Source organism: Amblyomma americanum, chromosome 1, assembly GCF_052857255.1.
Source record: "Amblyomma americanum isolate KBUSLIRL-KWMA chromosome 1, ASM5285725v1, whole genome shotgun sequence".
NCBI lineage: Eukaryota > Metazoa > Arthropoda > Arachnida > Ixodida > Ixodidae > Amblyomma > Amblyomma americanum.
This window is the reverse complement of record NC_135497.1, coordinates 14,724,701-14,868,879: the sequence shown is the minus strand read 5'-3', so window position 1 is coordinate 14,868,879 and position 144,179 is coordinate 14,724,701. Positions and strand designations below refer to the sequence as shown.

Here is a 144,179-nt window from a genome sequence, read left to right as displayed (position 1 = left end):
TGCACTTAGCTATGACAGCTACAAACCAAGTTAACAAAAGGCATGGTTGGAATGAAAGCATGCCAGCGTTTATTGGTTTTGGGTACCTTTTGCAGGCTGTGATGGACAGCAAAAAGAAAATTTAACAGGAAAATATTTTACAGCTGTTTTGAACACACACCTATGTAATGTTACGCAGAAAAGGTAAAAATTTCCCTTGATCATCAATGTGCGGCATTGAAGTTGCGTAGAGTCCGTAACAAACGCACAGTCCACAACGAGTCAACACACAGCCTCTCGTACTAACGCCCTGCAGGTGTCTTTGCATTAAAAAAAAATGGTCACAACTGCAGCACTACTCTGAAGTCTAAGCTGACTGCAGAGCTATTCCAAGTTTGCGGCAGCACAGGTTTTGCTCGATGCCCCGTTTACCCGTTGTGCATGCTGCTGTCGAAGGTAAATCTTCAGTCTTGTTTTTACATATTTTTCGAGAAGCATCTTCTCTACCTTAGGCTTGTGCAAGTCGCAACATCCTACGTGCATTTTTACAGACTTCTGCAGGGCATTCAAAATGCTAGAAAATGGTTTCTTGAGCTTCATGACTTCATCCATTTCTGCAAAAGTTTTGAAGTTCTCTTCACATTCTATCAAAATACTCATTACAACCTGGCTTGGCTGAATGAGGTTTCCAGAATTCTTGACATATTCCTTCAGGTGAATAAGGCTGCTGTATTCGACAAAAGTACTGTCAATCAATACTTTTTCACAGCTCTTGCAGCTGTCTATAGAATTCATAATGGACTTGAGAAGAAAACCACCCACATAAGCTATGATGTCGCACTCCGCAGTCATCAGACCGATCACAAACAAGTTCTCCAACTCTTCAGACTGCTGGCTGGGGCCTTCTGCCAGCTTCTTCAGGCTTGGATCAAGGAGGTCAGCCAAATGATTACTGTCATCAATGTTGTAGCTAGAAGACTTAGGTGTATGTAGAAACTGGCTAACACAAATCGCCTTCAACGCGCATTTCACATCGTACGCACTTGGTACAGGTTTCCTGAGCCTCACTACTGAGAAAATATTTTCAAGGCAATCCTGGGTTAACCTACCAATGAGGAGGTACAAGTATACGCGCTTCGCCAGGAGCTCCTCCGACAGGCGCAGTACAACAGTTGTCGACACCAAGAGACCGGCTTGAGAAGGCTTCCAATGTGCATTCACTCCCATGTTCATTCGACTGAACGTGGCACATGCAAGCTCCAAGGTTGAAACTGCTTCCTTGTGTTTTGCGAGATCAAAATGGCTTAAAGCGACGATGAGGTGTCCTGATGACATCAAAGTGTACCACTTAGTCACAAGGTCAAAAAACCATGCAGTTGCTTCTGCTTCCGGCTTCAAGACTTTTTGCTTGATTAGATACCGAATGGCAGGAGGGGCTTCGCGGAACATTTGCACTGCGATGTTAACTTTCATTTTTGTGAAGTGTCCGTTGCTGACGTGAATGTCTGACAGTTTATTAGCAATTTTGAGGTCGTTGTTGCTATCATATTCGAGCACAGCCTTAACATGTTCAATGCTAACAGTTGTTCCTGGGATGCCATGCTCCTTTGCTGTCTCTACCGCCAGGGTAAAACTGCCTGCACGGAGAAGCTGACCACGAATATTTTTCAAAATGTGGGCAGGATCGGCCATGAAATATAGCTCTCTGCCATCCAAGTGGGGGTGTGCAACAGAGCAGACAGTTTTTGAGTGCCTGTGGCTAGTTCCGAGAACCGTCAAGGTCACGGGTCCTGGAGACAGACGTACCCGTGAAAGTGTTTTGACATGTTGTTTTTATGTGTTTTGCTTTTTCTTTCATAGGGGAGAGAGTTTGTGTAAGACGGTGGAAGTGTGGGGCGGTGCACGTAACCCAGGGAGCCAATTCGTATGCGTGCGAATTCTCGGAATGTTCTACGTTTTAAGAGAAAATCGCCCTTTTTACACTATGTACATTTAGGAGAGGGTTATGTACCTTAAGGAAGTTAGAGGGCGGGCCACACGGCTAATAACCAATCGTGTTAAGAGTTTGGCACGATTGGATGCTGATGAATGTGGGCCGGGCCCATGTGTCTTTAAAACTGGGTCCCGGAGCCCGGAAAAAGGGTTCTGGGCTAAGGGGATATGTAACGCATCTTCGGCTATGCCGGGTAGGGGCCTCCCCTAATGTTAACCAGTTCGATGTTGCTGTTGTGCTCACTGCTCAACGTTGTTGTATATATGTAAACTATTGTATATAAAGCTTCAAGTTATATCCCCTGCTAGGTATCAGTTGTTGCTGGGTATCGTCAACTGGAACTTCAGCTAGCCTTCAAGAGCCGTCTCCGACGGGGCATCCCCGGTGCAAAGGAAGGGAAAGGGAAGGAAGGAGTAGAAAAGAACCTAACTTTACTCACAATAAGTTGTTTCAGTTGCTGGAAAATTAATGTAATGAGGACCCCAATGGAAAACTTATTACCTGCTATTTTTTGCAATTAAACATTTAGGCCATGCGGTCTACATTTCCGAGTGATGCACCAAATGACTGACAGAAAGCGTATCTTGAGCCATTCTAATGTTTTATACGCGCGTCGAAATTACGAATTACCATAAACATATCGAGTTTGTTTTAAACAGAATGTGAACGAAATTGCGCCGTACATTACCATGAAATACACGTGAGTGCATAATTATGTGCTGGTTGAACGAAAAATATTTCATCCAAATCACTTGGTTGTTCGTGCCTAAACCACCATACGCGACCTTATCATTAAATAACCACAATGGGCCTTTATGGCCCGACTTGTTTGAGCTACGTTTGACAAGTTTCGCAGTGCACGACTTCGCTTTTATCTTTTGCAATCAAACCGGTCAATTACTTTTAATAACACGGTATAAAGAAGGATCAGTCATAAATTCCACCTCCGTGCGGAATTTCAGCACGAACAACACAGCGATTTATTTTTTTCGTAGATACAATAAATATACCCAATAAATATGCAGCACACTGCGTACACAGCCGATAGCCGAACGTAGCTGAACGATGCGTAAAACTGAACTGCGGGGCATTCCAAGATTGAAATGCGACTGCCAAGTTAGAACATGTTCTACAACCAGGCTTAATTATGAACATTTACGTTTCGTACCTTCTTAATTCGGGGTAATTGAACGCATAGCCTCCACTTGCGCGCACGCTCGGCTACGGGCGGCCGTCGCCGGCAGCTATCAGCTGATAGCTGCCTGGGACGGCCGTCCGCGCTCACAAAAAACACACAAGTATAGAGCCCTTCAAAAATGTAGAATGTGGCAATAAGTACGCGCGCAAATACATGGTGAAGCGAGGTATAATACTCACAGCGCAAACACGAGAAGCAGCAGTGGGCTCCCAGCCGTCCCTTTTCACTTGCACAAGCCAGCGCTTTCGTCGGTTCGGGCTAGCCGGGAAACGATACATTCGTGTGCCCTTCCTGCAGTGGTTCGTGCATTGCGGGACGCAACACCCGGGCATTTTCGGTGTTCACACAACTCTGAACGTGCTCACAGTGCTAGCATCATTAAAGACTTCCCGTCGAGAGCGAAAATCACAAACACTCTGCAGCAGCAAGACGACAGCCTTATGCGCACGGCGACGGCATGCCGACTGGGGACCAAAATGGCGCGGCAACGTCTGCTGGCAACACTGGTCAACGGCGGGCGGCGGCACGAGCCAGGTCAAAAGGCGACACCACCCTAAAAGAAGGCGGAGACGCACAACATGTAGGCTCTCTATAAAGGTGCCGTCGCTGCCGGACATGCCGCAGTCGCAGCAGTTGCATTGGTCGTGTGCGGTGTGTATTATACCCCTGTCACACGGCCAGTTTCAATCACCCTTCGAGATTTTCAATCGCCATCGAACTCGCCGCTGCTACACGGCAAATCTCAATGGCCATTGATATGGTTCTCGTGTCTTACGCCACGGATGTGTGGCGCCAGAATAGCTACTTTGGATTTTGCAAAAATAACAAAAAGATTTGATAAATGTATACTAAATGCTGAACTACACGCATACGCGAAAGTCGTTCAAAACCCTTTTAATTGCACGTACGCGACGGACATATGCAGACACTGCTGTAGCCACTCTAATACAAGACGAGCCAAAACCCAGCCAATCCAACTGCGTCGGAGCGCTGCTTCGTCATGCGAGTATGTTTTTGCAGGCTAGTTGGTACCTAAGCATTCTGGGTTTTTTGCGCAAAAGACACGACACAAAAGAAACGAGGTAGACAGGACAAGCGCTTACTAACAACTCAGGTGTTTATTGATGGAACATTTGCTTAAATACAGCAGCTGCTCTTATCAAACAAGAAGGGGGAAAGAAGAGCCTTCGCATACATATATATCAGATCAGCACAGATCCCGTCATCGTACGAGAGAACGCATGTGTCGAGCTCTAATTCAGCGCAAGATAACTGATTTCTTTTTTTGAGAGCACAATTGAAGGATTGCTGACACACGAGTTACCCGATTTTCCTATCTCATTAGCCTCAATTATCTCTCTTCCAAGTTGTGTCTTGCACCGGCGCAGTAATGACGCTTTTTCGAGCGCGGGAGTGCAGTTGCGGCTATTCCGAATATGGTCAATCATTTTGCTACCTGACTTGTTCTTGACATCTCTTGCGTGTTCCCTCAGCCTTTCATTAAGGCACCTGCCAGTTTGGCCAATGTACTGCTTACCACAGGCAAGTGGTATCGAGTACACAACGCTCTTTTTACAGGCCACGAATCGCTGCTGGTGCCGCTTCGAACAAGCGACGGCCGCATCCTCCGCATTCACTCTCTTGCAAATCCTGGAGAGTTTTTCAGGAGCGTTAAAAACCACTCTAACACCAGCCCTAGCACCGGTCTTCTTAATATTATGCGAAATTCCGTGAATGTACGAACACAATGAATGATTTCATTGTGTTCGTGGATTGTAACAAAGAATCTTTTTCTGCTAGTGTACATAAGCATCTAACGACGTTTTCAGAGTGCCTAGCACCATTAGAATTGACGCACGAGTTACCGGAAGCTAATTTCATCAGGTTTTTAGATATAGGGCTTCATTTTTCAAGTGAACACGTATGTTGGGCCTTTGAGCCCAGAGGCAACAAGCCCCTGCTTCCCTTCAGCTCGGCACACTCCAAAGCCGTAAAACGAGGCATTGTGAAATCGTGCCTTTCCAACGCTCTGAGCAAGTCCTGCCTGCATTTGGTAGGACGCAGCTTTGACATCCAGTTGCAGCGCCTTTCGAGCGCAGGCTGCCAGCCGGCCTTGCTGGCATCAACTGCCGAGAACCTGCTGAAGAAACAAGCCAGCATACCCGATCAAATTGACCGGACGAAATTGGCGGTTATTCCGTACATTCACGGAATTTCGCATAATATTAAGAAGACCGGTGCTAGGGCTGGTGTTAGAGTGGTTTTTAACGCTCCTGAAAAACTCTCCAGGATTTGCAAGAGAGTGAATGCGGAGGATGCGGCCGTCGCTTGTTCGAAGCGGCACCAGCAGCGATTCGTGGCCTGTAAAAAGAGCGTTGTGTACTAGATACCACTTGCCTGTGGTAAGCAGTAAATTGGCCAAGCTGGCAGGTGCCTTAATGAAAGGCTGAGGGAACACGCAAGAGATGTCAAGAACAAGTCAGGTAGCAAAATGATTGACCATATTCGGAATTGCCGCAACTGCACTCCCGCGCTCGAAAAAACGTCAGTACTGCGCCGGTGCAAGACACAACTTGGAAGAGAGATAATTGAGGCTAATGAGATAGGAAAATCGGGTAACTCGTGTGTCAGCAATCCTTCAATTGTACCCTCAAAAAAAGAAATCAGTTATCTTGCGCAGAATCAGAGCTCGACACATGCGTTCTCTCGTGCGATGATGGAATCTGTGCTGATCTGATATATATGTATGCGAAGGCTCTTCTTTCCCTCTTCTTGTTTGATAAGAGCAGCTGCTGTATTTAAGCAAATGTTCCATCAATAAACACCTGAGTTGTTAGTAAGCGCTTGTCCTGTCTACCTCGTTTCTTTTGTGTCGTGTCTTTTGCGCAAAAAACTCAGACTGCTTCGTCAGGCTTAAGACCTGGGAAATTGCCATGATATCTGAAAAACAAGAGCTATTTGTCTCTTGAAACCTTATGCGAGGGTAAGAATGGGCAAATCGAAGGCGAATACAACAGCTTAGAACACGATATTGCTTTGAGGGATTAGCGACGAAGCTGTTATCGCTGTGAAGCGGGCGGGCAGGGTGCCGCCATGTTGTCAACGTTAAGTACGCAAGCAACGCAAAGATTGCAACGCAAAATTAATGCGCTTAAAACAAGACTAATATAATTTTAAAATAATTTTACAGACTGCTTGCATTAAATTTTATGCGAATAATGTTTGTTCATGTTTTTGCACCGTGAATGTGTCGTGTACGAAAGTGCGCCTGGCGCCGCTCGAAGCAACGCTAGCAACATTGGGCAGCGCTCGAAGGCCCTCGAAATCTCGATGGAGTTCTGCGCTACTCCGTTGACTCGATAGGCTGTTGACTCGATCGCCATTGAAACTGCCCGTGTAGCAGCGCTCGATCGCCTTTGAGTCGATAGACTATCGGTTCGAGGGCCCTCGAAATGCCCGTGTGACAGGGGTATTATAGTATTTTGGTCGCATGTACGCTTTTTTTCTGCTGTTTTCTCCGTGCTGTTCCGTGTGAGAGGAGACCACAGCGACTAAATTAATGATGCTTAAGTCGAAGCATCAAGGCCGGGAAAAAACATGTTTCATGCCACTCTGTCGGAGTGGATACCGGTCGAATCCGGACAAAGCTTCCATGTTCGGTGTGCCCTCGGACCCAACACGGCTTCGGAGTGGGAGCGGCTGAACAGAAGACAGGACCGCAAGTTGACTCCAGCGTGTGTTGTCTGCGAAAAACATTTTGAAGACCGCTGCATAGAGAGAACTTTCAAAGTGACGGTGAACGGTGTCGTCAACGAGCTCGCCAGAGATAGACCGCGTCTCCTGCCCAATGCCTTGCCAACAGTATTCGACAACTACCCGAAATACCTTCTGCCTAAAAAGACATCGAAAAGAAAAGTGCGGAACTTGTGTGACCAACCTGCCGCTAAACGGCAAAAGCGCACTGCCGATTCAGGCGTCAGCGATGGAGCGTCAAGCACGCTCGACAATGTTTCCGACGAGCCGGCAGCAACAGAAGAGCCGAATGTGAACTCATGCCCTCAGCAACAGATGGGTTGTATTGCTACTGAAGATCAGCATCCGTTCAGTTCAGTTTGTATCCCTGCAACCTGGACCAAGTTATCCCAAGCACCTGCTGGCTCGGTAGCCTACGCACGTTATGGAGCGGAGAAAAACAACTTTGCCACTCTGTATATAGAAAGAATGGTGACATTTGGAAGCTTGATGCCTGAACGCAGTTCTGTGGTCGCTACAGTGTATTTTCTCGGAAAAGAACAAAGCAAGCACGTGCTTACAACAAGAGTTGAAGCTGAAGAACTAATTAGGCGCAGTGCATTGGAGGTTCTTTGTGGCGGATGTGGCCTGAAACCTGATTCAGCAAAGCACATATCATTCATGGGGAAGTATTTTGCAGAAAAGTGTCGCTTGACCGCTGAGTCTGAAGGGGAGAGCTGTGCTCAATGCAAATACCAGCGGAGACTTACTCAGAACAAGCTGCGCGTAAAGAGGAAGCAAGCATGCAGTCAGCCAAAAAAAAAATCAGCAACATTTCTCGTGCTCTGCAAAGAGCGAAGAGAAAATTGGCGGGTGCGCAGCAGCAAGTGGCTCTAATGAAGGCACAGAATGAGACGCTAAGTGAGTCTGCAGTAGAAGCTAAAATAAAGTCCCTCCCCCGAAAGCAGCAACTCGCTGTAAGGACTTGTTTTCATGCTGCTCGACGGAGGTCTGTAAAGGGCATGGCATATGACGACAACTTGATTATCGAATGCATCTTAATGAGAATGCGAAGCCCAAAATTGTATGAGCACCTGCGGAGAGAGAAGATATTTGTATTGCCCGGACGAACTTGCCTGCAGAAATACCTGCAGCAGTTTAAAGGTGGATTTGGACTAAATCCAAATATCTTCAGCGCATTAAAGGAGGAGACAAAGCACATGGATGCCTTTAGCTGTCGCGGCGGCCTGCTGATTGATGAAATCAAGCTTTTGGAGCACCTGACTGTGAAATCAACAGGTAAGTTATTATTATCTTACCTGTCATTATTATCTTCAACACTACATTCCTTTGAGCCTGCACTTTACCTATAAGGTCATCCCTGTTTATTTAGAAAGGATCGCACAACCAAATGCTGCTTTGATATTTATTCTGTTGTTTTCCCTTCAGGCAACTTAGACGGCTTCATAGACCTTGGGAAACACACGACAGGTGACCAAAAAGGTGTCCTGGCCGACCATAGCATGGTAGTGCTATTCCAACCTTTCACAGGTGAGGTTAATCATTGCACAATGTATTGTCAAAGTAACTCATTTTTAAATATTTTAATCCCCAGGAAACTGGACACAAGTCCTGGGTGTGTTTGCTTCACGAGGCAACGTGAAAGCGCCCACACTGGCGAAGGTAATCGTTGAGAGCACTGTTCTCGCAGAACAGGCAGGCCTCTATGTGGACACTATAACCTGTGACGGGGCCACCTGGAACAGAAGCATGTGGCGTATTTTCGGTAAGCAAATCGCTCCACACAAGTATAAGCACAAATCAGGTCGTCAGCTATGCGTTCCTATGATATGAATTTACTTGTGATTGAATGGTGCAGAGCGCGACTCCGAAGTACATTATGATGTGTGGGGTCACTTAAAGATTCTTATATATAATGACTACTAGAGGTGTACCCTTTGAATCGGTTGCTAATAAATAAGTGAAATGCATGCTTTGCTTTTAGAGTGATAGCTCTACTTCCTGACCTTTTCGTGCTGTTTCAGGGTGACCACATTCCCGCGTTGACCTTGAAGTAAATCCAAGGTCAAATTAGCACAGCCTGTCTAGCAAGAAGCCTCGTCCGGTGTGTTACGCTGTGGTAAAGTGATGCAAGACCACATGACATTTGACCTTTAACGGCGATTGTTAGTAATGTCAGATATGATAGGAGCGTGATGACGTCAGTTGAACGCATGGTATTTGCAAAACAGAGCTATCACTCGTAAACCGTCGTTTAACTGCGTACAACCACTGCTAAATTTTGGTGTAAATGATGACAGCACACTGCAATGCTTTCTCGACAGGCTCTTCTCACCGAATGAGGAACAGTGCGCAGCATCCAGTCGACCCTCGAAGACCACTTTATTTTGTATCAGATTTCCCTCACTTAATCAAAAATGTGAGGAATGGTTTTGTCAGCAAGGGCTACATGACACCCTCTGGACATGTCCACTGCGGCATAATTGACGTTGCATGGAAAGCGGATTGTGAGCATGTAACGCTCAAGGCAATGCCAAGCATTACGCTTGCACATGTCAAACCAAATTCGTTCGAAAAAATGAAGGTAGACCTTGCCTTCCAACTTTCGGGGATGAGGTAATTAGAGGAATTGTCCTCCATAAAGACAAAATAGAATCCGTATATCATAAAGTACATCCTACAGAGGACTTTTTGAAGCGTTTCAACAGGCTCATTGGTATAATGACGTCAAGGACAAATGCAAATCCACTAAGGCCTAAGAGTGGCAATTAAGTGTTCTTGGAAGAATTTTTGATATAGCTGGACAAATGGGAAGCGTGCACGAAGCCTGTTGGCGGTGGATTTCGTTCTGAAAACACAGCTGCAGGATTAAGGGTAACAACCAAAAGCACGCTCGACTTGCTGACTTATCTTAGCTCAAGTGAAGGCTTCAAGTACCTTCTCACAAGCCGTTTAAGCCAGGACAAGCTCGAAAACTTCTTTGGCATAATCAGGCAGTCGTCGGGCTGCAATGATCACCCGACCGTGTCACAGTTTTTAGTGACCGTAAATCTGATGGCATTTTATGACCTCGCCAAATCGCCAAGGGGAGGAAACTGTGCATCAGACGTGGCCAAAGCATTGCTGAGCCGAAACTCAGTGACGAATACACCCCCCAAAACTCTCTTGTCATCAATAGATGACCTGTTAGAGAAAGGAAAGGTTGATGAGGCTGAGGACATGATTGACTCGGTTGTAGCTCAAAGTGACCATTGCAGCTATGCAGAAAAGAAGAGCCACAGTGCTCTGACATATTACGTAGCTGGCTACGTTGCTAGAAAGACTCGCCAAGAATTATTGCCCTAGTTGCGCGGCTTCTCTATGTACAACACAAAACGAGGCAACCATGGATGTTAACCACTGGTACACGGCACATTTTGACAACGGCGGTCTTGTGTACCCAAGTGATGCTCTTTCAGAAGCAACAATGTGCATGGAAGACGCATTTACTACTTTCTTCAGTAAGCACTCTCTGCACGAAGAGAGCTTGACCGATTTTGGCAGTGAACTCCGCTCGATCACCTTGCCACAACTTGGTTGCCCAGAGCACGATCCAGCAACTAGGCTTTCAGTTGTGAAGATTTATGTTTTATTAAGGATTAGATTCTATGTTAAAGGGCTATATAAGGACAGAGAGGCACAAATGCAACGGCAAAAACTGCTGAAATTAAGACACTGCAACTAGGTAGCTAACATCAAGGACAGTATGTTTTCCCTTTATGAATATTGAGTGTCTTTTGCCTTGCCTTAATAGTGTGGTCAGAGCACAGGTTTAGCCATTTGTATAAACCATTCTTGTTACCGCCACTTCCCATGGCCATATTTTAAATTTCTTGAAGCATGAAAGAAGTGCAGTTTTTCCATATATTGTTGTGAGTATGGTGTAATTCCATGGCCGGGAGCCGTTAGTGTGTGCGGGTACTTTCTGATTTCGCATTGATGAGCAACTTGTTTAGATTTCTGTCAGAGCAGCCCTGTGGTGCCTCTTGTGTCCAGTTCTGAGTGCTATGCTTGCGTGTGCTTCGTTCCATGCCCTTTCGTTTTGTTTGATAATGAAATTGTAGAGGAGTCAAATCTTTATCAACCAGCCACAAATGGTTTCTTTTCACATAATCAACAATGATTCCGGTGTAATGCTCCATTTGATGAAAACTTTTAGTTAAATATTTCAAAATTTCGCTTGTTTTTGTTGCTATGTATTTTTTGCTCTGTTTTTACTGTATTCCAGGCTTGTAAATAAGAATCAATTGTACAATCACTGTTTTCTTTTGTTTCGTTACTAAGGGAAGTGCAAGCTCTGCATAAGTATTTATGTACGAAGCAAGGTGTGACTTGCAAATAAAACACAAATACTGAGTCCTATTCAACTGCTTGTGTTGATCGTCGCATGCGATCTTTGAGGACGGAGGTCATGGTGGGAAAGAACGATTGTGTTTTGCTTTTCTTTTACCTATATGCGACGCACCGGAATGTTAGATGTACTGCTCGCCATTGAGAATGGGGGCCACTACTCGGTCTTTCCACCTGCACAGAGCTGGCTGAGCGCTCACTCAGCATGAAGGTGTATACGATATCCTTCACTCGCGATCGCGATGAGTGATTGCAATCGACTGGGCCCTAGTCGAATAAAATCACGATCGGAAGTTTACATGTAGCAACAATGAGTCCGGACAATACTCTATTATTCAATGACAACAACGTTATGCGGCCGACGCATCAACTTTCGTTGCTTATTTCAAGTTGGGTACTTCGCGGAACATTAGCCAGTCAATAGGACTTCCGCTTAAGTCCTTCCGCGGTTCACCAAAAAGAATAAACGAATAAGAATTTAACAAACTGTACCTGGTGGTACGTGTCAAACGCTTCGCCGAGCGCTGATTCAGTCCAGGATTTTCTCGTGATAATGCCAGGCCGGTAATATTGTCTACAGCCAGTAGAGTGTTTATGCAAAAACTGCTCTCAAAGCCTTAGAGACAGGCTTTCGCAGTGAAAAGCACAGCGCACCAAAGCAAAACTTGCCGCACCTACGCTGACGCTGCAGCGGCAGCGAACGCGGCGTGGTGGCACCTTAGCCATTGGCAGCGCCACCACGCGGTGGCTGCGGGAAGGCATCGCCGCGGCGGCCACGCGAGCACGCGCCCTCGGCACACTAGCAAGGAGGTCCATATGCTCCCGCAGTACAGTGCTCTAGAATATGGGTAGTGGGTTCAGGGAGCGGCCAGCGGTGAGGCGACTTGTGTCGACGATACCAGATGGCGCCACCAGAGCATGGGCTGTATGAAATGCGGCGCGCCGCGCCTTGGATGCGCGCTGTGCATAGAATCGTCTTGAAATAAGCAAGGCTCTGTCTTTTAAAACAGGTCCTACAAATAGGTGAAGCTGTACACAGATATTGTCGGCGAATAAAGAAAATTAGATGTAGTAGTAGCCAACAGCCGATAGCGCGGTGGTGCGGACGAGCGGCCCCGTTAATGCTTCGCAACGCTGATCGTGCTCTTTTGCAGGTACGGCTCCCATATTTCAACGTTAGTGCATACTAGTATTATCGCCACCCATAGGAAAGGCTGAGTACAGGGAGAGGAGCAAACATTCTATCGATCATCGGGGTTATCCAGCGGCCAACTCGAAGCTGTCGGCAAACGTGGCCGAGTGTACTCCAGCTTGAGCCATCGGAAGTGTTTTAGTAGAGGGGCGGGGCAACAAGAAATTGGAATAAAAAAAAAAACGCTTCACTTAGAGACCGTTGTGTGTACAGCGTACTATATGTGAATGCGATAATTTTAAGTGTGGTATGCATGCCTCTGTTTTGTAAAAAGGAAAGGAACGCCGACCAAAGGTTGTTAAAAAAGACGTTCTGGCTTCCCTATGGAGGCCTTGATAACTCTGATCAAGGCTTCCGTAGGGAAGCCGAAAAGTCTTTTTTTCTAACAACCTTTGGTCGGCGTTCCTTTCCTTTTTACATGAATCTTCTACCTGACCGGACGAGTTTTCGTCGAACTTTAGATTTCATGCCCCTGTTTTAATTGTTGTTTTGATGCATGCATTTTTTTCATCAAAACGAAGGGTCAATTGCCGCCGATGTATAAACGCTGATGAATGCAAGACAAGATAAAATAACTTTTATAAAACAAAGCACTCCTTTATTGCAGCGCTCCAACTATGCACAGTGTGAGACATATTCTTGAATTTCTCAAAGGAATGCCGTGTTTTCTTGTTTGCACAGTACATTTAGCCGCGCGACTATGAGCACTTATTTGCCCATCTTAGCATGAAGCTTCTTTTTCCTGCGAGCTTCTCGCGACTCATTGATTGATTTAACATAAAAATGCAGCCTTGTCAAAACATAAAACTTGAGAATGCTGACTGTGAGCGCTTCTGAGTGCTGGCTGCACCCTACACCACATGAAATATGAGATTTTCCCAGCACCATAACATCTACTATGCTGTTACTGCGCAGCTTTTCCTGACTAAAAAAAGTTATGAAAAGGTTTTCCAGCCTTCTCACCATCAAAAAAAGCACACGAGACGGGTAGAGCAACCCTCCTTTGTCACAAATTGCAGTAAACTCACTGCAAACTCTCTGGCTCCACGCATTGATTTTCGCCCATTCTTAGCTTGCAGTACACAGTACCACTGTAATCAGGTATGCGATGGCAGCTCCAGTATTCTGAAGGAACATCCAGTTTAGAAAAATCGCCCGGCACCGATGCTTCGTCAACTTCACAAGGGTCTTGGTCGTTCGCCAACACGCTACTCTCAGTGTCAATGCCCGGACACCTCGATTCCTTGTTAACGTCGGAAGCATTACTTTGTGGTCTTTTCGCTTCATTAGGATATGTACTTGTGCTTTTCCTCTTTCTAGGTGGTCTCTGTAGCGGTGTTTTCTTTGACAGATAGCTCGGCAGCAAAGTTGGCACCGCATCGGGTAAAAGTTCCGGCTTTCCACGCGGGATGCGGACTTCTTTGCCGTCAATGATGTGTATAAAGTCCCTCACAATGCATGATGGCTCGAAATGTAGCTCACACACACAGCAGTTTTCGTCCAAAACCTTATCTTTCGATGAAGGTTGCGTTCCCACTGCTTCCGTCGGTTCTCATCCTTTGGCACAGCGAAGAGCGACGGCTGATCGCCTTTCGTCCACTGGTATCCCGTTTTGCACCCGGGAGCAAAACAATGCCGTTGATGTTGACGATTCGGCATGACCGTAGTCTTAACGCCGCGAACTCACAAAGAGGAAAAATGCACCGCACAAAAAGCAACAAACAGCTGCAGGCAGCTTGGCGGGACTGCTAGCCGCGCGCGCGGGCGCGCCGAGCCTACAGCCCACGCTACAACAGCGCCACCGCTTACATCCGGGACCTGTCGACACTCGCCGCCTCACTGCATCGCATGGAGCGTGCCGGCTCCTGAACCCACTACCCATATTCTAGAGCACTGTACCCGCAGGGAGCAGAGTTGCGCGAAGGTCCGCCATTTTGTTCCACGCTCTGCGGGAAAGCTGCTTCTCGTGTGGCAGGAGCCTCACGAGAAGGTTGTTTAGAGGCACCCCTCCTCGTCCCTGTGGGGCTTCACAATACCCCCTCAGTTGGACAACAAATCAGACAGCACTCAAGATGGGGAGCCCCTGTCCCCATCCTCGTCCAGGTGGGGCCTCTACAATACCCCCTCAGTCGGATAACAAGGAAGACAGTGCTCAAGATGGGAGCGGCTGTCCTCCTCCCGCTCATGTGTTGGGCATCAGCAGACACGGTTTGGAACAAAATACGTCAGCGTGATCACGGGATCACCGCTCCGCCAATAGTGCTACGAGCGGCGCGGGGAAAACAGTCGCGCAACTCTGCTCCCTGTGGGAGCATTTATAGGAACACTATTTGAGAGGAAAGCAGCAACAGAAGTGGGGCCGATTCCCGGGAGCAAGTTTTTCAACTGTCCTTTTCTAAACACGTTGGCCGCCTCTAAAAATGCGCCTAGGGAAGGATAACGTTCGCAGCGCTCCAAGCGGAAATGGCCTTTTTTTGCCTCAATTTTGATACACAGGCGGCATAGGCGTTCTTCACACTCTCTCTTGTAGTTCACTCCGGCACACGCGCATATTCTCCTCTTCTGTGATGAACCAACAGGCCAAAATTACCACCCTTCATCAGTTCGCTTCAAGTACTGTGGGCTGTTTTATATATGCCTTCTAGAACCCTTCTTCCTGCGCAAATTTGCTCGTCGTCGCTACTTGCAACGCAAGGCTACTGTCTTTTTCCATCCAGCAATCCTACACGCCACCTGCAATCGCCTTCCTGGTGGGCCCTGTCCCTCCGTCGCACGCCTCTGGAAGAAGCTTTGCCGCGTCCTTCGTGCGGAAGCCTGGAGACAAGTTTGTCTCTAAAGGGCCCTGTCACACTAGCCCGACACGCCGCCGACGCCGACCCGACAAAGACACCAAAGATCGGCCAACCCGGTCGGCAGACCTTGTCTGTGGCAGACCAAGCTGTCACACTAGGCCGACAACGACACCAACTCGTCCGACGACCAGATGTCTTCGTAGTGTGACATGCTTTGACGCCCGCGACGCCGACAAAACCGGTCTGCCGACCGTGTCGTCGCGAGATCGGTCGCCGAGCAAAAACATTCACGAGACACGAACACGATTTCGCTATAGTACTGTTTGTTGATGTTCATAACAAGCTTTGGGATAGATGAATGTCCAAAAAGGTATCATTACTGAGGATCGTTGGCCAATGCCAAGGTGCTGGTTGAAGTGATAACTACGATACAAGCAAATTTCATCCTATAGCCGCCTGCTGCTGCTGCTGCTGCTGCTGCTGCTGCTGCTGCTTCGTGCGGCTCGCCTGACGTCTGCTAGATCCGCTGCTGAAGCAGTCGCGGAAATCGAGCATAACTATTTTATTATGGGACAGGTTGGTGTGACTAGAGGAGTTCCTTTATTACTGCGCTGGCTAGTTCCAAAGCTCCCTGAGCTGCGGCATCGATGCGAAACCAGCTAGGCTTAGCGACGAGTACGGCAGCCGGGAAGCAGCGCAGTTCGTCGCCCTGGCGCTCCCGCAGGCGTCGTCGTTGCCGAAAGCGCGGCTGTTGCGCAGGCATGGTGTCGTTGCTCGAATATAGCATGCGGCCTTTCTGATAGCATGGCTGTTTCGTTTTTTTTTTTCTTGTGCGAACGTGAAGTAAACCGAGCCTGCTCGCCGGCAGGCCAGCATGGATCCCGTCCGCCGCCGTAATAAAAATCAGCTTAAGTTTTTGACGTAAGCAATAAACGCTGAGACTGAAAAATGTGACAAATGTATAATTTCTGAGGATCGTTGATCAACACCGAGTTGCTGGTAAAAGCAACAACTTTGATAAGAGGAAAATTTCTCTCCAGAATCGCCCCGCAAGCTGCCGCTGGCCCGCCGTTGTAGTCCGGCTCGCCTGTCGCCCGCAGCGGTCCGCTAGCTCCGCAGCCAAAGGTGTCGCGGAAATTGACCATAATTTTAGTTCATGGTGCGATTATACTGTTAACAGCCAAGCGATATTAAGAGATATAGCGCAGGCTACTTGCGAAGCGGCGTCCGCTGCGCCAGGCAGCAGCACAGTTCGTCGCCTGGCGGGACCGCGGGCGGTGCCGTTGCCGAAAGCTCGCTACTAGCGCATGCATGCTTTGTCGCTGCTCGTGTATAGCAGGCGGTCTTTCTGATAATATGGTTATTTCGTCTTTTCTGGTGCGAACTTCAACACCAAGCCAAGCAGTAATCAGACCGCTGCGGGTAGCAAAGCGTACACTTTGAGCTCGAGTGCTTGAGTCGAGCGGCGCAACGATGCTTGCTGCTCCGTGTGTCCCTGCTTGCAGTGGGGCTGCAATGCGCAAGCAGCGACCGGTGCATCACGCCGGCCGAGTTTTCGCTCATGGGTCGCCTGCTTTACTTCTGTCGCGAGTGTAACAGTGCGGAGTGCTTCTTATCAGCACCTCTGAAGGAGAAAAATTACTCTGTTCTCCATGGCGTCGTGGGTATGGCAGTAGCTTCGCATTCCAGAGGTTCCTAGTTCGAATCCGCGTGGCCGGAATTTTTTCTTTTTATTATTTTAGCCTTAAATAATCTCTCCCGTCCTGTTTACCCGCGAGCGACTAAATTTATTTGTCGAGCCATGCCTTTCTGACCCAGCAATAAGTGCCGCTCAGTACTGGGCTGCCCTCAACCTAGGTTCATAATCACGATTGTTAAAGAGTTTGTTTTACTATGGTGGGATTTATTTAAAAGAGTTAAAAATGAAGCGTCCCGGCCCATGAATTTCGCATAGCAGGAAATGACAAAAGAGTGAGAACGAGAAAGGGCCAAGTCGGCGGGAGGTCTCGCACGCTGTCTCGCTAGTGTGACATGGGAGTTGGCGGACCATCGGACCATCGGACCGACGCCGACAGTCGGCCGACTGTTTTAGTCGGCGCAGTGTGGTATAGAGCCAGACATCACGACGACATGGTTTTGGCAGACCAATTCGGCCGACTGTTGGCCTAGTGTGACAGGATCACTTGCTCCTTGCCTGTGCGCGTGTGGCTCCTCCCGGTCAACACAAACGTCTTTTTCAACAAGAACTTCGGTCTGCCTCTCTGGTCACAAAATTCTTATGGTGCGGCATCATCTCGAACCTTCAGGAGAAGAAAAAATGTGAGTCGGCTTCGGGCGTTCCTGTGACTTTTCTGGGGGATCCGGTTGTTCCGAGCACCGTCAAAGATGTGCTGAAGTTCGGTCCCAGGTTCCATGTGCATCCCAGGATGGACAAGACGGACCTCTTGGCCCTTGTTAGGAAGACAGCCACAAAAGCAGAGGCCCAGAGTCGGACAGGTGCACTTTAGAAGCCGTCGAAACCCTGCCTCGTAAGATGAAACGCTGACCAAACATTAGCACGGAAGAGGAAATTGTTGCATGTTTTCGGGACGCTGGCGTGAAGTTGATCTTATCAGACAAAGAGGGTGTTTTCGTTGGGGTTCCGACAGGAATTTACGATGAGAAGGCCACAAAGCCATGAGTGAGAACGTCCAGAAATCAGCTCTTAAAGCAGCCAAGGTGAAGAAAGAAGCCCTCAGGCTGTGTGGAAACGCCTCCCTTCCTGGGTTAGCCACATCCATAACAAAAGCAAGTGGATCTTGCCTGGAAATGTTCTTCATCGCGAAGACCCACAAGGACGGAATTCCCTTCCTTGTCATCATTTCAGAACGTGGAAATTGGCAACTGCCCTTGGGGAATTTTCTGCGAAGATTCTTGACCTTACTGAAGGTAGACGACCCTTATCTCGTGCGAAAGACCTCCGATGTTTCGGATTACCTCCGGGAACGATGTCCGTCATCAATCAGTGGTTTCTCAGTAGATGTCAAGGATTTATATTATTCCCTACCACATGACGACATTCTGAAACTAGTCAACGTAGGCATCGATGAGTACGGCACCGTTCGTTTGCAGAGTGCGTGTGGCACTAACGGGGAAATATTCCTGGATGTTTTAAAATGCTACCTGTGGTCGTCCTTGGGTGCCTCTGAAAGTGAAATTTACACCTAGAAAAAAGGAGTGTGCATTGGTTCTTGCTTAACCCCCGTGCTTAGCGACCTCGTTTTGGCATACCACTACAGGAACCTAGAAAGACAGCTTAGCGCTTTATGGACCACCCGAATCTTCCGATATGTTGACGATTACCTCATCCTGTTCCACTGTCAGCCAGGGCATCATACCACTGACCATGTGAACCTCATCTCAGACTGCTTTGAAACAACCATCTCTGGCTTGACCATGACAAGGGAACTCCCACAGACAGCCAGTTGAGATTCTTGGATCTAGTTTTGACCCACACCATGCATGCTGGAAGTACGCACCCCGCTCTAAAAAGTGTCCTCTACCTTTCGAGTCTGCGCACTCAAAGGTATTTAAACGCAGTATCGCCATAGCAGCAATGAGGGATGCACTCAAAAGGTCATGCCCTCATAAAGTAGGTGCCAGCTTTGCATCCCGAATCAGGAGGCTGGAATCGGCAGGTTTTCCCATGACCTTCCTCATGGATCTGGCAGAGGTGCTCCTGGCAGAATTCCGGAAAGGAAAATTTAAGCGCGACCATTCACAGGATGACAAAAAGAGTGCTGTCACAATTCCACACGTGCATTCCGTATCGCATCGGCTAAAGAAGGCTGGAAACCGCGCTGGCATCCGAGTTATGTTTCCAGCACCAAACAAGCTGGGTGCCCTTTGCCGAAAAGTGAACCAGAAAGAAAAGAAAAAGATGTCATGCGTCAAAAAACATGAAAACTGCTTTGTTGACTGCAAGAATGGAGTCGTTTATGAGACTCCGCTAACCTGTGGCCGCAAGTATAGTACGTCGGTCAGACAGGGCGTTGCCTCAGTGACCGGCTGCGTGAAGACGCAAATTCAATAAGGACTGGAGCGGGTAGCAATTTGCCATTGCACTGCAAGAGATGCAAAAGCTGTAAATCAAAGCTGCACGAAACGCGCATTTTATACGTAGGTACAAAGAGAAAGGAGCGAGAGAAATCTTCGAGGCATCCATCACCGACAAAAGGGGAGAGACCTGCGTCAGCACACCATCGATCACCCCTTCTCAAGAAGGAACGGTCGTATCTGAAATCTTGAGTTCGCTTTCCCTGATTAGTGTCCGGCCTTTTCTGGTTTACTTTTTGTTTTGCATCCTGCTAAATCACTTGTTGTTTTTCCTTCCTTCGGCGGTGTTTATTGCACGTGCTAATAAAACCGTTTTCAGTTGGTAGTGTCAGCGCTTGTGTTTGTCTTTCTTCTGTCGTCCATGCGTTTTTTGCGCTGCATATTTTCCTCTTCCGTGCGTAGGATATTGCGACTTAGTATTGACGGCAGTCCGGCGTGCAGAAAGAGAGCGAAAAGGGTTTCCCAACGAAACTCTTCATTAGGCTGACTTGCGCCCACAAACAACTGAATGCCTCGGCGGCGGCGTATCAACAAGCGTGCTCGTCGGTCATCGATCAGAATGCCGGCCGCTTTAGACCGTGCTCAATTTAAAGCTGATAACGAACTTTCGAGATAAAGCCTGCAAAGTAACTACGATATCCTGGAACGACGCAGAATCAGCTCCACCTGGATGCGATCAATCAAGATAAATCTGGTCGCGTCTTGCATCGCAAACAAAGCGATAAAGCGGCGTGCCGGCAGTTTTGAAGAATGAACAAACACTACAAAGATTCGCGGCAATATGTTCGTGCCGTGAGAAATTTTCCCGAGCCCCCACTTTTCTGTGGGAAACTATTTCCCGCACACTAATTAGTGCCGACTCTCGGCATGTCCTGGCGCCGCGTGTTTAGAGATTTCGCCAAGAAAAAGAGGAAGCGCAAACCTCCATCTACAACCACAAGCAAGTGACGGTCATGTTCATGCTGATAAGTGCAACATGCGGGTATTTGCGTGAATTAATCCATCAAGTGGAAGTCGTTCCTGCACGCAATGCGCGGCCAACGCCAGTCTTCGAAATGAACGAAACGCAATCTTCGGCGAATACGGTTAACATTAGTTGCGCTTGTCGAAGTACCTTGCGCTTTTAAAGTGTCTCCGTGACTCCTACGAGAAATGTGCAGAATGGTCACAGCAGCAGAATGCTGAGTTCTCAGTTCACACACAACAAAACTTGTTCTGTTCTTACACATTTCAATGCACAGGTAGCACAGGTTTCCGCTGAGCAAAACCCAGCTTGGTGCGTAATGGCTTCCAGTGAGAGGACAAATGAAATTTAGGCCTAGCAGGCACCATACGTTGCGCTAAGCTGACTTCGAGCCAAGCGCCTTCGGATGCTTCAGATCTCGAGTGAACTATACGTGCGTAGGTCAACTACACAGCCACAAAGCGCGCAAAACATCACCAAAAACTAGTGTTCACGTGAAAATGGACTGAACAACGAAGAAAAAATCCAATTCGTAGCACAGTCAACAAGCAACTAGATGTCATTCCGGTGTGCTAGCTTCCCGGCATGCATCGGGCGCCCGTGGTGGATGAAGTGAAGATCCGCCAGCTTTCCTTCTAGTGTACAGTAAGAAGCTCCATGGTGTCCACAGCAGTAAATAATAATAATAATAATTGGTTTTGGGTGGAAGGAAATGGCGCAGTATCTGTCTCATATATCGTTGGACACCTGAACCGCGCCGTAAGGGAAGGGATAAAGGAAGGAGTGAAAGAAGAAAGGAAGAAGAGGTGCCGTTGTGGAGGGCTCCGGAATAATTTCTACCACCTGGGGACCTTTAACGTGCATTGACATCGCACAGCACACGGGCGCCCTAGCGTTTTTCCTCCATAAAAACGCAGCTGCCGCGGTCGGGTTCGAACCACACCACAGCATTCCTCTATTTACGAAAACCTGCGACCGCGCCGTGCTGCCGTCGTAATGCGAGAACAGCTGTGGCACATAGTCGAAGTTGTCCGAGCGAGAGCTTAGTGCTCCTCAAGGAAAGAAAACAACCTACCTTACCAAATTCCCGAACTTCCACAATGCTCTGCTGAAGCATTTATCGCCAACGAAATGCTCGAAGCAAAGCCTAGCGAGTTGTGCGTGGAGCACGTAGCTGGCAGTCTGCGGGCAGTCTGCGGGCAAGGACATAGTTTTCGCCGCTCGCTGTACTTGACGGCACTCGGAACATGTTGCATCCCGTGGCAGTGAAGTTTCTGCAGTTCGAGGCAGCGCACAACACCCTTTTTCTAGCGATGTCAGCGTTATTATTAAGGAAAAAAAAGTCGAAACCGTACGTCTGCAAGCAATGCCTACACAAACGAAGCCACAGGATCGACCCGGAAATCCAATTCACGTGACGGAGCTTCGCCGTGACGTAATGTCCGCCGTAGTTTCGACCAAGACCTCTTGGCATGGAGGAAGGAAAACTCAGGAGCGGCCCTCGCTATATTCGAGCTGCACGCGAGAAAGTCTGCCGCAAGTCACGCAGTTTTGAAAGTACTATAGAGGGAGTCTTTGGCCGCCGGTAGTTGGGATGGTTGCGTCGTCAGCGTGGTTTTGAGACGTCCCCGACTTGGCAGTGGAGTGCCTGTTGCGCTTCACGCTGCAAGTTGCGTACAGTCGCGAGTGAAAAAAGAATAGCACTAGTGACGTGCCACAGGAGCGGCAGACAGCAAGGCCGGCGCTGCGGTTGCGAGTACGCCGATAACAAAAGTTTGAGATGCGCGATTTTCACAGGTCCGGTGACGTCATTGTGCTAATCTGTTTTACTCGCGGCTGTACACGACTTGTCGGTTTCTCAAGAGAGCATTTCATAGATTCATCTGCTTACACCAAGCGAAGCGTTCTGCGCAACGTTCACTTGCGCGCTTTCTTGGAGAAAAAAAGCTCCGTCAAAAGAAGTGGGCTGACACCGTGCACCCTTGACATCGTCGCATACAATGAGACTTACGAGGGGTGTAGTCTTTCGCTCTGGATGAGAGACACGCTTGACATCGAACTGAAGTGCAGATATGCATGTACAGAAGTGTGCCATTAAGCGGAGTATTCAGAGGGCCATTAGTACGCAATCTGTGTGCTGACTGCAGTACGGAACATCGTCAGGCAAATACGTGCATCGTACCTCGTATCATTTGCTCGCGGCGCCAGATATTGACTGGGCAAAGATAGATAGGAGCAGCGATTGAGGAGCGCATGTCCGATAGTAGAAGCTGGATAGAGAATGTTTATCGAAAGGTTTCATGAAGCTTACTGAGTTGAAAATTGTACATTTGTATTTTCCGGTCAGCAAACACAACGCCAGGAAACCAAGAGGGCGCTGGCGGAAAGCACCGGACATATAAGGAAGACCGGGCGACGGGCTTGCTCATCAGGTCGGTCATAGAGAAACATACTTACGTAAAGAGCGGACACTCAAGCCGTTTCGCGGCCTAGCAAAAAAGGGTCTGACCCCCCGCCAGGCGGCCTATGTTTGCTTCCACTCTACTCCAAAGGTCGACAGCTTATCACACGTCCACCGGGTTGCATCCAAGCGTTCCATTTCCATTTAGAAGTTGGTGCTGCGCCGGTCATGCGCCGCCAGTTACGCCCACCTCACCGCGCTTTTCAACGCGTCGCCTCATTTTTCCAATAAGTTGTTTCACTTCACTTCACTTCACTTCACTTTATTACCTTAAAGACCCCACTTTGGGGGTGTTACATAAGGGGTGGGAGTACAAATATGGGTTGAATATGGTTGCTTACATGATATTTATGAAATGCATATTTAAATTGTTCACAAAACTTGATTGGCAGGTGATGGCATCAACGTCGTGGGGAAGGCCATTCCAGTCTTTAGCAGTGCGAAGAAAAAAGGATGCGGAAAAAGTGACGGTGCGGGAGCGTTGGCATGACACTTGCAGTGGATGGCCGGTGCGATGAGATATGTGAGCGGGCGGTGTGATGTAGGGTGGTTGTCCGAGGGAACTGTAAAAAATACTTATGAAACAGACTAAGAGAAGCAATGCGACGACGATGGGCAAGAGTTGATAAACCTGATTGTCGTTTAAGTGACGATACACTGATGTCGTATGAATAGGCAGAATGAATGAACCTCGTGGCGCGATTTTGGACAGATTCTAGTGAACTGATGAGGTATGCTTGTTGCGGGCTCCAGATAGCAGATGCGTATTCTAGTTTTGGTCGAATGAGTGATTGGTAGGCGAGAAGTTTAATACTTTGAGGGGCGTGCCGTAGGTGACGTTTCAAAAAACCCAATGACCGGTTAGCTGATGCGACGATGTTCATTACATGAGAGCGCCAGGAGAGATCCTGGCACAAGGTGACACCTAGGTACTTGTATGAGTATACAGATTCTAGTGGAACGTTAGCAACGGAGTAAGAGAAAATATGGGGGTTACGCCGGCGGTGAAAAGATACGAGTTTACATTTATTAGGATTAAGCGACATTAGCCAGTCATCGCACCAGGCATGCACTGTGTCAATGTCGTTTTGCAGCTGTGATTGGTCAAAGGTGTTGGAAATCGTGTGGTAAATAACGCAGTCGTCTGCAAACAGACGAACATTGCAAACCAGGTTATAGGGTAAGTCGTTTATGTAGATTAAGAATAGGAGGGGAGCAAGTACAGAACCTTGGGGTACGCCTGATGTTACTGGAAGAGGGTTGGAACTCTGGCTATTAACGAGAACAAACTGGGAGCGCTTAGAAAGGAATTCTTCGATCCACAATAAGACGTTAGGATGCAGTTTTAGCATGGTTAGTTTTAGCAGTAAACGCCTGTGGGGAACTTTATCAAATGCTTTAGCAAAGTCTAGAAAAATAGCGTCAGTTTGTAAATTTAGGTCGAGGTTAGAGTGAACGTCATGAAGAAAGACGGCCAGTTGAGTTTCACATGACAAACCCTTGCGAAACCCGTGTTGTGAGGGATGAAAGAAGTTGATAGCGTCAAGAAAGTCCATGATTTGAGAATAGATGACGTGTTCCATGATTTTGCAAGGTATGCTGGTTAATGATATCGGACGGTAATTTAAAGGAGAATCTTTGTTACCGGACTTAAAGACGGGAATGACCTTTCCCACTTTCCAGTCATCCGGAATGGAACCTGTAGAAAGCGACTGTGAAAACAATAACAATAAGTACATTGCAGAAATATTATTAGTGTTGCGCAGTATTTTGGAGTTAATTTCGTCGACGCCGGCCGATGATGAAGTTTTAAGGTGTTCAATGAGCGAGGTAATGCCGGCTTCAGAAAACGCGATAGCAGGCATGCTGGACTCTATATTGACGGCGAAAGTTGCAGTTCGTGGTTGAATTTCATTAGTGAACACAGATGAAAAGGCGTTATTAAAAATGTCAGCGCACTCAATGTCATCAGCTTCCTCTCCAGACTCTTTAGTTAGAGTGATGGTATGTGCCGGGTGCTCACTTATGACCTGCCAAAACTTTCTGGGATTGGAAGTCAACAATTTGGGGAGGTCGTTGTGAAGGAAAGAGTATTTTGCGTAGCGAATTTCTGATAGGTAGGTGCGTTCGGCTGTATAGTATTTTTCCCATGCGCACTCGTCGTATTGCTTTAATTTTGCCGCACGGAAAAGGCGCTTCTTTTTATTGTCGAGTCTTTTTATCGTTTTGGTATACCATGGTTTCTGGCGGTCCGAGTGGAAGCTTATTTTGGGGATGTATCTATCGGTTAGTTCGCTAACCTTTTTCTTAAAACGGGACCAATTGTCATTTACTGAATTATCGTGAAAAGATGCTTCAAATGTTGTGAGATATTGGTTTAATTCAAGACTAAAGGCTTCATAGTTTCCTTTGTCGTAGAGGCGAATAGTTTTGTTTTGATTCTGGCGTCGTGATGGGTGGAACTCAAATGTGGCGTGGATTACTTTATGGTCGCTGATTTCGCGTAGATAAGTGATAGATGAGAGGGCTTCCGGGTGGGTAGTCAGGATTAGATCTAGGATGTTTGCACCGCGGGTCGGTTCAGATACCACTTGAGTTAAGTTGAAGTTTAGGCAGACCTCGATAAAATCATTCGCTTCCCTGTTGCCGACAGCTGTCTGTGTCTGCCAGTTGATTTCTGGAAAATTGAAGTCTCCAAAAAGAATGATATGCGCTTTTGGGTATTTCCTCGTTAATTGGCTGATCACGTCGTTAAGAATTCGAGAGAAATCGGAGTTGGTATTTGGCGCTCTATAACAAACGCCTAGCAGTACGGTTTGGGGCGCAGCGCGACAAAGTAGCCATACTATCTCAAGGTCTGATGGAATATTAATAACTGTACACGAGAACTGATTGCTAACTGCGATGAAAACGCCTCCACCTCGAGCGGATGTGCGATCTTTGCGAAGAAGGTTAAAATTCGGTAAGTCAGCAAGAACTTCAGTATCGGTGATGCCATTAGTGAGCCATGTTTCGGTAAGTATCAGCAAGTTACTAGCAGATGAACACACAAGATTGGAGATGATTTCACGTTTCGGAAGAAAACTACGTATGTTTGTGAAAATCGCCGAAAAGGAAAGATTAGGCTGGGGGGTGGTAGGTACATGAGCGGCTGGGGGCTGGCGGCGCAGCAACCGCTATGGTATCTCTTTTACAGATTGCGATGGTTCGTCGAAGATATATCGTCGGGAACCGATGAACAGGGTTTTGTATCGCAAAGAAAAACGGTTAGTCTTGCTTTTGGCAAATGTAACTAGATGTTTGCGCACATTGCGAACGCGGCGTGAAAAATCTTCACCGACGGAGTAGTCAGTGTTCTTGAATTTGCGGCCATTAGCTAGAATTTCGTCCTTCGTTTTGAAAAGTGCGAATTTGGCAATTAACGGACGGCAGCGATCAGGTTCGTGGCGCCCAAGACGGTGAGTGCGGTCTATTGTTTTGGGGTTGAGGGTGATGTCCAAAAATTCGGAGCAATGGCGAATTAGTAGCTTTTCAGAGTCGGCCCACGTTTCAGATGGGTCAGGGTCCGGAATGTTGTAGAATATGAGGTTGTTTCTTCGTGATTGGTTTTCTGCTTCGTCTATGCGATCCTCGAGATCACAGAGCTGGCGAGTTGCCTGGGTGGTGTGAGTGCTTAGGCCTTCTATCTCTGTGCGTAGTGACTGTATGGTTTGGTAATGACCTTCAAGAGCGCTGATGCGCCTGCTTAGATCAGAAATAAGGTTGTCTGTTGTTAGTAACTGGTTTTTGAGGTCTGTAACTTCCGCGAATAATGTCGACTGACCGGCGGACAATTTTTTAAGTTCCGTAACTACAGTTTCGAGTGAGGCAGGGCCGGGGTTAGTCTCTATGTCGCCGGACAACAAAAGCAAGGAAATAATGACATCAGAACACTCAGTGACAATGGCAAGGCAGCATTGCGGGCTCGGCAGCTGTATCAAAAAGTAATCACTAGATTTCTTAGCGTAAAGACAACATGGCTTACTAACCTGCATGGCGAAGCAGAACGGGTTAAGCGACCGCATCGTGGCACAGCCACCGAGCCCACAAAGCGACGCCGGTGGCCGAAGCTGCTTAAAAGCTGGAGCGGGAGAGGATGTTGATGGCGATGGTGTTTCCAACTGTCTGTCGAGGGTGCAGTGCACTGGTGAGGTCAGCGCACGATCGGGCGAAGCGGTGATGGCGCAAGGCTGGCACATATCGGTAATTTTCATGTTTCTTGACCTAGGAACATTGTAGCAGGTCGTTTGTTATGCTGCGTGTACGTATTTTGCACGTGCAGCATATATTATGAGCCGTGAGCCATTCGTTTGTTGTCTTTTCCGGAATAGTATGACCATTACTTCGAAAGGGGGTCAGGATTAGATATCCCCCACCTCGCAAAAATCTCCACCAGCAGGAAGCGGTCTATTGGAGACAGCTACAAACGGGAACTTTCCCGAATCTAAACATGCTAAGCAAGATCCACCCATGGCTATATAACAGCAAATGCCCGTGGTGCGAGGACAAAACCACGTTAATTCATATAACGTGGTGTGAAAAGAGAACAAATGCGGCTGCAATAAACAGAATCCCCAGTGCGTAGCAGTGGGAGAGGATGCTTTCCGGCGAGGATCCTGCGGTCCAGTCAGAACTGGTTTGGAAAGCCTACCTGGCGGCAAGACTCAGTGGGGCCCTGGACTACGGGCTCCAACCCTGCCACAAGAGCCACAGACCACGTCATAAGATGTGAAGAGTGCCTCTACACCGAGACCCACCCATATATTTCTATGAATAAAGTTATTACTACTACTACTTCGGAAGCCGAATTTTCCAAAAGTCACTCGCAACACGTTCGGTTTAAAACACAGAATTTATCGATGGCTCACCCGTATCGAAATGTTCACAAACATTTTATATGGCGTGGGTCGAACAGTGTAATGTGCATTTGAAATCGACCAGGTGAAAATATCCTTGTCCCACGGGAAGCGGGCAGATTTGATCGTGATCAGTCAGATTCTAATCGGGCCTCAGTATGCCCCGTTCGTGTTTGAGCCGCGTTTAGGAATAGTTGACTGCCATCGGAGCATCCGAATACCGCCGACATGCTGAGTTTCAGAGATTTTCAGGTGATCGGAATTTATGGGTGCGTTTTTAGCCATAATACCAAATTGAAATATTTTTTTCTGGGAAGATTAATATACAAGAACTCTTTTGTGCCAACTTGGCAAAATTTTTTGGGGTGTTTCGGACTTACTTAGTGACATCTGTTGCGCTAGGTCTGTTCTTACTCCCGATCCTTGGACAGCTATATCAACGATCATTTTCCATCGCGATTGAAAGTCGGATCCCGGTTGAGGGCTCGATCACAATCTAAAGTGCCCACGTGAAGGGGTATAATAATATCGTTGCGGATACTGCTATTTACGCAATCTTTACCACAGTGTGCGATCACTGTAAAATGAAAGTTTATCACTGCTCCGTACCGCATACAGGTACGGTATGGAAGAAAACCACAGAGACAATCATTGACAACAGTCACTGCTTTATAGACAAAAATCAGTTTACGTCAGCATGCTTCCGCAAGGGATTGAAGCTAGTTAGACAGAATTTTTCATCAACGATATGTTAACATGCTTGCCTGCAAACATATTATGAAAAACTGTCATCAGCGAGTTTATTTTTATTTTCTATCTTTTTTTTCTTGCGATATATTTCTCTTTGCAGTCTGATGATTGCAACAATATTTACAGTCTGTACACAAGCCCACACTAATATGCCACGGAGCGGATTAAATTAGGGGAGCTACTGCCGCGTTTCAGGGTGTGGGAACAACGGGTGACGAAAAAGAACGCCGGGACGAAGCTCTTATGCATTACTCGTGAGAGCAAGTGATTGAAGCCTATTCTGTGCGCGTTAAAGAAAATATAAAACAGTGCTGCCAATTTTTATTAGAACCGGCTACTATGCGCATGTTTCTTATTAGTCGGCCAGTGAAGCGAATAATTACAGGTTATACTGCGCCATAATTGTTTCAGGTCGAAGGCTTGGACCGAGTGTGCCAAGAGGGGCGACCTGTTAGAAAGCGACTCTTATTATGACATATCTCGCCTCAGTGAAGAGACCACAGGTTTAAAAAGTTTCTCGACCATGCATATTAACGCCAGGAGTATAGAGAACAACGTTGAGATAGAGAACCTGATGGCATCAATAAAAATTAAATTTGACATTGTACTTTTCACAGAAACGTGGCTCTCTAAATGATCCGATGCCCCTCTTTAATGGTTATCGCTCGCAGCACTTTACTAGAACCAACCAAAGGGGAGGAGGTGTGGCTATATACATAAAAAAAGGAATACATTTTACCGTAGTGGACAAATTATCTGCAGTTACTGACGACGTGGAATGCCTTACAGCACATGTAGGGAAGGCCACGGTATCGGTTGCCTATATACCTCCTACTGGCGACAAAGAAAACTTTTGCAGTATTCTAGATACAGTGCTTTCGCATGCCTGCGTTCGTAACGAACCTGTGATAATCATGGGAGATGTAAACATAGACATGAGCTCACCGGATACATGGGCGTCGGAACTGAAATCACTTCTAGCTTGTCACGCCTGCAGCAACCACGTTACATTACCAACCCGAGACACAAAGAACAGTGCCACTTCAATTGACATTTGCGTTACAAACATAAATGATGAGGATATAATTACAGGTGTGCTTGCAATTGACATAAGCGACCATTTACCGCTATTTTCTATTACGAATTTCACATCATACAACCGTGCTTCTCTTGCGCCTTTTTACGGCCGAATGATAAACGAGTGTTCGCTAGAACACTTTCGGGAATTAACTGCAGCGATAGACTGGCAGGCGGTCTACAACGAACGCGATGTTAATACAGCTTTTGACACCTTTCTTGCAAACATAAAAAGCTCCTACGACGCGGCTTTCCCGTTACGGAGCGAACGAAGCAGAAATAAGAAGGTACGAAAACCTTGGATAAACTGTCATCTATATAATCACATAAAAAAAGAAACATGCGATGTGTCACCTTTTTGTAAAAACAAGGGCTCAAGAACAGTTTGCAGCTTTTAAAAAATTCAGGAACCAACTGCAAAGCAAACTGAAAAAAAAAAGCTAAAAAAGAGTACCACGAACAGCTGTTGTCAGACATACGCAATGAGCCGAAACTGATATAGAATGCTGTGAAAAAAATAAGTAGAAAGTCAAGTATCAGGTCACAAACACCGTATCTGAACAAAAGCCAAGTAACAAGCATGAACGAAAGTCTTTTGCAAGCTGGATCATGTGCTTTAAGAGCAGGTGATGAAAGTGTGGCTCATGCAATCGATATCACACCTGTGACTAGCACTATCTTCATGCAGTACACAGATAGCGCAGAGATACGGAATTTAATAGACAAACTGAAAAGTACTGCCTCGCCCGGACCCGATGGAATTCGGCCGGAGTCGATTAAGTGCGTCTCTAACGAGATACTAAGTGAAGTTGTAGCTTACATTGTTAACATGTATATCTTCAGGAATTTTTCCGGAGGCCTTAAAAACTGCGCCAGTGACACCAATCCACAAAGGCGGCGCGAAGGATCTAGTCTCAAATTACCGACCAATATCTGTCTTAAATATATTCTCAAAACTTTTTGAAAGTGGGATATTTGACAGGCTGTGGCCATTTTTCGTTAAACACGATGTGATCTCAGACTGCCAATATGGCTTTCAAAAAATTAAGTCGGCCGAACAAGCCTTTCTTAGTATTAAGGACAAAATAATTGAAAACATTGAAAAACAACACGTTACACTCGGACTTTTTTTAGACTTAAAAAAGGCTTTCGACTCAATTGATCATAAAATGCTATTACAAAAATTAGGAATCTACAGGATACGTGGCATTGCTGGTGATTTAATAAGAAGTTATTTAACGAATCGAAGCCAGTTTGTTCAGGTAAAGTCTATTCCTTCTGACATTTTAGTTAGTTAGTTATATTGATTTTAATGGCGCAAAAGCAACTGAGGCTATGATGCGCCAAACACACGGTTAGAGCTTTTGTTAAAGGTTACGCTTTTTATATCTAAAGTTTGTATAAAACATTGGCTTCTTTGAGAAATTTAAAAATGCTTGAAAAATCAACCAGTGCTTGATCTCCTAAAAGTAACATGGGGTGTAGTGGGATGTATTCTTTGTACAATGTTGTGAAATATTTTTTCCTCAGTTGTTCCAGTTTTTTGCATACAATTAAAATGTGGTTTACCGTGAGTTCATCGCCACACATTTCGCATAGAGGTTTGTCTTTTTTTGTCAGTAAGAAGTTGTGAGTAAGGTGTGTGTGTCCAATGCGTAGTCGACACAAAATAACTTCTCTGAAACGCTCCTGATGTGTACATGATCTCCATTCTCCCAAAACAGGTTTTATAGAATGTAGTTTGTTGTTTGTTTGTTCGTCCCATGCAATCTGCCATTTATTCCCGAGTTTACTGTGCAGTAATTTAGAAAAATCCCTCTCTGGTATGTTAACTTGTTTTATATGGCCAATTCTAGCTTGTGCTGCGCAAGCATCTGCTCTCTCATTACCTAAAATTCCAACATGACTAGGGACCCAGCAGAATATAATGTTATGTTTTTGCTTTGTAATTTTAACTATGTTATGTATGATTTTTCCTATTATGGGTTCAGCAGCGTTTGTAGAATGCAGCGCTTTTAGCATACTCAGTGAATCGGTGTAAATGATGCTATTTTTATGTTTTGTTTTACTATTTGTTCTACAGCTACAAAGATGGCATAACGCTCCGCAGTAAATACCGATACATACTGTGGCAATCGTATCATTTTTTTTCATTTGTTCCTTGAATTACTGCACTTCCGACATGACTTTCTGTTTTTGAGCCATCAGTGTAAAATTCAGCGTAAGTGTTATATTTTTCTTGTAGTGCAAAGAACTCTTGCAGTATGTGCTCGTGTGGTATTTTCTCTTTGTTTACGTGTGTCAATGTGAAGTCACACACTGAAGGAAGGCTGTACCATGGTGGTAGATATTCATGTCTTTGTGCAATATTCGGCAGGGCATCCAGTACTCCCAACTCTTCACATTTATCTTCGAAGCGCATTATTAGTGGCCTGATAAAATGTGGTTTATTATTGAATAATCTCTTAGATGGGCACTTGGTAACAATGGGATAGCAGAGATGTTTAGGGAGAGAACGGGTTTTTAGGATGTACGTGCATGTTAGTGTGACTCTTCTATCCTCTAGTGTGGGCTCATTAGCTTCAACGTAAAGACTATTTACCGGGGATGTTCTATATGCTCCAGGCGCAAAACAAGATTATGAACAGGGTCCAGTCGTTTCAAGTAGGATGCTCTTGCCGAACCATATACCACGCACCCGTAGTCCAACTTGGAGCGCATTAAAGAGCGATATATTTGCAATAGGCATGCTCTATCGGACCCCCACCGTTTTCGCGAGAGTACCTTTAATATATTGAGGGCTTGGGATGCTTTCTTTTCCAGGTTGTTAATGTGTGACAAAAATGTAAGTTTCTTGTCAAAAGTGACGCCTAAAAATTTATGTTCCTGTTTGGCTGGCAGTGTGGTTTGATTCAAGCACAGATTGGGATCTACTTGTAGGCCTCGTCGTAATGAGAACAAAACAGCTACTGTTTTTTGAGGGGAGAACTTGAATCCATTTTTCTCTGCCCAAGCAGCCAGTTTGGTTAGTGTGATTTGTATTTGTCTCTCGCAGGACAGTATGTTGGAAGAAGTGTATGCTATCTGTATGTCATCAACATAAACTGAATGCATTACGGACTTAGGTATTACTTTGGCCAAAGAATTCATTTTTACTATAACGAGTGTCGTACTTAAAATGCATCCCTGGGGTACGCCATTCTCTTGGGTGAATGTCATTGATAGAGTTGCTCCCAGACGGACTCTGAATGTGCGGTTAGTCAGGAAGTCGTTCAAGCAGTTCAGCATCTTGCCGCGGATCCCTAGCTCTGCTAGGTCATGGAGGATGCCGAACTTCCACGCGGTATCATAGGCCTTCTTCAAATCGAAGAAGACCCCGATACAGTGCTGTTTGTGGATGAACGCCTCCCGGATAGTGTTTTCTAGGCGGACAAGGTGATCAGTGGTCGAGCATGCTTTCTTAAATCCACATTGATGTAAATCTAAGAGTCGACGATATTCAAGTGTGAAGGTCAGTCTAATGTTTACTATGCTTTCGAAAGATTTAGCGATGCAGCTGGTGAGGGCTATTGGTCTGTAATTGTTAGGACTTGTTGGTTGTTTTCCGGGTTTCAGAAAAGGTACTATTATTGCTTTCTTCCACTCCTCAGGTATATTCCCAGTTGTCCATATTTTGTTAAAGAATTTCAACAATGCCTGCACGGCAGCCTCAGAGAGATGGGCAAGCATAGCGTAATGCACATTATCTGGGCCTGTTGCTGTCTTTTTACCAGAACATATAGCCCTGTTCAATTCCTGGAGTGTGATGGGTTGATTGTAGTCCTCGTGCATACCTGCTGCAAATGGAAGTTTTTGTTTTTCTGCTATTGCTTTGTACTTCTGGAACGTGTTTGTGTAATTGGACGAACTGGAAACTTCAGCAAAATGCTCACCCAGTATGTTGGCGTGTTCTTCTAATGATGTTTGTGTCCCGGGTGTAGTCAATAGAGGAAGTGTGAAAGAGGTATGGTCACTACTGAATCTTCGAACCCATTCCCACATTTTTTTTGAGGTTATTGAGCAGTTTATTGAGGACACATATTTCTGCCACGAGGATTTCTCGGCATTTCTCCGAACGAATCGCGCTCTGGCCTTGGCCCTCTTAAAGGCAATCAAGTTCTCCGCTGTGGGATACCGACGCAGAGAGCCCCAAGCTTTATTTTGTTGTTTTTTTGCCAATGTGCATTCTTGTGTCCACCATACTTTATGTTTTTTGCGTACGAGTCCTGTTGTTTGTGGTATGGCTAGTGTAGCGGCCGATATTATGCATGTAGTAAACCTTTCGTTAATTTCGTCGATGGTGAGGTCTTCACAAAATTCTATTTCTAGTGTGGCATTAGCCGTAAAAAGTGACCAGTCGGCGAGGTGAAGTTTCCAGCGCCGTGGTTTTGTGGGGATGACTGCAGTAGACAATGAGAGGCTGATGATAATAGGTAGGTGATCACTTCCCAGAGGGTCATTTAAAACATCGAATTTAAAATCGGTAAAAAGCGATGGTGATGCGAAAGCTAAATCGAGAAAGCTCATTTTTGCCGAGTTTGGGCAACAATAAGTTGCTTTTCCTGTATTTAGAAGACAGATGTTATTTGAGAGGATAAAATCTTCGATTGTTTGCCCCCTAGAGTCGCAGCGCTCGCTTCCCCAAAAAGGGGAGTGAGCGTTAAAATCCCCAACTACCAGATATGGCTCTGGAATTTAATCTATCAATTCTTCTAGCTCATGGGCTGTTAATGTAAAATGTGGAGGAATGTATACGGAACAGATTGTTAGTGTTTTATAGCTGACGATGCTGACTGCAACCGCCTCAAGTTTTGTATTGAGTTTGATTTCTCGAGCAGGGACGCCGCTTTGAACGACAATTGCGGCGCCTCCTGAGAGTCGATTTGCCTGCTCGCGATCGCGTCTAAATGTTTGATAATGTTTCAGGATATGCACTAGTTGTGAACCAAGATTGGTCTCCTGAAGACATAAAACTATGGGTAACATTGACCCTAAAATATGTGTTATGTCACTATAATTCCGCATAAGTCCTCTGCAATTCCATTGAATTAAAAAAGCCATGCTAGTGTTTTTGAGAGAAAATGAAAGGGATTTACTTATGTGGTGGGCCCGTTATGAGGGGCCTGTCTTTTTTTCGCTCAAGAGAGCTGTTCCGCCGCTGTAATGGAGGCGGAGTGGGTGTTGTATCCATCACCTCAACAGAGGTGCTGGAGGACCACGCAGCCGCGGTTGTGTTAGTTTCAGGACTCTCCCGACGGGGGGACGTCCTGCGGGATGCCGACCCATGGACCGGCGGTCCCTGCTTTGGCAGTGACAGGGCAGCTTTCGCTGACCCTGCCTGGGGCGTGGATGGCCCTGCCATAGGCTCGGTGGGAGCGGCCTTGGCAGGTGCCGGAGTGCTGTGTGGTGCTACGCCCCTGCGCACCACATCAGCGAAGTTTTGTTTTGCTGTTAAGGAGAATGTGTTTGTAAGCGCAAAACGCCTTCTCGCTTCTTTAAAAGAAATGTTTTCTTTTGTCTTTATGGTGATTGTCTCTTTTTCTTTCTTCCAGGACGGACACGCCCTGGAGTATGCGGCATGTTCTCCTTCACAGTTTGCACAGCACAGGGCTGCGTCACATACATCAGACTGGTGATCGTTCGAGGCACATTTTGCGCAAGTTTTATGACCGCGGCAACTCTGTGAGCCCTGGCCGAACCTTTGGCAGTTGAAACACCTGCGAGGGTTTGGTATGTATGGTCTTACATTGATTTTCAAATATCCCACGTCGATTGTGTCGGGCAGGGTGCTGGTGTTGAACGTCAGGATCATGTGTTTTGTGTCTATTTCCTTGTTGTCCTTCCGGATTTTGATTCGGTGGACATCTATGACGTCTTGGTCGATGAGGCCTTCGAGCATTTCTTTTTCAGTTATGTGAAGAAAATCATTTTCCGATATTACGCCTCGGACAGTGTTTAGTGAGCGATGAGGAGTCACGGAGACCGGGATTTCCCCTATGGACGTTAGGTTGGAGAGCTTAGAATGTTGGACATTGTCACACAGTTCGAGCAATAAGTCGCCGCTGGCCATTTTTGACAGCTTATAGCCAATGCCTAGGGTTTCAGTCAAGCACTTTGACACAAGGAAGGGGGATATTATTCTTGCCTGTTTATCTTGTTGTTCACTGTGGATCACATGATATTTGGGGAAAGTTACTTTTCTTTTTTGAAAGAAGTTGTCTGCCTCGTTCCTCCCTCTTTTGAGAGAGCGATCAGGTTTTCAAAGTTGGGGAGCCATAAAAAAACTTGTTTTTCGGTCATGGTGCCAGCCACCCACCACGGAGTCCAACAAGGGGACGGGACACGAACTTGATAGCAAGTCCTGCCCACGCCAGCTGTACACCTCAACTATAACCAAATATGACTCAATTCAGGGTAGTTGGTCACACAAGGTTAACCCTCGCCGCCAGGAAAAAAGGAAAAACCAAGAAGCGAGCAGGATATAGGAGAGTTGTGAGACACAGATAGGAAAGTTAAAGATGAAGAGGAGGATAGGAAAAGGCGACTGCCGATTCCCCCCGGTCGGGTCAGGCCGGAGGTGCCGTCTGCAGGAAGCTGGGGCCAAAGTGGTGTGTTGCCTCCGCCTAGGGGCCTTAAGGGTCCAAACGCTCGGCATCGGCTCAACCACCAGGATCCCCTTTTCCCCGGACACGGCGATGCCACGCACGGCGAGGCGCGGGTGCTCGGGTCCGTGGTGATGCACAGTTCACCATCATCCCCTTTTGGGGATGTCCCTGCGGATGCTCGGGAACCCGCGGTGTCGCCACTCACCGTCGCGACGCCTGCAAGCTGCAGGCGCCCCCCTGCGGGGCCTTCTGACATTTTGCCTTTAACAAAAGGTGTACTTCAGGCCTCAAAACTGGGCCCACTATTGTTCCTTATATACGTAAATGACATTGTACGAATACTTGACTCACTAGACTTGGCAATGTATGCCGTTGATACCAATGTATTTTTTACATGCAATGACTTTTCCGAACTTGCTTTCGGCGCGAAAACTTATCTAACTCGTCTGTCAGAATGGCTGAGCAAAAATAGCATAGAACTCAATACAGCAAAAACAACATACATTTTATTCAGGCCTCGTAGCAAAAACATGCATAGTGACATTAACTTATATTTTAATGACACGGAAATTACCCGCGTTAAGGAGCAAAAATTCTTAGGTGTATGGTTTGATGAACATTTATCGTGCAGTTCACATATAAGCAGGTTATGCAATGATCTTTCTAAATTCGTAGGTATTATTAAAAGAATAGCCCACCTAATTCCTCTTTGGCTCAAACAACAGTTATACAATGCCCTTTTTTATTCAAAGCTCTGCTTTGGAATCTTGGCATTGGGAACAACAACAAGCTAATTCCTTTACAAAAACGCATTCTTCGTATATACAGCAATCACCATGGCCGTTACGCAGATCTTGCAACCGCTCCATTATTCCAGCGTTATTCGCTTCTTCGCGCATACAAAATTTATAAGAAGCTTCTGCTTACAGCACACAAGCAGAAATTATTCTCTAACACATTCAATCCAGATAAATCTCGCCACCTTCTACGGCAAAACATCCGACACAAGCCGAAAACAAGAACAAATTAGGGAAAGCAGACATTTTTATATCAGTCAACTGAAATGTTAAACAAGCTTGAGGAACTGTTAAAGTTTAGCGCTCCATTGGGTACTTTCAAAAAAGAGTTAACCGCATTGATACTAGCCGATGTTGTTTCCTTTTCTTGATCAATGTCATTCTGTTTCATTTCTGTTTGTATGTACGTACATCCGTTTACAAAATGCATATATATAGTGCAGTTGTGCTATGTGTGCATTGTGGCTGTGTAGTGCGTATTACAAGTGTAATATGTCTGTACTTGTGTAAATTCTGTACTTTTGCCTTTTATATGTATTTCCATCTCTTATCACTGCTATCGAAACTGTTTACTGTAGGGGGCTGGGACCTTTCGTCCGGTCATTGATACCTTTAGTCCCTGTCTCCACTCGCTATGACGAGGAAAGTTCGTTAAATTATTAATTAATTAATTACTTGAAAATCTCTAGGCTGATATCATGGCAAGTTTTTTGAATAAATTCTTCATCTGACTTTCTTCAAATTATTCAGATGCTTCATACAAATGTGAAGAAGCTCATTTAATTTGCACATGATGCGATTACATTTGTGGGGGTATTGATAGGTAAGATAAATACGTTCTCCCCGTTTAACTGCAGCTGACACTGTTCAAAGCCGCCCGGACTCCGCCCCGTGATCGCGTACTCTACCGAGCGCACGCCGACCCCGGCGGGCCTTGCTCTGAGGGAACGAAGGAACGGCACACTGGCTGACACAAACAAGGCATTTATTGGTACAACAACGATAACGCCAGCTAGCAACAAGGTACGCTAAGTAATCGAGGTCGTCCGACTCACCAGCACGGTTACGAGCGAATGTTCGCCCGCGGTAGGGCAGGGGATACTCCGCGGCCGGACGGGAAGATATGGGAGAACGGAGATGGTGGGAGAACTCTTATCCTCAACTGTTCTCGATCCGGGCCTCTGAATACCCCCTGACAGTGAATATATTAGCGAGGTCGTGTTTCCCTGCCTCACACGTACCCTTCCTTATTGGAATTTTATTGATCGCTTTATGGGGCACAATGGTGGACGTGCAGCCATTAGAGATATCTCCCAGTATTTCTACATAAGGCTCATGTACAAACCCTGATTCCGTATTGCTTGCATGACCGCTGATGTTTAGGCATCCTGGCTGGCGTGCGCAGTTCTGAATCAGGCGGCTACGCAATCGGATGTCAGCGGTGCGACGGCTCCGCTCCCTACTGGCTGGGCGACTCCACTTGTACATGAATTCGTGCACACCAGGCGCCGTCGACTTGTCTGGGATGCTCCTCCCACAGATTGCCGAGACGGCGCAACGCCCACATCCGATTGCGTAGCCGCCGGATTCAGAACTGCGCACGCCAGCCGAGAGTGCTGGCATGAAAGTGCCGCAACACGCTGCACGAATGTAGATGTAGCATGACTATAGCATGACTGCTGATGTTTCGAGCAGTAAAGACTGGAATGAAGAAGGAGTGCGCTGGTGGGCCATTTGCCTTCTAGACGTGAAAAAACAGCACCGAAAAGACAACAGAGATGCTGTATGTCTACAGCTCTTCATATTGTTGGCCTTTAAGGTGACTTAAAGGGGCTGTGAAACACATTCTGAAGAGAGTACATAAACTTGCTCAATCACTGCATCTCGTCATGAACACCAGAGCCAAATACATTTCTACTTGCAGGAATTAGAGCCCACAATCGCGCATGAAATGAGCCCCCTCCAGCGGCTTTTTCATGCTCGCGCTGTCCTCCGTTTCACGCTTCTGTGCCTCTCTGCAAAGAGATTCTTTCAGACGTCACACGGCGGCCGCGGGAAGTCAGCCGCGTCGCTCCGGTGGGCGAGGAAGCCCCCCCCCCCCCCCTCCCCTCCCCTTGTAATTTCCCGCATCGCATGCGTCGGCAGTGAGGCCGAATGGCGGGGCCGACTTTTGAGCGTGCAAAAAAATGACGAGGGAAAAGCGCCAGCTTTTACAAAACGCATTAAAAAAAATTCTCGCTGGAAGACACCCCAGGCTGACTGGCGCTCCTATCAGAGGCGCTTTAAGCTACTGCTTTAAGCTTCTGGAAGGTGAGGATTCACACGACATCGCTGTTTTGGGGGAGCGTCATCCACAGTGCAACGCAGTAAAAACTGCAATGCAATAGAGTGCGCACAGGTGGGCAGTTTGGCTTTGAAAAAACAGCGCCGAATAGACTACAAGGGTGTTGTGTGTTTACAGGCCTTCAAAGCGTTGTCGACACACTGCAGTGGATGAACATCCTGTTGAAATCGGTTGAAAACCAGACCTGAATGGAAGTCATTGAATCCATAGAAAAATTCAAATCGCGCCATGCGTGACCGTGAGGCAAATGCAGATATGCCCTCCGACTGGATTGGTACCAGTGCCCCTATGCGGTTCATGCATGTGTGTTTTCCGGACCACGACAAACTGCCTTGGTGAAAGCCCCTTTGTTCCTGAACTGGCTCATGAGACAGGCTGTGCGCATGCCGTGGCTGGTCGACTGCAGGCATGCCCGAAAACTGCAGAGCCGCGTCATCGTTGGTCGATGCCGTTGGTCGATCGGGCGGCCGACAGCACCGGTTGCCTCGGAAACGGGCCGTGTTGAAATGCACCGGACACACGACTCCGCGGCCTCACCAACCGTCCCCGGCGCCGCTCCGCCAACTGAGAGGCCGCAGGTGGGTGGCCGACCAGCATGCTGTCGAATGCTCTGACTCCTCGCCTGCTTGCTTGCATTTAGTTGTAGCAGAACAAATTACTTACGTTGATTTTACGCCATCTACTTCGACAAAAGTGCATCGGCAGTTGAATAAGTTCATATGCCGTCCACTTGTGTAACTTTCTTCTTTTTTTTTTGCCGCAACGCCGACCAAGTTAGTGTCATGTGTTTGTGACGCGCAGTCGCCCTGGTGCGCTAATTGTCAAGATAAACGGTGCTCCTGGCTTTTGTTACAATGCGACCTTGTCAGTGCTTCTAACGTGCTCGGAGGTCCTATCACTGAGGTTCTTGCCACGAGCAAGATTCTGCTCAAAATTGGGTTTCCGTTAATTAAGCGTGCTTGTAGGCCCCTTTCAATGCTCATGGGGCGCTACGGAAATGCCTGTCATTAGCACGCTGCATGTGGTCGGGGGTAGAAACAACCTGAAAATTTATTGGCCAGAGCGGGTGCCCGGCTACCGGTTATGCGAATTTAGAATATCATAAGACGCTTACGCTGCGGAAAGAAAATGAGCGGCTACTGCGAGTCATGGTGTTAGAATAGTTCTCTGTCTGATTGTGCCGCGTTTCTGTTGTGTCCCTCAACCAACTGACACTGTTCCATTGCCGCCAGCGCTATCATTTTCCGTTGCTCATATAACACGTCTTTAAGAAAGAAACTGCGCAAAAAAAGCACGGGACAGGCGCCTGTCGCGTTCACTTTTCCTGTACAGTTTCCTTCGTAAATTTAATGTCGAACTCGCCCAACAGCCTGACATCTTGAAATAACACGCACACTCGTGCTACTGACTAGCCACATGCCAACACTGCTGCAGTTTTTGTGGCGCAGTAGGAAAGGAAACAGTCAGTTTGCGCACAGGAACGAATGCAGTTGTTCTGCACTGCATCAAGTTGAAAATGTCTCATGGGGTTTCTGCCGGATTTCCTTGGGTTTTCTTAGGGTGCAATGTCATTGGTTGAAAGCGATTGATGGGTTCTGGCCCTTTTATATTGGAACTAGTGCATCCATCGCAAACAGCGCTGACAGGCATGCTACGAGTGTGAATGCGCAAACCACAGCCACGCTAGCAGTTCATGATAAGCACTGAAACGATCCAGTTTTGGCCTGTGCAAAGGGTCGGTCACTTTCAGGGCACACGTAAGGCGCGATGCATTTTTTTGCACGGATCATCTGAAGTGAGCCCCGGTTTGTGACTTGTTTCCGTTCAAAAACGCTGCTTCCAACCCAAGCAGGGGCCTATTCTTCCGTAACTTCACTGCTGGCATAGAGGTGCAGCGTGCAATATAAACCCGGTTAAAAAAACAAACATCTGCTGGTGCATGCCTGAAAACAGAAGGGTGGCTTACAGGGGGCTCAAAAAAGGGGGTCAGTGCTGTATTCTCACAGAGAACTTCTCGGAACCCTTCTCTTTTTATATCTGTTCTGGGCGCCGTATTTATTCGGGCCTAAGTTAAAGCCCGATACCGACCGGAAATCGCGGCGCTTCATTGCGCCGGACCCAGGATTTGAGATCTGGCCCCTGGCCTTATTGTAGACGGGTGCCTCACTTTCGAGTCAAGTACAGTTGGGCCTTCTCACTACAAAGCTAGTAACCAAAGAGGGCTATTGACCTGGAACGTGGAGTCGAAGGGTGTACGTACCACACTGTGAAGACTGTTGGCATTTCTCGGTCCGAAAGCAAATTTTGTGCTCCTAACGCCGTCGGCCTGAAACGAACACCAGTTGATAACAAACAAGCTGCCATATGTTCAAACTTTTATTCCTGCTATCAATGAAATACTACTCTGTAAATGAAATACTGCTCTGTAAACTCGAGAGCTATGGCATCCGTGGTCTTTCTCTTGAATTTTTTCAGTCTTACTGAAGCGTGCTTGCGCGAGTCGTTACGGTCGATAATTACAAATCCGGTTCCATTTTGATTCAATGTGGTGTCCCGCAAGGTAGCCTTCTCGGTCCGTTTCTTTTTAATGTCTATGCAAACGACATTGCAAGTATAGCCCATAACGTAAATTGTATTCAGTACGCTGATGACACAAGTTTCTTCCTTAGCGGCTCCTCTGCCGACGCATGTATTAATACAGGAAATCTGATAATTTGTGCTCTGCACAAATGGTCCAGATCTAATGGTTTGGTAGTTAACTCCAGCAAGACTAAGGCTGTCTTTTTTCGCCCCCTTACCTGGATATTACTTTAAGAAATGAACTGAAGCAAGAAAGTACTGTTATTTAAGTTGTGGACAATTTTAAATCGCTAGGCGTCTTTTTCGACTCTCGCATGAGATAGTCTGAACATGTAATGCGTATTGAAAGCAAGGTTTCGAAATCTGTAGGCTTCCTCTCTAGATGTCGCAATGAGTTTTCCCCGAAGCATATCATAAGCTTACAATTTACCACGCATTTTTTTAAATCGTGCATAAATTACTGTCATCTTCTTTGGGGCACTAAATTTAAAACTCGCCCTCCGAAAGAAGGCAATTAGACATCGCTACACTGTTCATACGGGAAGGCTACTTCCGCAGTGTACGGTTCTCCGCGTGTATAGCATGTTTGAGTACCGCTTACTTCAATGCCTTAGGTTCTCGCCGCAATGCTTACCCGACTTCCTGAGGATTCTTGCTAGACTTAAGCTTAAGGAAAAACGCTTCTTTGCCAGAAGCAAACAACAATGGGATGGTCTTCGAAAGAGGATATTTTATGGCAGCCAGAGCCTTCGGTTCCCTTCACCATACACGTTAAATCATCGCTGCACAAACAACCCAGCCATTTTTGCAGCACCCATGAATGACTTTAAATTGTATTTATTTCATGCAGCTCCGTCGTTCTTTTCCTTGCCTAAGGGAGCATTACCTTGAGCACCTAATTTCTTAAGGTTTAGCCACGGAGTTTTGCATACTGTTCGACGGTTTCTGGTGGTTTGCTCCTCTCCTTTAATTTTGATTTCTTTGTTTGATGAGCGGAAATTCCGCGGTTCTGTACTCTTTGACGTTTTTCTTCATGTATATGTTTGCTTGTGATTGTGCACATGCACTGTTTCTCTGCCTTTTATTTTTATATATTTTTAACTAGCCCAACCGGGACCCGGGGTCCTCTCAAGCTACCCTCGTAGCTTTTCGTCCGAGGCCCATTTCCTGTATTTCCCTGGAAAAATAAACATTCAGTGCAATTCAGACAATTTCAGTTCAAAAGAAGCAATTTTCCGGCCACAGTTGCGGTTGCTCATTCTTATTCATCTCTATTTTCACTCGTTACCTTTTTGCCTCAGCTGACCCGTGCCCATTGTCAAGTAGAGTTAATTCAGTGATGTTGCTCCAGGTCACCGATGCCGTGGTGTTGGATGGTTCGAGTCAGGAAGCGACGAAGAGCTCTTCTTAAGGCGCTGTGCACGGTTTATTTGCAAAATGTACAAGCCTAGGTCAGGGTGGCCGCCACCCAGGCAATGGGAGGGGACTTTAGGGCTCACAGTTTGCGAGTCAGCTCAGCCGTCCTCGCTGTTGCTAACGGGAGCACTCGCGACTCCTTTGGGGCTGCAGTGCTCAAGTCTCCAGTTCAGTGAGGGCCACGCATTCCTGCCTCGCTGACAAGATCAAGGCACGGGAAGCGGCCAAAGCAGGGAAGACGCCATGGTGGCCTTAGCAGCCGATTCGACGATGGTCCCGCAGAGACGGGCCTCAGCGGGCTCAATTTCCTCAAAGCGTCTCCTGTCCTGACAAAGCGGTATACGTCACCGGCTCGGTCGCCGCTCGCGAACATGACAGCTAGGCTGGCATATAGTCGGAGCCTATGCGTACATCTTGTTACTCACATGTGCTGGTGATATGTTTGTACTAGCTTGCACGCGTAACACTGTGGTAGTCGGGCAGCATGTGAAGGAAAGAGATTGCTATTTGAAAAACTTGTTCCATTGAAATTGCCTTCGACGCCCAAGAAGCCCCGAGGCGCGTTGGCGACAGCGAGAATAGAATAGCTTGCAACACGATTCCCCAGAGCTGGAATGCATTACGGACCCAATGCTGGCTGTATACGGCATATGGAAGGTTCCGGATTAATTAAGATTGCCAGCTCAGCATTCGAGGTGCTCAGCAGCCTTCTTGGCGAAAATGTAGCACTTACCTCCCGTAACGCTTCCATTCGTTGTCATGAACATTTGGCTCCATTCCTATCTTTTTGGCTAATGAAGAAAAGTTATTCAACATAAAAAAGCCCCTTTTGCGGCCGTTTGCAGTGAGATGCCATGTCGACTACTTTGTTGCGCGGTATGCTTTTGTATGTCTGATTATTCCTATCGGCGCGCTGTAAAATAAATACGAAAAATAGTGCCGTGCCCGCTTTACGTATTACACACAGTGAAAAATTGGCCACTTGCGTTGCTGCCGAGACTCGGGCTTAGGGCTCGCGTTGGGCCTCAGCCTCTGAATCAGGCCCCGGATTCGCACAGCCAACTGTTAGACTGGTATTGCAAGCAGTGTACATCCTTCATCAACCTTCCCCGCTCACCTGACTTGACATTAGTGAGTCAAGTCAGTCAGTTTTTATCTGCAGGAAAATAACATCATAACATCAAGGCATGGTTGCCTGACGAGGTCTCTGTCCCCGTAACAAAAGGAGCAGCCTACAGCAGTACAGCAGACAGCTGGTACAAAAAAGAGAAGCTGCGTTACAGATAGTACACGCATACATCCTATACAACATGGCTGTACTTAAGCACTAGGGACAGTTTTTTTTAAAAATCACATTGAAGATTCGCTCAAATATCACAAAAACATGTAAAAAGAAGTCAACGATTGAAAAGAAAATTTACATTTATCATTTTTACCTAACAATCTCAACGGAAAACAAAACTGCCCGCAGTACACGTTTGAACGTTTTTCTGGGTAGGCAGAAATCTAAAATAGAAGCAGAGTTATTTAACATGCCTATTACCTGGTATTCGAGATCTTGTTTTCCATAATGTGTTCCGACTCTTTTATTTCTGCGTTTGGGGTTACGGATACCATATTGAGCCAAAAACAGGTGTGTAAACACTGTGGAGTTTCTTTTTATATATTCGCTGTGCCAGTATCCATAAATAGACTTTACTTGCTGGTAAAATATCAAATCTGGGAAAAAGTGGCTGCGTCGACAACAATCTAATAGGGCCGGTGTGGTTCACAAAAATTCGGAGGACACGTTTTTGCAGCAGTTGTAGCCTATCATAGTTCCCTTCTGTCGATGTTCCCCAGACCGAATGCCACACAAAAGTTCAGAATAGAACAGGGAGTAATATAGTGATTGCTTTAGCCACAGAGGTAGAAGAGAAGCTTTTTTTTTTCTAATACATCCAACAGATTTCGCTAGTTCGGAGAGCAGATGATTAACATGAGGGGCCCAAGACAACTCTTCATTAAGCCATACCTCAAGGAACTTTTGCACACTTACTTGTTCTAAGATGTGTCCTCTGTACTGTAAGCTAATCATTTTTTTATGCTTATTGATTGCCCTAAATGTCATGTACTTCGTTTTTACTGCATTCAACTGAAGTTTGTTGTGTTGCAACCATGTGGATAAATCATTTAAATACAGATGGCCGATTGTTCAATGTCATGCAGTGTTCTACCTGTAAATAATAAACTAGTGTCGTCTGCAAACATGGTTATAGTGGGTGTTCGTTGTAGTTCCGTGATGTCATTCACATACAAAAGGAAAAGTAACGGGCCTAATATCGAGCCTTGCGGGACACCTAGTCTAATGTCAAGTTGTTTTGAAGAAGTACAGTCTATTTTAACAAACTGACGCCGAAACGATCAGTAGCTCTCGATAAGGTCCAGTGTGATGCCTCGAATTCCATAGCAATCTAATTTTATAGCTAAGATTTCGTGGTAAACGGAATCAAAAGCTTTGCGTAGATCGAGAAATATTTCTAAGGTGGAAAGCTGATATTCAAAATTTCTGATTATTTGCTGCTTGACGGCAAGAAGAGCGTCCTGAGTTGTCTTATTTTTCTGAAAACCATACTGCGAGGGTGATATTATATGTTCTTGGTTATATATCTTGACAGCCGGTTATTGATTGACAGTTCGTAAATCTTTGAAAACACCGGTAGCACTGAGATTGGCCGGTAATTCGTAATATCACCAGTTATACCTCCTTTGTGTATTGGAATAACTTTGGCCAGCTTTAGTTTATCCGGGAAGACTCCAGTAGAAAACGTGAGACTAATGAGATAGGCTAGGACAGGGCTGCTTATTAATGACACTCGCTTTACAGGTTCAACTTTAATTTTATCATACCCACTTGCGAGATTATTTTTTAAGTGTATTATAAGACCACTGATTTCTCTTTCGGTAACGGCTTCCAAAACGAATGAATTGACTCGACGAGAAGGCCAGTAGTTCACACTTTGTTGAACAGACGGCTGGGGTACGGCTGCATTAATGAAATACTCGTTAATTTCATCTCCTAGCGTCTTGCCTACTATGGAGTCATTGATTACTATTCGGTCAGCCTTAACCGGTGATGGGTTTCTGCCAGTAAGGTAATTTACCTGCCTCCAGATCTTTGCCGGATCCGTTCTTATCCTGGCAAATATTGTTTCATAATATGCAAGTTTGGTTTTCGTGATATCAGCGTTTAATTTATTGCGATATTTTTTAACTTCTTTGAACAAGTCGCCGTCTTTGCATTTTATGAATTTGTGGAAGATACTATTTCTTTTATTGATGAGTTTTAGTAAGGCGGAGTCAATCCAGGGCTTTTTAATTCTCCGATTGCATTTTTTTCATACTCTCTCAGCGGAAATGCATCATTGTAGCAACTAAGAAAGACCCGAAGAAAAACCTCGTACGCAGAATTTGCATCCTGCTGTAGGTACACATTTGACCGGTCAGCCTGCTCAATTAAAGAATGAAAAAAGCTTAAGGAGGAGTCATTCACCACCCTATATTCAAGCCTGCTGCTTTTTAGTTCGTTGTTAGGGTGTGTTGTGTGGCAAAGAATATGGGCAGATGGTCACTGATGTCGCATGATATTGTCCCTGCTTTGAAATCTGATACATTCAGGTTTGAAACACATATGTCTATAGAAGTAGAACTTTGTGAAGTAATTCGGGTTGGCATGGTAACAGCATTTTCGCATCCATAAGAGGATAAGAGATTCATCAAGTCGAGCGCAGAAGAGTCGTCAGCCAACGTGTCGATGTTTGCATCTGCCAAGAGAAAGAACTGCTTATTAGTATTAATACAATAGATTATTACATTTTCTAAATGCTCTAGGAAATGCCGCACAGGTCAGCAACTAAAAACGTGCTGGTTCCCGTCGATAGGCACTCTATATCCCTATTCATAACTGTGCACTCATCAACAAACTAATATGATATGCGTACTTTCTTTGTAGATAAATAATCAGGCCACCTCCTCTACCAGTTCTGTCTAATCGTATTGACATGCAATCAGTAAAAGTAGGGGAGGCTCATGTTTGCTTAAACATGCTTCTGTGAACATGAATGCGTCAAAATTAACTAGCAGGGACTTTAGCCAAATGTCGAGCTCCTCTTGTTTGCTCCTCATGCTACGGACATTCAAGTGTAATAAGGAAAAACATGGGTGTAAATAACGAAGATTTGATTTTAGTGTGGACGATTCAGTAATGAAAGAGGCTTAGTTAAGCATCATACTGATTAAATGAAAAGAACGGACCAACATAATGACGTCTAAGACTATTTGGTGTGGGCGATATCATCTTTGCTTGCAATTCGAATGGCATCGGTCTGTTCATTTTTCCGTGGCAAAATTTTACCCGCGCTGACCCAGTCGTATTTCCATCCGGCCTTTTTCTTTTGTGCCAGGGCAGCACCAAGAAGTTTCTTGTTCTGTCGTGTTATGTGCTCATTCACGTAAATGGTAGTGGTGCCTTTGCCCTCAAATCCCACATCTTCAGATGACAGCTTCTTTTTTTTTACTTGGCAAGGAACGTGTTGCTCTTGGTTCGCGATATGAACCGTACAATGAAGTTCTTATCTTCTCCGCGGGCCGTGGGCACCCGATGGCAATTGTCGATATCAGTACCAGTTACCACTTCACCCACAAGTTCACGGATCTTTTTTATCACTGTGGTCGAGTCGAGCTCTTCAGGCACACCCCTAATTTCCAGGTTATTACTTCGCTGATATTGTTCGAGCTCGTCAACTTTCTTTTCAAGTCTCGTTTTCTGCTTTGAGATGTTGATTCTGAGCTGGCTCTTAACGCTTTTATTTCTTCACGTAACGCCTTGATGTCGCCAGCAATTGCGTTAACTTCATCACAGGGGTCGCTACAGAAGCGCAGGCTATCTTTTATTTTCCTCATTTCAACCCGCATTTCCCTACGGAAGTCAGAAAACACACTTACGAGCTCCTTTTCTTCTTTCTTTGTCATCGTGCGCCCACATCAAAAAGCAGACAAAGTACAAAAAATATTTTTTTTTTCGCTTGACCGGCAGCAGTGCAACAAATATGGTAATTACTATAACATGTCAAGGTCGTTTGTTCTTACCTGTAACGATATACAGGATCATTTAGTCGCCTTGCTCGCTGGGTGCACTGATTGAAGACTGAAGAGCGAAGCAGGGATTTCAGGTTTATGTAGGCAGCCGGGCACGCTGCTCCGTCAGCGTAGGCAGAGACGAGGATGCGTAGTAGGATGCACTGGCGTCACGGTGACCAAGGGGCACAGGCAGTCTGCGTAGTTGATGGCCAGCCATTGCGTTGATCCGAGGCCCCAGGAAACGTGTGGCTGTAACGATATACATCAATACTTAGTCGCCCTGCTCACTGGGTGCACTGGTGCCGGACTGAAAAGCGAAGCAGGGATTCCAGGCTTATGCAGGCAGCCGGGCACGCTGCTCCGTCAGCGTAGGCAGAGACGAGGATGCGTAGTAGGATGCACTGGCGTCACGGTGACCAAGGGGCACAGGCAGTCTGCGTAGTTGATGGCCAGCCGTTGCGTTGATCCGAGGCCCCAGGAAACGTGTGGCTGTAACGATATACATCAATACTTAGTCGCCCTGCTCACTGGGTGCACTGCTGCCGGACTGAAAAGCGAAGCAGGGATTCCAGGCTTATGCAGGCAGCCGGGCACGCTGCTCCGTCAGCGTAGGCAGAGACGAGGATGCGTAGTAGGATGCACTGGCGTCACGGTGACCAAGGGGCACAGGCAGTCTGCGTAGTTGATGGCCAGCCGTTGCGTTGATCCGAGGCCCCAGGAAACGTGTGGCTGTAACGATATACATCAATACTTAGTCGCCCTGCTCACTGGGTGCACTGCTGCCGGACTGAAAAGCGAAGCAGGGATTCCAGGCTTATGCAGGCAGCCGGGCACGCTGCTCCGTCAGCGTAGGCAGAGACGAGGATGCGTAGTAGGATGCACTGGCGTCACGGTGACCAAGGGGCACAGGCAGTCTGCGTAGTTGATGGCCAGCCGTTGCGTTGATCCGAGGCCCCAGGAAACGTGTGGCTGTAACGATATACATAAATACTTAGTCGCCCTGCTCACTGGGTGCACTGCTGCCGGACTGAAAAGCGAAGCAGGGATTCCAGGCTTATGCAGGCAGCCGGGCACGCTGCTCCGTCAGCGTAGGCAGAGACGAGGATGCGTAGTAGGATGCACTGGCGTCACGGTGACCAAGGGGCACAGGCAGTCTGCGTAGTTGATGGCCAGCCGTTGCGTTGATCCGAGGCCCCAGGAAACGTGTGGCTGTAACGATATACATCAATACTTAGTCGCCCTGCTCACTGGGTGCACTGCTGCCGGACTGAAAAGCGAAGCAGGGATTCCAGGCTTATGCAGGCAGCCGGGCACGCTGCTCCGTCAGCGTAGGCAGAGACGAGGATGCGTAGTAGGATGCACTGGCGTCACGGTGACCAAGGGGCACAGGCAGTCTGCGTAGTTGATGGCCAGCCGTTGCGTTGATCCGAGGCCCCAGGAAACGTGTGGCTGTAACGATATACATCAATACTTAGTCGCCCTGCTCACTGGGTGCACTGCTGCCGGACTGAAAAGCGAAGCAGGGATTCCAGGCTTATGCAGGCAGTCGGGCACGCTGCTCCGTCAGCGTAGGCAGAGACGAGGATGCGTAGTAGGATGCACTGGCGTCACGGTGACCAAGGGGCACAGGCAGTCTGCGTAGTTGATGGCCAGCCGTTGCGTTGATCCGAGGCCCCAGGAAACGTGTGGCTGTAACGATATACATCAATACTTAGTCGCCCTGCTCACTGGGTGCACTGCTGCCGGACTGAAAAGCGAAGCAGGGATTCCAGGCTTATGCAGGCAGCCGGGCACGCTGCTCCGTCAGCGTAGGCAGAGACGAGGATGCGTAGTAGGATGCACTGGCGTCACGGTGACCAAGGGGCACAGGCAGTCTGCGTAGTTGATGGCCAGCCGTTGCGTTGATCCGAGGCCCCAGGAAACGTGTGGCTGTAACGATATACATCAATACTTAGTCGCCCTGCTCACTGGGTGCACTGGTGCCGGACTGAAAAGCGAAGCAGGGATTCCAGGCTTATGCAGGCAGCCGGGCACGCTGCTCCGTCAGCGTAGGCAGAGACGAGGATGCGTAGTAGGATGCACTGGCGTCACGGTGACCAAGGGGCACAGGCAGTCTGCGTAGTTGATGGCCAGCCGTTGCGTTGATCCGAGGCCCCAGGAAACGTGTGGCTGTAACGATATACATCAATACTTAGTCGCCCTGCTCACTGGGTGCACTGCTGCCGGACTGAAAAGCGAAGCAGGGATTCCAGGCTTGTGTAGGCAGCCGGGCACGCTGCTCCGTCAGCGTAGGCAGAGACGAGGATGCGTAGTAGGATGCACTGGCGTCACGGTGACCAAGGGGCACAGGCAGTCTGCGTAGTTGATGGCCAGCCATTGCGTTGATCCGAGGCCCCAGGAAACGTGTGGCTGTAACGATATACATCAATACTTAGTCGCCCTGCTCACTGGGTGCACTGGTGCCGGACTGAAAAGCGAAGCAGGGATTCCAGGCTTATGCAGGCAGCCGGGCACGCTGCTCCGTCAGCGTAGGCAGAGACGAGGATGCGTAGTAGGATGCACTGGCGTCACGGTGACCAAGGGGCACAGGCAGTCTGCGTAGTTGATGGCCAGCCATTGCGTTGATCCGAGGCCCCAGGAAACGTGTGGCTGTAACGATATACATCAATACTTAGGCGCCCTGCTCACTGGGTGCACTGGTGCCGGACTGAAAAGCGAAGCAGGGATTCCAGGCTTATGCAGGCAGCCGGGCACGCTGCTCCGTCAGCGTAGGCAGAGACGAGGCTGCGTAGTAGGATGCACTGGCGTCACGGTGACCAAGGGGCACAGGCAGTCTGCGTAGTTGATGGCCAGCCATTGCGTTGATCCGAGGCCCCAGGAAACGTGTGGCTGTAACGATATACATCAATACTTAGTCGCCCTGCTCACTGGGTGCACTGGTGCCGGACTGAAAAGCGAAGCAGGGATTCCAGGCTTATGCAGGCAGCCGGGCACGCTGCTCCGTCAGCGTAGGCAGAGACGAGGCTGCGTAGTAGGATGCACTGGCGTCACGGTGACCAAGGAGCACAGGCAGTCTGCGTAGTTGATGGCCAGCCATTGCGTTGATCCGAGGCCCCAGGAAACGTGTGGCTGTAACGATATACATCAATACTTAGTCGCCCTGCTCACTGGGTGCACTGGTGCCGGACTGAAAAGCGAAGCAGGGATTCCAGGCTTATGCAGGCAGCCGGGCACGCTGCTCCGTCAGCGTAGGCAGAGACGAGGCTGCGTAGTAGGATGCACTGGCGTCACGGTGACCAAGGAGCACAGGCAGTCTGCGTAGTTGATGGCCAGCCATTGCGTTGATCCGAGGCCCCAGGAAACGTGTGGCTGTAACGATATACATCAATACTTAGTCGCCCTGCTCACTGGGTGCACTGGTGCCGGACTGAAAAGCGAAGCAGGGATTCCAGGCTTATGCAGGCAGCCGGGCACGCTGCTCCGTCAGCGTAGGCAGAGACGAGGCTGCGTAGTAGGATGCACTGGCGTCACGGTGACCAAGGGGCACAGGCAGTCTGCGTAGTTGATGGCCAGCCATTGCGTTGATCCGAGGCCCCAGGAAACGTGTGGCTGTAACGATATACATCAATACTTAGTCGCCCTGCTCACTGGGTGCACTGGTGCCGGACTGAAAAGCGAAGCAGGGATTCCAGGCTTATGCAGGCAGTCGGGCACGCTGCTCCGTCAGCGTAGGCAGAGACGAGGATGCGTAGTAGGATGCACTGGCGTCACGGTGACCAAGGGGCACAGGCAGTCTGCGTAGTTGATGGCCAGCCGTTGCGTTGATCCGAGGCCCCAGGAAACGTGTGGCTGTAACGATATACATCAATACTTAGTCGCCCTGCTCACTGGGTGCACTGCTGCCGGACTGAAAAGCGAAGCAGGGATTCCAGGCTTATGCAGGCAGCCGGGCACGCTGCTCCGTCAGCGTAGGCAGAGACGAGGATGCGTAGTAGGATGCACTGGCGTCACAGTGACCAAGGGGCACAGGCAGTCTGCGTAGTTGATGGCCAGCCGTTGCGTTGATCCGAGGCCCCAGGAAACGTGTGGCTGTAACGATATACATCAATACTTAGTCGCCCTGCTCACTGGGTGCACTGGTGCCGGACTGAAAAGCGAAGCAGGGATTCCAGGCTTATGCAGGCAGCTGGGCACGCTGCTCCGTCAGCGTAGGCAGAGACGAGGATGCGTAGTAGGATGCACTGGCGTCACGGTGACCAAGGGGCACAGGCAGTCTGCGTAGTTGATGGCCAGCCGTTGCGTTGATCCGAGGCCCCAGGAAACGTGTGGCTGTAACGATATACATCAATACTTAGTCGCCCTGCTCACTGGGTGCACTGCTGCCGGACTGAAAAGCGAAGCAGGGATTCCAGGCTTGTGTAGGCAGCCGGGCACGCTGCTCCGTCAGCGTAGGCAGAGACGAGGATGCGTAGTAGGATGCACTGGCGTCACGGTGACCAAGGGGCACAGGCAGTCTGCGTAGTTGATGGCCAGCCATTGCGTTGATCCGAGGCCCCAGGAAACGTGTGCCTGTAACGATATACATCAATACTTAGTCGCCCTGCTCACTGGGTGCACTGGTGCCGGACTGAAAAGCGAAGCAGGGATTCCAGGCTTATGCAGGCAGCCGGGCACGCTGCTCCGTCAGCGTAGGCAGAGACGAGGATGCGTAGTAGGATGCACTGGCGTCACGGTGACCAAGGGGCACAGGCAGTCTGCGTAGTTGATGGCCAGCCATTGCGTTGATCCGAGGCCCCAGGAAACGTGTGGCTGTAACGATATACATCAATACTTAGTCGCCCTGCTCACTGGGTGCACTGGTGCCGGACTGAAAAGCGAAGCAGGGATTCCAGGCTTATGCAGGCAGCCGGGCACGCTGCTCCGTCAGCGTAGGCAGAGACGAGGCTGCGTAGTAGGATGCACTGGCGTCACGGTGACCAAGGGGCACAGGCAGTCTGCGTAGTTGATGGCCAGCCATTGCGTTGATCCGAGGCCCCAGGAAACGTGTGGCTGTAACGATATACATCAATACTTAGTCGCCCTGCTCACTGGGTGCACTGGTGCCGGACTGAAAAGCGAAGCAGGGATTCCAGGCTTATGCAGGCAGCCGGGCACGCTGCTCCGTCAGCGTAGGCAGAGACGAGGCTGCGTAGTAGGATGCACTGGCGTCACGGTGACCAAGGAGCACAGGCAGTCTGCGTAGTTGATGGCCAGCCATTGCGTTGATCCGAGGCCCCAGGAAACGTGTGGCTGTAACGATATACATCAATACTTAGTCGCCCTGCTCACTGGGTGCACTGGTGCCGGACTGAAAAGCGAAGCAGGGATTCCAGGCTTATGCAGGCAGCCGGGCACGCTGCTCCGTCAGCGTAGGCAGAGACGAGGCTGCGTAGTAGGATGCACTGGCGTCACGGTGACCAAGGAGCACAGGCAGTCTGCGTAGTTGATGGCCAGCCATTGCGTTGATCCGAGGCCCCAGGAAACGTGTGGCTGTAACGATATACATCAATACTTAGTCGCCCTGCTCACTGGGTGCACTGGTGCCGGACTGAAAAGCGAAGCAGGGATTCCAGGCTTATGCAGGCAGCCGGGCACGCTGCTCCGTCAGCGTAGGCAGAGACGAGGCTTCGTAGTAGGATGCACTGGCGTCACGGTGACCAAGGGGCACAGGCAGTCTGCGTAGTTGATGGCCAGCCATTGCGTTGATCCGAGGCCCCAGGAAACGTGTGGCTGTAACGATATACATCAATACTTAGTCGCCCTGCTCACTGGGTGCACTGGTGCCGGACTGAAAAGCGAAGCAGGGATTCCAGGCTTATGCAGGCAGCCGGGCACGCTGCTCCGTCAGCGTAGGCAGAGACGAGGATGCGTAGTAGGATGCACTGGCGTCACGGTGACCAAGGGGCACAGGCAGTCTGCGTAGTTGATGGCCAGCCATTGCGTTGATCCGAGGCCCCAGGAAACGTGTGGCTGTAACGATATACATCAATACTTAGTCGCCCTGCTCACTGGGTGCACTGGTGCCGGACTGAAAAGCGAAGCAGGGATTCCAGGCTTATGCAGGCAGCCGGGCACGCTGCTCCGTCAGCGTAGGCAGAGACGAGGATGCGTAGTAGGATGCACTGGCGTCACGGTGACCAAGGGGCACAGGCAGTCTGCGTAGTTGATGGCCAGCCATTGCGTTGATCCGAGGCCCCAGGAAACGTGTGGCTGTAACGATATACATCAATACTTAGTCGCCCTGCTCACTGGGTGCACTGGTGCCGGACTGAAAAGCGAAGCAGGGATTCCAGGCTTATGCAGGCAGCCGGGCACGCTGCTCCGTCAGCGTAGGCAGAGACGAGGATGCGTAGTAGGATGCACTGGCGTCACGGTGACCAAGGGGCACAGGCAGTCTGCGGAGTTGATGGCCAGCCATTGCGTTGATCCGAGGCCCCAGGAAACGTGTGGCTGTAACGATATACATCAATACTTAGTCGCCCTGCTCACTGGGTGCACTGGTGCCGGACTGAAAAGCGAAGCAGGGATTCCAGGCTTATGCAGGCAGCCGGGCACGCTGCTCCGTCAGCGTAGGCAGAGACGAGGCTGCGTAGTAGGATGCACTGGCGTCACGGTGACCAAGGGGCACAGGCAGTCTGCGTAGTTGATGGCCAGCCATTGCGTTGATCCGAGGCCCCAGGAAACGTGTGGCTGTAACGATATACATCAATACTTAGTCGCCCTGCTCACTGGGTGCACTGGTGCCGGACTGAAAAGCGAAGCAGGGATTCCAGGCTTATGCAGGCAGCCGGGCACGCTGCTCCGTCAGCGTAGGCAGAGACGAGGCTGCGTAGTAGGATGCACTGGCGTCACGGTGACCAAGGAACACAGGCAGTCTGCGTAGTTGATGGCCAGCCATTGCGTTGATCCGAGGCCCCAGGAAACGTGTGGCTGTAATGATATACATCAATACTTAGTCGCCCTGCTCACTGGGTGCACTGGTGCCGGACTGAAAAGCGAAGCAGGGATTCCAGGCTTATGCAGGCAGCCGGGCACGCTGCTCCGTCAGCGTAGGCAGAGACGAGGCTGCGTAGTAGGATGCACTGGCGTCACGGTGACCAAGGAGCACAGGCAGTCTGCGTAGTTGATGGCCAGCCATTGCGTTGATCCGAGGCCCCAGGAAACGTGTGGCTGTAACGATATACATCAATACTTAGTCGCCCTGCTCACTGGGTGCACTGGTGCCGGACTGAAAAGCGAAGCAGGGATTCCAGGCTTATGCAGGCAGCCGGGCACGCTGCTCCGTCAGCGTAGGCAGAGACGAGGCTGCGTAGTAGGATGCACTGGCGTCACGGTGACCAAGGGGCACAGGCAGTCTGCGTAGTTGATGGCCAGCCATTGCGTTGATCCGAGGCCCCAGGAAACGTGTGGCTGTAACGATATACATCAATACTTAGTCGCCCTGCTCACTGGGTGCATTGGTGCCGGACTGAAAAGCGAAGCAGGGATTCCAGGCTTATGCAGGCAGCCGGGCACGCTGCTCCGTCAGCGTAGGCAGAGACGAGGATGCGTAGTAGGATGCACTGGCGTCACGGTGACCAAGGGGCACAGGCAGTCTGCGTAGCTGATGGCCAGCCATTGCGTTGATCCGAGGCCCCAGGAAACGTGTGGCTGTAACGATATACATCAATACTTAGTCGCCCTGCTCACTGGGTGCACTGGTGCCGGACTGAAAAGCGAAGCAGGGATTCCAGGCTTATGCAGGCAGCCGGGCACGCTGCTCCGTCAGCGTAGGCAGAGACGAGGATGCGTAGTAGGATGCACTGGCGTCACGGTGACCAAGGGGCACAGGCAGTCTGCGTAGTTGATGGCCAGCCATTGCGTTGATCCGAGGCCCCAGGAAACGTGTGGCTGTAACGATATACATCAATACTTAGTCGCCCTGCTCACTGGGTGCACTGGTGCCGGACTGAAAAGCGAAGCAGGGATTCCAGGCTTATGCAGGCAGCCGGGCACGCTGCTCCGTCAGCGTAGGCAGAGACGAGGATGCGTAGTAGGATGCACTGGCGTCACGGTGACCAAGGGGCACAGGCAGTCTGCGTAGTTGATGGCCAGCCATTGCGTTGATCCGAGGCCCCAGGAAACGTGTGACTGTAACGATATACATCAATACTTAGTCGCCCTGCTCACTGGGTGCACTGCTGCGGGAAGTGTGAAACCTATCACACACTTTTAAAATGCAACAGCAGCAACGATTACTTTATCCAGATCTCAGTCCTTAGTGAATTTTCCGCGCAGTTTTCTTGTGCCGTCCGAGCTCGTTGGTTTCGGACTGAGTGCGTGTCGGGTTTTCTTTTGGTTGAGGGAGTGTGATAAATTTACCTATAGTGACTGCCATGTGTCCCGCTTACAAGCCCTCGTTGCTTTCGCGGGCTCAGCCGATCTTGTGTTATACGTTAATGAAGAGTGTATTGCACTGCATCTTAAAAAAAATTGACAGCCGATTACGACAGTCGGTAATGCGGGGTTTGAGCGCAGCTCTTCACACCCTACCACCGCCGGCAGGTGGCGTGCTACTTTGCTATCCCCCCTCCGGAATGTTCCCGTCGCCGCCTTCCCCCAAGCAGCACAAGTAATTGGCCCAACATTGGAACTGTATTGGCAAAGTTGGCCCTACTAAGGACCAGGACGGGCCATCCTGTTGCAATGTTGGGCCGATAATCTGTGCTGCTTGGGCACGTTGTCCACTCCTCCGCTCTCGCCGTGGCAAGTTGATCGCTCTGCTACACTGCAGCCTGGCGCGGTTGTCAGGTGGAGTGTTACACCGACAACGCTAACTGCGACGACCACGACGGAATGCAAGAACGGGCGCCTAAGCGCTCCGTCTTTTTTCTCCCATTTCCGGCTAGACGTCACCACACGATGAAGCGCCCACTGTCGGCTAAAAGGGAATGACAGCGAAGCTTTTGCGCAGTCGTTTTTTATTCAGGGAAAGAAAGACACAGCTGTAGCAAACGCACGCCAATACATCTGCACTGAAAAGAAATCGCGGTTGGAGGGCAGGGCAGTGACAAGTTCCGAATTTCAAATTGGTATAGCGTAAAAGTCAGGAGAATCTGGACTGTAATCTGGATGAATTTCTACATAGTACCTCTTAAGTTTGAGAGATTGGTTCAAGAAATCTATAAGAAAGAAAAAAATACCGAGCCGGATGGCACCCAGCACTATGCTCCGTTTCAAAGGAGACGTTCTTAGCATCCGTCTATCCACCCGTTAGGCACCATACATCCGCGCTTAGCCCCACAAGGACGGATATTAAGGCGAAGGGAGGGCGGGGCGCCTTTGGGAAATCTCCTTTGGAAAAATCCGTATAAAACCCTCTTTTTTTCCTACAAAGAAAGTTCAAGAAGTTGAGTATTCAAATAAGACCTCTCCCTCTAAGAGTCACCCATCGATCCGCTCCGGTAGCACCACAGTAAGTTGCGCTTCGCCCGACATAATGTCACCAAACGGTACTGTATTATCGGGCAGCGCGCGGAAGAAACTAAAATATTGCCAGATTTCGTCTAGCGCGTCGTCTGCTAATCAGGAAGTCGCGCACTGCGTAATGGCTGCGGAATCACCTCGCTTTTGCATTTTACCGCTGAAACAGCTTGCACCTTTGTTCAATTACAAAGGCAGAACAAATACGAGTTTCCTTTTTAGCGCACAACAGAGAGATTGTAATCAAGCACTTTTAAAGTGAGAGCTGACTTGTTATCGCTTCTACAGCGCTAACTGTTGATGCGAAGGTAAAAGCGAGTCAGTCCGTAGTGAAAAGTAGTCCGTGCGACCGAGATGACCGAAACGTCATCCGATCCTGCCTGCGAATTCGAGATGATCCGGTCTTGTTGGCCTGGTGACCGCTAGAGAAGCAGCAGCTCCTTCGGCCTCAAGAATGGTGGCGCTGGTGACCTAGCTTTGTTTTCACTTGCCACCATGGCCCAATCCAGCGTTTGGTAATTGTTCCGGCTCTCGCACCTTGTGCAGCTGTGGGTGCATGTGCCTCGGGGTGGCGGCTGCGATATAGGTGGAGTGTCCTCCATCTTCTTTGCACTGTCTCTGATCCGAGGACGGCTCTGCCGGCGGTGGTCGCCTTTCTTTCTGTGCGATAAACTGCGCCTCCTTGTGATCCTGTTGGAGACGCACAGGGTCGGTCTACGTCCGGTGGGTGACGCTTGTACGCCTTTCTCAGGATGGCTTCAATTCTTGCTAGCTTTCTTTCTGCGTGGCACGGGAGGCTGTACTTGGATCTGCTGACCACGTGTCCTCCTCCTTGTGCTTGCTATCCTTGTTGTCATTCTTGTCACTTGTGCCGTCGAGCTGCACAAGAGTTTGATCGTATAATCGGCCCTTTTGTGCGACTGGGCCCACATTCATAATATCGTGAGGTCGTTCGCCTCTGGAATACGCTTCACTTCTAGCTGTATATCTGAGCTTAGCGTTTTGTCGTTGCCCAGTTTGTGTACTCCGACCACTTCCGATTTATCAGCAGAGCAGGCGGCTCTACATCCACCGCTTATTGCAATTTTTCCTTCTTCATCCCGAGTGACCCTTCGGTGATTCATACTTTTATGTCGTCAGCTGACATGCTTTTTACGGAAGGGGAGGCAGATTTCAGATTTCGCCTGAGACAGCCGAAGGTGCGGATAGCCTCTTTAGTTACTTTCGCTATGTGAAAGGACCAAAAAAAAATCGGTTTTAAAGTAAGTCCGATATATTTGTAAGATGTCACAGAGGATATTACTGAGCCACCTAAAAATGCGTGGGTGCTACGTAAAAATGGCGGTGTTGGAAAGAGTTAAAGAGATTACTGAACATGGACATCATATTATCACGTATACTAGCGACTAAACTCCGGCGAGCATGGAAGAGAGCGAAAATGGCTTCCAAACAAAACTCTTTGGGCTGACTAGCGCTCGCAAAGAACTGAATGACTTGATCTGCGGGGGTGTAGCAAGAAGCGTGCTCGGCGGTCGTCGAACAGAATACCCGTCGCTCTAGGCCTTGCACAATTTAAAGCTGACAACGAACTTTCCGGATACAGCGCACAAAATAACCACAACATTCTGGAACAACATAGAATCACTTCAGCCTGGCTTCGATCCCTCGAGATAAATCTGGTCGCGTCTTGCATCACAAATAAAGCGATAAAGCCGCGTGCCGGCGGCGTTAAACACGAACAAATAAGCATTATAAAGCTTCGCGGCAATATGCTGCACCAAAATGTTGTAGTACTACTTAACAAGCTTCTCTTAATGAATGTTTACACCGACAACTACAGCCTGAATACATTTGTCACATATTTTCGTGGCTGTAATCTCATTTACTAGTTTTATTTGTATTTTAAATTTGCGGTTTGATTACCCATGACACTGTTCTTTTTTCACACTTGAGCAATAGTTATTTTCTTGTTTCATAACCACGTTGACTAATAACTATTGCTATTTTTTACATACTGAGTTATTATATTCAGCAACTGCATTCTGACGGCCAGATGTTTTGTACTTGTCGGTCACGAGTCCACAGCAGTTACACAATTCTGTGCCTCGTACGCTGTACGAAAAGGACTACTTCAAGTGGAAATTGATTTCCCCTTTGCCTCGGTCTACACCACGGAGCAAGTCTGTACAGGAGGTGAAACTCCCGTCTACGCGAGCGAGCGCAGGCGACCAGATAAAGTCACAATTGTATGCGCCGACGGGGGCGCATGCAGTGGCGGCGCCTTGCGGCGCTTCGTAGAAGCCGCAGGAAAAAAAAAATAAAAAAAAATGCAGCGCCCGGGCAGGCGCTTCGGCGGCGCACGCTCAGAGCAGACCACGGTGAAAGAACAAGCTGAGCAGACGACAAGCAGAGGAAACGGGTGTTTGCTTCAGCGGGCACGCCGTGACGTTGTATTACAGTAGTTTCTTTCCAGGCCGCCAGGCGTCGCGGGCTTGTGACCTTTTCTGGTCTCCGCAGACGGCGGAGTTCCCACTCCTTATAGTCTTCCTCCGTGGCCTATACTCTCCATTTTTGATGGCAACAAGTGAAATGTCGCTCAGGGTGCAAAGAATGGAGCGAATATTTCGTGCCCTGTGTTGTGCTAGTTCCCTCTGTGCGAAAAGGAGTTTTGGGGAGCACTACGTACTTGTCAGATATACGTTCAGTGCTTGAGCAACGAGGCTGGCGTCGAGAGGCATGCGAGCCACTGAAAGGTTCAGGCAATGTATACTACTTGGACATTTCAAAACATGCGCTGGACGCCTTTGTTTGGCAAGTTACATCGTAAGGGGCACAATCATAAAGAGAAACAGTAGACGCGCAGGGCACTGTCAGCGGTTGTTAACAGGGGCGTGAGCACTATCAGAACGAAGATGGCATAGAGTCTGCAGACGTGCGCTCCACATGCATGCGGACTCACAATGAGATTTTGTTCCTCCTTAATTAAGGTCGCGTATGGTAGACGGAAACAGCGCAGTTTTTCTTTAAAGCGACGTAGGGGAAGAAGCGCACAACGCGCAGTGTTCGCGTTGTTTGTGTCGCCGAAAAGAGTTCCGTTCACCATGTATCAAGGCCCGCCAAAAAGCTTCAAATGTATATTGTTTATTCCCTGTCAAGTGCCTGTTCACCATGAAAACTGTGGCGTTGGATTTCTGCAAATGAAAAGCCACGATTCGCAACATGCGTCTGATTTAATCTGTCGAGTTCTGCATAGCAAAAAAAGGCAGAGGGGACTGAGTAGAGCTATATACCACCAGAAACACAAGTTGATGTGAATCAATAGCTAGTGACTGCAGCATATACTTCGCATGCGGGAGGTGCGTGGTTAGATCCTCAATACCGCCGACCCTTTGAAAATGGATCTTTGACCCCACCTTGTGCGGCCGAAAGCACCTTTTGCCGTGGCCAAAGCTGCCCTTGCCCCGTTAAAATTCATCATCATCAAGTTAAAATCTCCGGTCCTGGTAAGCTAACGGTCGCCGAAACTAGAGGTATAAAATCAGCAGATGGTTGAGCATGGCTGCGCGGAATATCGATCGTGCATTATATAAAAGAAGTGGGCGCAAAATTTGGACCAGACTATGTGTTTCTTCTCCGTCCTCGTCCAAGTTTTGCGCCCACTTCTTTTATGTCACGCAAAGCCAACTTGCCCAACAACACGCTCTTCTGATCGTGCATTAGCAATAGTTATGATGTGCACTTGAGGTCCTTACGTGCTAAGGAGATTTGACTTAAAAGCCTTTACCATATACGCCTTTTGCTAAAGGCGTTTGTTTACCGGAAAACGTTTACCATGAACGCCTTCATCCTAAATACCCTTAACATAAATCCTTTACCCTAAGGCCCCAACTCGATCGACACATCCTAGGCATACGGGCGGAGCGCCTACGCGCACGGGTGTACGTTGGAGCCTGTCTGCGCATGCGCGAGGCGCGACGCGCGAGCATTCGTGAGCGGGACGCAGATGTCAGATATCCGCGCCTGCGCACGGGCGCTCGCGCTCGCGTGGTAAGCTGTATCCGGTTTACAGCAATCGGAGGACCGCGGGGCTCTCGGGGACTTGTTTTTGTAGCGATAGCTACATTATATACGGTAGCATTCCGAGCCTTCAGCGTGGCGCGCTGCCACGCTGTCACGTGCATTATATGCACGTGCACGTTCTCAAGTACATTATATTCCGCGCTCGTAACAAGTGCATAAAACAAGAAGCACTTGTCCAATTTCGCGATGAATCTATCGAACGTGTAATATCACATAAATTTCTTGGTGTCATATTTCACGGACATCTAGACTGGTCACGTCACATTGAAAAAGTTCGCATTGGTATCTCTAGGTCCATTGGTATCGTGTATAAAATAAAGGACGTTTTGCCTATCTGGCTAAAGAAACAACTGTACTACACACTGGTACATTCGCGTCTCCACTATTGTCTTCTTGTCTGGGGCACAGCACCTAAAACAAGCATAGAAAACATATACTTATTACAAAAGAAATTTTTGCGACTAATAGATAATGCACCATACCTTAGCCACACGGCCCCATTGTTTAGAGAACACCAACTGCTTACACTGTGGAATGTTATAAACAAAAAGATAGCATTAGCTACTTACGTACAAGTGCATTCCGATCCTACCGCTTTTTGTTATCAGTATCTAACGAAAACACACACCTACAACACTCGGAACCTATGTTATGATAAGGAAAAAATACGTACAAACTACGGCACCCAGAAACTTAGCTACAGAATATCCAGTTTTTTAAATGATCACCATCCTGCTGTAAGCATTATCCAGGAAAGTCAATCATTGAAAGCTTTCAAAAATAGCATCACTATGTATCTGATGTCACTGCAGGCATGACCACTCTTTTTGTTTTTATTCTGTTGTTTCTCGCAGTATTTGCCCAACTGTTGTACATAAATGTTCAATATGAAATAACTCCTGTTTCAATGTTAACCAACCGCTCTGCATTTCCATCTCGTTTAGTGTTTATTTTATGCGCTGAATGTCTTCTGCTCTCGACTGGGAGCAAGAAGGGCGCAGACTCTTTGTCAGGCATCCATTTGCCTTTTGGTCTGCACCCTAGGCAACTGTACCACACGTTGACTGAATAAACTCTTTGACGTGGTGCGAAGCAGCTGCCGGCGCCATGGCTTATCACGTGGTTTGTCACGTGATTGGTCACGTGACCAGCCATGTGGTGCGGAGCAGCTGCTGCTGCCGGCGGCGCGGCGCGCCGGGGAAACCGAGCTGCCACAGCTGTGCGCATGCGCCGTGTCAAGTGGGACGAAGATGAAGAAGGACCGCACAGCGAAACGGAGCGGCGAAAGACGGACTTTGTCAACTGAGCAAGTTCCACTCGGCCAGCCGTAGCTATCGCTTCACTCCAGGTTTAACCAGAAACCACCGCCAATTTTTCTCGTGGCTTGGGGCTCTTTCATGTTTCCCCCACTTTTCTTCGCGGTTTAAGTTGTCCTTTCAGCGCCCTCCCAAAACCCTATTCTTCACTCCTTGAAATTCTTACCGTCGGCTCGAGAAGGGAATGAGACAGCGCCAGGAGCATGGATCTGCGTGCCGCTTGTCGACGCCCGTCGCGGCGCGGCGCTGAGCGCGCAGGCGCTCCGCACGTACGCGAGGTAGTGTTCATGGAGTTGCCGCTTAGAGGCCCTTTACATTTTACCCAGGTGTACCTTTCACCCAGGGCACGGAACAAGACTATAATATAGGAGGTGAAACTCCCGTCTGCGCGAGCGAGCGCAGGCGACCAGATAAAGTCACAATTGTAAGCGCCGACGGATGGATAAATGGATACGGCTGAACCCTTTAAATGTGGCGTTGGCTCAAGCTGCCTAGCTAGACCTAGACGGGGTCGCATGCAGTGGCGGAGTCATGCGGCGCCTCGTAGAAGCCGCAGCGAAAAAAAAAGTGCAGCGCCCGGGTAGGCGGCTTCGACGCGCGCTCAAAGCAGACGACAAGCAGACGAGACGGGTGTTTGCTTCAGCGGGCACGCCGTGACCTTGTATTTCAGTAGTTTCTTTCCAGGCCGCCAGACGCCTCCAGAAGGACAGTGGCGCCGCGGGCTTGTGACCTTTTCTGGTCGCTGCAGACGGCGGAGTTCCCACTCCTTATAGTCTTCCTCCGTGACCAAGGGTGAATGCCTGCTAGGTGTACACACATAGCAGGTTGCCCACAACCCAGTGGGCAGGTGGGCCGTCTGCCATAGAGCAGGCTTGAGCCACATACGTATAGTTTGTGTCAAAAATATACAGCCCAGGAAGCCTTGCAGCATGGCTTGTTTTGTATACACGATTTTATTTTCGATGCCTGGGCGCCGCCATGTTTGTTTTACCCGAGCGCCGCCTACCGCCGACGCCATCATGAGCTGATAATCTGCAGCCCGTGGGCTGCAGACGAAGCAGAGTGTGATTTCTGGCCTTGTCATCCGCCCGTTTTATTCCTGCCAAGCCTATAAATGGCGCGCGGGGGTTCACCTCGTGTTCATCCTCGTGTGCGCTAAGCCATTAGCGCCTGCAACAACCAGCCGGGAGCAGGCGACCATGCTTGGATGGAGCGAATGATCAGCATCGGTGAGTGCCATGCTCGCAGTTCACGCGTGTAATTTTTGTCGCCGGTCGCCTGTAGGGCAAGCGTGGCACAGTGTTGCATGTTGGAAAAACGAATAAGTAGTTTTTCGTGGAGCACGGTTTCTAATTAACGCTTTAGCTGCCTGCTTCGACATGGCGAGTGTGACAGTTTAGATGCAGAGCTTACAACAGAGTACTCCGTTCACAAACTGAACATTCGGGAGACAACAGCGAGCTCTGTGAGCGAAGCGAATCCACGTCTGGTCATTGCAGTGCTTGTTTGCGGCGATACGCGCGATAAAATTGAAATTAGTTCCCTCCTGCCACTCACGTAGGGCTGTTCATGCTACGCGCGTTACAAGCCAGTTCACTGAAAGCAACACGCACTCTTGCCTACTCTGCTCCCGCCAGTACTCACTGGCCCACAAACACCAGAAAATGTGTAATTACACGGACTGAAAGGTTGATACGCTAATGGAACACTATTACCGCTTACTGACAGGCCGAATAGCCACACCTGTTTGGAGAATTCCAATCTCAGTCGGGTAGGGGCACTGCTCAAGTCGTTGCGTTTGTCGTATGTATGGCACAGTCATGCATAGTGGATTTTCTTACAGTGCATTCGATGTGATTTAAATCGAATGATTCATTACAATGCATGGCAGAGTTTACCGTCCCGCGTATGCCGTATGTCCTTCCTTCTTACGTTACCGTGGCTGCATTTTTGAATGCTCACTTTGCAGTTGGGTAAAAGTTCGTGTCGCCGCTATCATTCATGCCATTGTTCAAATGAAATTAGTATTTTTGTAATAACAGCATGCTTTTTTGTTTTTTTCAGGTGTCGATGCGCACACGATCCCGATATTCGTGAACATGTGGGTGGCGAAACGAAGTTGTGGCCACATTTGCAAAGTCCTTACATCGTGTACTGCTGAATTAAAACAGCTTTGCCAAGTCCATCCAAAAGCTCGATCTCTTAAAATTATGTACAGGGTACAGTTTGGTAAACCAGTCGCTGTGCTTTGTTCCGCGCCCGATATTAAGCACGGGCAATGTGTTTTTTTCTACCTGCATTTCATTCACAATACGCGCTGATGCGTAAGCTTGTTATTGGCGCAAGTATTTTCTGTTCGTCAACTACGTCCACTACCAATGCAACTCGGGGCCGGCGGGAAAGCGGTGAAGAAGCAGACATCGCAGACACGCTGAGACCTTCGCATAACATGGTGCGCGTACATACTTGCGGATTTTTTTTTACTTCCGTCGACTATTGTCGCAACCGGCAATAAAACACTGATGTCTAGAGGACGTTGGCGTTTCGCACAACAGTGCAGCTTTTGCTGTACAGACGCAAACCCGCGTTTGACCGGTGGCTAACCAGCCGGATTATCAGTCCAGGGGAGGATGGCAACAGTGGGGTGTCGCGCAGCGCACGTGTTTGAGAGTATTTCTCCCTCTCCTGCCCGCTCCTCGTAAAATGGTGTATACTCAGCGGCCTTAATACCACGAGGGCGGGTGCAACTCGCGTCTTCGGCCTCTCAAGCTTAGGAGTGTCAAATGTGCCTGCAAGCCCCGCTACACGGCTCCGGTGCGAACCCCTTGGGCTTTTGACGGGGGCTGAACGTATATATGGTCGAAATCCGAAAATTCGCCGAGTAGTGCTACCGCACTAAAAAAATCTGGCGCACCACGTGCACGATAGGGAAACTGCACGTGCGACGAGATTTCGTACTGATCAAGCAGAGTAAGTGCGTTGACCAGTCACAGCAACGCCACCGCCACGATCACGCCTCGATATGACGTAGTACGATTTGTTTCTAACACACACCGCTGTATGTCCCGGTCTCAGTTATGCGGGGATCGTGCGGGGAGCAGCAGACTGGAGAGTTTACAGGTTGTTCTTTCTGAACTTACTCCAGGGGCCGGGCGGCCGCAGCTCGGCGCAGATGTGAAAGGGGCGCATGGCTGCTGGAAGGAGCCATTCCAGAAGGGCCGCGCCTGACAGCAATGACACCGCCAAGGTACCCACTCTGTTTTTCATTCCTCGTAGGGTCAGGCGGCCGTGATCCTGCCAGTTCTGTGATGAAAAGCTGATGCTATCGCGCTTTGAGGATTTCCCTCGCAAAAGGTCGGGCTTGAGGACCTGACTATGAGCTCTGGACAGTCGTAACAAGCGACCAGCTTTACTGCAAAGGTTTTCCGACTATCGGAAACGTCGCTCAGCCGTTTCAGGGAGATAATAGTCGGCAATGGCCGGCGACACAGCATGCGATTTTAGGCCGGCAGTAGGTTGTCGAACTGTTTTATGAAACGTCATATTTCTTTTGTTCTTTACTCATTGCGTGTGAGCTGTAAACTTAAATGACACCTTTGTTCTTTTACTCTTTATCGAAGCAGTGATAGAAGAGTTTTAAAATTTCGGTAGTATCTGGCATGCCTGGAACGTACTTCCGCATGCGGACACAGCTCAGATAGGCGCGCCCTAACACGGCGAACTGCAACCTTCAAGATAGCCTTTATTGATAATCCAGTGCAGACCTACCACATTACAAACAAAGGACTATGACGAAACAAGAGAAACACACAGCGCTGAGCTCGAACTAAAGCTTCATCGACACAACGCCGATCTACGAACACTTGAATGCGCAAAAGTCGAAAAAACATCGAAGACGCTTGAAATGATGATCTGAGGTACGCTCACAGCAGCCGTTGACATATAATTCATCCAGTAATACGCACTCGAAGTGCTCTTCACGCCGTACACTGTTTAATCATGTCACGAATAATCGGATCACCATTTCTGTCTAGATTGACGCATTTTTTCCGGCATATGCACCTGCAGTATTTGCAGTGAAACGCGAGACAGCTACGCGTACAACCGTGCTAACCGGTCATTAAAGAGGCTTCGTCTCGCCCATCGAGCTTATTTTTCAGCAGTTAATATGAAAGGCCAACATTGGCTTACTTTTTTATCCCCGGCGCCACGAACATGTCTTGGAATGACTCAGCGACTATATTCTGAACGCCAAGTGTTTATCCGGGATGGAAAACGTATCGCGGTGGGCCTGTCACAAGGGGAGTATTTAAACCACATGTCTGCCGAGGCTACATGCAGGTGTGGTTAAAAGTGTTCGGAGGTTACAACGAAGCTCAGTTGCTCGGCATTCTCAGCATTTAGCCCTGCGCTTACCCGGACGGCCTCCTCCCCCGTGTCAGGCGGCGCCTGAAGACAGCGGGGGCATACAGCTCTGTCGTGACTCGTGTACATGAACATGTAGGAAAACGCATCCACGACTGTGTGAATTCTACTTCCATGACGAGAGAAGACCTGTCAGAAGGTGCACCGTCCACGGAGCATGGTAACAAAGTGGGAGCGTTGGTGATACCTATTAACAGCAAAGTAAACGAGGAACAAGAGCTAAGAGCACTCAACTCACAACTGTCGTTTTTATACGATAATTCGCTTATCCACTGCGGAATAGCGTTCAAGTGTGATTTTTAAGAATAAAAACGTCAGTTGTAAGTTGAACGCTCGCCTGTATCCTTCTTTGCTCTCTGTCGTGTTTTGCGCACTTACCATATTTTGTATATCAACGAAGGCCGCTTCACTGCAACACACATCGGCCCCTTAGGCTAAGAGAACGGCTTACGTTACGGCCAGTACACTGCATACAACACCACGTACCTGGCAGGTGACACAAGGCCTTTCGTGGCTCGTTTGATGAGTGTCGGTCTCACTCCGTTCTTTGCACCCTTCTTGTCCGGCGTAGGAAGTTCTTGCACTTTTTCGCAACATTACCCACACTTTGGAGATGCGCCTGTGGACACGAAACTTGGAAGAGCGAGGAGAAACGGTGGATACTGCGCCTTCCCTCTCCTCACCCTTATAAAAGTGGTGTATAGACCATCTATAGACTTCTTATAGACTCTATTGTCTTGTTATTGATATTTATTTGTTCATAATCTAGAGACATTCTTAGACAAAAGTCTACTAAGTGCATGGCCATAAATTTATACATTGTCGATAGACTGTCTATAGGACCTGTATTGCCTATAGACTATCCTCTAGGATTGTTTATAGACAGTCTATACACTTTGTAAACTGAAGTCTGTGGACAGTCTATAGACTGTTAGAGAAATTTTTGTAAGGGGTTACCTCCTCCCGCTTTAGCGCGTCCTTTCTTTTCCCATCACCTCCTCGTTAAGATGTGGCAAGGTGGGAGTTCTGCGCTGGCAACATTCAGCTCGTGTTGGTGCGTCAAAGACCTTTCTCAATCCGAAATGACATGTTGACATGCCGACAAGCGCAGCCTTTGCTAAAAATGCTTCTTTGGTGAGGTTTAAGGACGTGGCCGAGAAGAAAACTCCCTCAGGCTCTATATTTTTGACAAAGACTCCAAATGCGTGGGCGTAGTGGATTACAAGATCTTTCAGGAATACCAGATTACATATGGAAAACGTTTTGTGAGAGTATCTTAGGTAACCCTATTGCGAAAAGAATTACCTACAAATGGCTGTTGTGAGAGAGCCTCAGGTAATCGCCCCTGGCGCGAACGATCTTTGTTTCTTTAGCTTGGGTTTATGAATTGCAATCAGTGACATATAAATGAGTGGTCTATCGATGAAGTTTCAATTCTAAGGTGTCGTTATGGCGTAAGACTAATTAAGCGGTGTGCTTTCCCTTAATTGTTTCGCCGTCGCCCTTCCATTCCGCTGTCAAGCGCTACCGACTAACCCAAATGCCTGTCTTGACCGTCCCACAAGCAATGAATGTCGAAACGTCTAAGTTTCTGTTCAGCTGGACCCTGTGAGCTGCCTTCCTCTGTCCCGCGTGCCGCTGCTTAACGGGGGATACAGCGGCTGCTAAAGGCGGCTGTGTTGTGTTCGCGCTACATGGGCAGCAGCCGCAATGGCAGGACGGGGATCCGGGCGGTCCTCGGGAGGAGCAGGCATCAGGTCTCCCCAGTGCCTGGGTGGCCGCCATCGCCGTCAACGTGGTCCTGGTCGCCCTGTTCCTCGTCTTCGTTCTCTACTGCTACATCCGCAGCCGCAAGCGTGAGCACGGCCTTCATTTCGAAGCGAAAAGCTTCACTACACCAGCTTTTCGAGCCGTGAGCGGGACCGCAAGTTTGACCTTGAATGTAGCTTGAGGTCAAACAAGGAAATGACGCCTGTCTCACATATCTCGGTGGACACCCGAACAGCACCGTAAGGGTTGGAAAATGAAATGAAAATTGGTTTTAAAGAAAGGAAACTACGCCTGTCTCACATATCTCGTTGGACGCCCGAATCGCCGTAAGGGAAGGAAAGTGAAATAAAATTGGTTTTAAGGAAAGGAAATTATGCCTGTCTCACATATCTCGGTGGACACCCGAACCGCGCCTTAAGCGAATGAAAATGAGAGTTGGTTTTAGGAAAAGAAGTGACGCCTGTCTCATATTGCGCCATTTCCTTTCTAATAATAATAATAATTGGTTTTTGGGGAAAGGAAATGGCGCAGTATCTGTCTCATATATCGTTGGACACCTGAACCGCGCCGTGAGGGAAGAGATAAAGGAGGGAGTGAAAGAAGAAAGGAAGAATAGGTGCCGTAGTGGAGGGCTCCGGAATAATTTCGACCACCTGGGGATCTTTAACGTGCACTGACATCGCACAGCACACGGGCGCCTTAGCGTTTTTCCTCCATAAAAACGCAGCCGCCGCGGTCGGGTTCGAACCCGGGAACTCCGGATCAGTAGTCGAGCGCCCTAACCACTGAGCCACCGCGGCGGGGATTTCCTTTCTCCCAAAACCAATTTCTTTCCTTTCTTCTTTCACTCCCTCCTATATCCCTTCCCTTATGGCGCGGTTCAGGTGTCCAAAGATATATGAGACAGATACTGCGCCATTTCCTTTCCCCAAAAACCAATTATATAAAACCAATTTCTTTTTTTTCAATTTCGCTTTCTGAAATCATCTCCAGGGTTTGCGCGTCGTTTGGAGCCGGATTTGGTTCTATATCTCCGCATACAACGAGCACCAATAAAGTTGTAAATGTCACCGAAGCTATATATACTCTCTTGTGTGAGCGCCTTTAATGTCGTTTCGAAGACAGCAAGATGTTTAACAAATAAAAAAATGCCTACTACTGTGTGTGTGTCAGCATGACTATCTATGGAAACCGCCAGTTGCGCGACCACAAACGTAGCCAGGGAGATGCAGCTTTTCGCTTTCGACCAGGGTTGACCAGACCTAAACCACCAGCAAATTTTGTTAAAACCTAGCTCGGCATTTTGTGCGAACATAACAAGCAAACCGCCTTATACCGTTTCTCTGGGCATGCGGCATTTTGGTCCCCTTGAAAGCCATTCTTTCGCTAATCCTTCTTTGCTCGTGTTGAGTCACTGATCCACCCAGAAGAAGAAAGCACACCTCTGCCTCTTTCAGTACTTGTGAAAGCAGCCGCAGAGAAGGGTCCTTTGCTGTCGGCACACTGTGCAGGTGCCAAAGGTGCTCCTTTCCCTGAGGAGCGCGGCTTTGAGACGCAGATGGACAAGGCGACCACGCAGCCGCTAGCCCTTGAGGCTCCTCGCCCACTCGCGTGGCCGCCCTCTGCCGCCGTGGAGCACCGGCAGCTCGACTTGCCCGTCATCAGCACGCACAGCGCCAGCGTGCACAGGTATGCATCCGCCGCAGTGGCTTTTCTTTAGCACTTTTTTGGGCGGACATTCGTGCTAAGTTTCGGCACTGACTGCGCAGATTTCGCCAGGATGTTCGAGAGGGATTTCCTGTCCTTCGTTCTGCTTTTTGCGCTGCATTCGTCAAGTTATGTCACACAAGTATACCTAGTACTATAGGACAGTTGTTCTGGCAGCTAAGTGCTGTCTGTGCGGCGCATTTCTCGAATCTGCCTAATTCGCCCATAATGAAGACATGATAGGGCCCCCAAAATGCCCTCCGCCATAATCTGTGCCGGCATGCTTTGCGTTCCTAGCCATTCTTTCCTTCGATCATGCTCGGATGGATGGATGGACGGACGGACGGACGGACGGACGGACGGACGGACGGACGGACGGATGGATGGATGGATGGATGGATGGACGGACGGACGGATGGATGGATGGATGGATGGATGGATGGATGGATACGGCTGAACCCTTTAAATCGGGCGGTGGCTCAAGCCACCTAGCCATGACTTATGAAATTTTACTCTTCTCTTGATTTTAGCCACCAGTCAGATAACCTTCGCTTGGTTACTTCTGCCCGCTTAAAGTTTACTTTCCCTTCACTGTCCTTAAACCCCAATGCCTTGGATAAATCAGCCCCGCTGCTTTCCACTGTAGGGTGAAGCCCTTTACAGAAAAGTATCAAGTGTTCAGCCGTCTCCTCCTCCTCTGCGCACGCAACGCACAACGTGTCGATCTCGTGGTACCTGACTCTATATGTCTTAGTCCGCAAAACTCCCGTCGTGGCCTCAAACAACAAAGAGCTTCCCCTACAATTATCATAGATATTTCCTTTGGCAATTTCCTGCTTAAAAATCCAGTATGTTCCCAGCGCTAATTTCGTCATCATCCCTGTTTTCCACAGAGCTCTCTCTGTTTCTTTAACCTTTTTCTTAACTGATAATTGCTGATTTGCCCCCCCCCCCACTGCTGTCCAGATATTTTCTTGTCAATTTTCTAGTTCGCTTTCTCCATATCGTATCAACATTCCTTATATACAGGTATCTGAAAACTTTCCTAGCCCTCTGCTTTCCCTCCATTTTTCTCAATCGCTCCTCAAATGCTATCTTACTGATATCTTCTCTGCTCTCGATCGACGCCCATCCCATATCACCCTGTACCCCTTGATTTGGTGTATTGTCATGTGCTCCGAAAGCTAGCCTCCCTATGCCACATTGTTTAATTTCTAACCTTGCTTGAACATCTGGTCGCATGCACAGGACCGTTACCGAAAGTCAGGCTAGGAACCATCACCCCTTTCCAGGTCCCTCTTACCACTTCATACCTATTGTAATTCCAGAGTGCCTTATTTTTCATGACAGCTGCATTCCTACTAGCTTTATTCATTACATATTTTTTCTGTCAGATATTCAGCACCGTTATTTATCCACACCCCAAGATACTTGTACTCATCCGCTACTTCTGGCGTGAAATCCTGTATTCTATGCTCGCCGACCTCACCATTAAATATCATGACTGCAGATTTTTCCTTGCTAAATTTGAAAGCTAATCTATCTCCCTCTGTACCACATATGTCTATAAACTTCTGTAAATCTTCCTTGTTGTCAGCCATTAGCACTATATCATCGGCGTATATTAGTCTTAGTAATGACTGTTTAATCAATTCTCCTTGGTTGAAAAAAGAAAGGTTGAAGCCTAGCCCGCTCCTCTCTAGCTTGGTCTCCAACCCTTGCAGGTACAACATGAACAACAAAGGAGACAGGACATCCTTGCCTAAGCCCCCGCTGTATCTCTGCAGGCTCTGATACATTTTTTCCCATTTTATAAGCACTCTGGTACCTTTGTATATATGTTTTAAAAGATTAATTACTCCATCTTCCACATCCAATGTGCCCAGTATGTCCCACAGATACTCTTGAATAACGTTGTCGTAGGCTCCCTTAATATCCAGAAATGGTAGCCATTGGGGCCTGTGTTCCTTTTCAGCAATCTCTGTACACCGACTCAATAAAAACAGACTGTCCTCCAACCTCCTTTGTTTCCGGAACCCATTTTGTAGCTCCCCTAGCACCCCCCCCCGCACTCCACCCAAGCCTGTAATCTGTCCTTTATAATCTGCATCACCACCCTGCACACCACAGATGTCACTGTTATGGGACGGTAGTTACGTCAGCTTTGTCCCCCTTTCCCTTGTATATCATGTTCATTCTACTTAATCGCCATTCATAGGGGACTTCCCCATCCACTATCATTTTATTCACTACCTGTATTAATGTTTGCTTGGATTTTGGTCCTAGCTTCTTTATTAACATAATTGTAATACCATCTGGTCCTGTTGACGTGCCACTAGGAACCTTCTTAGGCTACGCGTGCACGCACGCCGCCTAGTGGAGCGATCGCCGCCTAGCGTCATCTATCAGAGAAATTACGATGCACGTCTACGCATTGTCGAGTTGCATCCCCTCAAGATACGCCCCAAACGGAGTTTTCTTCGTTTGGGGGTCAAGGTGGGCCAAAATTTCGGCTTGCGGTGCGATATGGTAACGCTTCAATGAGTAATTGCACGTATACAATGTTTATGTATTATATAATTGTGGTTTTATTTCTATGCCACAAGTCATAGGGTGTTATTTGCCTACCAAATTCGGTATACAACTGTCCCCGGATGGGTGTCCGTTGATGTCGGAGTATATATATAGCGAAACAAATGTACGCATGTGCAGCGCTGACGTAACGGGACAGTTTTCATACCCATTTTATGATGTGTTTTGGTGAGGGGGGGTGATGGTGGTGAAAGGAATGAGAGGTCACAACCAAATTTAATGGCCACCACCTTGATATCAGGAAACCGAAACTATGCCGCTATTTCGTCCCCCGACGTCATACTCGCATTGTTCCACCTCTGTCCACCATATTGGACCGTGACGTCATCATCGGCACGCGGCAGGTGGTTGTTTCTACAATGCTACTGTAGATGGCGCTACGAGTCTCAATGCGAGATGCGCTGTTTTCTAGTTGCAGCCATAGATGGCGCTTTGTTCTCAGGGTGGTAGGAGACCTCACGAAATTTCGAAACGTGACGAGTAGTTACTGCCAAAGATGGCGCTGTGATCAAGGGTGGTAGCAGACCCCACGAAATCTCAAAACGTGGTGAGTTTTTAAAAAACTACAGAGAATGTTTACTACATTCGAATCAGAGCGAAAGCACGGATTTGTGCTATGCAGAAAGCGACGGTGAGCAGGCCGTGCCCCGGGACGGAGCAGATGGAAGTTGATGAAGACGACGCTCTCCAATGGACAGCACAATAGTGTGGTGCAGTTTAACACGTGGCGTGATGGTTGCGGCGATGTGTCTCGCTGAGCGGCCCTTAAAGGAGGTCTGTTTGCGCAGCCTAGGGTTCGACTCCCAGTCATGGATATTGATTCAATTTCTTTTGACCTCTAACTCAGCTGAACGTCAAATTTGCACGGTCCGCGATTAGTGCCTGAGGTACCGAAGTGAAGCTTTCGCTTCAAAACTCGAGTGCTGAAATCATCGCCCCATAATCGGCCTTACTATGAACGCAAGCAGATATACGTTTTAGAGCGTTAGCTGTTGTTTTGCGATAGCATATAGAACCGTCACCGGAGCAAACACCTGGCACCGCTTGGTGTCGTCCAGAAAACTACTGACAGGCTGGCGGGCAGTGACGTCATCAGTGGCGTCACGAGAGCGACGAAACTGGATTGGCTGGAAGGACGTAACGTCACATGACCGGAGGTGGCGCCAGCAGACCAGAGAAGGCCCACTGGCTGGTGGGAAGTGAAGTCGTCTGACCGGAAATGACGTCACTAGACCAGATTCATCTCTGTGAAGCCTCCATCTGCCAACCGTGGCAGGTGACATGGGATGTACGGAAAGAACTCGTGAAGAGCAGCCTGGGTCGCACCAGCTTTATCAGTAATTTCCGGCAAACGCATCAAGAGCTTCGAAGGCAGTCTCTTTGCCAACACATAAAGGAATTGGGTGTCTTTGTGCTTTTAGTGCGCTAGCACTTACACTGAGCATTCACCCCATTTAGTGTAGTATGTTTTTCTCAAGTCTGCTTTGCGGCAGGCTTTCCAAAAGACTGCTCACCGGGCTGTGGGCAACTTGCCCTGACAGACAGACAGACGGACGGACGGACGGACGGGTGGACGGACAGACCTACATTGCATGTAAGTGGATGGGTGGGTGGGTGGATGGATGGATGGATGGATGGATGGATGGACGGACGGACGGACGGACGGACAGACAGACGGACGGACATACGGAAGGACGGACGGACGGACAGAAAGACGGACGAACAGACAGACCTACATTGCATGTAAGTGGATGGGTGGGTGGGTGGATGGACGGACGGACAGACGGAAGGACGGACGGACAGACAGACAGACGGACAGACAGACCTACGTTGCATGTAAGTGGATGGGTGGGTGGGTGGATGGATGGATGGATGGACGGACGTACGGACAGAGGGGGAAGGAAGGAGTGTTAACCAGAAAGGCTTCCGGTTGGCTACCCTGCACTGGGGAAGGGAATGGGGGGATTAAAAGGAAAGAGACAAGGAACGGAAGACACAGTCACAATCTGTAAATCAAGGCAGTCGTTCGTAAAAAACAACAGTGCCTTGTAAGCTTTGATGGCAGTCGACTGTTGGGGCCACGGACCGAGGATCTTGTCCTCTGTCAAAGGGCGAGGATCAAGATGGTCCAGTGCACAACGCAGCTTACGTCTTTCGTTCACAAATCAGGGAACTCACACAGGAGATGACGGATTGTCTCTTCGCAGACACAGCTTTCACAAGAAGGGCCGTCGGCCATCCCAATCCGGAAAGCATATTGATTTATGAAGGCAACGCCGAGCCATAGACGTCACAGTAATGTTGCTTCGCGACACGCTGTCACATGGAAGACGGAGGCGCAGTCCGGGGTCCAATGCCCTGAGGCGACGGTTGCAGAACTCGCCCGTGTTCCAGGCTGAAAGCGTGAGCTCCAGCGCCAAAGAACGAAGTCCGCACACTGCGTCAGCTCTCGTTATAGGGATGTTGACAGGGATCCCGTCGTTGTGGGCATAACGGGCAGCCTCGTATGCCTGGTGATTTCCTTTAATACCGCAGTGTCCTCGCAGCCACGGGAAAATTGTGTCATGTCCTTTGAATTTGGCGTCGTGGTACATGTGATATTTTGTTTTGGACAAAAATGTTCCGATGTTTATTAAGGCTGGGCGAGTTGGTAATGATTCTTTCTTAAACAGCGCAGGAAGGTAGGACACACGAAACGACACGAAACACAGGCGATGACTCGCAACTGATCTTTATTTGGAGGAACTGTTCTTATAATCTTTATTTCAAGAAAAACCATGTAAAAGAAAAAAACAAGAAAAACAGTGCCACTCATCATTCAGGATGGTGAAAAACACCACATCTCCGTGGTGCAACCGCACGTGAAATTTAGTTTTCATCTCACTTTCTATAATCTTTCTAACTATCAGCTAACTTTCTAACTATCTGATTTTCATGTGTGGTTGCACAAGGGCGATGTAGTGTGTTTTTCACCATCGGGCATTATGAGTAATATTGTTTTTCTTGTTTTTTTGCTTTTACATTTGGTGTTGTGTTTTTCTGCAAACGAAAACTTATACAGTTTCTTCGAATAAAAATAAGTATCCTGTCTTTATGCGCTTTTTAACAACGAATCTTCCTATGTTGTGGGCGAATCCACTCTGCGTGATATTTCCTTCCAAAAGGTCTTGTTCTATACCTATAATTCTTTCTCATATTTTTTTAAAGACTACATATTCTAACGAGCGCACTACCAGGATTTTGTTGGCTGTTTTTACCAGATCATTAGTCACCCTAACATATTTCTGGACCTTATTTAATTCATGTTTAAGGAAATATTTTTGGTAGACGGGCTACTTTCGTATTCAGTACAGCTTTGGAGGGGGCCGAGCTGTATTATGGAGTTGCATTATGGAAAGTGGGATTAGAAATTCATTTGTTTCCAACATTAGAGAAATGATCGTTTCTTGAAAATAACCTGTGTTGTGCGTGTAGAGTTTCAAAACTGTTTGAAAACATGAGAATTGATGCCTTCTTTGCGCTGTCTCATTTAGGTTTTACTGTGACAAACGTCTTTTGAGCATTTTCAGAGTGAAATGGCTGTTCATTTGTTTTGTCGGTGCGGCGTTTTATTTTGGCACCTTCATCACTGGTGCCAAAATAAAGGGCAGACAGCCTCTTTGGCGCACGGTTAGCCCAATGTTGATCTCTTTTCTGTGAGAAATAGGTGATTGGCAAACAAGTTTGCAGAAAGAAAGCCACTCATATTATGGAAATTGAAATCACCGTGTAAGTTTACGCATTTCACATTGTTTTAAATAGGTGGGACTCTTCCTTTGTAAACAAAGAAGTGAAGAAAATTCTCGTCTCATTTTTTTCTTTTATTCCTAAAAATGTCTAAACTTTGTTGCTCACCAGTGCACAAAATGCCGTTTTCTTCCCAAACTGTTGTTGCAACCACAGTTCCCGAATCAAAGGCCCGCATGTGAAGGGTGTGGCACGAGTGCTCTTTTTAGTTAGTAATAAACACCTGTTAGTGTTCCCAAATGCGCCACGTCATAGATTAAAGGAACTACATGAGACCCCTTTCAGGACATCTAACAAATCAACAGTGTTGTTGCTTGCCAGAAGTCTATACATTGGTATTTAACATTCACTAGCATGTCTACGCTAGCAAGCCGTTTCGGGGAGGAAAATGCTGCGTTCCCCATTTGCCTCTCGCACGTTTCCCCATTTACTTCCCGCAGCAGCTTGATGCATTTTGGCCACCGAACCCAAGGTCGTGAGATGAAATCCTTGCTGGTGCAGCCCGGTTTTCATCGAGGTGAAATACAAAAGCACTCGTGTACTGTGCAAGTCATTTTACACGTTAAACAACCACAGGTAGTTTAAGCTAACCTGGAGCCCCCTCCACTGCGGCGTCGCACACAGCCGACATGCAGAACGACAGTTTGTCCAAACTAATCCGAAGTCCTCCGCTTCGCCATGACGCATAGCCCCCATGCAGCTTCTTACTTTTTATTTTTGAATCACTGGAGGTGACTCGAATCATAAGATTCCTCGACACGCTGGGTATGTAGATACTGTTGCTTATTCCCTGCGGAAAAAGTGCTCAGGAATTTCAGTGAGCCAACAAGGGCACACCTTCACGAACAAACACAGGAAGGAAACAGAGGAGCAATTTCGTACGTTGATGCCACCTCGCTGTATTTGAAAAAGAAAGGAGGTTAATGGGCCGCAGATAAGCCAGTTTTACATTCCACAAGGGCTTGCCTAAGAATGTGTAGTCTCGTGAGGGTCACTATTATGCAGTCTGTCTGGTAAGCGCCATTATTACAGGTTTTAAAATTTGTTGAGATCTATGCTGTTTCGTTATCCTGTGGCATAGCAGGTGTTGCGCAAAGAGCAGACATTAAAACTATAGATTAAAAGAGCAGTGATGCAGCATAAAAAGTATTAATAGCCACCTTGGCTTGCACTGAGAAACTGCACAGAACTGCTGCACGAGTGGCACAGCGTTGGAGATTAAAATGTGTGCACTCCTGTGTCAGCTTCCCCGCTGTTTTTCGACTGGCCGAAGAGCATTCCCACCTTGCTACAGCAGCGTGTAATGTGTGAAATATCTCTGCCGCGGCATTTTGGTAGTTATACAGTGTTTCCTATATATGTATATAACATAAATGCTCCCATCCTTCTGCTGCCGACAAGATATACAGTGGGTTGGCGCGTTCACATGTGTGCCTGCTCCTTCAGCTTCTTCTGCCTGGCTTATTATGCTCGTGTGTAAAGAAAGCTGAATTCTTATTGTGCAGTGTTAAAAATCACTCTTGAAACGTGCGCTGAGTAAACGAAGTGATAGAGTGGAAGCTTATTGCCATTATGCGCATATTACCTGCATAAATAAAAGAAGTGCACAACAGTGATGCATTCTTTATGCAATAAAATGTCTTATGGTTACGTAGACGTTCGTCCTGCTTGGCTCTTTTTTTGTCTTGCAGCTCTTACGCACTGAAGCAAGTGGCACAGCTTCGCGCAGAATGTTAATCAGTTGCTACACACCCGCATCCAGTGGCCTCCAGCTGGTTCATGGTTTTCTCAATATTGGCATTCATTCAATACCGAGCAAGCCATGAGCCAGCTGCAGGTCATTGAACGCGAATGTATAACAGCTGCTTAATATTCCCAGCGAAGCTCTCGAGTTTAAAAGGGTAACAAAAGAGAGGGACCCAAGACAAGGCTGCATTAATATAGCTTGTCATCGGTTATCGGGACAACGTCGGCGGAGGGTGGACAGAGCTCTCAAACTGTTAAGTTCGTACGCGACCTGTTATTGATACATGATATGGTTACGTGACGGCAAGCCGGTGAAGACAGGACTGCATGACAGATGACGATGGAATGATTTAATGGCGGTGGGCCTAGCGCGAGCGCTCCGTGCCGCGCCACTGCCCACTTTGTCGTCTTCTAGGTCGTGGCACTACCCGGGGCTGCCGAGCGATCGTCCCGATCGCGTGAACTAGAAGAACGGCAGTGAAGAAGAAACGCAGGACGTTACGGTGTACGTGACAGGAGGGATGAACACAGAAGAGAAGAAGATGCAGGTCTTGCCGCCACGATGAAAGAGATGAGCTGATCGTGATCAGATGAGCGCTGGTCCAGGAAGCTTCCGGACCGTAGCTAGGTCACCTTAAGCAGACGGCCGAGGCCCATGAGCACACCGAACGGCTTGGGCAGGGGCTGTGTTCGAATATGTTGGCGGCTTCTATAGGGTCGGTGGGGTCATAGGTTCGAGTTGCGGCGGCGTCGTCAAGTTGTGTCTTCTTGTCGGGGCGGGGGACGAGGCTGGGATGAACGGCGCGGTTGGTTCAGGTCTGGCGGGCTGGGTCACAGCCAGGCGGTGCGGACAGGAACACACGACCGACGACCACGGCACACGCAGGACGCCGAAGCTCCAGGACCAGGATGGGGATGAACTCCGCACCTCACACCAAATGTTACGTGACGGCAAGCCGGTGAAGACAGGACTGCATGACAGATGGCGATGGAATTATTTAATGGCGGTGGGCCTAGCCCGAGCGCTCCGTGCCGCGCCACTGCCCACTTAGTCGTCTTCTAGGTCGTGACAATACCAAGCCGCTTACCAAAAAAATTAAATTCGGTCTCGGTTGTGTATAGGCTCGGCCCTACATCGGGAAGTCGGCAAAACACGTATTCTGTTCGGCTTGCCTATGTAAGGCCGACTTCGCGCCAAACTTGTTTTGCCCTATGGGATACCCTCAAGAAAAGTTGCCAGTGTATCTAAAAAACAACTACGACGGCCTTTCTGTATGCAGCTCACGGCGCGCTTCCGACTTTCAGCGCGCTGCCCAACCTACTGGTGTTAGTGGGACCTGCGCGATAATTTTGGATCCGACGATCACATCGCGGCTGCAGAAAACACGCACGAACAACATGCACGTAGTATATCTGCAAGCATTAAAGCGCATAAAAAACGAACCAAACTGACAATATTGCTTCGCTCCGCTGCGTCGTTGAAAATCTGAGGGGAGTAGGTCTTTAAAGGGCGTGAGACACTTAAGATTAAGCCAGGCAGTGACGCACGCACGCACGCACGCACGCACGCACGCACGCACGCACGCACGCGCACACACACACACACACACACACACACACACACACACACACACACACACACACACACACACACACACACACACACACACACACACACACACACACACACACACACACACACACACACACACACACACACACACACACACACACACACACACACACACACACACGCGCACGCGCACACGCACACGCACACGCACACGCACACGCACACGCACACGCACAGACAGACAGACAGACAGACAGACAGACAGACAGACAGACAGACACACAGACACAGACAGACAGACACTCAGACACACTCACACACTCAGACACTCAGACACTCAGACACAGACACAGACGCAGACACACACACACACACGACCTCCGAATATCGCGTCCGAATTGGAGAGCACCGGACGCGATATTCGGAGGTCGTGGGTTCGGATTCTACCGGCGGCATGGTTGTTTTTTCTGCTCGATTATAAGCAATTTTATTTAAGCGACAGATTAATGGAAGTATTAATCTCACATTGATTGGCACTGCAAATTAAAAAAAACACTCCCCTGTGCACCTTGGTTTCGATGACTGTTGGCTTCCTTCATATGTTTGTCAAACCAGCCCCTCACCCTCATATATATATATATTGTTCGGAACTGCCACAACAAGTTTCGCTCATGTGGTGCGCAGGGGCGGTGCACGACACAGCCCTCCGGCATCTGCCCCAGGTCACTTTGACCGAGAGTCGGGCAGGGCCATCCACGCCCCAGGCAGGGACAGCGAAGGCTGCTCTGCCACCTCCAAAGCAGGGAGCGCCGGTCCACGGGTCAGCATCCCGCAGGACTTCACCCCATCGGGGGAGGTCTGAAACGAACACACCCGCGGCTTCTCCGCGGCCCTCCAGCGCCTCTAATGAGGTGATGGACACAACTCCTCCCTCGCCCCCGCTGCAGTCGTGGCAAAGCTCTCTCGAGCGCAAAAAAGGAATGAAGTCCCTATAACTGGTCCGAAAGACCCACCAATCTAGTTTTTAATCCTTATCGCCAACTAGTCTACAAACATAGCATTTATAGTTCAGTGGAACTGTCGTGGACTTTTCAACCACTACACTGACGTAACAGGTATTTTAACTTCATTCTCTCTGGTAGCACTCTATCTCCAGGAGACTAACCTTGGACCACAGAAAAAAATCTTAAAAAGTACCAGGCTCTCTGGAAGCGCCGCTATTGTGGTGCAGGAGGGTGCTGCAACTCTGAAAATCGACTTAAAAACCTTGTATGGGGCAGTTGCTGTCACCGTCCTTCATTTTAAAACCTTAACTTTATGTTTCATATACATTGAGCCTTACTTAACCGTCACACTTCACGATTTAGAAAGACTTTTAATACAACTGCCGGAGCCGTATCTTTTAGTTGGGGATTTGAATGATCAGTTCTCTTTGTGGCGAAGTGAACAAACCGGCGTGAGAGGCCGGATCCTAGAATATTTTATTCTCTGCGACAATGTCTGCCTCCTGAACACAGGAAAACACACTTACTGTTCTCCAAGCAGTGGGAAAATGAGCCGTCTAGACTTATCTTTTTGTTCACCTTCTGTTTTAACGATTTTAAATGGGACATCATTAGCAACCAATGTGGCAGCGATCACCTGTACTAATCAGTTTAAAATCCCCTCCGGAAATCATCCTAACAAAGCCACGACGTCGGAAACTGCATTTAGCAGACTGGAAACTTTTTAGAGCAGGAGCCACATTAGAAAAGTTGTTTTCGAAAATCTGAGCATTGATCAAATGAATGAAAAGTTCACGAATTGCATCACAACTGCCGCCCATTTAGCTCTTCCTCTGTCTTCAGGAGTGGTGCGAGAAAACCACAAAGTTTGGTGGAGAAAAGACCGCAAGGAAGCCAAAAGACTACAATACAGAGCTTCGGGGTGAATTTCTTAGGTACCCAACGCAAGAGAACATCGTGCATTTTAAAAAGGCAAGAGCCAAAGTTCTGTACATCGTCGCAGCGCAGAAAAAACCTCATGACAAAGTTCTGTTTCTTCTAAGAATAGTGAAATGACACTAAGAAAATGTGGCAGCAGGTTCAAAAATTAAATGACACCTTGTTACCTTTCACAATTTCTTTTTTGACAACACCTGGCACACAAACGGGCATAAAGGAACAGGGAGACATTTTGGGGGGTCACTTCGCTGGAGTTGCCAGTTCGCCTCACTACGCGCAGTCATTCCTAAAATACAAATTTATGGCCGAAAAACAAACACTTCCAACAAGTGCAGGTGCAAACCAAGAATACAACAATTTAATCACTCTCCAAGAAATCAATAGTGTACTGTCTGCCGGCAAAAAATCTGCTCCAGGACCCGACCAGATACAATATCAAATGCTTGCCCATCTTTCCGAGCCTGCTATAGAAGAACTCTTGAATTTCTTTAACAAAATATTTACAGAAAGAAAAATACCTTCAGAGTGAAAAAGCCCGTCATAGTGCCTTTCCTGAAACCTGGAAAACTAACAAGTGCTTGCTGTTGGGCTAGCTGGTTCATCATAAAGTTGAATGGCGCAAGGGAACGAACACAGGAAGACACAGAGGCGCTCTTTCTGTCTCTGTGTCTTCCTGTGTTCGTTCCCTTTCGCATTCAACTTTATGAAAAACCAACAAATTCCCCTGATAGTTATAGACCAATAGCACTTACAAGCTGTCTCGCAAAATCTTTCGAAAGTGTCCTAAATATAAGACTAACGTTTGTCTTTGAATCGCGCGAACTTCTCAACGTCCATCAATGCAGTTTTAAAAAGGCATGCTCAACCACAGACCACCTTGTTCGTCTAGAAAACACAATTAGAAAAGCATTTATACACAAACAGGACTGTCTCGCCGTCTTTTTCGACATGGAGAAAGCATATGACACAACTTGGAGGTTTGGGATCCTCCGGACCTAGGCGACCTAGGTATCCGCGGTAGGATGTTAAACTGCCTCAATGGCTTTCTTTCAAACCGTTCTTTTCACGTACGCCCAGGCTCAATGCTCTCGAGAAAATTCATTCTAGAAAATGGAGTACCTCCGGGGTGTATATTAAGAACGACCCTCTTTATTATAAAAATGAATTCCATAGCTAAAATAATCCCCAAGTCCATCGTGTATTCAGTCTACGTCGATGATCTTCAAATAGCCTGCACGTCCTCAAGCATAACAACATGCCAGAGCCAAATACAACTGACTGTAAACAAACTAACGACATGGGCACATAAAAACGGTTGCAAGTTTTCCACTCAACAGTCAGTAGCTGTTCTGTTGTCGCTGAAAAGAGGACAGCACACTGATTCCACCCTTTATCTAAATGAAGTCATAATACCAGTAAAAGTTGAGCACAAATTTTTGGGAATAACTTTTGATAGAAAACTCACATTCCTGCCACACATAAATACCTTTAAAAAGAAAGCTTCTAAATCCCCGAATATACTAAATATACTCTCACGAAAACACTGGGGCTCCGATAGGACATGTCTGTTACAAATTTATCGCTCTGCTGTACGCTCTACCTTAGATTATGGTTTTATAGTTTATGGATCAGCGAGGCCATCGTACCTTAAAAGACTGGATCCAGTGCATAATTTAGGCTTGCGTCTTTCCACTGGTGCATACATGACATCAACCATAAATAGTCTGTATGTAGAAACCAACGAGCCATCACTTACAGACAGAAGAACCATGCTCACATGCTCGTACGTCCTAAGAATCTATTCACTGCCCAAGCATGTTTGTTATCCCATCGCTGCAAATTGCCCATCTAGAATACTCTTTTACAATAAACAGCAAGCTACCCGGCTACTGCTAATGCGGTTTGCAGAGATGTGCCAGAACCTCGGCACAGTAGACATATTGTCAAACATTGCTCGAAGGCGAGCTCCACTGCCGCGATGGTACAATTTCTCTGAAATCTGTGATTTCACTCGTACAGTCTCAAAAAAAACAAATTCCAGAACAGGCTATAATAAAAGAATTTATTGCACCCGAGGAAAAATACAGCACTTTCACAGCCTTTTATAGAGATGGTTCAAAAACACATGCTTAAGTTGGAAGCGCAGTGGTACAAGAAGATTGGAATAGAATAGTAAGACTTGTACAGTATGGAACCATCTTCACCGCCGAGTGCTACGCCATCTCTGTAGCCATGGAAAAAATAAATGAGAACCTCACCAACAATATTATTTACACAGACTCGCTAATTGTGCTTAAAGCCCTTCATTCTGGAAATTCAATAACTCCGCTGCTTGGCGACTTCATAAACAACATTACCACAGCCATAGCCCAAGGCCAAAACATAATACATAACCTGCTGGGTACCAAGTCATGTCGGCATTAAGGGCAGCGAAAAAGCAGATTTGTGCGCGGCTCAAGCTTGTGACAAGCAAATTAAACATGTAAATATGCCTTATAAAGATTGCATGAACTTAGTACGTTATAAAGCAAGAAAAAATGGCAGTCTGTTGGAACAATGAAGTAAATAAGCTACACGTAATAAAACCAGTTCTAGGTGGATGGAAGTCATGTGTGCACCAGAAACGTTTCAAGGAAGTCATTAACTGCCGTCTCCGTATAAGCCACACACACATTACACACAGCTTTCTGCTCACAAGAAAGGACAAACCAGTTTGTACATGTGGAGATGAACTTGCAGTTAATCACATTTTATTTTCATACTCGCAACTGGAAAAGCTAAGGAACAAACGCTTTTCTCCGTTTTATAACCAACGCATCCCTTTTCACCCTGCACTGCTTTTAGGTGAAAATGCAATTGTGGACAAGTCTTGTGTTTTTATATTTTTAACAGAAGCAGATTTTCTTCAAAAGATGTAAACATGACCCAGTGCATCGCCTGATGCCCCCCAGCCACTTTCTCATTCCTGAGAAAAACGCTGAGGTTTTTGTTTGAATTGGTTGGGAGCCTCCAGTTCCTTGCCCCGCCAAGGACGGCTGATGAGGTTTTTCGACCTCCTTCGAAAATTTTAATATTAGCCATTTATCAATATTGTTTGCTCTCAATACTAGTTAAAAGGAAATAACTTTTTAAGCTTGCTACACCGCCATATTTTTCACATGTTTGCACAAATCTGCAGAAAACAATTTCTTATACCCTGAGCTTGGCGCAGTATAGCCTTAGTTGCTTATGCGCCATTAAACCCAACAGAACGGCTGCTTTTTTGCCCAGCCATGTTCTGTTGTTCATTGCTGTATCGTACACATGTGTAGTTTACCGTCGTTACACGCCAAACGCAACCCTGTCCGAGACCGCACATCTATATATAAAACCGGAGTATCTTCTGTATCGATCACTCTGACGAAGACCAAACAATTGTCGAAACTTAGGAATAAAGTTGTTCGTTCTTTCAGCGTCCGTCCAGCCACCTGCTTTTAATGTTTACCTGATCCATGCGACCTTCAATTTCCGTAAACACACACGCACACACGCACACACACACACACACGCACACACACACACACACACACACACACACACACACACACACACACACACACACACACACACACACACACACACACACACACACACACACACACACACACACACACACACACACACACACACACACACACACACACACACACACACACACACACACACACACACACACACACACACACACACACACACACACACACACACACACACACACACACACACACACACACACACACACACACACACACACACACACACACACACACACACACACACACACACACACACACACACACACACACACACACACACACACACACACACACACACACACACGCACACGCACGCACACGCACGCACACACGCACGCACGCACGGAAATTGAAGGTCGCATGGATCAGGTAAACATTAAAAGCAGGTGGCTGGACGCACGCTGAAAGAACGAACAACTTTATTCTGAAGTTTCGAGAAGTGTCTGGTCTTCGTCAGAGTGATCGATACAGAAGATACTCTGGTTTTATATATAGACGTGTGGTCTCGGGCAGGGTTACGCTTGGCGTGTAACGGCGGTAAACTACACATGTGTACGATACAGCAATGAACAACAGAACATGGCTGGGCAAAAAAGCAGCCGTTGCAATCATGGCTTATCAAGGAGCTCATCGCTGCTCAAAAACTCCGAAAATGATAAACTATACATTTAAGAACAGTGCACATTAAAATAGACAGCGCGGGTGAAGTAGGAGGAATTTGATACCAGGTGATATCAAGTAATGCTGTTAAAAAACAAGTTAGTGTTGGGGTGTTTTCATTGAGACCAGAAGAGTGTGTTGAACATGTGGATGCGGATCGATTCGCGATTCTCAGGTTCGTAGTGGGACTTGAAACTTGATTCGAGTAGCGTTACTTTAATTTTGTTCACAAGGATGATTAGTTGTGTTAACATGCTTGGATATAGGAAGGCTGGGAATTGTCTTACAATGACCTGTATGGTTGATGAAGCGGTATCTGAGTGGTGTCTCTGTATTATCTCTTTTGTTCTATCCCTCTAAACGAGCCTTTCTATGCGATGGAGCCTTTCCACAGGCGTTGGGTGTGTGATTTGCGCTAGTGCAAGCGTCAAGGGCTGAGTCAGGTTATCGCTATCATGAACCGCCGCGAGGGAAGCATACCGCTGGCGCAAATCGCACAGACAGATGCCGCGTCGCTGCCCTGTCGCCTTTTAAGCGGAAACACACCCGGCTAAATGACCTGTTCATTCCTACGCGGAACGTTTGAGAGCACTGCAATAGCGGCGCGCAAGTGGGCATGTCTGTAGTATCTTTTTGTATTTCGCGGGCATCTGCAGTAAGCGAAAAAAAAACATACGTAATAGATGGAAAGTTAGAAACTGTTCAATTAGGCGTTTTGCAGACCGTTCTACAACTTTCTCGTTGGAATTTTTTCCTACCTTCATTTCTTGCGAAGTTGCCAATTAATGTCCACTAATTATGCAATTAAGGAGAATACAAAAACAGTGTAACTTGCTCCATACAATAGCCAGCAACATGCATCTGGCCGCGTCGTCTTATAGTGCTGCGGCATATTTTTAAATCCTGGCTAAAATTAGCTGGGTGGCCCTGTATATCGGTTTTGAAGTAATCTGTTCGATATGGTCAGTGCATGTTAAAAATTCACGGGGGCACTTTGTTGACCTAAAGTGCGTTGAGGCGAAAGCCTTTAGCTCGGTGTTGATGCTTGTGTCACTGATGTGTGGTTACGATGTTAATTAGGCACATTTCCTTTGACTTGTTTCGCTCATTTGTGTCATGTGTCAAACCTTTTGTCTATGTACTAACTTTATGGCGTTTGTAAATATACCTTGTTATCTGCCCCTCCTGCTCGGAACACATGAGGTCTGCAGTATTATGTAAATAAAAAAAATGTTTGTGAATCTTAAATGCTGGAGACACTGGAGGGCGTTCGGGAGGCATCCGTCTGTTTCGACGCTTTTCCGCACTCTCCAGCCTCCAAGAGAAGTAGAACTACATATGCGTTGGCAGGAAGTAGCGTAGTCGTTAGCATGCTCGGCAGCGAATGGGAAGGATGGTGGTTCGATTCAAACGGTGCACAAAGATTTTTTTCTTATCGAGTTGCTTGATGTAACGGACGCCGGACAGATCCATGGCCGCATGTAAGAGCCATTAAAAGCTTTCGCCTTAAAACAGAATTTAAGAAGAATCCAATGTATCTAGCCGATATAGTTTGATTTGGTTTATGGGGGTTTAACGTCCTAAAGCGACTCTGGCTACGAGGGACGCCGTAGTGGAGGGCTCCGGAAATTTCGACCACCTGGGGTTCTTTAACGTACATTGACATCGCAGAGTACATGGGCCTATAGAATTTAGGGTCTATCGAAATTCGGCCGCCGCGGTTGGGATTGAACCCACGTCTTTCAGGTCAGCAGCCGAGTGCCGTAACCACTGAGCCACCGCGGCGGCGTTGGCCGATATGGAACCGCGTCGTCTATACTTATTTACCCTGCTACTGTTTGGTGCTGAACTGGGGCTCCTGCCGAGGACTAGACGTGAGGGTCACAAGCAACGTGCGCCGCGGAGTGACTTTCACTGTTCTGTGTTAATTTGCATCTTCCATCTGCAGCATCATTTTGTTAGCTTGATAAGGACAGATTGCAAAGTAATAACGTCATTAGGGCTAGCCATATCTCCGTAGATTACGCAGTCGTCGGCAGGAGGCGAACTGATGAAGTAATATTTAATGCTATATCATTAGCAGGAACATATTACAGAACCCTGAGGGATACCAGACTTGACAAGATATGATCATTCTGTTTAACCGTGGTACGGAGTTCCTCAAGCCATCGTGTTCTCTTACTATCAAGTTTCAATCAAAGCCTAACAATATTTTCACCATGCAGATAAGGTCTTTACACCTTATTGTCAATGCATCCTACACTGAACTTAGCGACCCTCTCTTTGAGAGGTATATAACGTAAAAAAATCAGAAATATTTATCCATAGCGACGCTTGCGCAATTATGTTTTAGTAGAAACATAATTCTACATTACTTGACATCGTTAATTTACGTCTAAACGCATCTGCTGGCAGTACATGCCGCTCACACAGGACAACTTACAGTAAAGAAATGCTTGAGAACAATTTACCTCGTTTTTTAAGTGTTTTTAGTGGTATTGGCATCAATATCGAAAAAATGAGCCCCTAACTTTTTAAGACTTTCTCGAGTTCATATACTTCAGAGCGATTATGTAGTGTGTTGTAACAGACCTTTTCCTTCTTATCTCTGAAGTATATCTGGATGACTGTTTTGCCAAAATAGGTGACCTGTGTATGTTGTGCTTTGTATGTTTTGCTTCTCGGCGATGCCACGTGTTATAAAGGGGGTCGAGGGCCTCTCAAGCTGCACTGTAGCAGCTTTTATCTCGACCTCCTTTGTTATGTGTAATCGAAATCAATTAAAAGAAAGAAAGAAAGAAGTTACATTTATGAGGCACACGGTCCAATGCTTCCGAAAAATCGACAAAGATTGTGAAATGTGAAGGCCTGTTACCAATTCGTAGAACTGTGAGTTCGGCGCAAAAGTATCGGATGAAAACTGTGTTGGTTGTTTTCATGCAAATTATCTTGATTGATATGCGCCATAATGTGCGTGTAGAGAATACAGTCTACTATTAATTGAAAATAAAGAAATTGCCTGTAGTCACCAAAATAATCACCAGATTCAAGTATTGGTAACAGGTAGGGTATTTTCGAGCCTTCCAGAAGTCAGTGCCGCAGCTAATTGCAGAAATGAGCGCTCGGATGTTCATGCACGAGGAACCCTTTGATCTGTCTGGCAGCACAGAAACGCCGATCATCGAAGGCGTGGACGACGACGAGGAGCCCGAGCTGAAGGACCTGAGCCCTGACGAATCGGAGGAGGAGCTCCCTTCCGAGCCTTTGCCCGCATTCGGCGACGCCCTGGGCTCAGAGCCTCTAGTCACGTGAGCCTCTTTTGTCCTTGCACTGTAAAGCAACGGTCGCAGCTGAGCATCGGCGCCCCTCAACTGCAGCCCAGGCACAAAGTGTTTCGAGCCCAGGAAATCGTTAACGCTCGGCTGCGGGGCACGGTGCTCGGGCCTTCGTTCTCCACCGACAGGAAGGTCAGCGTCTTGCGAATGAGCTCAGGGGCGAAACACCGCGCAGAAAGCTAACGTTCCCGAATGGTGAAGAAATCGTCAGCAGTGTAGTTATTATTCAGGATTCGTAACCTTTTAAAATCGTCGTTGCCAGCTGGGTGAGATTCCCTGTATGTGTCCATAAGCGAGACTGAGGTGCAGCTTTCGGGGCATATGCTTATAAACATTGAAATGCGGCATTGACTACCTTTTTTTGCCGGTTCTATGCAAAGTGCCTCGACAGTAGCTGGATTTTATATAAAAACGGGGAACAGCGTTGCCGAGCAACAGGGAGGCCGTTGCAGGCAGTCTTAATTCTTCGTTACTACCGGGGAGCTGGCTTGCTCCGGCCACAGAACTGATGAATCCTGCTTCGCAGGCGAGCTGATTTCCATCCATTCTAGTGTGCCTAGGGTGCAGATAATTCGTTTGTTGAGTCTTTGCAGGTGCGGCTCCAGAATTGAGCATGTGCTTGATACACCGGCGAGCCCTCAGCGAGCCGTGGACTCAATAACAAGAAACTGCTGTATTCAGTGCAAGTAGAACGAGACTCGGAATAGAGGCCGGGAGCAATGGGAGAAAGATAACACCTCGCCACTGCTTCGGTTGTAACACGTGTGCTACGCTGAGAGATGGCACCAAGTGATCAACAAGCCCCCTTTCAAGCTCGCACCAATGACCTCGTGTGACGTGCCAAGGAACGGAAGTGTGGCTATGATTGCACAAGTGTCGATTTTTAGACGTCATTTACTGCAGCGCGCATTCACGAGTGTGGTACCAGTCACGCGCTGTTCTCTTGTAGTGGACATTTTCTGCTTATTAATGCGATGACACATCGACACGAAGATCCGGCGTTATGAAACTCGCGATTGGTCCAAACCGTGTGACGTCTTCAAAGGCGGGAGAATACGATAGTTCATAGATTGAACCAACTACAAAGGAATAGAATTGCTTTCGCATTACTGCCACTTAATTACTACTTTAGTTCGCTGCTAAGCGATTACTCCCATTTTAGTATTTTCAAGATATAAATGCCTGACTACACATGCGACACATTGCCATATGCTTGTCTTGCTGCATCAGCCGACCGATGCTTCATGCCGTCTGATTGCAGACTGCCTGCGTCGCGTGTCCACCAGGCAGCCAACAATGGTGCCTTCCTGCCCGGTGCCCCGACGAGCCCAAAAGGTCGGTGCCCGTGGCGTATTCCGTGCTGCGGCGTCTTGCACGCACACCTTTCCCCGCAGGGATCCTGTACCAGGTGTGCCTGTTGGCGGGCGGCGGCCGCGACTGCGTAGGCTCGCTAGAGCTGCCGCTCGAGCAGCCCGTCACGCTGGCTGAGCTGCGTGCCGCGTTCAGCCACGCCCCGGACCCGGTGCTGCGGGAGCTGGCCACCTTGTCACGCTTTGTCACCGAGGCCCACCGGCCGCTAAGCCCCGCCGAGGAGGCCACCTACGTCGTCCACCAGGTCTATCCGTCACGAGCCGTCATGCTGCGTGACACGACGGGCAAGTTCCCGCTTTCAGGCTGATATATGCAGTTTTTATCTTGAGGACATAACAACCCTGCCGCCCCTTTTAGCGCCTTCTGTCAGCAGCAGTCTGGTTTCAAGTCAGGGCGATTTCCAAGTCATTGAGGGGGCGGGGGTGGTTAATGAGCTTAGGTCGATTTCAACGCCGGCCGCCTCCTGTTGGCTGAACTCTATCTCTAGGTGAGGGCGAATGAACTGGAGACCAGAAAGAAGAGACTCGGTTTCTGCTTACAAACGCCTACTTTTGGGGACAATACGCAGAGAAATAAACACCCCTCGACAGTGAAGGCTCTTGCAGGAGGTGCAAATAAGAAAAGTGCAACAACATTTTTGTATGCTTTTGTGGTCTTAAGAGGTAACCAATACTTTTGAACTGCCATCTGTAGCGAACAAGGCTGGATAGGAAGATCGGCACTCAAGGCCACTGGAATTTTAGTTCATAAAGCTCTGCCTTTTGCGCTTGCCATCCAATTTGGCCACAATCTTCACACACACACACACAAAAAAAAACTCGTGGGGCACTGAAGCTCCGCCTTATGAAGTTATGCCGCAATAGCGTTCAAAGGTGCTATGAGATGTTTGTTCTACGTATTGAAGTTTTGTACTTTTAATTAATACAAGAGCCTATGATCCTATTTTTAAATAATTGAATGCCCCGGACGCGCTGTATATTAAATAAAATGACTTTCGATGTGCACAGTTCTCGTAATCAATTAACGCTATATATAGGGGTTGGTTATATTCTGCGCATATCTGTATCACCTGACTAATAGTGTGAATATGTTCTTTGTCGAGTATCCTTTACTAAAGCCTGCCTGATCATTTGGTTTACTGAAGTCTAATGTTATTCTGATGCCTTATTAAAACGATTACCTTAGTCAATACCTTGTAGGCAACGGACAGTAAGCTGAGCGGTCTGTAATTTTTCAAGTCCTTGACGTCTCCTTTGTTATGAATTAAGATAATGCTAGCGTTCTACCAAGCTTCTGATACGCTCGAGGTGAAAGGCATTGCGTACATATGGTGGCTAGTTTTTCTAGCACAATCTCCCCTCCGTCCTTCAACAGATGTGCTGTTACCTGATCCTCACCAGCTGCTTCCTCGTTTGCATTGCTCCTAAGGCTTTCTTTACTTCCTCTTTCGTTACTGGCGGGATGACGCATTGCTGTGCGCTATTGCCTCTCTAATAAGCGCAAGGTAGCTTCTCTCATAAACGCAATAAATAAGCGCAAGGTAGCCGACATAAGGAAGTTTAATCTGGAGAGAATCGAGCATGCTCTGAAGAACGGAGGTAGCCTAAAAGCGGTGAACAGGAAACTAGGCATAGGTAAAAATCAGATGTATGCGTTAACAGACAAGCAGGGCAATGTCATTAGCAATATGGATAAGATAGTGAAAGTAGCCGAGAATTTCTACACAAATCTGAACACTAGCCAATGTAATCAGAACGTTAATGAGAAAGACAGTAGCCCGCACCAATGCGTCATCCCACCAGTAACGAAAGAGGAAGTAAAGAAAGCCTTAGGAGCAATGGAAAGGGGAAAAGCAGCTGGGGAGGATCAGGTAACAGCAGATCTGTTGAAGGATGGAGGGGACATCGTGCTAGAAAAGCTAGCCACCCTGTATACGCAATGCCTTATGACCTCAACCGTACCAGAAGCTTGGAAAAATGCCAACATTATCTTAATTCATAAGAAGGGAGACGCCAAGGACTTGAAAAATTACAGACCGATCAGCTTACTATCCGTTGCCTACAAGTTATTTACTAAGGTAATCGCTAATAGAAGCAGGGCAACCTTAGACTTTAATTAACCAAATGATCAGGCAAGCTCTCGTAAAGGATTTTCCACAATAGATCATATTCACACTATCAATCAGGTGATAGAGAAATGCGCAGAATATAACCAACCTCCATATATAGCCTTCATTGATTACGAGAAAGCATTCGGCTCTGTGGAAACCTCAGCAGTCATACAGGAATTGCGTAATCAGGGTGTAGAAGAGCCTTACGTTAAAATACTGGAAGATATATACCGGCTGTTTCTGTGAACAATTTAAAAAATTTTTAAAGATAGGCTTTTTGGGATAAAAATATGGCTTTTACGGCATTGTATTACGTGTGATGGCGCACACCGAAGAACCCTTGAATCGTCATAAGTAGTAAGATGGTTAACTAATTTTTAATAATTAACTTTTTAACTAGTAGAGTTAGGCATCTAGTTGCAATTAGAGATTTGTAGCCGGTCGTTAGTAATAGCCATATCAGTTTTTAGACTTTCGAAAACGAGATTACCTTCGCCGCTGTGGCTCGACAAAATTCGGCTGCATCGTGCGAAAATACATGCACTTTTCGAAAGCATGAAGGCAAAGCAAACCCTCCAGTACACGTAACTAGTCGAAATAGCCAAATTTTGTCGAGCCACAGCGCCAAGAGTAATTGCGTTTTCGAAATTCTAAAAACTGATATCGCTATTACTGATGACTGGATGCAAATCTCTAATTGCAAATAAGCGCGCAACTATTAGTTAAAAAGCTAATTATTAAAAATTATTTAACGATCTTACTACTTAAGACGATTTCTTGGTTTCCTGGAGTCCACCAACACTGGTAATACTATGCCGCAAAAGGCATATTTTTACCGCAGAAAGCCTACTTTAAAAATTTTTTGAAAGAGTTTGTTGAAACACCCGGTATAACAAAGCACAGCTACCATAGTACACCCATAAAGTCAGCAATAAAATTCCAATAAGGAAGGGCGTCAGGCAAGGAGACATGAGCTCGCCAATGCTGCTCACCGCTTGTTTAAAGGAGGTATTCCGAGGCCGGAATTGAAAATAGTTGGGCATAAGAGTTAGTGGAGAATACCTAAATAATATGTGATTCACTGATGACATTGCCATGCTGAGTCACTCAGGAGGTGAACTGTAAAGCATGGTCAATGATTTAACCAGGCAGAGCAGAGCCGTGGGTCTAAAAATGAACGTGCAGAAAACCAAAGTAATTTTCAACAGCCTAGCAAGGGAACAGCAGTCACAATTGGAAGCGAGGTGCTGGAAGTGGTGAAGGAATACAGCCAGTGACAGCTGATCCGGATCATGAGAAGGAAATAACTAGAATGATAAGAATGGGGTGGAGCGCATATGGCAGTTTGTCTCAGATCATGAATAGCAGGCTACCAATATCCCTCAAGGGAAAAGTGTACAACAACTGCATCTTACCGGTACTCACCTACGGGGCAGAAACGTGGAGGCTAACGAAAAGGGTTCAGTTTAAGTTGACAGCACATCGAGCCATGGAAAGAAAAATGATAGGTGTAACGTTAAGAGACAAAGTCAAGTGGTAATTGTCCCCGTCAGGCGCCTGATTAACTGAAATATATTAATGCGCTTTTTAGCAGCAGCGGCTCGTATGAATTTTCACATTAGAAATACAGATGTGGCCGCATATCTAGGCTGCTCCATTTGGTAGAATTCTTTTTCCGAGATATTCACCCCCGACGTTTCCACCGATCTCACGTAATTACGCACGCACGGCGGCCAACGCGGAACGCCTCCTATAGGGCGACGCAGCTGTCGCGTTTTTTTTTTTTTCATTAAGGTGAAAGGAAAACAGCTGCCAGCTCCACCGGTCGTAGATTTTTCCGGTCTTTAAGAAGGGTGACAGTACTTTAATGACAAATTATCGTCCAATTTGCCTTCTTCCTTGTCTCAACAAAGTAATTGAAAACCTAATTGCGAATCGTCTCGTTAAATATTTGGATAAATTTAATATATTATCGCCATGTCAGTATGATTTTCGTTGTGGGTATTCTACTGAACTTGCTCCTATAACTACTACAGACAAATTAAGAATTGCCATTGATGAAGAAAAATTTCCAGCAGCCGTCTTCATAGACTTCCCGAAAGCTTTGGGCACCATTAACCGTCCAGTTTTGTTCACTAGGCTAGAAGAAATTGGTATTGCCGATCCCCGTTATTATTGCTACAAAATTACTTGCAAAATTGATCACTAACTGTCAGTATTTAAGATGTCTACTCTGATGTTGTGTTTACGAACTTAGGCGTACCACAAGGTTCTATTGTGTGTCCCCTCTTATTTTTAATTTATATTAATACCTTATCAAAGTGCCTCGGTTCCTCCAACTGCATTTATATATGCTGACGACACCACAATCTGTAACTCAGATTCAAGCGTTACTAATCTCGTATTAAAACTTAATCATGACTTGGACAACCTTCTATCTTGGTGCAATCAACACAGTTTGACCACTAATTTTAGCAAAACCAAGTTTGCTGTTTTCAGCTCGCATCAACGCCAGTCACTTTCCATTACTCCTGTCTCTATTGGTCAGCATCTCATGGAGGCTAGCGATTTCGTCTTATTTCTGGGAGTGTATTTGGACAGCAATCTAAAGTTTCATAAACACATAACCAATATAAAGAAGAAATTAGCATACGGTTTAAAAATCCTTATTAAAACCCGTCCATACTTTTCTAACAGCACATTAATATCCTTTTATTACATATTTATACACTTATACATCAGTTACTGTATAGTATGCTGGGAAACCATGTATGCTGTTCATCTAAAATCACGGCAGATAATTCAAATTCAAGCCATTCGTATACTTACCTACAGTTCTTATTACACCGATGCAGCGTTTATTCTTCAGGATCATAATATCCTTTTCGTATCACAGCTTGTTAGATACTCTCTTGGCATTCTCATGCACAAACTTGTCAACAACATAATCTCTCTTCCTCTCATACCACAGTGTTACGCCCCAAATACGGGAAACAGGCAATTCGCTTCTCATAAGTTGCTGTGTGGAACACTATACCAATAGAACTAAAAAATTCTTATTCAATCTTCATCTTTAAAGCACACTTTAACCGATCAATTCTTAGCTAAGAGCCCCCATTGTGATTAATCTGTTTCCTTTTTTTTCTTACATGTATTTTGCACTGCCTCCTAACCTTCGTTATAATTCAGTATGATATATAATGCAGTATGTTTCGATGGTCCTTTGTGATAGCTTTTTAATAGTGTTTATTTCTCTCTTATGTGTCTGCTTTAAGTTATACCCCATATGTATATATTCAATTTCTCATGTTCATCTTATCTGTCGCAGCTGCTAAATGTTTTACACGATGTATTTGATTACTCTTTGACTTCGAAGTCTTTCACTTCGGGACCTCCTTCTGTATGGTATACTGTACGTATGAAATATATTAACAAAGACTCATTTTGATTCTGATTCCTACGCCGTTGCCAGAGGAAGCGTCTCGTCAGGGCGGTAGGAGTGCCGCGCTGATCCTGATGAGTATTTTGACGTGAATATCTCGGAATATTTAGAAGTACGGAAAGCTGAGCAAGTTGATTAATATTATCCATGGTAAAACAGCGCGGAAAAAACACGAGGACGGAACAAACACGACGACACGGACGACACGTGTCGTGTCGTCGTGTTTGTTCTGTCCTCGTGTTTTTTCCGCGCTGTTTTATCATGGATCTCGGAATACACGCTTGCTAGGAGGAACACGACCGCCTCCTAGATTCCAGTATAAACATGCCCGCCTACTGGAGTCACTAAAAAATGAAGTAATCGATTTTATTTAATTAGGTCGCAGACGGTGACAAATATCATCTCACTTTGTCTTACCCAGGCCGCACAACATGTGTGGAGATGGATTTCCCGCACCACTGAGTGTCTAATTTTGAAAAGTCTGTAGAGCCTGAACGCCCACTATATTATAATTTATTCCTAGTGATGCAGGCAGACTGTCTTCCCAAATGTGAGGCATCGGCTAAACTTAGGCCTTTTACTGCGAAAGCAATGCTAGCGTAACTCCCCCTTGCGGCAAAGATTTCTGCCGTGTGTGTGTTGTCTCAGCTTAGAGCAAAAACATTAATTAGAGTAAAAGCATCAAGCTAATCATGGAGCGTAAATCCAACAGCTTTCGCATAATAGTCACCTCTAGAAATTTTTTTTACGTACAGTTCAGTATCAGTGCAACCCCCTACACAAGGTAGGCTTCTACCTGCCCTAGAAATCAAGGAGGTAAAGACAGGGCTGAAGCCTAATTTATTCAAAATGCGCAAAGAAGCGTTCAACACCTGCACAATTTAAGGTGCTTTGCACTTTCATGCATTTTGGTGCTAGCCCGGTTTAGGCTGCCTCTAAAAAAAATGCAGGCATGTTGTGACATAAAATGCTATAACCTCGATCGGCTGCAAATTTCTCGCAATAGCTTTGGCATTCAAGCTCAGTCGTCTGCCCAGAACATCAAGTACACTGTCGGAGTGCAATTCTAACAGGCTAAAGCCGTCCTTAAGGACGATTTCCTATCCGTGCTAAGCCGGCCGTGCCGCAGTAGGCATGGATGGAAGATAGGAGTGTCTCCTTTGAAACGGGCTGCTGGCAGTTGCCACTATGCTCGCCTTTTTTCCTTTATTTTTATTTAACTGTGTTAAAAATTGGTTTAGAATTCGCCATTTTCTTTAAATACGTCACCAATCCTACACTTGTCACATTTCCACCCGGTCGTTACACTATAATATATTCTAGTCCTCTGTAAGGTAAGCAGGGAGCCGTCCAGTTGGGCTGACGTTGCTCAGCCATATCCCCTGACGCAGCCCGCAGCTGTCGGGTTTATGCAAACGAGGCTGGAGCCACGGATGACCGAGACAAAGGAACCGAAACCGATCCCAGGTCAATGACCGATCAGTGACCCCATATACGCGCTGTACCTTAACAGAGTGCACTTGTGTAGGCAAGTAATTAACATTTTTTTTTACTTTCTAACTTTAGTATAAATCTATTATTTCAGGGCAAACGAAACTTGAACGTTTCCAAAAGTCTTAAGACGACGTAGTGGAGTAATGGCGGCCGAAGGCTTCACATGGTCGTTTCATGAGCGCAAGAAGCAACGATTTCAAACGGGCTTCATTAAATGCAGACTCAATATTGCGCCGAAATAGTTCGGGATAGGCATGTCTAATGTTTATTGAAGCAATAAAATTACAACCGGGCTGCTTCGTTTTCTTTTCACAAACCCTTTACCGGCTTTAGTGGGTTGCTGCCCATACATGCAGAACTCCACATTCGTAGACGGTGGTGGCGAGTCCTGATGCACACCACTGTCAGTGCAGTGGCTGTTACCATCACAGCCACCGGTAGGCATTGTGCGACCCATGCATCCCTACGCGACAAATCATTGATTTAACTGCCACCTGCGACGGCGGCCAGTTTGTTCACAATCCGGTGGGCAGGTTGTGACGAAGTCACAAGGTCACATGACCTCCTCTCATTGGCTGCAGCTGGCGCGACGCCCCCCCCCCCCCCCCCCTCCTCCCATTGTAACTTGGGTAAGCTCGGTTTAGTTCGGAGCACAAGACAAGACTCGGGGTTGTCTGCAATAGTGCTTTCGTACTAATAAACTGCCCAACTCGAAGATAGTTCCACTTGGAGACGGTGGAGGCGCCAGCGTTTGGACCCCGTCTCAGAGGTTTTCTATGAAATCGAGCGACAAAAATACCAGTTCATTGTAGCCTGCCTGCAGGAAACAAGTGTAATGTCCTCATAACTATTTTTATTAGATTATTATATAATAAATACAAAAATCTAGGCCTGGATTATGCGCGTCTCGTCCCGAGCGATTATAAGCCATGGAAGTTAGACTCATGTTACGCTGCCTGCTCTTTTTTGCCTGTTACAAAGAAATCGAGCTGCGATTCTTTGCACTCGAAAAAGTTTTGCGACGTTTCTCGCAGTGAATGGGTCCCATAAACAGGAGGAATACTCAAGACGAGGCCGCACCAAAGCCTTATATGCTGCCAACTGCACCTGCGTCAGGGCTTTTGGCAATTCACGTGTCAAACAGGCACTTAAGAGCACTCGTGCAAATATTGTCAACACGTATCCCAGGTCAAGGTATCACTGATTTGAATCGCAATGTATTTTACAGCTGCTTATTCTCTAAGTGGTACACCGGCTATAGAGTACGGATGTTGCAGAACAGTTTTTTTTTACATATTCGGAGTACCAAACAATCCTCCATATTAAGAAACATGCCCCATTCTGTACACCAGTTCTAGATTGTATAACGTTGTTTAGTTTTATTTGATCCGCTGTGGAGGTAACCATTCTGTAGAGAAGACAGTCGTCTGCAAATAGTTTAATATTCACTTCAGAATAGTCACACTCGCTAAGTCATTGATGTAGATTAAATATAGAACGGGCCCCAGAACTGAACCCCGCGGCACACCAGATGAGACAGGAAGAGCATCTGAACACTGACTGTCAACGTGGACGTATTGAAACCTGTCATCGATGCATGCTGTAATAAGATCGATAAGGTCAGAAGCGATTCCAGCAGCGTACAGCTTTTCTATGAGTTTAGTGTGCGCCTATAGTTATGACAGGCTATTCAGTAAGCGATACTGCGCCGGCGTCAGGCTGAAATTTTCTTCAGCACCGGAGGGTATATATTACGAGGCAGTGTTCCCCACAGCTCAGTCCTTGCAGATGGTCTGCGGGGAACGCACTGGCAATCAGGCTGTGCGCTTTGTCCGCGGATGTCCAGGTTTACAACCGACGCATGCGTCCCGTTCGGCAACGTACAGATCCAATGAAGCTTTTGCCGTTCCCGCCTGTCTGTATGTATAGACCGTATTGGGTGGAAGGTAGCTTGCAGGCGCCGTATTTTTGCCAGTCGAAACTAAAAACCGGCTTTCAAGCAAAAGTATTCTTTTTCTATGCGAGCTGCTCGGGGAAACTGGTTACCTCACGCATGTGGCCGCCGTGGGGATGCGCCAAGATGGTTGCCTGCAATGGCGGGCCGCGCAATAGAATATTACGTCACTTTCAGGAGTGCATGTTGTTGGGCGAGTCGGTCGTACATCGTTGAGTAAAGGTACTGCGCAAAATAATACAAACATGGACGATGTACTGCGCCCGTCCTTGTGCCCTTCTCGTCCATGTTTGTATTATTTTGCGCAGTACCTTTACTAAACAGTATTACGTCACAGCTGCCGCCGTTTTGTTGTAGCAAAAAGGCTTATCCCCGTCTGCTATGGCCAGCAGCGTTGAAGCTGTGCGCCCGTGACGTCACGTGAAGACGATCGAGCTCGCTGGGCTGTTGTGTGCAGTGGAAAACAAAAATCGATAACTCTTCATGAATAACACGTGTGCAAGTGCACTCCGGTCATCGCAGGTCATTCTCTGAAAGAGCTCTCTTTTAAAGGTGTCATTTTTCGCTATTCATGTTTTGTTCAGACTATTCGAGACCGGAGCCGTCTGCCGCGGGATAGTATTATAATTCAATCCATTGATCCTTTCTACCGCGCTTTGAGGGCCTGAAATGTGTGATAACCCATATGATGTAACGCCTTCAAGGGTGATGCAGCTGGGTATGTAGTAAACAGAACGGCCCCCACGAGGAGACACTGCACGGAAGGCTGATCAAAACCGGGCTCTCCGCTTCGCAGAGGTCCCGGAAGCCTCCCCGCCTTTCTGGGAAGGGCCGCCGCCCAGTTCTGCCACGCCTCCGGTCATCAGCCACGACCCAGGTAACGCCAGTGCACCGCGCCGCCGGATGAGCGATTGACTCCGCTTGGAGAATTCTCATTTGAGGTTAATTATGGATGGGCTTGGGCAAAAAGCGAACCATGTTAGCCTGAGTACTTAAGCAAGGCAACCACACGCATGCAAGGTGTACTTCTTTTCAGTGTGTCTTTTAATAGGGGAGACAAATACGTTCTCCCCACTTAACCGCGGCTGACACAGTTCAAAACCGGCCGGACCCCACACCGTGATCGCGGAAGCTACCGAGCGCACGCCGACCACGGCGGGCCTTGCTCTGAGGGAAACAAAGGAACGGCACACTGGCTGACACAAACAGGCATTTATTGCTACAGAAACAACGCCAGCTAGCAATAAGGCACGCTAATGAATCGAGGTCGTCCGACTCACCAGCAAGGTTCCGAGCGAATGTTCGCCCGCTCTGGGGCAAGGGATACACCAAAGCAGACATCGCAGTAATTGAATTATTGTAATGAAATTATAGTAATTAAATTACTTTTCTAGGTAATTTGTAATGTAATTCATTACTTTTCTGGGCTGGTAATTAATAATGTAGTGAATTATTTTGGAGTAGTAATTTCATGCAAAAGTAATTAATTCCTGAAGAAAATACTTTTGCTGACCATGATCTTGTCTCGCGTTTGCGGGGATCAGTGTCTACAAAGCAAGAAAAACACGTGGCCAGCATTAGCCAGCATTAGCCAGCACTCCAGCGAAGCTGTGCACGCGGACCAGAGGCGATGTGCGTTCGGGCATCGGCACCGCCTTCGGGATGAGTCTGCCTAATAGGACTGCCACGCATCTTCCAGCCCAGCCTACAGTCGCCCACACAGACGCGCCGCAGGGCCACCGGGAGAGTTCCATGGCCAGGACATGCTGTATTGCACCTTCCCGCAGACGCACTGCGAGTGCTTGAGCGAGTATACTTCCATCTAGACTGCGGCATATACCAGGTGCCGCAGCTAAAAGTCACCAAACATTTAAAAAACACGGAATGCCCTAGCGGTGTGAGACCAACTGAGGGTTGTTTAAAATCGCGTGGCATAGTCAGCGGTATTTTTTTTTCGTTTTTCAGGGTTAACGATTTATTTAAGCCTAATTAACTAACTTTTTAGTTATTACCCTGGGGAACAAAGTGTCAAAGGAAAAATTGTAGACCATATTGAAAAACAGTTGACTGCAACGTTTGCACCAAGATACCATTAAAGTAGTTTTTTTCCGGCCATAAACCCTAGGTCGCACAATAAAAAAAACGTTTACGTGACGAAATCCATTTTTACTGAAGTGCCCTCCCCGATGAGCCTTTGCGTGCACATTGGGGCAGAGATGTGACCCAGCAGCTGGTGACGTAGTAGCTTTCTTTTAAGGCCAATAAGTAAAGCTACGTAAACCGTATACCGTGATGGAAACAGCGCTGCTAGCGGTTTTTTGAGACGGTCTACCACTTTTACATTGACACTTAGTTCATCAGTTCAATAATTTAAAAGTTAGCTAATTAGTCTGAACTAATTAATTAACTTATAATAACGAAAAAAATACTGCAGACTAGGTCACACGACTCTAAACAAACCTCAGCTGGTCTCACGCGGCTGGGACATTCCGTGTTTTTTAAAACCATGGTTACTTCTAGCTGGGACACCTGGTATATTTTCACGTCGCCGCACTGACAAATCTCAAACGACATCTAACAAACTTCGTTGTGAGTTCTAAGGAAAACTAGTTTCTGGGGCCGGATATGGACCCACATTTTTTAACTCAAGGGCAATATGGACGACAGCAGCACCACGACATGCTATTTTTTCCGCCAACGTACCTCCAGAACTAGTCAATTTAAGAGCAGAAATGGCAGCTTGTCTGCACCCTGGTGCATTTCCAGGACGATGAGCGTCAACAGGCAGTCTATGCACTCCCACTGTTTACGTGTACTACAAATTCTTCTAAATCAAGAGGGTGGGACCATACTACGCTTTGAACGATTGACTTCTCACTGGAGAGTTATGCGAGCAATTAAATTTTGCGATTAAGTTGACCTCGTCTACATCAGTAAAGCGGCTGTTCAGTGGACTAGGGCTACCTTTATTCAAAGAGGAGCAACATTTCCGGCGCCCACTTTGAAGCTCAGCGGCGGTGCAAAGAAAGAAAAATTACAGGATTGCACTTAAAGGGGCTGTGAAGGGGGCTGTAATAAAGTTGCGGAATGCTTGAGATATTGAAGCACGCCGCTTCACGAATAGTGTCCAGCAAGGATTTTTCACACGCGCTTTGTAGAAGCTGTGTTATCTGTAGTTAAAATTTGAATTTCAGCCTCTTCGCGCTTTTCCCTCTCCTCTCGTCACTTTTTGCACGCTGGAAGGTAGGCGCTCCTTCGCCGGCCCCCCTCTGGGAGCGGAGCTTCCCGACCCTCCGGAGCTAAGCGGCTCATTGGCCACGGCCATGGTAGCTACCTGACGCCTGAAAGAATCTAACCAATGCCACCTCTCACCTTGTCTACGCAGATGCGGGGGACGGAGGAGGGTGCGAGCGTGAAAAAGTCGCCGGGAAGGGCTCGCCAACTATGACGCGTGATTGTGGGTCATCTGCTGCGTGTAGAAGAGTATTATTTGTCTCTGGTTTTCATGGCAACGCAGTGCAGTGATTGAGTTAATGTGCTCTCCTCGGAAGGCGTTTCAGAGCCCCTTTAAGTCTGCGTAAGAGCGGAAATGCGAAAGCCATTCCCTTTCCTCTCTTTCTCCCTTCATTTTTCATTTCCTTTCTGTCATTTTGTTTCTTTTTGGTCTTTCGTTTTTCTCTTCTTTTATTATTGTTCTTTGTTAAAAATTGGTTTTTGAGGACAGTAAATGGCGCAGTAATTTACTAACATATCTCAGCGGACACCCGAACCACGCCTTAAGGGAAGGGATAAAGGTTGGGAGTGAGAGAAGAAAGGAAGAAAGAGGTGCCGTAGTGGAGGGCTCCGGAATAATTTCGACCACTTGGGGATCTTTAACGTACACTGACATCGCACAGCAGACGGGCGCCTTTGCGTTTCGCCTCCATCGAAACGCGGCCGTCGCGGTCGGGGTCTGTTTTCTTTTTTTGTTTTTACTATATTTTATCTTTTGTGGTTTTTATGTTTATTTTCTTATTTTTGCTTTTTTATTTCATTACATATATGCTGTTGCTTAATAAAATTTTGCATTTCTGTTTTATTTACCATACAACTTAAGATTCACAGTTCGCGCGGACAACTCCCGTCCACAACTTCCGTCACGCCACTCATGAGCCAAGAAAGGCTTACGCCTTAATATGAAAGTTTTGCAAGAACTATCACCAATGCGCAGCATTTGATGTGTTGAAACTAAAAAGTAATTTAAATGTAATTTTCATTACTTTGTGAGAAGTAATTGCAGTAATTTGTAATGTAATTTAGTTAATTTTGAGGGATTTCTGGTAAAGTAATTAGTAATGTAATCAAAACTGCTTTTGAAAAGCAATTTTGCCATGTATGTTCCGAAGCCGGACGGGACGAGATACGGGAGCAAGTCTCCCCGCCACTTAGTCGCCTCGTTGGCGAAAAGGGGAGCCGCGTGCGACGCGTCCGCTCCCGCCGACGATCCCAGCCGAAGAGATGAAATCCAGGGTTCGACGGAAACCCGTCTGGTCGGGTATGTTCATGGCGGAAAATCTTCAAGCGCCGACCAATCGTTGAAAAGGGAGATGACGTTTCGGCCCCGGCTTACGGGGGCCTTGTTCACAATGAAATAAAGACAGGAGTGAAGGTAAGTTATATAGGTTTCATGATATGACGCAATATAATAATAATAATAATAATAATAATAATAATAATAATAATAATAATAATAATAATAATAATAATAATAATAATAATAATAATTGGTTTTTTGGGAAAAGGAAATGGCGCAGTATCTGTCTCATATATCGTTGGACACCTGAACCGTGCCGTAAGGGAAGGGATAAGGAAGGGAGTGAAAGAAGAAAGGAAGAAGGAGGTGCCGTAGTGGAGGGCTCCGGAATAATTTCGACCACCTGGGGATCTTTAACGTGCACTAACATCGTACAGCACACGGGCGCCTTAGCGTTTTTCCTCCATAAAAACGCAGCCGCCGCGGTCGGGTTCGAACCCGGGAACTCCGGATCAGTAGTCGAGCAGCGGGAGTATATCGGGGGTAGATTGCCTTCGTTGCGATTAAGCGTGTTTGCCGTCGTCTGAATATAAAAAGATTCTAGGTAAAGCCTTGTCGTCTTGCTCTTCTCTTTTTCGATTATCTTCGTGCCGTCCCAGTCGATGTCATGGCCCTCGGAGATAGCATGATCAGCCAGTGCGTTTGTTGCCACGCGCTTGTTGCCATGTCAAGAACAAGCGCGTGGCAACAATCGCACTGGCTGATCATGCTATCTCCGAGGGCCATGACATCGACTGGGACGGCGCGAAGATAATCGGAAAAGAAAAGAGCAAGACGACAAGGCTTTACCTAGAATCTTTTTATATTCAGACGACGGCAAACACGCTTAATCCCAACGAAGGCAATCTACCACCGATATACTCCCGCTGCTTGCGTCATACCATGGAACCTATGTAACCGACCTACATTATTTTCTTTCATTGTGAACAAAGCCTCCGTGAGCCGGGGCCGAAACGTCATTTTTTTAAACGATTGGTCGGCGCTTGAAGATTTTCCGCCATGAACATACCCGACCAGGCGGGTTTCCGTCGAAACCTGGATTTCATCGCACTTCGTGAGGCGTATGGCCAACCGATCATCACTGAGATTCGCCGCTTCATTTCATTAGAAACCCGTGCATCAGCATTTCAAGGTCATCTTCAATTCAACTTAACCTGCAAGGCACGGGATGTGATTCCTCGCTCCTTACGCCTGAACAGGCCCGTTGTAAGCCGCTTTGGTGTTCACGTTGTTTCGAAAGCCGAACGCCTTCTTCTACCAGCTAGGATCATGGTCTGCAGAGAACAGGTCCGCTCACTAAAAAACGAAGCCTTCTTCGCACGCGGCCGGCTCGAGTACAAGTGCCCCGATGATTTTGCCAGCATCCAGCTGCACGCCAACTTCCATGCTGGTCTCCGCTCACGTCGGGACGAAGCCGTGCACGAGATAAAGCTTCAAAGGCTACTACCTCGTCGCATGGACCTTTCCAGAACTGCTAACCGCACCACTGTGCACAACCTTTCGTCACAGAAACTGGACGACGCTGAGCTCTCAGTGTTGAGCCTCGGTCTCAATTTCAATTTGGGACCAGAGCTGGACATAAAAAGATGGTATGTGCCGTGGAAACTGCGGTCAAGAATGTGGAGCCGTCCCGTCGCGACGAGGCACGCAACCGTGTCGTCAGCGTGCTGTCCAAGCTGAACCGGCATCAAGGACGTAATCCTCTTTTGCCCGAAGAAAGAAAGGCACTAAAAAAATTGCGCGGCAATGAGAAGATCGTGATCCTGCCCGCCGACAAGGGAAACGCAACGGTCGTCTTGGACAAACGAGAGTACGTGAACAAGATGACGATCATGCTGGAAGATGAGATAACCGACATGCCACTTAATCGGGACCCCACTTCAAAGGTGCAAAGGGACTTACAGAAACTTTTGGCTGACGTCTTCTCCTTTGTCCCGCCACAACACAACTCCCACTACTACTTCCTCATCTGCCACAATGGTTCCGCTCCCGCTCTGTATGGACTGCCAAATATCCACAAAGAAGGCAACCCAATGCGCCCAATCGTCGATTTCACCCGCTCCCCGCTTCACAAGCTGTCAAACTATTTGCATCGTGTTATCTCCCCTTTGGTTGGTAAAAGCGAAACGCGCGTGCACAACTCACACGACTTCATTGAAAAGGTTCGCGACATGGTTATAGAGGACGATGAAATTTTGGTGTCATTTGACGTGAAGTCATTGTTCACGAGCGTGCCCACCGACCTGGCCGTGAAGGTTCGCACAGATGCCCTCCAGGCGGATGCAACCGTACCGGAAAGAACACCCATTGAAGTTCCGGACCTCAGCAGACTTCTTCAGTTCTGTTTGTCAAACACCTGTTTCACGTTCCAGGAGAGCATATATAAACAGGTCCATGGTACGGCTATGGGAGCATCAATTTCTGTCACCGCTGCGAACTTGACAATGGAGTCACTGGAGTCCCGCGCCCTTTCATGCTTCACGCCGCGCCCGAAAGTCTTTCTTCGTTATGTGGACGACTGTTTCTGCATAATCAAGAAATCGGCTGTGACTACATTCCTTTTGCACCTGAACAGCATGGAACCGGCCATACAGTTTACCACGGAAGAGGAAGTAGATGGCCGTCTGCCTTTTTTGGACGTTCTGGTGAAACGCGACGGCCCTGGAATATCATTCAGTGTATTCCGGAAGGACACGCACACTGGCATGTACCTCAACTTCAGTTCCATACACCCGACCTGTCATTAGAAGTCCGTTGTTGCCTCGCTTGTCCGCCGATCGGAGAACCTCTGCTCTACGCTGGAAGAGAAAAATACAGATCTGGACACCGTTCGCCGCGACCTGATGGCTTCGGGCTATCCCAGTTCTTTTATACGAAAATCCGAGAATCGCCTAGCTCACCCGCCGCCACAGCAACCCCAGCGAGAGAAGAAAAGGATTCCGATACCCTACGTCCCAGGAGTAAGTGAATGTTTATCACGCATATTCCAGTCGCACGAAGTCGACGTCGCACATGTACCCACGCAGAAGCTGCGACACGCGTTGGTTACAGTGAAAGACAAGATAAAGAAGGAGAAGTTCCCGGACATCGTGTATAGGGTTCCCTGCGCTGATTGTGAGCATGTCTATATCGGTGAAACAGGCGATTTTCGGAAAAGATTGCAGCAGCAACACAATGATGTCAAGAACAAGCGCGTGGTAATAAACGCACTAGCTGATCTTGCTATCTCTGAGGGCCATGACATCGACTGGGACGGCACGAAGATAATAGGAAAAGAGAAGAGTAAGACGACAAGGCTTTACCTAGAATCTTTTTATATTCAGACGACGGCAAACACGCTTAATCGCGACGAAGGCAATCTACCCCCGATATACTCCCGCTGCTTGCGTCATACCATGAAACCTATATAACTTACCTTCACTCCTGTCTTTCATTATGAACAAGGCCCCCGTAACCCGGGCCGAAACGTCATCTCCCTTTTTAACGATTGGTCGGCGCTTGAAGATTTTCCGCCAGCCGAAGAGAGTGCGCTCTCCCGTGCGTGCGCGCAGCAATCACGTACAATCACTGCGTCCGGGGCGCCTTCCCTTGTTAGTTAAAGGGGCTGTGAAGGGGGCTCTAATAAAGTTGCGGTATGCGTGGGATATTCAAGCACGCCGCTTCACGAATAGTGTCCAGCGAGGATTTTTTAAATGCGCTTTGTAGAAGCTGAGTTATCTGTAGTTAAAATTTGAATTTCAGCGTCTTCGCGCCTTTCCCTCTTCTCTCGTCCCTTTTTGCACGCTGGAAGGTAGGCGCTCCTTCGCCGACCCCCCTCTGGGAGCGGAGCTTCCCGACCCGTCGGAGCTAAGCGGCTTATTGGCCGCGGCCACGGTAGCTGCCTGACGTCTGAAAGAATCGAACCAATGGACGCCTCTCACCTTCTCTACGCAGATCGCGGGACGGAGGAGGGAGCGAGTATGAAAAAGTCTCCGGGAAGGGCTCGCCAACATTGACGCGCAATTGTGGGTCGTCTGCTGCGTGTAGAAGAGTATTATTTGGCTCTGCTTTTCATGGCAACACAGTGCAGTGATTAAGTGAGCTAATGTGCCCTCCTCGGAAGGCGTTTCAGAGTCCCTTTAAAATAACTAACCAGGGAAAGTCACGTGGCGCGCCCCTCTTGAGGCGATGCCGAGGGAGGGTGCACCGCGGGAAAGCAAACCACAAGGGCAAGATGCGGGGCACGGTGCTGCGGGTCAGTCGTCGCATCAGTGACAATGCTTTTGACAACAGAAAGAGTGGTGATTTGTCAATGAGGAGGTGCGATCGGAGTCGGCGTGCCTGGCAGTTCAAAGTTTAACAAAAAACTGTACGCTATGCTACAAGTGGTATGATGGCAATTCCTGGTTGCAACAGCCTCATGATGGCTACAAGGATAGACGTGCGGGCTAGTTGGTGGTTCATACTAGGTTTAAGCAACGCAAAAGACGCGGACGCAGAAAGGACATACAAGACACACAGCGCTGACTCTCAACTTTGTTTATTCATGAAATTTACATGTATATATACAGATGGCTTGATGCACGACAGGTGGAAAACAAATACAGTGCGCAAAAGAGAGAGAAGAAAGAACGAATGCTAATCGCGTTTCGCGCGCTTATCCAAGTACATACGCCAGTTCTTTTCTTATAGGCCAAGAGAAGGCGTGCTGACGCAAAGGTCACCCAGTGCTAAAATCCTTTGAGCTTCAATTATTTCCCTCGTGGTTCGGTCCTTGCTTCTTTTGAAGGTTCGGCACTTATCGAACATTGGTTTGAGACTTCCTTATTTTCCTTTGTGCAATCGAAGCAGTGAAGCTCCAGGTTGTGGTCATTAGAGTTAGTCAAATCCCTTTTGTGTTCTCTTAATCTGTCATTCAGGCAACGCCCTGTTCGTCCCAAGTATATTCTGCCTCAAGCTAGTGGAAGTTCATAAACAAGCGCTGTGTGTGTCTTGTGTGTCCCTTCTGCGTCCGCGTCTTTTGCGTTGTTTAAACCAAGCCTTATGATTCAGTCTGTATTTGTTGCCAAACACTCCTTGCGCTGTGTAATAGCATCTTGTTACCACAGTTCAGATGTTCGCATTGAAGTCCATATTACATGACCAAAATATGCGGGTCCCAATGTGCGTGTCCCAGGGCAGTTTGAATATTTACGAAAGGCGAGAAGCCACGCACTGCTGAATAATTGATAAATTCAAATGCTTTGAAAAACCTTTACAGTTTTTCAGTGACATTTGCACAAATTCAGGCTTTCGATATAGTTCGGAGCATGCAGCTCTATACGGCATAAATATTTTTTTTTAAATTGAAAAGAAGTATGAGAATGTGCTATTTTGTCCTTTTTGTTTTAAACATGAACTTTCTCTCGGGAATTCTGAAATGACCATTTTGTTTTTCTACATGCCTGGTACCTATAACAAATGCTACAGGTGATTAAACCGTGTACATCGAGGTAAAAGAAATATTGAATTTGCAAAAAGTGCGTTTTGAGCCAACAACACTAGTTAATTTCACCCCGAAGTGGTCCAAGTAAAAGTACAAACAATAGCTGGTTACGTAGAGTGATTTATTGCCTTTCATGTCTGAAATTTTAATCGAGGATATTTTTGTTTAAAGTGAAAAAAGAATTTTTGAAGTTGAGCTCTCGCGCCTCAAGTTGCGTCGTCTCCTAACGCCTCTTCACCTCATAGCACGACATTGCCGACACTGTGGCCAGAATAAATGTAGAGTTCTTGTTCTTAGTTGAGGCTTGCACTGCAGGCAAGCATGGGAACGTTGAGCAGGTGAACAGGTATACGTGTGAAAATATTTACTTGACGCTGTCGGGGCGGCACATGCCCAAGTGAGTGAGTTGTTCGGTGTGGTTCTGTCGCAGTCAGCCATTCTTGTCGGCACCATGAGAGACGTAATCACCAGCATAAGAGCTTGTGAGACGCCGATCTGGAAATGATCAGAACGATCCGGTGTTGAAGCAATCCGCAACGCAGTAGGACCACATGGTACCTGAGCCTAGTGGCCGTCAGAGGCTCATGCCCGGTTGTTTCCGATGTGATGTGTTTGTTGTATTTCATTTAATCAGTCCAATTTCTGCATTAATACTCCAGCGACAACTGTAGACGAGCCACTGTGCTGGCGAAGCACCTTCATGCGAGCGACGCACCTACGCGCGAGCGGGCCGCGTTCACCGCCAGCGCGTCTCGCGTTACTCGCCGCAGCGGTGTGCACTCCGGACCTTCACGTGCGCTCCGAGGCCTGCGCTCTTATTTGGATATAAATAAAGCACTTGTGATACGCCTGCCATGCCGGCTGGTCGTCCCCCCTCGTGGTCCATGCGAGGCAGCACGCTGAATGCCCTTGTTTTTCTTCTCTTGGCCGCCCCGCACCAAAGCGGGTCTGTTCAAACTTCGAAAGCGAACACGATCTGGTTTATTGCAATCCATCCGCCGAATGTCACGCAATATCTTCTTTAGCTCCAGTCCTAAAAATGCACGACAGAGAACGACAGCAAACTGAAGTTGTTATCTGGCATAAGTGTCCTGCCATTACAGGTATCGTGTTCTGCGGTGCAGAGGCGTTAAAACACGATGCAACTTGCGACGCGAGAGCTTAACTTCAAAAATTCTTTTGTCACTTTAAACAAAAATTGCATCTATAATGATTTTAGAACTGAAAGGCAATAAACTGTTCTCTGTAACCCGCTATAGTTTGTATTTTTACTTGAACCAGCTCAGGGTGAAATTAACGAGTGTTTTTGGCTCAAAACGCACTTTTTGCAACTTTAGTCATTTTTTTACCTTGATGTACGCAGTTTAATCACCTGTAACTTTGCTCATAGGTGCTAGACATCTAAAGAAACAAACGGCTATTTCAGAGTCTCCGAGAGCAAGCTGATATTTAAAATAAAAAACGACAAAAAGGGCACATTTTCATTCTTTTTTCGAGTTTTTAAAAATATTTATGCACTGTAAAGCTGCATGCTCCGAATGATATCCAAAGCAAGAATCTGTGCACTTGTCAATGAAAAAAATTGTGAAGTGTTTTCTATAAATTTGAATTCCTATTAATTATTGAGCAGTGCCTGGTTTGTCGCCTTTTCTAAATATTCAAACTGCCCTCACCTCACCAAACAATTTTTTTCGGCAAAAATATTTTAGGCTTTCGTTACACACATTAGGATAAGTTCCAATGAATTTTTTTGATGAAATTGGAGATGGTCGAGTGCAACGTCTGGGACGTTTGGCGTGGAATGACCCACATGCATGCATGCATGCATGCATGCATGCATACATACATACATACATACATACATACATACATACATACATACATACATACATACATACATACATACATACATACATACATACATACATACATGCATACACACATACATACATACATACATACATACATACATACATACATACATACATACATACATACATACATACATACATACATACATACATACATACATACACATACATACTTGCATCCATCCATCCATCCATCCATCCATCCATCCATCCATCCATCCATCCGTCCGTCCATCCGTCCGTCCATCCGTCCGTCCGTCCGTCCGTCCATCCATCCATCCATCCATCCATCCATCCATCCATCCATCCATCCATCCATCCATCCATCCATCCATCCATCCATCCATCCATCCATCCATCCATCCATCCATCCATCCATCCATCCATCCATCCATCCATCCGTCCGTCCGTCCGTCCGTCCGTCCGTCCGTCCCCCTTTTACATGCAATGTGACCACTGGGACTAGCCAGTTTTTGAAGCGGGGTTTCCCAACTTCTATGGTATAAGGCAAGAGAACCGATGGTCGTTAACAGTAAAGGACTGGATTCCAAGAATTCCAAGGTAAGCGTAGTTGGGGTGGCAGAAATTTAAGTGTGCGGATGAGATTAAGAAGTATGGCGGGTTAGGGTGGCCGCAGCTGGCACAGGGCAAGAGCTCCCTGCTTATTCATACCTAAGACGTGCGAAAAACGAGTTCAAAGCGAGCGAGAAGACACGACAAGGGTGCGGCTTAAGTATGAATGCCCACCAGCTTGCCCACTTTACCGTTCTTATTAATGCGAAAGCATTATAATGTTATGTCGCGTCAACAAAAAGTGTCCGTAAATTTTGTCTGCACGACGATGTCATTCTTGGGCGATGAATACGCAAAAGTCTCATTGCGTTAGGTAGTGCGTGAGTAGATCTTGAAATGGGAAAAGTCTGGTTGATGAATTGCTATGAGTTAAATAATGAAATTGAATTAATGAAAGTAAATGCTGTGTTTGAAGCAGGTTTTGTGTGACTGATTCGATGAAAAACGATGTAAATGCGTGAGAAGGCTTACCTAATACAAAAAATTAAATGAAACAAAGCAATAAAGAAATAAAACAAAAACAAAAATGAAAAATAACAAAGTAAAAAGAACCAAATTTGAAAAAGTAAACAACAACTAAAATGAGAAATTAAGAGAGAAAGAGAATAAAGGGAAAGGCTCGCATTTCCCCTCTTAAACAGACTTAGGTGCAATCTTGTAATTTTTTTACCCGTGCTTGCCCTAAGACCCCTGTTTACAGCTACCACGTCCGCTTGTCTGGTTCCGGCAAAGGCCCAAAAACTGTTCTTTTTGTTACACGGGATGTAAAGCGAGACGAATGATTATGGCCGTCACAGTTGCAGGGGAGCACAAAATCAGGGCATGCCTCTCCAAATGTTTTTTTTTTTTTGCCGTTCCAGAAGTCAACCCTTCGCTTACCACAAAAGTCATGCCTACAAGGCCCTGGAGGAAGATGAACAACAGCGTCCACAGCTACGGTAAAGTAAAGCGCAGCACCGCGGAGCTGGACACACCTCAGTTTCGTTTTTTTTTCTTTACAAGATACAGTTCTCTTTGACTGGCGGAAATTTTTCGGCTGTCGCAACCAGTCTTAGGCCTGTTTCACATGCATGCGATTTTCGCCTGCGACACTGCGAATTCTGTCGGTCTGCGACTGGGGAGGGTCATCGGTCTAGTCGCAGACGGCTTGCGATCGAGTTCCGTCCGGTTGGTATTCAGTCGCAGCGTCGGTGTGTTCGCTCTGCGACTGACCATTGGGGAGCGCCGAGACGGCGTGCGACGTGCGGTCACGTGGGAGCTGTTGCCGCGGCGGAAGCAAAACTATTTGTTCTAATCAAAACATACAAAATGATGCCATGCATCTAAAAATACGCTGGTCATAAAATCATCAACACATTCTGCGTGATGTTTCGTCGCGTTTAATAATGGGTTGCCTATGCAAACATCAAGGAACCTTTCCTGTCCCTCCGACCGAATTCGTTGTGTCGGTGTCGCATGTGAAAGCAGTGACCGAAAATAGCACTGCGGCGTCACCGACTACACCGGATAATTTAGGTCCAGTCGCAGCATGTGAAACGGGCCTTAGGCGTGTTATTGGTTAGTGCGACCAGAAAACGATTCGGTTTAGCGACTGTTGATGAAGCGAGGTGGGCATTCTAAAAAAGCGACGCCAAAGTGTCCAAGGAAGCGGTGAGAATGTTTTGGCAGTGTATTACGGGTTCTGCGTCTTTACTTGAAGGTGTGAACGGATATTTGATTTGCACAAACTGCCATCCTGTCTCCAGAAGATGGGGAAGTTTTGTCTGGCGCCCGTCCCTCTCGTCCTACTCTGGGGGTTTACATGAGCCCGACAGAAGTCGGGTCGAGTAGGCTGTCGGGATGAAAACCGGTCGTCGGACTCCTGTAAACACTAGGGGGTCGAGATAAGCGACCGGGGAGTCCAGCTGGGCCAGCCCGACTGCAGGGGGTGGGTAGACTCGTTCCGACCCGGCTACCGCATCGGCTTAGCGCCTCCTATCCTGCCTCCTCTCTGGTCTGGCTGGCGCTGTGCAGATTTTGGTTTTTGGGGAAAGGAAATGGCGCAGCAATTGTCTCACATATCTCGGTGGACACCCGAACCGTGCAGTAAGAGAAGGGAGGAAGGTGGGAGTGAAAGAAGAAAGAGAGAATTCCCTTCCCACCCCTGCACCCGGGGCTAAGCCGAGCGGAGGCGGTGCGGTTCAGACAGCTACAAACTGGTTCCTTACCCATCCCAGTGTTAATGAAACATCTGTACCCGAAGGTATACGTGAGTGATGTGTGCCGCGTGTGCCAGCGGGAGAGGGCCACCCTGACGCACATCCTATGGGATTGCACAAAGTTCCCCGACGAAGCTTCGAGAAGTACAACGATTCCGCCGCGACTCGCGGCTACGGCGGAATGCAATTACCTCGAAATCCAAACCTGGGCCGTCCAGCAAGTCTCGGTGGCTCTCGAGAGACAAAGGCCGAGCGAAACCGACGGAACGTTGCCCATTAGGGCGACCGACCATGGGAGTAACGCGCGCTGGAGTTGAGTAGAGGCCACCCGCTGAGAATACGTCAGGGCCCGCGTCATGGCGCCGTTTAGTCATGGTGTCGTTCTGCAGGCGACTTAACAAAGTTGTTTCCTCCTACTCCTCCTCTTCTAGCGTCCGCGCGTGGTTTGTTTGTTCGAGGCTAGGGGTAGCGGCGATCTCTGCCAGACAGAAAACGGTTAATATAAACCCGGTCGGGTCGGGCTGGGCTAGCCCGACATCTGGAGCGCCCCGACTCGACCCAGAACGTCAGAATGTACTGGCCAGCACGAAATCATCAGCAGAAGGGCCATCAGTGAAGTGGACCCTCGGCACGCTGTGTCCGTAGCGTGGCGTCCTAAGAAATGTTCGCGATGGACAGTGGCGCTATCGGTTTCGTCACAACTCTTTGCTTCATTTGAAGCGAGTCGGTCGCGCAGTCCTTTGGTTTTAGATTAATTTCAGTGGACAAATAATACATCAGTTTTCTCAGGGCAGGTCAACTTGAACAGACTTGCGACCTTAAAGCTGACGCTGTCTGCGACGCGGCGAAGGAGGCGAAACAAAGACCATTTTTCAACTCCTTTCCACTGCCGAATTGTTTCCTCTTTGCCTCTTGCAGTGCTTCTTCGCGTGAGGGTTTCATGGACCACTTGAACAAACACTCCCCCCTGTTACGTCGGAATTGATCGTCCGTAAAGAGAAAAATAATCAAAACAGCGAAGAGCTCAACTAATGGAGTTGTAACTATGTAAAGATGCCATACTGATCGTTATGTCGTAATTCGCTTTCGCCGCGGATTATGGCAGGTAATTAGTCAGCTACAGCGAGGTTTCCTAAACCTGGATAAACCCCGCCGCCTAATCTTGAAGGCCATGCGCGAGCATTCTGAAAGCCCCCCGCACAAATGGACCGCGCGCACTGGATATTGGGCAGCGCCGGCAAAACGTTCTACAATGCGGCACACGATGGGGTGCTGAGAAGTTCCTGGCTTTGCACAGAAATAATAGAGTCAGAGTTTTGAAAGCGCACATTTATTGAACATATTCCCCCCTCAGGCAGATGCACTTGTGACATCGTTCTTTCAGCTTTTCCAGTTCATTAAAATATATATGTGATAGGTCGTCAAACCAGCTTTCGGCAGCATGTTTGACGTCCGCAATGTCGTCGAAATGAGTATCTTTGAGATGTTTCTTCGAGTTGGGAAAGGTATGGTAGTTAGAAGAGGCCAGGTCAGGTGAATAGGCCTGGGATAGTGCACCAGTTGGAAACCCAGGGTCCTCAATTTGACCGCCACAACTTTGGACTTGTGCACAGGTGCACTGTCCTGCAACTAAAGGATTCTTTTGTTCAGCTTTCTCCGGCGTTTTGTCTTAATTGCCTCTTTCAGCTTGTCAAGGAGGTCGGAGTAATATTCTCCGCTTATACCACAACCCTGAGGTAGGTAGTCCACCAACAAAACGCCATCTTTGTCTCACAAAATGGAGGCCATGACTTTTTTGGCCGATTTCTGGGTGCGAAATTTCTTTGTTCGCGGGGACCCACTGTGGCGCCATTCCTTTCGCTGCTCCTTCGTTTCGGGAACATAAATGTCAAGCCATGTTTCATCCTCAGTCACTAATCTACCCAAAAAGTCCTTTTTAGCATCAAAATGGGTCAAAACAGTTCTGGATGCCTCAACTCGTGCCTCTTTCTGTACAACTGTACAAACATATCGGCACCCACTTCGCTGAAAGCTGGCGCATGCCTGAATATTGGTAATAATAAAATCAACACGCTCCCGGGAGATGTCCAGTATATGGGCTATCTTTTTGGTGGATATTCGTCAGTCCTCAAAAATCAGCCTATGAACAGCATCGCTTGTTGCCGGGTGTGTTGAGGTTGTGGGGCGCCAGCTACGGGGCTCATCTTCCACGGTGAAATGCCCAGCCTTTAAACGAGCAACCCAGGCTTTTCACTTTGCTGCAGTAAGAACACTGCACCCCTGGTGTTTCTGACATCTCAGTGTGAATGTCCTTTCCAGACTTCCCCTGGAGGAACAAAAACTTTATGACTGCCCGTAACTCAACAGACGTGAATCTTGCTTGTGCCTCTGTCATCTGAGGTTCTACCTGATATTAAAAATAGCCATAAAAATCGGAAACATCTGATACTTGCACGGTTACATAAAACTAACTTTTAAATTCCCCGAGAATGGGGGAAAGGCCAGGAACTTCTCATCGCCCCCTCGTACATATATGCGGAGCCATGACGTTGCATAATGACGTTGCACGCAGTGGGTCCCCTGGGCGTGTGCCAGCGGCCGGACTGCAACCAGGCCGGACGCGTCAAGTGCATCGACTGCGGTCTCGCCTCGTACTGCACCAGCCGCTGCCTCAAGGCGGACGCGGCACGCCACAGTCTCTCCTGCTACCGTGAGTGAGCATAACGCTAAATGCGAAAGCATTACCATTACGAGAAAAGCCGGCGGCGTCTGTGTGTACTTGCAGATGGTGCAGAAAATGCACCGCCACTTCAGACAGTCCTCTACATGTCGTTCGTCTATGTAGGTATATTCTAGCTATTGGCCAACCTACATGTGGCGCCAGTTTTCCCGACATTCGTACCAAAATTGTGATGCAACCGCTCGTCGTACAACGTTCCTAGTGGTGTCATACGCGCATGCGGTCGTCCCAAACAACCAAACGTCTACGCCTTGCGCCCACAAGAAGAGAGCTCGGTCAACCTCATCGCCGTGCAGCGAGAGGTTCCGAACGTTTGCGGTCTGGTGCTTTGAGGATTATTGCACATGAAGGAGGATCTAAGGGGAGGAATGATTTTTTTCAGTGTTGTGTTTGGGAGAGAGCAGGAAGAAGAGAACCACTATCGTCGCATGTCGCGTACGGGGTTCTGGATGCGCAGATGCGTCTGCGAAGGCACAAACACCGCACCGCTTTTAAAGGCTTGAATCGAAAGTCGAGCTACTTCAGTGAGAAAAGATGACTTCTAGTAGTCAGTGCTGAATGCAGGCAGAAAAATTTAGCCTCTCTAGATGTTCTAGTTGCCTTGGGAGCTCGCATATGGCACGTAATTAGAAGGGGATATAGCACCGAGCCTTGGGGGGTACCCCTTCTTCCCAGTTCTATCGTAGAAGTGTGTACGCTTGATATTTTATGCGGGCTGTTCTATCGCTGAGAAAATTCTTTAAGTAATTGAAAGTTTTGCATCGTACGTTTAGTTTGCTTAGGCCGCTCAGCACTGACTTATGTGCTATGTTATCAAAGGCTTTCGTTAAGTCTAAGCCTAGTCTGACCTTTGTATCTTTCGATCGAGAATCTACAATGTCGTGATTTATATGGAGCATTATATCCAGCGTGGAGAGGTCTGCGTGTGGGAAGAGATAGTTGTTCTCCAGATAGGTTATGGGTCTGGTTTGAACTACGTTTTTCATTAACTTCCTGTTTGGGCCTGTGCAAAGGCCTACAGTATTGTTAAATAATAAAAAAAAACTTTCCCAAACACGAGGGGAGCGATATCGGTCTACGATTTCTGAGCCGTGGGAGCATGCCCGGTTTGGGGGTTAGAATAACACTTGCCGTTTTCCACTGCTACGGCAGCTCCCCCTTTTCCCAGCATTCTTGGATGTACTTCGCCGGGGAACTTATAGACGCATCATCCGAATTCCTAAGCATTTTATTAGTTAGCCCGTCTGTCCCCGGGCCGGGATTTCTACGTAGTCGAAACAACTCGACCCTCACTTCCGACTCTGTGACGGGGGTATCCAGTACCTGGTAGGGAGCTCCGTCCTAGACTGGGAGTGGGATACGTTGGTTGTCCCCTGTGTACGTTTCCTCCAGTTTCTGGCTGAATTCCTCGTCATCACCATCGAAATTGCCTAAATTTGAATAGTCTAGAGTCTAGATTGCGTTTTGGAGCTACTGGGGTCTAGCAGGTGACTGAGGATGCCCCCAGTCTTGGCGAGGTTCATACCTCCCTCCATCTGGTCGCATTTGGTGTCCCAGTTTTGCTCGCTCAAGTTGAAGGAATAATCTTAAATCACCTTTTATGCCTCGTGTTAGCGGACCTTCCGATGCGCGGCGAGCGCGCGCAGCGGAAAAAGCGCAGTTGTCCGGCAACCCTGGGCGAGCAGGCGGCTAGCAACCCCGGGGAGGAAGACAGGAGACGCAAGATGGACGCTGGACCGTACGCACCCGTGTAATCGCTCTAAACGTAACCTTGTTAATAAACAGTTTGAAAAAGTAATAAGGCATCCTGCCGTTAATTCGCGCCCCAACACAAAGATAGCCTACAAATCAGAAGTGGGATTACCGCCTCCGAAAGCCTGGAGCGGATTACCGCCTCCGAAAGCCTGGAGCAACGGGAAAAAGGCAACCGCAACGACGCCGACTGCGTGAAGACGGCACCGGTGAGCCTCCTTCCAATACTCTGATTCCTCGAACTGAAGCGGTCAGCTAGCAGCAACCCCTACAGCATCGCCATGTCCCAAGACAGGGAAATAATCAAGTCGCTGACGACGCTCACCGAACAACTAGCCCACGTACAGCTGTTGGCAGCCCAAAACCAAGGCAACGCGCAAGTTACAGCAATGCCGGACTTGTCGGCATCCATTCCCGCCTTCTCGGGAACCGCCATTGCGGGGACCGGGGCGAGAGAGAGCGCAAGGGAGTGGATATCGAATGTCAAGATGGTGGCGGGGCAGGCCAGCTGGAGGGACGGTGTCGTTTTCGCTGTTGCAGCGTCGAAGCTCAGCGGCACTGCCTTGAAGTGGCACAGAGCAAGGGGGAAGCAGCTGGAGACCTGGGAGAAATGGGCGGAGGAGCTGCAGAAGGTCTTTCCCGACGACGAGAGCAACCCACTTGCCCTCTACGAAAGAATGCTCCGCCGTACGCAAGGTCCGCGCGAGTCCGTTGTCGACTATTTTTTCGACAAGAGTTACCTCTGCACAAAGTGCGATGTCAAGGGGGACACTTTGCAATGGAAGAATTTGATCATTGCGGGCCTGCAGAATGCAAACCACGCTGCGATACTGCGGCTTAAAGCAGCAAGCTTCACTACATCCTTGGAGCTGCTTGAGGCGGCAAAAAGCCTCGAAGCAGGGGAGGAAGCCTACCTCAGCTCCCATGGAAGCCACCGGCCACCCAGCCAGGGCGGAAGCAAGCGTGTGTCGACCACACCAGAAGGCGTGGAAACGAAGCCGAAGCAGATCGCGCACGGTAGCGCTGAAAGGGCCGCAGAACCGAAATGTTACAGATGCCGGAAATACGGTCACGTTGTTAAAGACTGTCCGATGCCTGTTCACGGCACCAACAATGAAACCACAAAGCCGGGGGCTGGACAGCCATCACAATACGTGTCTGCGTCATCGAGTAGCGAGCTACCCAACATTAAGTACGTGAAGACTGCGGTGGTCAACCAGAAGAGCTATGATGCGCTCGTCGACACCGGAAGTTCAGTCTGCACGATCAAGGCATCCGACGCCATGGGTTGTTGCTCTTGCTTCGAAGAAGACAACCTGGAGTTGTATGGATTTGGCCAAAGCCCTGTCAAATGCCTTTCAAGATTCAGAACAACAATAGAGATAGATGGCGTAAAAGGCGAAAACGTCATGCTTCATGTCGTGCCGGACACAGCACAGCACTTCTCTGTAATCATTGGTCGCACGTGGACGGAGTTGCCTAACATCGCTTATGTCAAGGTAGACGACACCTTCAAGATCATGGACAAGAGAGACGATACATTCGGACATCTCGAACCCTTCACCCAAAACCAAGCCTTAAAAATCACTACAAAGAACGACGTAGCCCTCGAGCCACGTTCAGTGAATTTCATCATGGCAAGTGTAGACCTTGAAGGCGAGACTGACGTCCTGTACCAGCGAAAGGGTACGATGACTGGAAGCGTGTTTCGTGTTGCCAGCAAGCAGCTCAGTGTACCTGTGGCAAACACTTCCAACTGCGAGAAGGTTCTGAAGAAAGGGATGAGCCTTGGTCGAGTAGAAGAAGTAAATATAGACACGGCTAAGCTCAGTACAACAAGCGAAACAACGGAAGTGAAAACGGCAACTGCGGATCCGATTCACGAGAAGGATGTTGCAACAGGCAACGACGTGACGACGAAGGAACGACAAGACCTACTCAAACTCCTCAACCAACACCGCGAGTGCTTCGCAACGAATATTGAGGAGCTAGGCTGCACCAACCTCATTGAAATGGACATTGTCCTGAAGGAAGGAAGTATGTCGGTTTCTTCTAGACCCTACCGAACAAGCAAAGAAGAGCGTGAAACTGTGCAGAAAATTGTCAGCGAGTGGAAGGACGCAGGAATTGTGACGGAGTCACGGTCACCTTACGCAAGCCCTGTACTTCTCGTGCGCAAGAAAAACGGCGAACCGAGACTTGTAGTCGATTATCGGAAGCTGAATGCACAGACAGTCAAGGACAAGTACCCCTTGCCACTAATTGATGACGCTGTCGAGCAGCTCGCAGGAAGCAAGCTCTTCACAACGCTTGACCTTGCGGACGGCTTTCTTCAGATCCCTTTGAAGGAATCTGCAAAAGAGAAGACCGCCTTTGTGACCCCAGACGGAACATGGATGTTCGAAAGACTCATTTTTGGACTTTCGAATGGACCAACAGAGTTCCAGCGCCTTATGAACACAGCTCTGGGAAATCTCCGCAATACTATAGCAGTATGCTACTTGGATGACATCCTTGTACCTGCGAAAAATTTTGAAGAGATGCTAGAAAGGCTGACGAAAGTGTTCCGAACTCTCCGCGACGCAGGACAGACACTCCGACTTTCAAAGTGTAGATTCGCAGATCACCGAGTCGAGTACCTTGGCTTCGTCATCGGTGAAGGTGGCGTGAGACCGGGAACTGACAAAGTAAGGGCAATCGATGGGTTCTCAGTGCCGAAAGACCTTCATGAAGTCAAGAGGTTTCTCGGGCTCACCAGCTTCTTCAGACGCTTTGTCCCGCGTTACGCAGCGCTGAGCGAACCGCTGAGTCGGTTAACTCGAAAAGGCGACGCATTTCACTGGAACCAGGATCAGGAGGACGCATTTCAGGTCCTGAAGAGCGCATTGACATCACATCCTGTGCTGCAGCTCTACAATCCGAAGGCGAGAACAGAGGTGCACACCGACGCCTGTGCTAACGGGTTGGCGGGCATTCTTCTGCAAGCGGATGAGAATGACGTCCTACACCCCGTCTACTACGTCAGCAAAAAGACCAGCCCAGCTGAGAGGTTTTACCATTCGAGTAAGTTGGAGCTGCTGGCAATAGTGTGGACCATCGAGAGATTGAGACCGTTGTTGATTGGAATGGAGTTCACCCATGTGACTGATTGTCAGGCTCTCGTCTACCTGAATGCCACAAAGACGCTCAAGCCACAGATAGCCAGATGGTTTGACATGCTTCAAGAGTATACCTTCGACATACGCCATCGATCAGGTTCGAAGATGGAGCACGTTGACGCAATGAGTCGCGCTGCAGTTGAAGACCCAAGCGATCCGTGGGATAACGTCATCGCCGACAAACTGGACATGTGGATGACAATCAGTTTGCACGACCAAGCTTTGATAATTCAAAGGACAGACGAAGAAATTCGTCGGATAGCTACAATTCTAGATAAAAAGTCATGCGATCGATCTGCAGAAGAACGCGCCTTGGCACAGAACTTCGTGCTGAAGGAGGGACGACTGTTTCGCGAAACAGAGGCAAACGGCAAGAAAAAGTTGCTATACGTTATGCCTAATTCCATGCGAAAAAGCCTTTGTGTTAAATTTCACGACTTGGAAGGTCACTTCGGGCTTGATCGCACAATCGCAAAGATCAGTGAAACATACTGGTTCCCAGGGATGCGCAGGTACGTCCGTGAGCACATCAGACGGTGTTTTGAGTGCCTGATCTGCAAGGTGCCAAGTGGCAAGGAAAAGGGACTCCTGCACCCCATCCCTCCTGGGCGGCGACCGTTCGAGACCATTCATGCAGATCACCTGGGCCCATTTGTGAGAAGCAAAAAGGGAAACAAGTACATCCTTGTCGTCATCGACAACCTGACAAAGTACGTGAGGCTCTTCCCTTCACGAGACACATCGGCAAAAAGTGTGATAAAGTCTTGTGAGGACTTCACCTTTAGTCACGGTCTGCCGGAAAGGATAATAACCGACCGAGGAACGTGCTTCACATCAAAGGCATTTGAGGAATTCTGCAAAGCCAGGGGTATCCAGCACGTGCTGAACTCAACGAGACACCCTCGCGCGAACGGTCAAGTTGAGAGGGTCAACCGAACCCTTGTTAATAAACAGTTTGAAAAAGTAATAAGGCATCCTGCCGTTAATTCGCGCCCTAACACAGAGATAGCCTACACTCGCTATACAGTCTTCGCCTGAGGGTTCTGTTCCATTCTTTCTTTTTAAAGCCGTTTCTCCATTCTTTGTTTTGCCTCCCACTAGTGTAGCAGGCAGCTTCCGCGATCTCCGGGGCATCCTTTCCTTCGAACGTCTTGGTAGCCTCGCTAACGTTCGATTTTAGTTGTTTCGCCCACTCCTCAATATCCAGGATGTGTTGCTCGTCTTCTGCCGACCTAAGGTTTCTAAATTAGTCGCACTCTACAGCTAGAGAGGCTAAATTTCAGCCCGTACGTGGACGACATTGCTGTGTGGATGAATAAGGGCAGTGACTCTGTGGGGTTTTAATAGAGGGGAGAAATACGTTCTTCCCGCTTAACCATGGCTGACACAGTTCAATACCGTCAGACCCCACCCCGTGATTGCGTGCGCTACCGAGCGCACGCCGACCAAGGCCGGCCTTGCTCTTAGGGGCAACAAAGGAGCGACACTCTGGCTTACACAAACAAGGCATTTATTGCTATAGCAGCAATAGCGCCAGCTAGCAACAAAACACGCTAAGGAATCGTGGTCGTCCGACTCACCAGCAAGGTAACGAGCGAATGTTCGCCCACGTTAGGCAGGGGGAAAATCCAAAGCCTGTCGGGGTGAGATGCAGGAGAACGTTCGCCCCACTGGCGGAGAGCGGATAGCCGCGCCGACGCGCCCGTGCATGACGAGATCCCCAGCAAAAGAGCGTTGTGTCTTCCTCTCCCTCCCCCCACCCCGCGCGCACAGCAGTCACGCCGTCCGTGGCACTCGTGACGCTGCGACGCTGGCGCCCTCCCTTGTTGGTTAAGATAACTAACTAGGAAGACGAATCCTGGAGAAGCAAACCACAGGGGACGAGTGGGGCAGGTCCCTACAACTCCGAGATTGAACGTACGTTACAAAAGGTAACCATATAATAGGTACGCGGCGGAGAGAGGACTAGCGTGCTTTCCGCAAATGTTGAAAGTATTCATCTACAACCCGCGACATCTCAGGTGCAAGGCGCCTTCCGAAATTAAAATTAACGTAGCGGATTCGGAAGTCCTGAAAGTTAACCAAATCAGAATTGTCGGCCTACTTCTCCAGGACCGTGGGTATAACGGAGAGACCCCTGAGAAATTGAAGCGCCACGCGATGCAGACCATGAGCCTCATCAGACGCCTGACAAGCGAGGGCCGAGGGTCGAAAGAGAAGAATCCACTGAGGCTAGTCCAAGCCTTCATTTTCAGTAGGGTCAGGGCGCAAATTCTTCAAGCGCCGACCAATCGTTTAAAGAAATGACGTTTCGGCCCCGGCTCACAGGGGCTTGTTCACAATGAAAGAAAAGAATGAAGGTCGGTTACATAGCTTTCATGCTATGACGTAAGCAGCGGGAGTATATCGGTGGTAGATTGCCTTCGTTGCGATTAAGCGTGTTTGCCATCGTCTGAATATAAAAAGATTCTAGGCAAAGCCTTGCCGTCTTGCTCTTTTCTTTTTCAATTATCTTCGTGCCATCCCAGTCAATGTCATGGCCCTCGGAGACAGCATGATCAGCCAGTGCGTTGGTCGCCACGAGCTTGTTCTTGACATCATTGTGGTGCTACTGCAATATTTTCCGCAAATCGCGTGTTTCACCAATATACACATGCTCACAATCAGCGCTGGGAATACTATACACGATGCCTGGGAATTTCTCCTTGTTTATCTAGTCTTTCACTGCAACCATCGCGCGCCGGAGCTTCCGCGTGAGTACATGTGCGACGTCGACTTCCTACGATTGGAATATGCAGGGTAAGCTTTCACTCACTCCCGGGACGTAGGTTATCGGAATCCTTTTCATCTTCTCTCGCTGGGGTTGCTGTGACGGCGGGTGAGCTGGGCGATTCTCGGATTTTCGTATGAATTAAGGAACTGGGATAGCCCGAAGACATCAGGTCACGGCGAACGGTATCCAGATCTCTCGCTTTCTCTTCAGGCGTAGAGCAGATGTTTTCCGATCGCCGGACAAGTGAGGCGACAACAGACTTCTTGTGACGGGCCGGGTGTACGGAACTGAAGTTGAGGTACATGCCAGTGTGCGTGTCCTTCCGGAATACACGGAATGGCATTCCAGGGCCGTCGCGTTTCACCAGGACGTCCAAGAAAGGCAGACCACCGTCCACTTTCTCTTCCGTAGTAAACTCTATGGCCGGTTCTATGTTGTTGAGGAGAAAAGGAAATGTTCTCAGCGCCAATTTTCTCAGAATGTTCTCAGAGCCGAAACGTCATTTTGTAAACGGTTGGTCGGCGCTTGAAGAATTTCCGCCATGAACATACCTGACCAGACGGGTTTCCGTCAAACCGTGGATTTCAGTATAGGATCAGCTATTACACACCGACCTTGCCCTCAAGGCGGGAGAAAGGGACAAGCTAAACTGCCTAATTACAAGATGCGTCAACACAGATTTAAGACTCTAAGCGTGCACATCTACGTAGCGACTCATGGCGCTCGGGATGAACAAAACGGGGGGGGGGGGGGAACTAGCTGAAGCGGTGCTCACCCCTCAGATTGAGAGGCTGCGTATGACACGGACAGGCAGGGCAATCGTGCTCAAAATAGGCCTAACCCGGACGGAGGTCCTGGTCCCAAAATAGAGTACAGTAGGGGATTAGGAAAGGCCTATACATTCCACCCCCCCCCCCCCCGCCCTTCCCAAAGAATATGCACCCGGAACATAACCAATATAGAAGAGAAAGAAAGCACAAGCAATTCAGATCCGCTTCGAGAAAAAACCTGAGGGAGAAGTGGCGTATGTAGATGCCACGGGGGGCCGCGGAAGATACACGGTGGCAGTGGCAGTGGATGGCCGCGGTAACGCCATTACGGCCGCCACTAGGTACCAGCTCATCGGAGACGGCAGAGAAGACTGCTGTAGCGCCGGTCTGCGTCGGGACGGACGCTAATGTATCCTAAGCGGCAGCAAAACCGCAATCCATTATTTTAGCAAAGTACGCGTCTTGCCTATAGCGGTGAAGATCTTTTGCCAAAGGAAAATAGACGGGGCAATTACTGTAACATGGACACCCGCGCATGCTGCCGTCCTTCGAAATGAGGCGGCCCTCGAGTTGGCTCGAGTTCTATACCACCGGGTTGGCACGGGGCTCCTCGACCAAGAGAGCGGAGGACGAAAAAATATGGGGAGATTACAGTACATTATCGATTGTAGAGCAGACTGGCACCCCCGCCAGCTCGGATTCTTGCCGGAGGGCATCATCATCAACCTTACTACACCCACTGCAGGGCAAAGGCCACTCCCATGTCTCTCCAATTAACCCTATCTTTTTCCAGCTGCATCCACCCTTTGCCTGCAAACTTCTTATACCCCTGTCACACGGACACTGTAAAGGTACTTTGAACTAATGCTTCATTACTCTAAGGACGAACGCGCGCTGCCACACGGACGCGCCAAAAAACGCCTAGCTCAAAGGAGCTTCGAAACAAGGCAGCTCGAGTTCGTCCTTTGAGGCTTCAAGGGAGTACTCTCTCTCCCAGCGAGTTAACAGCATAAATAAATTGAGAAAAGAAACGTTCAATTTTCATTTTATAAATTCACTTCATAAGATTAGTGGTGTTTTAAAATATAAGATCATTTGTTTTCTGGCAGTCTCACCACGCCATACTCTCGTTCCAGATATACAAGCGTCACGGTAGCCACGGTAAATATGCCGCCATGTCGGCCATGTTGTTTGTTGCTTTAACATAATACGGTTATAAAACTAATTTACCAAAAAAATGTGACATTTCTGTATTTACATGTGCAGTGAGGTTTACAATTTTAATAACGCTTTTCGCCGATGAGGGCGCTAAAAACTTCTTGCGAAGGTCGTTCCGCGACCGTGTAGCACAGACGAACTCCCTTCAAGTAGTGCTCCTTTGGGAGCGTAAAGGAGCATTAGTTCAAAGTGCCTTTAGAGGGCCCGTGTGACAGGGGTATTAATCTCATCCGCCCACCTAACCTTCTGCCGCCCCCTGCTACGCTTACTTTCTCTTGGAATCCACTCCGTTACCTTTAAGGACCAGCGGTTATCTTGCCTTCGCATTACATTCCCTGCCCAAGCCCATTTCTTTCTCTTGATTTCGACTAGCATGTCATTAACCCGTGTTTGTTCCCTCACCCACTCTACCAGCTTCCGGTCTCTTAACGTTACACCTATCATTTTTCTTTCCATGGCTCGTTGCGTTGCCCTTAACTTAAGCTGAACTCTTTTCGTTAGCCTCCACGTTTCTGCCCCGTAGGTGAGTACCGGTAAGATTAAGCTGTTGTACACTTTCCTCTTGAGGGAAATTGGTAAACTGCCACTCATGATCTGCGAGAATTTGTCATATGCGCTCCACCCCATTCTTATCCTTCTAGTTATCTCCCTCTCATGATCCGGATCAGCTGTCACTACCTGCCCTAACGTATTCCGTCACAACTTCTAGGCTCTCGCTGCCAATTGTGAACTGTTGTTCCCTTGCTAGGCTGTTGGACATTACCTTGGTTTTCTGCATGTTAATTTTTAGACCCATCGATCTGCTCTGCCTGTCTAACTCATTGATCATGATTTGCAGTTCACCTCCTCAGTGACTCAGCAAGGCAATGTCATCAGTAAATCGCAGATTATTTAGGTATTCTCCATTCATTCTTATTCCCAACTGTTCCTAATTCAGGCCTCGAAATACCTCCTGTAAACATGCGGTGAACAGCATTGGCGAGATCGTGTCTCCTTGCCTGACGCCCTTCCTTATTGGTATTTTATTGCTGACTTTATGGAGGACTATAGTAGTTTTGCAGTTGCTATATATATCTTCCAGTATTTTGACATAAGGCTCTTCTACCCCCCTGATTACGCAATGCCTGTATGACTGCTGAGGTTTTCACTGAGTCGAATGCTTTCTCGTAATCAATGAAAGCTATATATAGAGGTTGGTTATATTCTGCGCATTTCTCTATCACCTTATTGATAGTGTGAATATGATCTATTTTGGAATATCCTTTGCGAAAGCCTGCCTGATCATTTGGTTGATTAAAGTCTAACGTTGCCCTGACTCTATTAGCGATTACCTTAGTAAATACTTTGTAGGCAACGGATAGTAAGCTGATCGGCCTGTAATTTTTCAAGTCCTTGGCGTCTCCCTTCTTATGAATTAAGATAATGTTTGCATTCTTCCAAGCTTCTGGTACAGTCGAGGTCATAAGGCATTGCGTATAGAGGGTGGCTAGTTTTTCTAGCACGATGTCCCCTCCATCCTTCAACAGATCTGCTGTTACCTGATCCTCCCCAGCTGCTTTTCCCCTTTTCATTGCTTCTAAGGCTTTCTTCAGCTTTCGTTACTGGCGGGATGACGCATTGCTGTGCACTGCTGTCTTTCTCATTAGTGCTCTGATTACATTGGCTACTGTACAGGTCTGTGTAGAACTCTTCGGCTACGTTAACTATCTTATACATATTGCTAATGACATTGCCCTGCTTGTCTCTTAATGCATACATCTGGTTTTTACCTATGCCTAGTTTCCTCTTCACTGCTTTTAGGCTACCTCCGTTCTTTAGAGCATGCTCGATTCTCTCCATATTAAACTTCCTTATGTCGGCTACCTTGCGCTTATTTATTAACTTTGATAGCTCCGTTAGTTCTATTCTATCGGTAGGGTTAGACGCCCTCATGCTTTGGCGCCTCTTAATCAGATCTTTCGTCACCTGAGATAGCTTCCCGGTATCCTTTCGAACTGTCCTACCGCCTACTTCTACTGCGCACTCCGTAATTATGGATGTCAGATTATCGTGCATTGAATGAACATCAAGATCGTTTTCCTCAGTTTATTTTTTTATTTATTTAATTGGTTTTTGGGGAAAGGAAATGGCGCAGTATCTGTCTCATATATCGTTGGACACCTGAACCGCGCCGTATGGGAAGGGATAAGGAAGGGAGTGAAAGAAGAAAGGAAGAAACTGGTGCCGTAGTGGAGGGCTCCGGAATAATTTCGACCACCTGGGGATCTTTAACGTGCACTGACATCGCACAGCACACGGGCGCCTTGGCGTTTTTCCTCCATAAAAACGCAGCCTCCGCGGTCGGGTTCGAACCCGGGAACTCCGGATCAGTAGTCGAGCGCCCTAACTACTGAGCCACCGCGGCGGGTCCCTCAGTTAAAGCCGAATATCTGTTTTGCAGCGCTATCCTAAACTCCTGTGCTTTCCCTCTTACGGCTAACTCGTGAATGGTCTTCTACTTCACTAGCTTCTTCCGTTCCCTCTTCAAGTCTATGCTAATTCTAGACCTTATCATTCTGTGGTCGCTACAACGCACCTTTCCGAGGACGGCCACATCCTGAATGATGCCAGGTTTAGCGCATAGTATGAAGTCGATTTCATTTTTAGTTTCACAATTGGGGCTCTTCCAGGTCCACTTCCTGTTTTCTCGTTTGCAGAAGAAGGTATTCATGATCCGTAAATTATTTCTATCCGCGAATTCGACTAACGATGCAGCGATGGGGTAGAGGTAGAACATCCGCCTCGCGTGCAAGAGGACCGGGGTTCAAATCCTGGTGCCGCGCAATTCTCCACCGGGTTTAAAAAAAAAAACAAAATCCGCGTGTCGATGGAATTGCATAACCAGGCCTGGAGTGCGGCCTGATCTCGGTGACCTGAACCGACAACGCACTCTCTCACCAGAGCAGGATTTGGCCACCCTGGTGTAGCACTTGGCCACAAGCTTCTATGATTAAAGCAATTAGCCGGAGGGCATATAATAAAGAAGCCTGGGAGGCCCGACTGCAAAGCCCGGACCCTGAGCTCCAGCTCCTCCTCGTCCGACGGGTCAAAGAACCCGCCAGAGAACAAGGCGTCCCGGCCTCCCCCCCCCCCCCCCCCCGGTCTTAGCGCTGGGGAGGGGGGGGGACGCCTTTTCTGCTGGACAATAAAAGTTTATTCACTGACTCAGAAAAACACGGAAGAGAAACCAATGCATAAGACGTAGTATGTTATTTTTGCATTCACGAGGGCATGAATGACTATGCAGACAGCATGGCAGACAGCGTAACGTCTCGTGCTGACATGATCATCCTAAGGCCGGCCATCAAGCATACAGATAAAGGACTGGCTAGGTTGCGGAATGTTTCATTAAGTGTTAACACTGAAATAAAGAACAACCTTCTGAATGTCTGAAAACTAGTAAGTTATGAGAACGGATGTTTTATTACATTGCATGCATAAAAAAATAGAAGGTAATCCCCTTAAGCTAATGTACGACCAACAGCGGCTTTTGGCTGCATACGCATAGCATGACACGTTATCTTTGTTTTCTACTTGTTTGGTCGACATTACGCAGTGCATGCTTAATTATAAAAGTAAACAACCTGTTATATTGCCATACAAAAGTTCATCACTGAAGGATCTTTTTTCTCTAAGGAATTGTTACGTTGGAAGAAAACGTGCAATTTAGCTGTTCTTTACATTCTGCAACGTACCATCGTGATCAAAAGTTTACGGGCCGCGTGTTCTTGGAAAAAAAGTTTGTTGTAGCTCTACCTCGTGACCCAGTCGCGTGCCATCGTTACCAGCGGATAGAACTTGCACGTCTCCGCACACTTTGACACATTTCAAGCGAATAGATTTCGTGACTGCGTCTAAATAACTTTTTTAAGGCGAAAGCCTTTAAGCGCTCATACTCGCGGTAACGGTGTCCGTCCGGCTCATCTTGGCGCAGTGCCAGCTGCTACCCTTCCCCTTACCGGCACGCATCCTCCTCGCACCTCCAGTAGCAGACGGCGCATGCGCATGTGCGCATAGCAACAGTGACGTCAGTCGCGCCGCTCGCCCCAGTAACAGCTGTGGCGCGCGGCGCACGCACAGTTGTGTATAGCAACTGTATAGCAACAGGCAGTCGAGTGACAGGAAGGCTTTCGGCATGCACACTTTAGGCCCACAAAGTGTCCCCGTAGTTTTTAGTCGTGATAGTACATACATAAGTGCGAGAGGTCGCTCATATTGAGTGTGGTATATCTTTCTTCCAAGTTTCTTTCCATCATAGAGAATACGAGGTGCCTCAGTGGTTATGGCGCTCGACTACTGAGTACCTGGTGCGAACGCGGAAGTTCGGTAGAGGCGGAATGCGAAAAGGTGCCCGTGTGCTGCGCGGTGTCAGTAGTGGTCGAAATTACTGGAGCCCTCCACTACAGCTCCTCTTCTTTCACTCCTAGCTTCCCTCACATAGGTGTCCGCGGAGATGTGAGGAAGTTACTGCGGCCTTTCGTAAAAAAAAAAAAATAGAGTAACTCTGAGCAGTGCATTAGCATAAAGGATTGCTGAAAGTGCCTTCTTTCTTAGCTACGTGGCTGCGGGTTTCCTTCAGCTTGACCCCCCGAAGGCTCACTGCATCGGTTCGGGCAAACAAGCGCCATGTGCAAGCAAACCGTCGATTCTGCTTACCAGGAGAGAAAAATTCTGGGTACTGAAAAGGTTCAGACTGGATAAGAATACAACTTTATTTTTACCGTATTATCAAGATATGGATGGTACTCTGACTTTTTTCATCGTGAAGTACATGTATGAGAATGTTCCTTGGACTTGCAGCTGCTAGTTTGCGAATGAGTTTGCTCAAGACGAACTGCTGGGCTAGTTGGTTGTGCATGCTTCATTTCGCACAGCGCACACAAAGGACACGGACAGAAACAAACACACCACAAAGCGCCGACTTCGATTGTTATTGCGATTATTATTTTTATTATTATTATTATTATTATTATTATTATTATTATTATTAATATTATTATTATTATTATTATTATTATTATTATTATTATTATTATTATTATTATTATTATTATTATTATTATTATTATTATTATTGGTGCGACACAGCAGGTTATGACACAGGCATTATTGGGTCAATATGCCCATGAAACGGCACTCCTTATCGCTTAACAGCACAGGTGGCGAGCTGACGTAATTCTCTTCAACCTTTGCAATTGGTCGTGGGTCTCTTTCTGTCCGTGTGTTTTGTGTACGCTGCGGGGAATTGAAGCGAACGAGTGTTTTTGGTTGTTTTCTAGCTCAAGTTCTGTTCATGTTTTTTTTTAAAGCGCAACTATGCAAGAACCAGTGACAGTTCTTGCAGAAAAATACTTGCGGCGCTTCTCCAACTATGCATTCCCTTGTGACGAGAGAAAACCACTTTTTTTTTTCGGCTGCGCATCGACTCTCCCATCATGCCGGCATGCTTGTACAAGATACTCCGTGCCACGTCCCCTATATGCTCGAGTCACCGCGTGATGGGTGATGCGCCCAAGTTTTTTCGCAGAGACACCGCCGCGCGCCCCGAGCAGGTTGGATGCGCCACTGGACAGCGTCAGGATTTGTCGCGCGTTCGGAGGGTGCCGGCCTTTTGGGGAAAACTGCGGCTTAACACCACACACTGGCCACCAGTGGCTGAGCAACCATTTTTTTCCCTCGGCTTGCAGGTCCACCCTGGCGGACGTAACCACAGTCATGCGTCGGAGCTGGACCTGGAATCGGCACTAGGTTCACGTTGCCAGTGCCGCCTTGGAAGCCCAATATGCCAGCTGCCGAAGAAGGACGCTGCCCGCCTTTCTCAGGACTTTCAGAACGAGGCTATTATTTTTCGAAAGTGAAACCTTTCTTTCTGTGTGCATGAACCCGGGCTTTATCTGCGTCAACGACTTTCACGGTTCATGGTGGTTTAACGTCTCAAAGCGACTCAGGCTATGAGGGACGCCGTAGTGGAGGGCTCCGGATAATTTAGACCACCTAGGGTGGTTTAACGTGCCCTGACATCGCACCGTAAACGGACCTCTAGCATTTCCCCACCATCAAAATGCGACCGGCGCGGCCGGGCATCGAACTCCCGTCTTTTGGGTCAGCAGCCGAGCACCAAAACCATTGAACCACCGCGGCGGCTGTCAACGACTTCCGAAACAAATTAACGTAGCAGTCTGACTAACTTTCGACAGGCATATCACTGATATTTGAGTCCGCTGAGACAGTGCCAAGCGCTACAGCTACGTCTAGAGGCTTGGCCCGAGATCTTGATAAAGGCCGTCCTATGTGACGATGAAGGGTGACGGACTTCACTGGCCTTAAAGGAACGCTCGCTTGCTTCGTTCATCGTATTAAAAAAGGTGGAGTGCCAGCTACGCCCTTTATGTGTCATGCCTGATTGTGATCACAGTGATCAATGTTCTCAGCCCGTGGTGTTGGTTAACAATCGCAGAATCCCCTATCTGTCGAGACGATCCTAACGACCAGAAACTTCGAAAGGGGCCATAAGCTCACGTACTTATAATCTAGGTTACCCAATTTGGGATCGCTTCATGATCATGCGAAAAAACACGGCGGAGCACACGTAGGACAAGAGCTAGAACGTTTGTGTCCTGCCTCGTTCTGTTACATATAATAATGTGGCATCGTGCCTTTCAACACTTGTTCTATCTTGAGCGTTGGCACAGACAAGGCATTTGGTAAAGTCGCACACGGTATTTTTGAATGTTAAAAGTGGCGCTCTCAGTCAGTTGCTTCCGACAATCTCCGTTCGGAAAGCTGTCACCGTGCGAGGCAGCGGACACGTTCCTATGGCGAGGAATTTCAGGCATTTTCTACTCTAGGAAGCGTCTTCCAGGTGGGGTGCAACGCTATCCCCGAGGCAGCCTGCTGTCGTATCTAGTCTCCTATAAGCCGCTGTGCCTGCGTTCAGCTCGGCGTCCCGCAAGCGATCGCAGGTGGGCATGCTGTGTGCAGCAAGGTATACCTCGGCACCACCCTGAGCTCGGGGCAACAACGACCGTTCTTCCTTCCTGAGGCTCCTTGTCGTTCACTTTGCTGATCTTAACAGCAAGACTCGCTTAACCACACACCCTTTCCCTCACCCTTCAATTTTCACAGGCGTAGGGGCCGGTGCGCAAGAGCGGAGACCCGTTTCGCTTGCTTGTGCGGCGGGCTCTGCGCTGGGGTTGGATAATACTAGTTACTTCCCTTTACTTTTACAGCACGATAACACGGTATGATTCTTTCAAGAGGCCGTCAGTAAGTCTTCGGGAAGAATTCCCTGCGTTGTTTTTCCAGCTCCCCGAAACTGCGTGTTCATCACGGGCTTTTCGTTGTTTGTGCGATGGAGCTTGCTTAAACGCATTTTCTAAACTTGGGCATTTCCTGTTTCGGGGGGCAGGATATTTGACTCGACGTTCCGACAATGCGACATTTCTTCCGGCCCCTTCAAGTCCGAATTCAAGACGTTTTACTACCCATTATGTTATCTTTAGGTAAAAGTCATGTATCATTCATGGACTTCAATTTACTCATTTTCGTGACCACATTACAGGTTTCCACCTGTTATGCTGTGTAAACGAATACTATAGATTTCTGTTCATGTCATGTTTCTTTTTCTATCATGCTGGGTCGGTCTACATCTGTTTATTTCGGTGGCAGAGTCAAAATAATATTCCGGAAGAAATAAAGACAACACTTGGCTGCTTAGTTTTTTCTGAAAGTTTTATGTTCACACTGAAAACATTCGATGTTCAATGCGATATCCGAAGGCATTTTTTTATATTCGTGTTCGATTCGTTTTCGAAAATATCAGTATCCGCACACCCGTAGTTGTAACTTTCACCAGCTCATACTATCCTGCAGGCACTGTCAGCGTGAAATAAAACGCTTGTTTTAGAACACAATTGAAACGGGAACAGCCAAACGAAACGATTCTAGGCGAGGAAGCCGAAATGCTGGATTGTTTGCTTTCCATTTCTATGGCACAGAGACAGGCCCGCGGAAGTGTTAAAGCGCTACGGGTATATTCAGGGGTTTCCCTAGGAATCGAAACTTCCAGGAGGGAGGGTTGAAGGTAGGAGAAGCGGTAGGCACTTTTTATTTTTTATGCCAGGTAAAAACAGCGCAGCGACGACAGACACAGAGAAGACAGAAGAAGACGGACAAGCGCTGACTAACAACTAAAGTTTATTGGAAAAAACACAGGTATTAATACACTCCTAAAACAACCAGGGAACACGCCCCTCTTAACATCCTTCTAATCGTGCGAATCTAGATACTTAATCTCACATTCGTGAAGAAGCACTGACGGTGTGCTGACGCATGCATCACCATTCGCGTGGATGCGATACGCCTCACACAGTTCCCTTGTCAATTTATCCCTGTGCCTGCAAACAACTTTTGTCTCATGGAAAAGAGGGTTGCACATTTTTTTGTCGGGGGAACCTGGGATATTATTCAGGGGGCAATCTCTAAAATGTAATGCAAGGTTGGACGATGGGGGGCCATTTAACGAGGTATGATGCTGACGAAGACGGGTGTTCACACATTTTCCCGTTTGGCCAATGTATTTCTTGCCACAGGAAAACTCAATGTCATACACTACGCTTTCAGCACATGACGTAAACTTCTTTTGGTGGTTTATTTTGCAGGCTCTACTCCCGGTTGGTATCTGTTTTTTAGCCTTTGCTTTCCTATCTATTATGGCACAAATTTTTCCAAGCTTTTGCGGGGCTGAGAAGAGCACTTGAATTCCATATCTGGCGCCTACTCTTTTTAAGTTGTGTGACAAACGATGAAGATATGGTATAACCGTATGCCTCTTCATGCCTGACGGCTCTGATGGATGGCAACTCTTGAAAGATTTTAGTTTCCTCAGCAATTTATTGCAAGCAAGCACGATTACCTCTTCCGGAAATCCTGCCGATTGTAATCTACCAACCTGCTGATTAAAACTATTCTTCATTCCATGCACACACGATTTCGAAAGTGCTGATCCTAAACATGCAACGGCTATACCACTTTTAACTAATTTAGAATGGGCTGAGCGATAACTAAGCAAGGGCTTCGCTGAGCGCTGTTGAAAAGACCAGCAGACATGATCAGGGTTCAGGACCAATCTTAAGTCTAAAAACTGTAGCTCGTTGTTCTCCGGGAGTTCAAAGGTGAACTTTAAACCTTCTCCACAACTAACAAAAACCCTTAGTATTTCTTCTACATGGCCCTTGAAATTTGTAGGCTCTACAAAAATTAAATAATCATCAACATACCTGAACACCTGTTTTACACAATCACTGAACTTAGAATTTATCGCCCTGTCAACGTGACACAGAGAAATACTATTTAACACCGGTGCTACTTTTGAACCTATGCATACCCCATCTTTCTGAGCAAACAGTTTTCCTTCCCACTCGTCAGAAGTCGATTGCAGGTAAAAGGTCAGAAGTTCCAAAAACGACTCCACAGAAACACCACAATCCGAAATAAATCTCTCTTCGTCATTGTCATTAGTTATGGCTTTCTTAACACACTGCAGGAGCTTATCTTGAGGTAGGGAATAGAACAAATCCTCCACATCGATGCCAAACATGCCACTCGAACCCGGGTTACAGCTTTGCAAAAACTCAACAATGGTGACAGAATTCGGGACCAGAAACGGATCATCAATCACAAGGCTACTAAGGTGCTTTTGCAAAAAGCTTGATATCGAATGTTGCCAGCTGTTACGCTCCGTAACTATACATCGGAAAGGAATTTCGGGTTTATGCGTTTTCGCAGAGAAGAAAACATCTAGACAATTTTTCTGCGAACTACTAACAGAGCGCTGTAGTCCTATCAAATTCATTTCCCCCAGTAACCGTATTGCTTCTTTCTTTTGTCTATTGAGGTTAATATGAACTTGCTTAAAGTTCTTTGCGATAGATTTCCCGGCTCTTTCCCTGAACAGATTCTCTGGGATAACAACGAAATGCCCTTCTTTATCCGATACCAGCAACCGAAAGTCCTCTGACGAGAGAAAGTTTACCAGTGGAGCAAAGCTCAACCCCTTCACGGACCCTCCAACTGTCCCCTTCAAAGCCTCAACACACTCCGCCACGCACCTCGGTTGTTCCTCCTTCCGGGCCTGGCAAGACACACTCCTTCCAAGGGACAGCAATTCTTCTCCTAGGGATGGCTGGACACAAAATTTCGGGCCTCGCTGCAGAACCTTTCGGAACCTTTCTGGCACCTGCTTGTCGCCCAGGACCAATACCTTGCCCTCAGAACACGGAGGCTTCGTCTTCGCCTGTAGCCAAGGGCGTGAAGAATACCAGAGGAATTCCGTGTGTTGCTTCGCTAGGTCACACCAATCACGAAAGCGCCGCACTCTATGCTTGTCACTGCCACATGCCGCCCAAAGGCAGTCCCTGTAGAAGCGGTGCTGGTGCCACCATTCCAATGCAATTATGCGGCACATTCGGCGACTGTGTCCTTTCGACGGGAGCAGGGTTCCGCACAACATTTGCACCTCTACCGGGCAAACGGCACGTCTTGCATGCCAGGAAGCCAGGCGAGCTTTTAAGGCAGTAATCGCGATTAGGGAAGCCAAGGCAGCCTGGTTGTCAATAAGAGCGGTGTTAGGACAAAGAACAGAGCTCAGAGTACCAGAAATGAACTGCAGAAGAACCGACAACTGAGCTAGTTGGTGCATCTTTAAGCCAGGTAAAAACAGCGCAGCGACGACAGACACAGAGAAGACAGAAGAAGACGGACAAGCGCTGACTAACAACTAAAGTTTATTGGAAAAAACACAGGTATTAATACACTCCTAAAACAACCAGGGAACACGCCCCTCTTAACATCCTTCTAATCGTGCGAATCTAGATACTTAATCTCACATTCGTGAAGAAGCACTGACGGTGTGCTGACGCATGCATCACCATTCGCGTGGATGCGATACGGCTCACACAGTTCCCTTGTCAATTTATCCCTGTGCCTGCAAACAACTTTTGTCTCATGGAAAGAGGGTTGCACATTTTTTTGTCGGGGGAACCTGGGATATTATTCAGGGGGCAATCTCTAAAATGTAATGCAAGGTTGGACGATGGGGGGCCATTTAACGAGGTATGATGCTGACGAAGACGGGTGTTCACACATTTTCCCGTTTGGCCAATGTATTTCTTGCCACAGGAAAACTCAATGTCATACACTACGCTTTCAGCACATGACGTAAACTTCTTTTGGTGGTTTATTTTGCAGGCTCTACTCCCGGTTGGTATCTGTTTTTTAGCCTTTGCTTTCCTATCTATTATGGCACAAATTTTTCCAAGCTTTTGCGGGGCTGAGAAGAGCACTTGAATTCCATATCTGGCACCTACTCTTTTTAAGTTGTGTGATCGATGGTGTTGTCGCGTAGCGCTAGCACCGTTTATGGCTCGAAAACTCACGGAAAAGATGACAAAAGTCCCCGTCGTGTGTGAACCTAAAATAAATGACGGATGATTTGTCGTGATAAGGCCAAATGCGAATTAACGTATTTATGTAAGTTGACTCGAATGTAAGTCGACCCCCCCCCCAAATCACACCCCCCCCCCCCAAAAAAAAAACAAAAAAACTTCGAGGTTGTTTAAGCTTGGCCTTGAAGAGTTGAACGCGGTGGCATTATCCAGCGGCCGCCGTTTATCGCCAGCCGCTATCGGCTGCCGCGCGCGGCCGTGTCCGTGGGCACATTCCAAAACGAAAATGTGTTAATCACTGGACTACTCATCCACACTTGCGCCATCGTCCTCACTAGCGCTGCCGTCGTGATCGCTGCTGCGGTCCCACAGCACGTCGTTCTAACGTCGTCCTGCGAAATCCCGCACTTCGCAAACAGCTACAACACGACATCGCGTGGAACAGCTGAATATTTTCCTCGCTGCAGCTGCCACACCTGTATCACCCGTTGCGAACGTCGAACTTTTTCCCGGCGCGGAGTTCTTTTCTTCGGCGTAAAAAATGACAGCCATCTTGAATGTAGCTGCGAACGAGCGGCGGTCGCTTACCGGACACGGAGCACAAATGACAGACGAAGCACTACATTAAAACTTGTGAAACGCGGCCGGCAGTCGTCAAATGCGTCAGAGCCAAAGAGAAACCAGAGAAACTACGCGTGAATGGCGTCGGCTATTCCGTCGGCTACCGACACTCCCCGGCGCCACTGCCGTTCCGAGTGGGGGCGCCGCCTCGAAGGAACAGCGGCCCTTCCATCAACTATCAACGCTCACTGGAGCGCCGAGCGCGCATTTGAAAGTAAAAAGAAAACGTGTTAGACGCTTGAGCTTCCTGTAGAACGCGACTGCGTTATCGGGCCGCCGCATATCAGCAGCCGCAGTCTGCAGCCACGTGTGGGGTGCCAGTTTGCTGTTATCGATAGCCGCCATCGGACGCTGCCCGGGGGGAGGGTATGCCAGTTCTGCGTGTTGACATAGCAGCTGCTCAAGGCCAGCACCAAGAACGGTACGATGGAGCCGCGCAGAAAAAATGCAACCACGCTGTAGCATGCCTGATATCTCGTTTGTCTCGCCTTTACTTATAGTGCCATGTTTTCGTTTCGATTTTAAGTCGACCCCCCACTTCGAATATAAAATTTTGAACAATAGGTCGACTTAGAATCGTGCAAGTACGGTAGTTGCGCTAGCACTTCGGTTTCTTCTCGAGGCTCTAGGACAAGCAGGCTTTACACCAAGATCGGCGAAATCGGGGAGTGGGTGCCTTAGAGCTGGCGCATTAAAACTGGAGGGGCTCCGCCTCAAGGGCATATATGCGGAATTGGTCATTCTCGAATTTACACTCCTAAAATCCCCATACCACTCCTGGTGCAGCGTGATTGCAGGTGCTGCCATTAGAGGGTCTTGTGAAATCCAGGTTGCTCTTCCCGAGCGAGCAATCTTTAATTTAACTGCCACGGTGGGCAGTTTGCTCACTATCAGGCGAGCACGTTGTGATGACGCTGCAAGGTCACGTGACTTATGTGGCCCACCTGCCTCCTAGGTAGCTCTCTGGTTCCACCTGCCAGAGTCATGCTCGTGATTTTTCGGTCACAACGCCGACACTGGATTTTCTCGACAACGGGGCCTTCATCGCTATCGCATTAAAAATTAACATGCGGAAAACTAAAGTAATATTCAACAGTATCAGAAGCGAACAGCAGTTTACAATTGGTAGCGAGGTGCTAGAAGTGGTAAGGGAAAGTGCCTACTTAGGGCAGCTAGTGACCGCAGATCCCAACCACGAGAGTGAAAGAACTAGAAGAATATGAATGGGGTGCAGCTCATTTGGCAGGTTTTCTCAGACCACGAATGGCAGTTCAACAATATCCCTCAAGAGAAAAGTGTAGAACAGTTGTATCTTACCGGTACTCACCTACAGGGCAGAAACATGGAGGCCAACGAAAACAGTTCAGCTTAAGTTAAGGACAACGCAGCGAGCCATGGAAAGAAAAATGATAGGTGTAACGTTAAGAGACCGGAAGCAGGGCAGAGTGGTTGAGGGAACCAACACGGGTTAATGACATCCTAGTCGAAATTAAGAGGAAGAAATGGGCTTGGGCAGGGCATGTACTGCGAAGGCAAGGTAACTGCTGGTCCTTAAGGGTAACGGAATGGATTCGAAGAGAAGGGAAGCGCAGCAGGGGCGGCAGAAGGTTATGTGGGCGGGTGAGATTAAGAAGTTTGCGGGGATAAGGTGGTCGCAGCTGCCACAGGACGGGGTTAATCGGAGAGGTATAGGAGAGGCCTTTGCCCTGCAGTGGGCGTAGTCAAGGTAATTAAGATGAAGAGTACAACGCGATATTGTTGATGGGTTGGTGGCGAAACATGCGTAATTGATCGTTGTCTACACTCATAGATCCGTGGGAGTCCTTTACCACTCCCGGCGAAGTGGTGCAGCGGTTAAGCGATGCGCAGTTGCCCTGCAATGGCAAGTGCTGTCGCCGGTGGTGCTTGTGAGAACCAGGTTGCTCTAGCCGAGGATCCCGCGTCGGCAGACTGAGGCGAAATCGCTTAGTGGGGGCGCAGTGCTAGCGCGCACACGCACACAAAAAATGGTTACGAATTGCGGTGGTGCCGTAGAGAAACAACAGGGTGTTTGCTCCCCCCCCCCTCTAGAGGATGTGTAGGGCAACAATCACCGTATACATCCTCGCCAGCAACTATTACTGGATATGTTTGCGTTTCACTTACGCTGTTTGCGTTTCATTTGACGCTGATGGTACATGTACAAAGTTGCGGCCAAACAGCCTGCCGGCATAGTGAACTTTGTTGCTTTGTACTAAAGATTTTTCAACAGCGCAAAACCCCAACAGACACGAAAGGTCCACTGCCGTCTTTGCTCCCAAAAATGAACCCTAACTTTGACTCCAGGAATCGAAGAGGGGACAGAAAGTGAGCGAACTCCCCACTCGATGGAAGGGTGCAGAAGAGATCGCTGGATGTTGGAACTACGAGCCAACATTATTGACATTACACCGTATTTTTCAGCTTTCTGCACCAAGAAATGTCCACTCTGCAATCCAAATGGTGCCCTGAGTGATGGGGCAAGCCTCGCATACTGGAACAGCCTGCTCCAAGCGTGTCTGGGCGACCTGAGTGAGCGGAGGCTGCTCTTCGGACCACTTCATGAACCCGCCTGGTTGCCACGAGGCCCTCGCAGTTGTCCGTACTTGTGGCGTGCCTGATGTTGTTGGCAGCACGAATATAGGCTCAAGCTTTTGAAAGCCCTCCGCGCAGCCCGCGTTAGCATAATTTTGTAATTCGCTGGTGAAGGCATGTACCCTACAAACAGATGCGAACGATGATGGCGCACCCTTACTGCAGCTTCATTTCACACCACGTGGGCTGCACCTGCTGCACCATGACGGCAGTTAAGACAGAACGCTCACAGCTAAACGAACACGCGGGCGCTAGTCACAACCGCTTTTTGCGCGAGGAAAACAGGATAAAAAAGGTGCATCCGCAGTTACGTGCACCACACTTTAGGCATTCTCTTTCTGGCGATTGTTATGTCCAGGAAAGCCCCCGATTTCTCGCCTGTGATGATAAGATAAATACACATGCCTTGACATTAGTCGTCATGAGACAAGTACCAACAAGTAAAGAAGCACAAGGAGAAGAGACCATATGGATGGGCTTCTGTTGTGCTTGCGTGGTAACAGGCACCGAAGGAGAAGCTTCGCAGCTACGGAAGCAAAAGTGCTGGACAAGAGCTTTGGAAATTCGGCCCTGCCCGTTGGGGACAGCAGCGCATGTTGTAGTACGTTGCAGTGCGCACACGCGCAGCAGCCGCTCTTTTTCTGGTCTCTGGCTATTCGTTTGTCCTCAAACGAAATATCCATGTCCGAATAATGAGCAGCTGTTGTGTAAATTACATATGTTGCGATTGTTGTCTGTGGTCCTGCGCCTCCTTCGTTGTTCGGGAATTGAAAAAAATATATTCTCAGGGGGCAATGCAACGTTCTAAAGTTTACCGCTTTTAAGAAGCCGTGAAAAGCTCCTTTTCGTTATATTGTGACGTATATTGTACGCAAAAATAATGGCCATTTAATTCTAACAGTTAAAGTGAGGAAATGCAGTCAGTCGAGAAGTCAGAGCGCCCGCAAACTTTACTGCGTAAAATGAAAACGCTCTCCCTGAGAGTAATCGCTCGAGACAATTCTATACCGTCTTTTTATCGTCACTGCCCAACTCGCTTCACTCGGAAACGTCTCGTTAGCGGTTCACATTTTTCCTCAAAAATTCCTGAAAATGAAGAGTGAAAGACGGGTGTAAGAACTCAGGGATATGCCCATCTCTTACATACACCGTTAGAAGAGCTTCACAGAGCATCGTCCCGTGGGCGATTAGCATCTACTTTTTCTCTCTTTGCCGTCTGCATTCATGTGTAGAAGTGCTGCGACGCAAAAATCACACAGCCAGTATTTTGAAGCGAATGCTTCACTACGTCATGTTCCGCGAGTTGAGCCGGCTCCATCGCTTTGACCTTCAGCCGCTCCGGAGCTGCACCAAAAGCGATGAAGAGCTTCGAAAGCAAAGGAAAGGCGCATAACTGGCCGCCTGGGACAGTGGGCACCTTTTTCGCGCTTTAAGCTACGTGGCGGCAGTGACAGATTTGCGCTGCATGCGTTGGCATTGACAACATTGGGGCAGGAACGCGGCACTGAAGCTATAGGTCGGCGTTCATTGTGTTCGCTGGCGCTGGCGTTGACAA

At 47.8% G+C, this 144,179-nt stretch overlaps 2 protein-coding genes and 1 pseudogene across 2 annotated transcripts; 1 reads left to right on the top strand and 2 right to left on the bottom strand.

Annotated features, from left to right (window-relative positions):
- LOC144130744 (uncharacterized) overlaps positions 1 to 1,452 on the bottom strand; it is a 1,902-nt pseudogene extending 450 nt beyond the window's left edge.
- A 24,537-nt stretch (positions 1,453 to 25,989) lies between these two features.
- On the bottom strand, positions 25,990 to 27,054 carry LOC144117051 (uncharacterized). Its single transcript, XM_077651224.1, has one exon. It carries the CDS (start codon positions 27,052 to 27,054, stop codon positions 25,993 to 25,995), a length of 1,062 nt encoding a protein of 353 aa, XP_077507350.1. The 3' UTR covers positions 25,990 to 25,992.
- Positions 27,055 to 66,480: 39,426 nt separating this feature from the next.
- LOC144116893 (uncharacterized) lies at positions 66,481 to 133,828 on the top strand. Its single transcript, XM_077651221.1, has 11 exons — positions 66,481 to 66,581; positions 69,462 to 69,615; positions 71,041 to 71,218; positions 89,997 to 90,000; positions 90,199 to 90,419; positions 91,708 to 91,781; positions 91,841 to 92,101; positions 101,614 to 101,694; positions 114,159 to 114,236; positions 118,069 to 118,206; positions 133,634 to 133,828. Exons 1-11 carry the CDS (start codon positions 66,522 to 66,524, stop codon positions 133,651 to 133,653), a joined length of 1,269 nt encoding a protein of 422 aa, XP_077507347.1. The 5' UTR covers positions 66,481 to 66,521; the 3' UTR covers positions 133,654 to 133,828.
- Positions 133,829 to 144,179: the final 10,351 nt, after the last annotated feature.

What these genes read in the sequence shown, in the direction of transcription:
- LOC144117051 (XM_077651224.1), bottom strand. Translation starts at nt 27,054, where the DNA reads ATGTGCCAGCCTTGCGCCATCACCGCTTCGCCCGATCGTGCGCTGACC.
- LOC144116893 (XM_077651221.1), top strand. Translation starts at nt 66,522, where the DNA reads ATGGCTGCTGGAAGGAGCCATTCCAGAAGGGCCGCGCCTGACAGCAAT. An exon ending in CATGCTGCGTGACACGACGG is followed by an intron (nt 92,102 to 101,613) that starts GCAAGTTCCCGC and finishes TCCGCTTCGCAG; the next exon opens with AGGTCCCGGAAGCCTCCCCG. An exon ending in CCACAGTCTCTCCTGCTACC is followed by an intron (nt 118,207 to 133,633) that starts GTGAGTGAGCAT and finishes CTCGGCTTGCAG; the next exon opens with GTCCACCCTGGCGGACGTAA.